The sequence below is a fragment of the Phyllobates terribilis genome, unplaced genomic scaffold, assembly GCF_046119375.1.
Source record: "Phyllobates terribilis strain yellow unplaced genomic scaffold, ASM4611937v1 Scaffold_2__4_contigs__length_985480577, whole genome shotgun sequence".
NCBI classification, from domain to species: Eukaryota; Metazoa; Chordata; class Amphibia; order Anura; family Dendrobatidae; genus Phyllobates; species Phyllobates terribilis.
The window spans coordinates 77,092,002-77,236,180 of NW_027362762.1; positions in this window are offsets into that span (position 1 = coordinate 77,092,002).

A 144,179-nucleotide genomic window follows, 5' to 3' on the forward strand; every position below is an offset into this window, starting at 1 on the left:
TGTACAGGACTGTATGTGGAGTCATCATACTATGTACAGGACTGTATGTGGAGCCATCATACTATGAACAGGGCTGTATGTGGAGTCATCATACTATGTACAGGACTGTATGTGGAGTCATCATACTATGTACAGGACTGTATGTGGAGCCATCATACTATGAACAGGGCTGTATGTGGAGCCATCATACTATGTACAGGGCTGTATGTGGAGTCATCATACTATGTACAGGACTGTATGTGGAGTCATCATACTATGTACAGGGCTGTATGTGGAGCCATCATACTATGTACAGGTTTGTAGGTGGGGCCATCATACTATGTACAAGACTGTATGTGGAGCCATCATACTATGTGCAGGACTGTATGTGGGGCCATCATACTATGTACAGGACTGTATGTGGAGTCATCATACTATGTACAGGGCTGTATGTGGAGCCATCATACTATGTACAGGACTGTATGTGGAGTCATCATACTATGTACAGGGCTGTATGTGGAGTCATCATACTATGTACAGGACTGTATGTGGAGTCATCATACTATGTGCAGGACTGTATGTGGAGCCATCATACTATGTACAGGGCTGTATGTGGAGTCATCATACTATGTACAGGGCTGTATGTGGAGCCATCATACTATGTACAGGACTGTATGTGGAGCCATCATACTATGTACAGGACTGTATGTGGAGTCATCATACTATGTACAGGGCTGTATGTGGAGCCATCATACTATGTACAGGACTGTATGTGGAGTCATCATACTATGTACAGGACTGTATGTGGAGTCATCATACTATGTACAGGGCTGTATGTGGAGTCATCATACTATGTACAGGACTGTATGTGGAGTCATCATACTATGTACAGGGCTGTATGTGGAGCCATCATACTATGTACAGGACTGTATGTGGAGTCATCATACTATGTACAGGGCTGTATGTGGGGCCATCATACTATGTACAGGACTGTATGTGGAGCCATCATACTATGTACAGGACTGTATGTGGGGCCATCATACTATGTACAGGGCTGTATGTGGAGCCATCATACTATGTACAGGGCTGTATGTGGAGTCATCATACTAAGTGTAGGACTCTATGTGGGGCCATCATACTATGTACAGGACTGTATGTGGAGTAATCATACTATGTAAGGGACTGTATGTGGGGCCATCATACTATGTACAGGACTGTATGTGGAGCCATCATACTATGTACAGGACTGTATGTGGAGCCATCATACTATGTACAGGACTGTATGTGGGGTCATCATACTATGTACAGGACTGTATGTGGAGCCATCATACTATGTACAGGGCTGTATGTGGAGCCATCATACTATGTACAGGGCTGTATGTGGAGCCATCATACTATGTACAGGACTGTATGTGGGGACATCAAACTATGTGCAGGACTGTATGTGGGGCCATCATACTATGTACAGGACTGTATGTGGGGACATCAAACTATGTACAGGGCTGTATGTGGAGCCATCATACTATGTACAGGGCTGTATGTGGAGTCATCATACTAAGTGTAGGACTGTATGTGGGGCCATCATACTATGTACAGGACTGTATGTGGAGCCATCATACTATGTACAGGACTGTATGTGGGGCCATCATACTATGTACAGGACTGTATGTGGAGCCATCATACTATATACAGGACTGTATGTGGAGCCATCATACTATGTGCAGGACTGTATGTGGGGTCATCATACTATGTGCAGGACTGTATGTGGAGCCATCATACTATGTACAGGGCTGTATGTGGGGCCATCATACTATGTACAGGACTGTATGTGGAGTCATCATACTATGTACAGGACTATATGTGGAGTCATCATACTATGTACAGGACTGTATGTGGAGCCATCATACTATGTACAGGACTGTATGTGGGGTCATCATACTATGTACAGGACTGTATGTGGAGCCATCATACTATGTACAGGGCTGTATGTGGAGTCATCATACTATGTACAGGGCTGTATGTGGGGCCATCATACTATGTACAGGACTGTATGTGGAGTCATCATACTATGTACAGGGCTGTATGTGGGGCCATCATACTATGTACAGGACTATATGTGGAGTCATCATACTATGTACAGGACTGTATGTGGAGCCATCATACTATGTACAGGACTGTATGTGGGGTCATCATACTATGTACAGGACTGTATGTGGAGCCATCATACTATGTACAGGGCTGTATGTGGAGTCATCATACTAAGTGTAGGACTGTATGTGGGGCCATCATACTATGTACAGGACTGTATGTGGAGCCATCATACTATGTACAGGACTGTATGTGGGGCCATCATACTATGTACAGGACTGTATGTGGAGCCATCATACTATATACAGGACTGTATGTGGAGCCATCATACTATGTGCAGGACTGTATGTGGGCTCATCATACTATGTGCAGGACTGTATGTGGAGCCATCATACTATGTACAGGGCTGTATGTGGAGTCATCATACTATGTACAGGACTATATGTGGAGTCATCATACTATGTACAGGACTATATGTGGAGTCATCATACTATGTACAGGGCTGTATGTGGAGTCATCATACTATGTACAGGGCTGTATGTGGAGCCATCATACTATGTACAGGACTGTATGTGGGGTCATCATACTATGTACAGGACCGTATGTGGAGTCATCATACTATGTACAGGACTGTATGTGGGGTCATCATACTATGTACAGGACTGTATGTGGAGCCATCATACTATGTACAGGACTGTATGTGGGAACATCAAACTATGTGCAGGACTGTATGTGGGGCCATCATACTATGTACAGGACTGTATGTCGGGACATCAAACTATGTACAGGGCTGTATGTGGAGCCATCATACTATGTACATGGCTGTATGTGGAGTCATCATACTAAGTGTAGGACTGTATGTGGGGCCATCATACTATGTACAGGACTGTATGTTGAGCCATCATACTATGTACAGGACTGTATGTGGAGCCATTATACTATGTGCAGGACTGTATGTGGAGCCATCATACTATGTACAGGACTGTATGTGGGGTCATCATACTATGTACAGGGCTGTATGTGGAGTCATCATACTATGTACAGGACTGTATGTGGAGTCATCATACTATGTACAGGACTGTATGTGGGGCCATCATACTATGTACAGGACTGTATGTGGAGCCATCATACTATATACAGGACTGTATGTGGAGCCATCATACTATGTGCAGGACTGTATGTGGGGTCATCATACTATGTGCAGGACTGTATGTGGGGCCATCATACTATGTACAGGACTGTATGTGGAGTCACCATACTATGTACAGGACTATATGTGGAGTCATCATACTACGTACAGGACTGTATGTGGAGCCATCATACTATGTACAGGACTGTATGTGGGGTCATCATACTATGTACAGGACTGTATGTGGAGCCATCATACTATATACAGGACTGTATGTGGAGTCATCATACTATGTACAGGACTGTATGTGGAGCCATCATACTATGTACAGGACTGTATGTGGGGTCATCATACTATGTACAGGACTGTATGTGGAGCCATCATACTATATACAGGACTGTACGTGGAGTCATCATACTATGTACAGGACTGTATGTGGAGCCATCATACTATGTACAGGGCTGTATGTGGAGTCATCATACTAAGTGTAGGACTGTATGTGGGGCCATCATACTATGTACAGGACTGTATGTGGAGCCATCATACTATGTACAGGACTGTATGTGGGGCCATCATACTAAGTACAGGACTGTATGTGGAGGCATCATACTATATACAGGACTGTATGTGGAGCCATCATACTATGTACAGGGCTGTATGTGGAGCCATCATACTAAGTACAGGACTGTATGTGGAGTCATCATACTATGTGCAGGGCTGTATGTGGAGCCATCATACTATGTGCAGGACTGTATGTGGAGCCATCATACTATGTGCAGGACTGTATGTGGGGTCATCATACTATGTGCAGGACTGTATGTGGAGCCATCATACTATGTACAGGACTGTATGTGGGGCCATCATACTAAGTACAGGACTGTATGTGGGGCCATCATACTATGTACAGGACTGTATGTGGAGCCATCATACTATGTACAGGACTGTATGTGGGGCCATCATACTAAGTACAGGACTGTATGTGGAGTCATCATACTATGTGCAGGGCTGTATGTGGAGCCATCATACTATGTGCAGGACTGTATGTGGAGCCATCATACTATGTGCAGGACTGTATGTGGGGTCATCATACTATGTGCAGGACTGTATGTGGGGCCATCATACTATGTACAGGACTGTATGTGGAGTCATCATACTATGTACAGGACTATATGTGGAGTCATCATACTATGTACAGGACTGTATGTGGAGCCATCATACTATGTGCAGGACTGTATGTGGGGTCATCATACTATGTGCAGGACTGTATGTGGGGCCATCATACTATGTACAGGACTGTATGTGGAGCCATCATACTATGTACAGGGCTGTATGTGGAGTCATCATACTATGTACAGGACTGTATGTGGAGCCATCATATTATGTACAGGGCTGTATGTGGAGTCATCATACTATGTACAGGACTGTATGTGGAGTCATCATACTATGTACAGGGCTGTATGTGGAGCCATCATACTATGTACAGGACTGTATGTGGAGTCATCATACTATGTACAGGGCTGTATGTGGAGTCATCATACTATGTACAGGGCTGTATGTGGAGCCATCATACTATGTACAGGGCTGTATGTGGGGCCATCATACTATGTACAGGACTATATGTGGAGCCATCATACTATGTACAGGACTGTATGTGGAGCCATCATACTATGTACAGGACTGTATGTGGAGCCATCATACTATGTACAGGGCTGTATGTGGGGCCATCATACTATGTACAGGACTATATGTGGAGCCATCATACTATGTACAGGACTGTATGTGGAGCCATCATACTATGTACAGGACTGTATGTGGAGCCATCATACTATGTACAGGACTGTTTGTGGGGCCATCATACTATGTGCAGGACTGTATGTGGAGCCATCATACTATGTACAGGACTGTATGTGGAGCCATCATACTATGTACAGGACTGTATGTGGAGCCATCATACTATGTACAGGACTGTTTGTGGGGCCATCATACTATGTGCAGGACTGTATGTGGAGCCATCATACTATGTACAGGACTGTATGTGGAGCCATCATACTATGTACAGGACTGTATGTGGAGCCATCATACTATGTACAGGACTGTTTGTGGGGCCATCATACTATGTGCAGGACTGTATGTGGAGCCATCATACTATGTACAGGACTGTATGTGGAGCCATCATACTATGTACAGGACTGTATGTGGAGCCATCATACTATGTACAGGACTGTTTGTGGGGCCATCATACTATGTGCAGGACTGTATGTGGGGCCATCATACTATGTACAGGACTATATGTGGAGCCATCATACTATGTACAGGGCTGTATGTGGAGCCATCATACTATGTACAGGACTGTTTGTGGAGCCATCATACTATGTACAGGACTGTATGTGGAGCCATCATACTATGTACAGGGCTGTATGTGGAGTAATCATACTATGTACAGGGCTATATGTGGAGCCATCATACTATGTACAGGACTGTATGTGGAGCCATCATACTATGTGCAGGACTGTATGTGGAGCCATCATACTATGTACAGGACTGTATGTGGAGCCATCATACTATGTACAGGACTGTTTGTGGGGCCATCATACTATGTACAGGACTGTATGTGGAGCCATCATACTATGTACAGGGCTGTATGTGGAGTAATCATACTATGTACAGGGCTGTATGTGGAGCCATCATACTATGTACAGGGCTGTATGTGGGGCCATCATACTATGTACAGGGCTGTATGTGGAGCCATCATACTATGTACAGGGCTGTATGTGGAGCCATCATACTATGTACAGGGCTGTATGTGGAGCCATCATACTATGTACAGGGCTGTATGTGGAGTCATCATACTATGTACAGGACTGTATGTGGAGCCATCATACTATGTACAGGGCTGTATGTGGAGTCATCATACTATGTACAGGACTATATGTGGAGCCATCATACTATGTACAGGACTATATGTGGAGCCATCATACTATGTACAGGACTGTATGTGGAGCCATCATACTATGTACAGGGCTGTATGTGGAGTCATCATACTATGTACAGGGCTGTATGTGGAGCCATCATACTATGTACAGGACTATATGTGGAGCCATCATACTATGTACAGGACTGTATGTGGAGCCATCATACTATGTACAGGGCTGTATGTGGAGCCATCATACTATGTACAGGGCTGTATGTGGGGCCATCATACTATGTACAGGGCTGTATGTGGAGCCATCATACTATGTACAGGGCTGTATGTGGAGTCATCATACTATGTACAGGACTGTATGTGGAGCCATCATACTATGTACAGGGCTGTATGTGGAGCCATCATACTATGTGCAGGGCTGTATGTGGAGCCATCATACTATGTGCAGGGCTGTATGTGGAGTCATCATACTATGTACAGGACTGTATGTGGAGCCATCATACTATGTACAGGGCTGTATGTGGAGTCATCATACTATGTACAGGACTATATGTGGAGCCATCATACTATGTACAGGACTGTATGTGGAGCCATCATACTATGTACAGGGCTGTATGTGGAGTAATCATACTATGTACAGGGCTGTATGTGGAGTCATCATACTATGTACAGGGCTGTATGTGGAGCCATCATACTATGTGCAGGGCTGTATGTGGAGTCATCATACTATGTACAGGACTGTATGTGGAGCCATCATACTATGTACAGGGCTGTATGTGGAGTCATCATACTATGTACAGGACTGTATGTGGAGCCATCATACTATGTACAGGGCTGTATGTGGAGTAATCATACTATGTACAGGGCTGTATGTGGAGTCATCATACTATGTACAGGGCTGTATGTGGAGTCATCATACTATGTACAGGGCTGTATGTGGAGCCATCATACTATGTACAGGGCTGTATGTGGGGCCATCATACTATGTACAGGGCTGTATGTGGGGCCATCATACTATGTACAGGGCTGTATGTGGAGCCATCATACTATGTACAGGACTGTATGTGGAGCCATCATACTATGTACAGGGCTGTATGTGGAGTAATCATACTATGTACAGGGCTGTATGTGGAGTCATCATACTATGTACAGGGCTGTATGTGGAGTCATCATACTATGTACAGGGCTGTATGTGGAGCCATCATACTATGTACAGGGCTGTATGTGGGGCCATCATACTATGTACAGGACTGTATGTGGAGCCATCATACTATGTACAGGGCTGTATGTGGAGCCATCATACTATGTACAGGACTATATGTGGAGCCATCATACTATGTACAGGACTGTATGTGGAGCCATCATACTATGTACAGGGCTGTATGTGGAGCCATCATACTATGTACAGGGCTGTATGTGGAGCCATCATACTATGTACAGGACTGTATGTGGAGCCATCATACTATGTACAGGGCTGTATGTGGAGTAATCATACTATGCACAGGGCTGTATGTGGAGTCATCATACTATGTACAGGGCTGTATGTGGAGTCATCATACTATGTACAGGGCTGTATGTGGACTCATCATACTATGTACAGGGCTGTATGTGGAGTCATCATACTATGTACAGGACTGTATGTGGAGCCATCATACTATGTACAGGGCTGTATGTGGAGTAATCATACTATGTACAGGGCTGTATGTGGAGCCATCATACTATGTACAGGACTGTATGTGGAGTCATCATACTATGTACAGGACTGTATGTGGAGCCATCATACTATGTACAGGGCTGTATGTGGAGTAATCATACTATGTACAGGGCTGTATGTGGAGCCATCATACTATGTACAGGACTGTATGTGGAGTCATCATACTATGTACAGGACTGTATGTGGAGCCATCATACTATGTGCAGGACTGTATGTGGAGTCATCATACTATGTACAGGGCTGTATGTGGAGCCATCATACTATGTACAGGGCTGTATGTGGAGTCATCATACTATGTACAGGACTGTATGTGGAGCCATCATACTATGTACAGGACTGTATGTGGAGCCATCATACTATGTACACGGCTGTATGTGGAGTAATCATACTATGTACAGGGCTGTATGTGGAGTCATCATACTATGTACAGGGCTGTATGTGGAGTCATCATACTATGTACAGGGCTGTATGTGGAGCCATCATACTATGTACAGGGCTGTATGTGGAGTCATCATACTATGTACAGGACTGTATGTGGAGCCATCATACTATGTACAGGACTGTATGTGGGGCCATCATACTATGTACAGGGCTGTATGTGGAGCCATCATACTATGTACAGGGCTGTATGTGGAGTCATCATACTATGTACAGGACTGTATGTGGAGCCATCATACTATGTACAGGGCTGTATGTGGAGCCATTATACTATGAACAGGGCTGTATGTGGAGTCATCATACTATGTACAGGGCTGTATGTGGAGCCATCATACTATGTACAGGACTGTATGTGGAGTCATCATACTATGTACAGGGCTGTATGTGGAGTAATCATACTATGTACAGGGCTGTATGTGGAGTAATCATACTATGTACAGGACTGTATGTGGAGCCATCATACTATGTACACGGCTGTATGTGGAGTAATCATACTATGTACAGGGCTGTATGTGGAGTCATCATACTATGTACAGGGCTGTATGTGGAGTCATCATACTATGTACAGGGCTGTATGTGGAGCCATCATACTATGTACAGGACTGTATGTGGGGCCATCATACTATGTACAGGGCTGTATGTGGAGCCATCATACTATGTGCAGGACTGTATGTGGGGCCATCATACTATGTACAGGACTGTATGTGGAGCCATCATACTATGTACACGGCTGTATGTGGAGTAATCATACTATGTACAGGACTGTATGTGGAGCCATCATACTATGTACAGGACTGTATGTGGAGCCATCATACTATGTACAGGACTGTATGTGGGGCCATCATACTATGTACAGGGCTGTATGTGGAGCCATCATACTATGTACAGGGCTGTATGTGGAGTCATCATACTATGTACAGGACTGTATGTGGAGCCATCATACTATGTACAGGGCTGTATGTGGAGTCATCATACTATGTACAGGACTGTATGTGGAGCCATTATACTATGAACAGGGCTGTATGTGGAGTCATCATACTATGTACAGGACTGTATGTGGAGTCATCATACTATGTACAGGGCTGTATGTGGAGCCATCATACTATGTACAAGACGGTATGTGGAGCCATCATACTATGTACAGGACTGTATGTGGAGTCATCATACTATGTACAGGACTATATGTGGAGTCATCATACTATGTACAGGGCTGTATGTGGACTCATCATACTATGTACAGGACTGTATGTGGAGTCATCATACTATGTACAGGGCTGTATGTGGAGTCATCATACTATGTACAGGACTGTATGTGGAGTCATCATACTATGTACAGGACTGTATGTGGAGTCATCATACTATGTACAGGACTGTATGTGGAGCCATCATACTATGTGCAGGACTGTATGTGGGGCCATCATACTATGTACAGGACTGTATGTGGAGTCATCATACTATGTACAGGACTGTATGTGGAGCCATCATACTATGTACCGGACTGTATGTGGAGCCATCATACTATGTACAGGACTGTATGTGGAGTCATCATACTATGTGCAGGAGTGTATGTGGAGTCATCATACTATGTACAGGACTATATGTGGAGTCATCATACTATGTACAGGACTGTATGTGGAGCCATCATACTATGTACAGGACTGTATGTGGAGTCATCATACTATGTACAGGGCTGTATGTGGAGTCATCATACTATGTACAGGGCTGTATGTGGACTCATCATACTATGTACAGGACTGTATGTGGAGCCATTATACTATGAACAGGGCTGTATGTGGAGCCATCATACTATGTGCAGGACTGTATGTGGAGTCATCATACTACGTACAGGGCTGTATGTGGAGCCATCATACTATGAACAGGGCTGTATGTGGACTCATCATACTATGAACAGAGCTGTATGTGGAGTCATCATACTATGTACAGGACTGTATGTGGAGTCATCATACTATGTACAGGGCTGTATGTGGAGCCATCATACTATGTACAGGGCTGTATGTGGACTCATCATACTATGAACAGAGCTGTATGTGGAGTCATCATACTATGTACAGGACTGTATGTGGGGACATCAAACTATGTGCAGGGCTGTATGTGGAGTCATTATACTATGTGCAGGACTGTATGTGGGGCCATCATACTATGTGCAGGACTGTATGTGGGGACATCAAACTATGTGCAGGACTGTATGTGGGGCCATCATACTATGTACAGGACTGTATGTGGAGCCATCATACTATGAGCAGGACTGTATGTGGAGCCATCATACTATGTACAGGACTGTATGTGGGGCCATCATACTATGTACAGGACTGTATGTGGGGCCTTCATACTATGTACAGGACTGTATGTGGAGCCATCATACTATGTACAGGGCTGTATGTGGAGTCATCATACTATGTACAGGGCTGTATGTGGAGCCATCATACTATGTACAGGGCTGTATGTGGAGCCATCATACTATGTACAGGGCTGTATGTGGACTCATCATACTATGAACAGAGCTGTATGTGGAGTCATCATACTATGTACAGGACTGTATGTGGGGACATCAAACTATGTGCAGGGCTGTATGTGGAGTCATTATACTATGTGCAGGACTGTATGTGGGGCCATCATACTATGTACAGGACTGTATGTGGGGACATCAAACTATGTGCAGGACTGTATGTGGGGCCATCATACTATGTACAGGACTGTATGTGGAGCCATCATACTATGAGTAGGACTGTATGTGGAGCCATCATACTATGTACAGGACTGTATGTGGGGCCATCATACTATGTACAGGACTGTATGTGGGGCCATCATACTATGTACAGGACTGTATGTGGAGCCATCATACTATGTACAGGGCTGTATGTGGAGCCATCATACTATGTACAGGGCTGTATGTGGAGCAATCATACTATGTACAGGACTGTATGTGGAGCCATCATACTATGTACAGGGCTGTATGTGGAGCCATCATACTATGTACAGGACTGTATGTGGAGTCATCATACTATGTACAGGGCTGTATGTGGAGCCATCATACTATGTACAGGGCTGTATGTGGAGCCATCATACTATGTACAGGACTGTATGTGGAGCCATCATACTATGTACAGGACTGTATGTGGAGCCATCATACTATGTACAGGGCTGTATGTGGAGTCATCATACTATGTACCGGACTGTATGTGGAGTCATCATACTATGTACAGGGCTGTATGTGGAGTCATCATACTATGTACAGGACTGTATGTGGAGCCATCATACTATGTACAGGGCTGTATGTGGAGCTATCATACTATGTACAGGTCTGTATGTGGAGCCATCATACTATGTACAGGACTGTATGTGGAGCCATCATACTATGTACAGGACTGTATGTGGAACCATCATACTATGTGCAGGACTGTATGTGGAGCCATCATACTATGTTCAGGATTGTATGTGGAGCCATCATACTATGTACAGGACTGTATGTGGAGCCATCATACTATGTAAAGGGCTGTATGTGGAGCCATCATACTATGTACAGGGCTGTATGTGGGGCCATCATACTATGTACAGGACTGTATGTGGACTCATCATACTATGTACAGGGCTGTATGTGGAGTCATCATACTATGTACAGGACTGTATGTGGAGCCATCATACTATGTACAGGACTGTATGTGGAGTCATCATACTAAGTGTAGGACTGTATGTGGAGCCATCATACTATGTACAGGGCTGTATGTGGAGTCATCATACTATGTACAGGGCTGTATGTGGAGTCATCATACTCTGTACAGGACTGTATGTGGAGCCATCATACTATGTACAGGACTGTATGTGGAGCCATCATACTATGTACAGGGCTGTATGTGGGGTCATCATACTATGTACAGGGCTGTATGTGGAGTCATCATACTATGTACAGGGCTGTATGTGGAGCCATCATACTCTGTACAGGACTGTATGTGGAGCCATCATACTATGTACAGGACTGTATGTGGAGCCATCATACTATGTACAGGGCTGTATGTGGAGTCATCATACTATGTACAGGGCTGTATGTGGAGTCATCATACTCTGTACAGGACTGTATGTGGAGCCATCATACTATGTACAGGACTGTATGTGGAGCCATCATACTATGTACAGGGCTGTATGTGGGGTCATCATACTATGTACAGGGCTGTATGTGGAGCCATCATACTATGTGCAGGACTGTATGTGGAGTCATCATACTATGTACAGGGCTGTATGTGGAGTCATCATACTATGTACAGGACTGTATGTGGGGTCATCATACTATGTACAGGGCTGTATGTGGAGTCATCATACTATGTACAGGACTGTATGTGGAGCCATCATACTATGTGCAGGACTGTATGTGGAGTCATCATACTATGTGCAGGACTGTATGTGGGGCCATCATACTATGTACAGGGCTGTTTGTGGAGTCATCATACTATGTACAGGACTGTATGTGGAGCCATCATACTATGTACAGGGCTGTATGTGGAGCCATCATACTATGTGCAGGACTGTATGTGGAGTCATCATACTATGTGCAGGACTGTATGTGGGGCCATCATACTATGTACAGGGCTGTTTGTGGAGTCATCATACTATGTACAGGACTGTATGTGGGGTCATCATACTATGTACAGGGCTGTATGTGGAGCCATCATACTATGTGCAGGACTGTATGTGGAGTCATCATACTATGTGCAGGACTGTATGTGGGGCCATCATACTATGTACAGGGCTGTTTGTGGAGTCATCATACTATGTACAGGACTGTATGTGGAGCCATCATACTATGTACAGGGCTGTATGTGGGGTCATCATACTATGTACAGGGCTGTATGTGGGGCCATCATACTATGCGCAGGACTGTATGTGGAGTCATCATACTATGTGCAGGACTGTATGTGGGGCCATCATACTATGTACAGGGCTGTATGTGGGGCCATCATACTATGTACAGGACTGTATGTGAAGCCATCATACTATGTACAGGACTGTATGTGGGGTCATCATACTATGTACAGGGCTGTATGTGGAGCCATCATACTATGCGCAGGACTGTATGTGGAGCCATCATACTATGCGCAGGACTGTATGTGTAGTCATCATACTATGTACAGGGCTGTATGTGGGGCCATCATACTATGTACAGGACTGTATGTGGGGTCATCATACTATGTACAGGGCTGTATGTGGAGCCATCATACTATGTACAGGACTGTATGTGGAGCCATCATACTATGTACAGGACTGTATGTGGGGTCATCATACTATGTACAGGGCTGTATGTGGAGCCATCATACTATGTACAGGGCTGTATGTGGAGCCATCATACTATGTACAGGACTGTATGTGGGGTCATCATACTATGTACAGGGCTGTATGTGGAGCCATCATACTATGTGCAGGACTGTATGTGGAGCCATCATACTATGCGCAGGACTGTATGTGTAGTCATCATACTATGTACAGGGCTGTATGTGGAGTGATCATACTATGTACAGGGCTGTATGTGGAGCCATCATACTATGTACAGGGCTGTATGTGGAGTCATCATACTATGTACAGGGCTGTATGTGGAGTCATCATACTATGCACAGGACTGTATGTGGAGCCATCATACTATGTACAGGGCTGTATGTGGAGTCATCATACTATGTACAGGGCTGTATGTGAAGCCATCATACTATGTGCAGGACTGTATGTGGAGCCATCATACTATGTACAGGGCTGTATGTGGAGCCATCATACTATGTACAGGACTGTATGTGGAGCCATCATACTATGTACAGGACTGTATGTGGGGCCATCATACTATGTACAGGACTGTATGTGGAGTCATCATACTATGTACAGGACTGTATGTGGAGCCATCATACTATGTGCAGGACTGTATGTGGAGCCATCATACTATGTACAGGGCTGTATGTGGAGCCATCATACTATGTACAGGACTGTATGTGGAGCCATCATACTATGTACAGGAGTGTATGTGGAGCCATCATACTATGTACAGGGCTGTATGTGGAGCCATCATACTATGTACAGGACTGTATGTGGAGCCATCATGCTATGTACAGGACTGTATGTGGAGCCATCATACTATGTACAGGACTATATGTGGGGTCATCATACTATGTGCAGGACTGTATGTGGGGCCATCATACTATGTGCAGGACTGTATGTGGAGCCATCATACTATGTACAGGGCTGTATGTGGAGCCATCATACTATGTGCAGGACTGTATGTGGAGTCATCATACTATGTACAGGACTGTATGTGGAGCCATCATACTATGTGCAGGACTGTATGTGGAGCCATCATACTATGTACAGGGCTGTATGTGGAGTCATCATACTATGTACAGGACTGTATGTGGAGCCATCATACTATGTGCAGGACTGTATGTGCGGCCATCATACTATGTGCAGGACTGTATGTGGGGCCATCATACTATGTGCTGGACTGTATGCGGGGCTCATCTGTGTGGCTGTGACACCTGGCACCCCCGCAGATCAGATGTTCTCACAGCTCAGTTATGGCACAGCACTACTGTATAGCGTCCGCAACCGGGTACTGCACATTTGTCACCTATTTAAATCAATAAGGGGCGGATGTGCAGTACCCGCTTGTGGCCACTATGCAGTAGGTGGAGCTGTGCGGTTCTGTAACTGAGCAGTTCCTGCCGCCACCGAGAACAGCTGATAAGCGGGGGTGCAGGGTGTAACTGTGACTCCTCTTGCTTGAAAAGCCCTTTTCTTTACCCTGGGAGATGGGGGACTCGGAGTCGGGTCCTGTGATGGAGAGATGGGGTGCAGCCGTGGCCCGGATCCGACCCGTGCTCAGGGCCGTCACAGTTAAAAGAAGGATGGTATGGTCTTAGCCGGGTTGAGTGGCTGATTTACGACTACGCCACTTGTGGCACCTGGTGAAGGTCACCAGCGCCGCTGCAGTCCGCTGAGGCATGGTGTTATGGCGGCCAAAGTTATTACTACTCCCCACAGGCAGAGCGAGGCCTCAGGGCAGAGGGACAGGATGGAGGAGGTAGTAGTAGAGGAAGACGGGCGCCGCGTCGCGCGGTGTAGCGCAGAATAAACAGTTCGGAGGCCATAGGGGTGAACTTCCAAGGCTTTACTCACATAGATGGCAGAAGGAAGGCGACTCCCTGCTCCCCCGGAGTCCTGCGGTCACCAGGGACGGGGGTCCGACAACCTTCGAGTAAGTCCAGCATTCAGTCGGGACCCTACACCAGAGTTTTCCTGAACTACAGACCGAATCCTTTCCTGTCCGTGTGTGTGCAAATAGGCCGGGTCTCCCTCTGAGCTCCTCTCAGAACAAGGGTACGGGTGGCAGCTCCGCTCCTTCCGATACCGGGTGGGATCCGCTGGGCCTACCGGACTTTCCCGACCAGGACATGGAGTAGCAAGGTCGGGTGTTCGGGGGCCGGTACCCCTCTTGCAGCCGGACTCCCTCTGAATATATCAGGTTGGCGAGGACGGGTGGCGTACACCGCTCCGTCTGCATCCTGCCTGGGATCCATTTGCTATGGAGCTACGCTCTTGAGCTCCGGGCCTTCTTGATTATGGTCCTTGACCGGGTTGAGGCCTTCATTATCTGCAACCTGCCCCTCGACCCCAAGGCTAAGGTGCGAGGGCCGTGTCCCCATCTACTGCAGGTCCACACAGGATCCACTCTCAAGGAGGGAGATCACAATCGAAGAACAAAGAGCCAAGATGGCAATGTAATAAATATGAATTTAAAGTGTAACTAAATTGTAAGTCCTGCACCCTCACCCACTAAATGGTTCCCCTATCTTTTGGTTCCCCAGTCTCCCTGTAACCAGGAGGGCAGTACCTAGTGCATACTAGCCCCCTCTGGTGGGAAAATGTGGTGTTGGTTGTAAAGGTTGGGTCCTGACCATCGCACTGTTCTTACTTCAGAGGAGGAACACTTCACTCCATTAGAGAAGGTTTTTCTTTTGTAGGTTTTGCTTCTTTTTGCTAGTGTGAACATGCCCCTATTTCTTGCATGTCTGCCATCTTAGACCTCAGTTCACATTGCTTGGTTTTTTGTCTTGTTTGCATTCTGTGCAATTTAAGGGTGTGGCATACCCTTTGTTGAGCTGATTAGTATATATGTAGCTTACCACGGGCCTAGGTGGTCTGGAGTTGGGACCCGGTCCTATTTGTCTACCCTTTTATATGCATTACTTCAACTTTGATATACAGTAAGGTTTTTAATATAGGCAGTATAGGTACCGTCCCAATTTAGGGTCACCTTGCCGCTGGTGGGACGGCTTGTATACTTTTTTTGATCAAAAATAGTTCACTAAGTACCCTATATTTATTATGCAACTTTGCTTTACATTTATATATAATGATGGTAGGGTATGAGATATATTTTTGTCTTTTGTAGGTTTTGCTTCTTTTTGCTAGTGTGAACATGCCCCTATTTCTTGCATGTCTGCCATCTTAGACCTCAGTTCACATTGCTTGGTTTTTTGTCTTGTTTGCATTCTGTGCAATTTAAGGGTGTGGCATACCCTTTGTTGAGCTGATTAGTATATATGTAGCTTACCACGGGCCTAGGTGGTCTGGAGTTGGGACCCGGTCCTATTTGTCTACCCTTTTATATGCATTACTTCAACTTTGATATACAGTAAGGTTTTTAATATAGGCAGTATAGGTACCGTCCCAATTTAGGGTCACCTTGCCGCTGGTGGGACGGCTTGTATACTTTTTTTGATCAAAAATAGTTCACTAAGTACCCTATATTTATTATGCAACTTTGCTTTACATTTATATATAATGATGGTAGGATATGAGATATATTTTTGTCTTTTGTAGGTTTTGCTCCATTAGAGAAGTGCAGCATCCCTGTGGCGGTCGGACCCTCAGGAGCGCCACATCACACCAACACCTATCAGACATTTTTGACCTATCCTAAGGAATGGGTGAATGGGTGAAAAACCCCAATAACTAGGAGGTAGGGTGGGCTGAGTGTATAAATGCTAATTATTACAATATGCACAGACCTTAGGTCCTCCTGCAGCTAGGGGCATACATAGCAGAAGTCCTAATTCTGGTTCCTCCTTTCAAAACCAAAAATGGTCAGCGGGGTCACAGGGCATAGGCACAGCCACAGAATGGCGCATCTCCCAACTTTGAAAGACAAAGTCATTTTTCACCTATTGAACTCCCTTAGTGTTCTCACCCACAAACTGTGCGGAAAAGGCTGCATAGAAAAGATACACTCCTATTTAAAAACAGCGATTTGCATGTGGGCTGCTTTGGATTGAGTACCAGGGCTGATTTTCAGTCCCAGATCGGCCCTGTCATCGATAGTGGTCTGTCGGTCAAGAATATTGCCAAACTGCATCATGTAAGCGCCATGACAGTTGGAAGAATACGAAATGAAGTCTGTCCATCCATTCAAAAGCCAAGAGGTGAACGGCTAGGCAAAATATCGGAGTCAACAAGGTGGCTCATCACAAGGTCTATCAGTTCTGAAGCTACGAACATGGCAGTGGAGGTGGCTCGTATGCTTCGTAATAGTGAGATCACAGACGTCAATGACACAAGCCTGGAATGGTGGTCCGAAAAAAGGTGAAGAAGACTTGACTTCGATATTTTCATATGAAGCGTTGGTTCGAGTTTGCAAAAAAATACAAAAAGGGGACAGTAGAAGATTGAAAATGGGTGATTTGGAGTGATTAGGCTAATGTCAGTAGACTAGGCTCTGATGGGTGCAAATAGGTCTGGAAGAAACAAGGGAAAAAGGAGGTAACAGATCGAGAAATTGAAGGAACTGTCAAGTTTGGTGGAGGAAACCTGATGATATGGGGTTGTTTTACAGCCAAAGGTGTTGGATACTTGACCAGGATCGATGGTGGTCTCAATGCTGAGCTATATGCTATCCTACAAGCCGAGTTACTTCGTACTGAGATCAGATTTTGATTGAGACATGCTTGAAGCTGATCAAGAGCATGCCCAGAAGGATTCAGGCAGGAATGAAAGACAAAGGTGGATTTACAAAATACTAACAAAATAATAAAAAATTTAATTTAGATTTAATCTAGTGACATGACAAGAATCTGCATAACTAATCGTATACAAAATAGTTGGAAGTCAAATTCATGTATGAGATAGCCAAAGTGATTGTCTATAAAATGATGGTAGTCTCACGTTGGAAACAGTAATGGATGATGAGATATGGAGCCTGAAAGTCAAAAGTTGAAGACATTGTTACCCTTTTGCTCATCAGTATGAGATCTGTCTTGACTGTATGAGAAGCCTCTGACTCTAGTCTAAAGAGAGACGTTACGCCTTAGACCACATTCAGAGGCCTCTCTTACAGCCGAATCAGGTCTCATGTGAACATTAACACCCAGGGACCCAATTGTGTGTTGTTTAGGGCTTCCAAAGTAAACCTCGGTCAGGGAAGTTACTTACACGACTAGTTATTGGTATCATATTTGTATCAACTCCAGAGGTGTAGTTAGAGGTTCAGCTCAGGGGATGGGCCAAAATATCTGAGTGGGCCCCTAACCAGTAACCCTGATTGCAACAATGGTGGTGCACCCTAATTGCGGGTACAAGGGAACCTCAGCAGATGACCGCGCTGTTACTTGAAATAAATCTCTATAGTAAGACCAAGACTGATACTACTGTCATACGGTGACCATATAGTGGTAGATACCAGTCCTACAGAACATACAAGTGATTACAGTACAGTTATAGATGATAACTTAGAACTGATGATTGTTCTGATGGAGTCGTTCACTTTTTCCGTCTTCTCCACGTGGCCCAGACCAACATAACGACGTCTTCCAGCTATGGCTCATCTACAGAGATTACAACAGACACATTTAACTTCTCACATTTCTTGTACCATCTCCATTTATTCCCAACCTGCACAAACTACTCAACCCAATGCTGATCTGCTACCGTCGTATTTGTTCCTATTACTGCATCTGCTGTTTGGCACAATAACTGTGCACATTTTACTGCCCCACATAGTAATATCTACCACTGTTCCCCTTACATAGTAATAATGCCTCCTTTGTGCCCTCTAGAATGTAAAATTGCCATTGCCCCATAGAAAATATTAATGCCTTGTGCAAATGCCCCTAGAAAGTAATAATGTTACCTGCGCACCTTTAACGGTCACCCTGAGTGCCCCTATAACAACAATGCTTAAGTGCCCACTATAACATTTAATAATGTGCCCTGAGATCCCCAATGTGCAGCTTCTCTATACAGGGTATATTGGGCCAGCAGCTCCCCTGTACACAGTATGATGGGCCAACAGCTTCCCCATACACAGCATAATGGGCCAACAGCTCCCCTATACACAGTATAATGGGCCAACAGCTCCCCTATACACAGTATATTGAACTAGCAACTCCCCTATACACAGTATATCAGACCAGCAACTCCCTGATACACAGTATATTGGACCAACAACTCCCCTATACACAGTACAATGCACCCACAGCTCCCCTATAAACAGTATGATAGGCCAACAGCTCCCCCATATGCAATATGATGGGCCCACAGCTGCCCTATACATAATACTGGGTCAACAGCTCCCCTATATACAGTATGATGAGCTCACAACTCCCTTATATAAAGAATGATGGGCTCACAGCTTCCCTATACATAGTATGATGTCCTCATAGCCCCCCTTTAGACAGTATGATGGGCCCACTGTTCCCCTTATATACAATATGAGAACCCCCACAGATGTCCCTACAATGTAAGAGGGGCCCACCTACAATATATGAGCTCCTCACACTGTATGAGGGCCTCCACAGTAGTCCCCACACTGTATGATTGCCCCCATAGTAAGCCCCGGGCTGTATAATGATCCACACATTAGCTACCACACTTTATAATAGCCAGTGCATTAGTCCCTAAACTGTATAATAAACCCTGCATTAGCCCCAAACTATATAATGGCCCCCGCATTAGCCCCCAAACTATATAATGGCCCCCGCATTAGCCCCCAAACTATATAACGGCCCTCGCATTAGCCACCAAATTATATAATGGTCCCCGCATTAGCCCCCAAACTATGTAATTGCCCCGCATTAGCCCCCAAATGTTGTAATGGCCCCCACATTGACTCCCATGCTGTATAATGAACCCACAATTTATGAGGGCCCCCACACTGTACGAGGGTCCCCCATTGTTTATGATGCCCACACAGTCATACCACAAGTATTAATAAAAATAAAAAACATCATTTACTCACCTAATCCAGGATCCTGATGATTCCATAGGCGAGGCTCGGGCAGACTAATGCGCTGATGTCATAGCGCCAACTCATACACAGAACATCAGAGTCCCGGCATGGCGCAATGACATCACCGTGCCAGAACTCTGAAGTCCTGCGCGTGCGTCGTTGCTTCTGCCACTGTATCACCAATGGAGAACGGTAGTGCAGGGGGATTATGTCTCCCTGCACTACTGCATGTCTTAACCTATAGCGGTAGCTCCAGGTGGGCCTGGCCCGGGGTGACCGCACCCTCTATTCTCCTGGTAACTATGCTACTGATCAGCTCCTTCATGTTTTCCCATACCTTTGCCATCAATTTAATAGCTCAGAATGAATATTTTCTTCCTCATATCCCGGTTCTAGAGCAGAATCGGAATGTGAATACCCTGCATTTTTAACAGTACGCCCTAAATCTATAATTCATCTCTGAGTATGAGGCAAGATAGCAAGAAAAGTGAAGATAAGCTCATTGCACATTGGTGCTGTTCTAAAAGTCAAACCGTTTATCATCTGTCAATAGGAAACCTTTTCAAAATGCAGCTCATATGAGAAGACGATCAATACGATGTTGGACTGATTACACTGTATTGATTAGGGTTAATTAATTTTAGGGTCACTGCCCAACAGCACTAAGCAGCACTTCCCAGATATTGGCGAATGTATAGAATAGTACTGAGATGAAGCTGAAAGGAGAAAGTGCAATACATTCATTAATTATGATTTTTTTCCCCCTCTGATATAAAAGAGAACCTGATAGCTGATTCGTGCTACCCAATCCATTGGCAGCATGTATCAGGCACTGGCTGTACGATCTCAGCCAGATATGTTTGACTCGGAAGCGCTGCTGTGTTTTGGAGAAAAACATACTTTGAAAGCTGCCAGAAAACACGAGGTGTTAGGTGTTTTGCTTCTTTTTTTTCCCATCCTCTGAGACTCCCTTATACATCATGCCCTAAATCTTAACTTAGGGCATGATGTATAAGGCATATGGATATCACGTGGTCAAGACCTTTTTCTTAATTACTTTTGGACTGCCCATAGACTATAAAAATAGTAATCCACGCTTTACTCTGCACTGACGTTTGAAAATGTCAATGCAGTGTAAGCAACTTGAATGTGACCGTGCAGCTGTAGAGGCGTGGAGCCAGCTGTAAGACACAGCCAAACTCTCTACAGAGAAATAAATATGGCTACATGTTTACTTTCTCCATCGCTGTATAAACAGCACTAAACCAGCTCTTATGTATACAGATTAGGACTGACTGTGCTTCCTCCTCCAAACCCAGTGAACCCATGATCACTGGGTGCAGATAGGGAGTAAGAGCTGCTGGGTCTTCAGAAGCCAAATTAGGGCCTGTTCTCGTATGCTCCCAATGTATGATGGACCATCCAATGTTTTTTAGATTATCCTCATTATATGTATCAGCTATTCAGGATAATAATTAGTTTAACACATAGAGAATAAAAGTTGTTTTTAGGAGAATTTATGGAAGTCGTCCTCAAAAGCCATCAGCTCTGTTTTGAAGCTTGGAACTTGAATTTCTCCTGTAACTAGGGCTAATTTACCAGCCCCAGTAACAGGAGGTATAAGCAATAAAAATAATAAAATGTATTAATTTGTTAAAATGTCCCCCAAAGGTCTTTCAGGACTTTATGGGGGACACAACTAAATTCAAGAAAGAGACATCACCAGTTTGAATCGCTGTCTATAGCCCCTCCCTTGTTTAAGAAAAAAATACGCCCAATATATTTAAAATTTATTTCTATGGAAAAGGGAACACAATTTAATATTTTTAGTGGTCCTTAGTGGTTGTAAAAAATGAAAAATAGACATGTATTTCTTAATTTTCTTTTCATCCCCACCTCCCGATAGCAAAAAAAAATAGAAAAAAAGACATAAAAATGGCACCCCATGTGTTCCAGTAAAAAGAGGCAAAATTATTTGAATATCCGATTAAGAATCTTTTTTTAGAGTTGGTTAAAGAGGTCATGTCACTTGCCATAAATACGTAATTTTTTTATCTGGTGTAAAAGTCGCTGTTTTCCAGAATTATTATTTTTTTTGGTTTCTGCTCCTCTTCATTACTGAGATATGCCCCCCTTTTCCATGTGTGAGGGGCTCAGGGTGGTAGTTGTGGCGAGGGGCTGCTGCGTTCCCACACCCTGGCTCCCTAACAAAGACAAATGTCCCAATTCTCCTGTGCTGTGCGTGTGGTGTGTAACACTCACGTTTCGGTTGCACATCTCTGCTGTCTCTGGTTCTTCCACTCCAGGAACTGCCGCACACACATTTAGGGACTTCCATTACATTTTATAAAAAAGAACTTTACTTGAACACTTGAAATCAACTTCATACAGCATACAGCATTGATCACATAATTTTCCAGGGTTACCGTCCATTGCACCACACGTAATAATGTTCACTGTCCGTTTGTCCTGAGCTGTCCCTTTCATAGTCGACCTTCTTGGCCTATGAGAAACACGCAGCTCTAAGAGTCCAGTACCGTCTTTTCTGTACTATCTCCCGTGTGTTTCTGAACACACACTTCTCTGTGGCTCCTGTGGACCGTATGCCCCGAACGTTAAGGAAATATCTGCTTCAGAGTTTCTGACTGACGTTTCCCTGCTGCAGGACAGACCGTACCCCAGGTGCCCCCTGGATCTCCAACTGCTGCTCTCTCACATCTCTTTCCCTCTCACTAGAACTGCCTGAAATCAGGAAGTGTCTCAGTTCTTCACTGAACCTGCTCCTCCCACACTGGAGCAGCTCCTAAACCCCTTAACTCTTTCCTTACTTACAACTACATCCTCTCTAAGCTAAAGTGCCCAAATCTGCACTACTCTTCTATTAATCTAATGCTCTATCTGCACTAACCTTTACTGACCCTGTAACTGACACATCAGACAGTTGGTCAAAACACATACTTATACGTAAAACAGGGTATAACATTATGTGCATATGACTCGCCCCCTGGGCCGTGGGGCACTCGGGACCGGGCTTCAGTGCGATGTTGGGGGTAGTAGTGACTACCCGATCCCGTGGCTCAGGGTGGTCAGACCAAGTGCTGTGGCAGTCTATGTAACGGGTCTGGGAGGCGGAACCTCTGGGCTACTATACAAGGGAGCGGTCCTTGTAAGGGAGCGGGTGGCGACCAGGCAGGCAGTCACAGCAGGTGACCGGGACAGTCTCTGGGTGTACGGGCAGGAGGTCACGGCAAGTGATCAGGGCAGTCTCTGGAAGAACGGGCTGGAGGTCACGGCAAGTGACCGGGGCAGTCTCTGGAAGAACGGGCTGGAGGTCACGGCAAGTGACCGGGGCAGTCTCTAGGTAAAGGGTAGGTACGACCTGTGATGGCTGAGTCTCTGGAATAGCAGGTGGTCACAGCACGTGACGGCGGAGCCTCCAGGTAGGCAAGCAGGCAGGTAGCGGAGAAGCGCTCCCAGGTGAGCGGGCAAGAGTCTCTGGAATAGCTGGTGGTCCCAGCACGTGACAGCGGAACCCCCGGGCAGGCAAGCAGGCAGGTAGCGGAGAAGCGCTCCCAGGTGAGCGGGCAAGAGTCTGGAATAGCTGGTGGTCACAGCACGTGACAGCGGAGCCTCCGGGCAGGCAAGCAGGCAGGTAGCGGAGAAGCGCTCCCAGGTGAGCGGGCAAGCTGGTCCATAGACAGACTGACCGGAGTTGTAAGGCAGACCGTCGGACCTCAGGCAAGCAGGCATGTAGCTGATGTGCGCTCCCAGGTGAGCGGGCAAGTTGGTCCTTAGACAGACTGACCGGAGTTGTAAGGCAGACCGTCGGACCTCAGGCAGGCAGGCAGGTAACAGGAAATCAGGCAGGATTAGGACAGCAAGCTGGCAGGAATCTGGCAGGTAACTGGCAACGGGACCTGAGGGCTGAAGCAGAGTAGAACGGTGCAACAACATTGCTCGGGCACCTCCATTTTGGAGGAGGTGCCTTATATATGGTAAAGTCCTCCGGCCATTGGCCGGGGACTCCTTAGGACGGCGCGCGCGGCCCCTTTAAGAGGGAGGGAGGGCGCGCACGCGTCCTAAGCACAGTGGCCGGGAAGGAGCGCGCGCTGCCAGCAGAGCGGGAGAGGGACGCCGGGCACGGAGCAGAGCGGTGAGGGGAACAGCGTCCCTGCCTAGCAGAGGGCAGGGACGCCGGCACTACAGTACCCCCCCCTTTAGGCCCCCCCTTTTTTAGGCCAGATAGAAATTTAGCTAGGATGAGAGGGGCATGGATGTTCTCCCGGGGCTCCCACGTTCTCTCCTCAGGACCAAACCCCTTCCAATCTACCAGAAAAAAGGTCTTTCCTCTTACCCTTTTGGTGGCAAGAATGTTCTCTACCTCAAACTCGTCCTCAGCAGAAACCGGAGCAGGAGGCGTACCTGTAGACTTGGAAAAAGAGTTAAGCACCACGGGTTTGAGGAGAGATACATGGAAGGAGTTAGGGATCCGTAAGTTGGCCGGGAGTTTCAATTTATAGGCCACCGGGTTGATCTGACTGATGACCTCCAGAGGACCGATGAACCGAGGCCCTAACTTGTAAGAAGGTATCTTGAGTCGAACATATTTAGATGAGAGCCAGACTTTATCTCCTGGACGAAATTGTGGAGGATCCAGGCGTTTTTTGTCAGCGTGTCTTTTCATACACTCGGATGACAGAAGGAGTGCGGACCGGGTACTCTCCCATATGGAGGAAAATTTGCTAACGAGAGATTCCGCAGCCGGGTTGTCCACAGAGGTGGAGACAGGAAAAGGAATCCGAGGATGCTGACCAAAGACTACAAAAAACGGGGATTTGGAGGAGGATTCGCTCTCGTGATTATTATAAGAGAACTCGGCCCATGGTAGGAGATCCACCCAGTCAGAATGGTGGGCATTAACGAAGTGCCGGAGGTAACTGGTCAGGTTCTGATTCATCCGCTCCACTTGACCATTGGACTGTGGGTGGTAAGCGGAAGAGAAGTCCAGGGTGACGTCTAGTAGTTTACAAGTGGCTCTCCAGAAACGTGAGGTGAACTGTACCCCACGATCCGACACGATGTGGAGGGGCAGGCCATGAAGACGGAAGATGTGGCAGATAAAGTCTTTAGCCAGCTCGGGTGCAGACGGAAGGCCTGGCAGGGGAATAAAGTGAGCCATCTTGGAAAAGCGGTCAGCGACCACCCAAATGACCGTACAACCGGCAGAGACGGGGAGATCAGTTATAAAGTCCATTGCTATATGCTGCCAGGGGGCAGCAGGTACAGGAAGCGGAAGGAGGCGTCCGGCTGGCAGATGTCTCGGGACTTTGTTGCGGGCGCAGGACACACAGGCAGAAACAAAGTCTATTATGTCCTTGTGCAGGGTAGGCCACCAATAGTGCCGGGCAATAAGCTGGAGGGTCTTTTTCTGACCGGCGTGGCCAGCTAGTTTAGACGAATGGCCCCAGTGTAGGATCTTCTCCCGATCAGGTACTGAAACAAACGTCTTACCGGGAGGGAGACGATTTAGACTCACGGGAGCCACCTGCATTACTCTGGCGGGATCGATGATATGTTTAGGTTCTTCCTCGAGATCGGACACCAGAAAGGATCGGGACAAGGCGTCTGCTTTGACGTTTTTGTCAGCCGGGCGAAAATGAAGAACAAAATCAAAGCGAGCAAAAAACAAAGACCACCGGGCTTGGCACGGGTTAAGTCTCTGGGCATGCTGGAGGTAAGCCAAGTTCTTGTGGTCAGTGTAAATTATTACCGGATGAAGAGCCCCCTCGAGTAGGTAACGCCACTCCTCCAACGCCAGCTTGATGGCCAATAACTCTCGGTCTCCTATGGAATAGTTGCGCTCAGAAGAGGAGAAGAGTTTGGAGAAGAAGCCACAAGTTACCATTCTCCCGGAAGATGATTTTTGAGTAAGTACCGCTCCGGCTCCAGAGGAGGAGGCGTCAACTTCCAGGAAGAACTTCTTGTTGCCGTCCGGGCGATGCAGCACCGGGGCGGAAGAGAAGGCCTGTTTTAGGGAAAGAAAGGCCTCCTCTGCTTCGGGCGGCCACTCTTTGGGATTAGTACCCTTACGGGTGAGCGCGGAAATTGGGGCAGTCCGGGAAGAGAAGTGCGGGATGAAGAGGCGGTAATAGTTGGCGAAGCCCAGGAACCGTTGAATAGCCTTCAACCCCTCTGGTCGGGGCCATTTCTCGATGGCAGACAGTTTCTCAGGATCCATTTGTAGGCCGGTCTGAGAGATAATGTAGCCCAGAAACGGAAGCGAGGTCTGCTCAAAGAGGCACTTCTCATATTTAGCGTAGAGATGGTTCTGCCTGAGCCTGAGCAGGACCTGACGAACATCCCTCCGGTGAGTCTGGAGATCCGGAGAGAAGACCAAGATGTCGTCCAGGTACACCACTACGCAGGAGTAGAGAAGGTCCCGGAAGATGTCATTGACCAACTCTTGAAAGACGGCAGGAGCGTTACAGAGGCCAAAGGGCATTACCAGATATTCATAGTGGCCGTCCCGGGTGTTGAATGCCGTCTTCCATTCATCCCCCTGACGGATACGAACCAGGTTGTACGCCCCACGGAGGTCCAGTTTGGTGAAGATTCTAGCCCCCCTCAGACGATCAAATAACTCCGGAATGAGCGGAAGGGGGTACTTATTCTTCACCGTGATCTGGTTAAGGCCTCTATAGTCTATACAGGGACGGAGAGAGCCGTCCTTCTTTTTGACGAAAAAGAAGCCTGCTCCCGCCGGGGAGGTAGATTTCCGGATGAATCCCCTGGCCAGATTCTCCTCAATATATTCGGACATCGACCGGGTCTCAGCAGCGGATAATGGATAAATACGCCCACGGGGAGGAGAAGTACCAGGTAACAGGTCGATAGGGCAGTCGTATGGTCTATGAGGGGGTAGTGTCTCTGCCTCCTTTTTATTAAAGACATCAGCATAAGACCAATAAGGAATCGGAAGTCCAGGTAGATTAGCTGGGGTAGGAGAAGGACGGACGGGATGAACGGGAACCAGACAGGTCTTATGGCAGCCCTGTCCCCAGCGAAGGACTTCTCCGGTCTGCCAGTCAAGAACGGGTGCATGTTTCTGGAGCCAAGGTAGGCCTAGCAAGAGGGCGTGAGAGAGTCCAGGCAGAACATGGAAGGAGATACTTTCAGAATGCAGCATTCCCACCTGCAGAGTAATGGATTCGGTGATGAGTTGGATGGGGAGTGGTAAGAGCCCCCCATCCACGGCAGCAACAGACAAGGGTACAGCCAGAGGTTTGGTGGGGATGCGGTATTTCTCTACCAGGGACTGTGAAATAAGATTCCCGGCTGCTCTAGTTCGAAATAACGGTTCTCCCCGTAGACGATTGAAACTGACAACAGCAGGGATGGAGAGGATTTATTCTTGTCTAGGTGGACCTCTCTGAGCGAACCTAGACACAGGCGTTTCCCGACCTCTCCGGGCAGGCACGGATCCGGTGCTCCTTACTGCCACAGTAGAAGCAGGTCCCCTCGGCACGGCGTAAGTCCTGACGGGTCTTGACCATCTTGGTCTGGTCGACCTGCATAGGCTCAGGAGGGTGTACCTGGTTAGAGACAGAAGGAGTGACGGGTTTCTGAAAACTAGGAGCTAGATGTGGTAACCTCCTCTCACGGGTGACCTCTCTGGCACGCTCCTGGAACCGTAGGTCAATCCGGGTGGCAAGAGTTATTAAGTCATCGAGAGTGGTAGGAATGTCCCGACCGGCAAGTTCATCTTTAATACGGCCGGACAGACCCTCCCAGAAGACGGAAACCAGAGCGTCGTTATCCCAGGCCAGCTCCGAGGCAAGGGTACGGAACCGTATGGCATATTGGCCCACGGTGAGACTTCCCTGACGGAGGCGTAGCAGTGATGATGCGGATGAGGTCTTCCGTCCGGGTTCGTCGAAGACTTTCCGGAAAGCCGTGAGAAAAGCAGGCAAGTTGGACACCAGGGGGTCTCCTCTCTCCCATAGAGGATTTAGCCAGGCCAGGGCCTCCCCGGTGAGATGGGACATGATGAATGCAATTTTGGCTCGGTCGGAGTTAAACTGGTGGGACAATAGTTCAAAGTGCAGGGTGCACTGATTTATGAAGCCCCGAGCCTGGGCTGAGTCACCTCCAAAGCGAGGAGGTGCAGAAAGCCGAGGTCCGGGGTAGGATATCATGGTGTTAGTGGACAGCGGAGCTGCCTGATTGCGAGACATGGCACTGGCGGAGGTTGTTGGTGGAACAGTCAGAGTGTCCAGGCGAGTATTGACATTCCGCAGGTGACCCAGGATGGACTCCTGTTGGGACCTTTGACGGGACAGTTCATGACACAGGTCCGAGAGCGAGGGAGCTTGGGTGCCACCGGGTTCCATGGCCCGAGCAAACTGTAACGGGTCTGGGAGGCGGAACCTCTGGGCTACTATACAAGGGAGCGGTCCTTGTAAGGGAGCGGGTGGCGACCAGGCAGGCAGTCACAGCAGGTGACCGGGACAGTCTCTGGGTGTACGGGCAGGAGGTCACGGCAAGTGATCAGGGCAGTCTCTGGAAGAACGGGCTGGAGGTCACGGCAAGTGCCGGGGCAGTCTCTGGAAGAACGGGCTGGAGGTCACGGCAAGTGACCGGGGCAGTCTCTAGGTAAAGGGTAGGTACGACCTGTGATGGCTGAGTCTCTGGAATAGCAGGTGGTCACAGCACGTGACGGCGGAGCCTCCAGGTAGGCAAGCAGGCAGGTAGCGGAGAAGCGCTCCCAGGTGAGCGGGCAAGAGTCTCTGGAATAGCTGGTGATCCCAGCACGTGACAGCGGAACCCCCGGGCAGGCAAGCAGGCAGGTAGCGGAGAAGCGCTCCCAGGTGAGCGGGCAAGAGTCTGGAATAGCTGGTGGTCACAGCACGTGACAGCGGAGCCTCCGGGCAGGCAAGCAGGCAGGTAGCGGAGAAGCGCTCCCAGGTGAGCGGGCAAGCTGGTCCATAGACAGACTGACCGGAGTTGTAAGGCAGACCGTCGGACCTCAGGCAAGCAGGCAGGTAGCTGATGTGCGCTCCCAGGTGAGCGGGCAAGTTGGTCCTTAGACAGACTGACCGGAGTTGTAAGGCAGACCGTCGGACCTCAGGCAGGCAGGCAGGTAACAGGAAATCAGGCAGGATTAGGACAGCAAGCTGGCAGGAATCTGGCAGGTAACTGGCAGGTAACTGGCAACGGGACCTGAGGGCTGAAGCAGAGTAGAACGGTGCAACAACATTGCTCGGGCACCTCCATTTTGGAGGAGGTGCCTTATATATGGTAAAGTCCTCCGGCCATTGGCCGGGGACTCCTTAGGACGGCGCGCGCGGCCCCTTTAAGAGGGAGGGAGGGCGCGCGCGCGCCCTAAGCACAGTGGCCGGGAAGGAGCGCGCGCTGCCAGCAGAGCGGGAGAGGGACGCCGGGCACGGAGCAGAGCGGTGAGGGGAACAGCGTCCCTGCCTAGCAGAGGGCAGGGACGCCGGCACTACAGTCTATTTGTATGGTTTTGAATGTCCAACTACGCCACCCGTGGATCGCGGCCAGGGATGACCGCCGCTGAAAGGCAGACCGCTGAGGCTGTTGGTGCGTGCAGCAGAGATAGTATAACTCCCCACGGGAGGAGTGTAGCCTCAGGGCAGTGTAATAGGATGCTGGGGGTGATGGTGCAGGCGCAGCATAAATCACACAGAGTCAGTGATGCAGTCCAGGGTCTTTTACTCACAGTTGTTATCCGAGTCACTTCTGCAGGGAATGACTGCCCAAGCCGTGCTGCGTCCACCAGGTGAGGAGCTCGGTCAACCCCCAGGCAATTCAGGAGTATGGCACAGGACCCCCTTCTATCCTTTCTCTGGCCTCTCGTGCCCCACCAGTGACCACACTTCTGTCCAGCTGCCTCGGGCCTTCTCTTGGTGAAACCTATCGCCGGTTTCCCTGACCCTATGTGGTGCCTTCCTAGTGGGTGTAGTAGGGGGTCGCACCAATAGATGATCACGACCTCCGGTCTTTGGCTGAGGGATAATTTACCTCCACCAACTTGGGAATCTGGTACCCTTCTGCGGCCTGACCCTTCACCCGATATCTCGTGGGTTCTTAGAGTCCCTTCTGCCTTCTTGTTTCTGGAGCCTTTCTACTCCTCTTTCTCTCCACCTTTCTTCCTTCTCCTTCTCCTCTTCTGGCTCCGGCCTTCACCCTAGGCCTGCCTCGTGGAGCTGAGCTCAGGCTGAGCCACAGCTCCCTGTCAGCCCTCTCTGGCTGAACTCCTTCTCTCTCCAACTCCTGTCCTAAGATGGCCCCCACCTTTTATCTGTTTTACTGTGTCTGAGCTCAGGTGACCTGCAACCAATGAGCTCCTTCGTATGCTCCAGAAACCGTCCCCTTCTGCTCCTACATCACTGGGTTCTCTCCCCCCTCCCCACTCCAGCCAGGGACATGGTCAGTTGTGCCTGCAATAAATGGGAGCATCTGCGAACTGTCCCCCGGAAATGAGGAGTGTGTGTATGCAGCTATTTGAGCCCTGGTCCATACTCCATCCTTACCTGGGAGTGAAATATCACACCTCTGGTTGAGGTGCAATACCCCTGTAGCAACCGAACCCTCGGGGCGCTACACATACAGAGGGAAAAGGTGCATGACCGTCCTGGTCACCCTCTTACACATGTATATAAGTCTAGTCTTGTTGGCTAAGAGGGCGGGATCCTTAACTCATTTCTGTGGGTGTCTTCTTGAGGACCACACCCAATTGGATAACAAGGCTATATCTATACATAGGGAAATGGGGCCATATCTCAGGAATAAAGAGGCACTGGAACAAAAAAAACATTACCAGATTCAGTAGTGGAGAGGCCTTTACACCAGGTTACAAAATTACATATTTATGTCAACTGAGAGGTCCTCTTTAAAGGTCTTTAGAAAGGATCGGTCAACCGATCAAAAGTAGGCAGTATTTGCTCTTATTTCATTTTTGCTGCTCCTGTAAGTATTTATCCATCATACAGTTCCAGAGAAATGGGCATTTTTATTTAGTGTTAATTTTTATGGTCTTTACCAAGGGGGTGTGAATCATAGGATTCTTTGGGAGCATGTCTATATGCTCCTCTGCATCAATACCCTATGAACTATGCACTGTGAAAAGACCATGAACATTAGTACCAAATAAAAAGGCCCATATCTTTGAAACATTAGGGCAGATTTTAAAAAAAGGAAAAGACAGAATACTCAGGAGAGCTGGACATTTCTCACCTGGTGTCAGGTCTTCTGTAAGTCAAAATACCAAGACACTCTGTAAAAGCGACTGCAACAGACTTAAGTAGTGATGATCAAGCACTAAAATGCTTGAGTGCTCGGTACTCAAATCGAGCAGGTCGGACACTCGGACGGGCTCGACTCGAGTACCGAGTATAGTGAAAGTCAATGAAAAACTACTGAAGACTCTAACAGGAAGGCTGGGGAGACAGGAAAATCGCTGAAATGAATGAAAACAGCACTGAAATGACGCCTGGAAGCATCTCTGACTGCCTGGTCAATGCTGGGAAAAATGTTGTCAGAGTATTACGCCACTTTGCGGGCTGACATTAGACTTGCATTAGTTGTGGTAAATCCGCAGTTAAAAAAAGCACATGCATTGGAAATGCATTTACACAGGTGTCTTTAGCCCTGTTTAACCTAATAAATAATTTAAAAAAACGGCGTGGACCCCCATATCTTTTTCTGGGCTACTTCGGATTCGATAGAGTACAGTGGACCTGCATGAGATTTTTTTCAATAAATTGGTGAATGATGAATAGTGAAGGGGAATCTTTATTCAAATAAAGTATTTTTTTGTTTGTGTGGTTTTATTTTTTATTACCAGGTTAGTAATGAGGGTGTCTGGTAGACACCTCTCCATTACTAATCCCAGAGCTTGATGCCAGCTGTGATTTTTGACAAATCACAGCTGTCATTAACCCAATACCATAAACTCGATTGCCACCGCACCAGAGCAATCGGGAAGAGCTAGGCAAAGCACCAGAATTGGCGCATCTAATGTGATGCGCTAATTATCAGGCGGCTGCGGGCTTGGATTTTTAGGCTGGGAAGGGCTCAATAACCATGGGCCTTCCCAGCCTGACAATATAAGCCCACAACTGTCTGCTTTACTTTGGCTGGTTAGTAGGTTAAACTTAAGCTCTACCTCCTAGATTAACTCTTAGGCCACGGCCCCACTATCTGTATTTGGTCAGTATTTTTTCTCAGGAGTGGGAGCCAAACCAGATGAGGAACAATCAGAGAAAAGGTATAATAGAAACAAGTCACCAATTCTGCATTTATCACCCGATCCTGGTTTTGGCTCCCACTCCTGAGAAGAAATACTGACCGAATACTGACCAAATACTGATAGTGGGGCTGTGGCCTTAGATTAGCACCGTTATACAAGTAGTGCAATAGAAAGTAAATACTGCCTATATTCCTGCTCTAACCTAAGCTCTCCCTTCTAGATCAACTGTCCCTGAACTGCTTCCAGAGAAAAATGTGCTGATCATCGCATCACCGGGTTTTATATAAGACCCGATGACGCGATTCGGCCGACCAATCACAGTAATGCCAGTAGCTAACATGGCTACGTCATTATTGTGTATGGCAGGCAATCCTTGCATGTTTATTGGCTGTCTTACAGCCTCGAAACTTGCGAGGTGGGGACTTGATCGAGTATCGAGCAGTGGCAAGCACGCTTGCTCGTCACTAGACTTAAGTCATCCATGTATCACATTAATAGAAATTTATCATCATTAAAAGTGTATGAAAAGTGTCCTTAGTAGAGGACGATCAGACCCAATGCAAAATTTGGACCTTGGCCCCCACCTGCATGGGCCCTTGTAGTGTTCTAGATCCTATAAAGACATGTATGTCTGTCCTCAATGTAATAATGTGCCCCATCCTTGTTCCTTCCTGTAATATTCTTCCCCATCCTGAGCCACTTCTAAGAATAATGTCCCCATCCTGGGCCCCTTCCAGTAAAATGTCCCCATCCTGGCCCCTTCCGCTCTTCTCAAGCACATTTTAAAAAATAACAAATGATTATTCTTACCTTCCCCAGCTCCCATGACATGCGGCATCTTCATCTATAACCAGGCAAAAAAGCCGTCAGCTGACTTCGGCGTTCCGGCATGGGCCGGCATGACGTCACTGCCATGCACCGCCTGTCACAAGCAAGCCGACGTGTGCTGCCGGCCTCTGATTGGCTGGCAGGGTGTCTTGCAGTGCAGAGACTGGTTAGTCTCTGCGCCACAATACATCTCAGCTGAATGTGTGTCCTCAGATGCACATCCAGGTGAAATTTGTGTCGGCACTCCCCCCTCCCACATGAGCCCGGTTGCAGTCGCAAAGGGTGCCCCTGATCAGAAGTCACCAGAATTGTAGCTGGCACTGGGTAAATGGGGGCCCCCTTTACAGATTTTGGCATTGACAGTGACTAGCTGCAAGTGATAACTCTGTATGAAGGAATAAGATATTATCTATATTTTTTACAATAACAGACTAGTATTAATAAGGGTCTCACACACAGCAATGGTTGAAAACAAGAGATGTAATTAGAATAATTAGTTTCCTCCATATTTTTGGATAATTTTCTAATATTAGATACATCCACACGTCTCCGGCAGCCGATGTGAGTGCTAATTTTATTTAACAAACTCACTTATTGGTTTTTAATGTTCATATAGAAATTCATACCAGCGGATAAATTAATATATTTATAATGCAATATACAGCGCGATGCTACGACGGGATGTAACACCCTTTTAAGCTACACCTACAGTATCTATCATGCCTGACCCCAAAGTACATAAGAATGCATGAAACTTATGCCCCCTTTACCCAGGCCGATGCCAGGCCAGTAATGAGCGCAGATTGACTGCTGTTGAGCAATGCTGGGGGAGAATAATCGCTTATACCAAGGGTGAGGAAATTCAGGTCCGCAACCCATTTACGGCCCTCGATAACCTTTTCTCCAGCCCCCGGTCAAATTCCCGGGCATAGCATAGCTTGGGCCAGCAGCTGTGTTTGATAGCCTGCAGCCATTTAATTTCTTTAAACTCTGTGAGCATGCGCATGCAGCGTTCACCACTGAATGCTGAGGCATACGCAGTGAAAGATTATGTCCTCACACCATTGCCAGCTGTTATGATCTGCAACATGTACTAAGGAAAGAAAGGGGAAAGCTGTCCCTACAGTAAGACTAAGCTGAATCCATACGATGTAGTGGGCTGCCTGTTCCTAGCAAACAGACCTGCCTTAGTCCTCGGCTAGTCTGAATGAAGACCTATATCATAAGGGGAGGGGTCCCTAAAAGAACTAAGGATTGGAACAAAAATGGGACACCTCTTAAACAGAGAAGTTGTTGCAGAACACAAAAAGACAAACTGACAAAAAGGTACTAGAGGTCCCAGAAGGACCAAGCAAACTGACAGAGAAAGGCACAGAAGCACCTGGCTAGAGAAACAGTCAAACAACACTGAAGTCCAGCAGAGCCAAAAGGGCGGAGCTGGAATATAAAGGCAGATGGTCACGTGACAGCAAAAAACAAGAAGAAAAAACAAACAGGAGGGTTCTAACAGTACCCCCTCTTTTATGAGGATCCTCCGGATCCTCCAGGCCCAGGCCTATCCAGAAACCTCCTGTGGAAAGCTTTAACAAGCCTAGGAGCAGAGACATCATCCATCCTTACCCAGGAGTTGTCTTCGGGACCGAAACCCTTCCAGGAGACAAGATACTGTAATCTCCCTCTATGCTATCTAGAATTCAAGATACGAGAAATTTCATATTCACCGTCTTCCACCACAGGAGGAACTGTGACAGTGGCATCCCTATCTGATACATCAGCCTTTTTCAACAAGGAAACATGAAACACGGGATTAATCTTCCAGTAAGTAGGGACATCCAACCTAACCGCAGACGGGTTAACAACCTGAAGCACTTTAAATGGACCCACAAACTTAGGACCCAGTTTTTTAGACGGAATCCTCAACCGCAGGTTCTTTGAGGACAACCAAACCATGTCACCCACAGTAAACAAAACCTCCTTACGTTTCCTGTCAAAATACTTCTTGGACTTCTTGTTAGCCTCTTGAAGGTTGCAACGTACAGTACAGACCAAAAGTTTGGACACACCTTCTCATTTAAAGATTTTTCTGTATTTTCTTGACTATGAAAATTGTACATTCACACTAAAGGCATCAAAACTATGAATTAGCACATGTGGAATTATATACTTAACAAAAAAGTGTGAAACAACTGAAAATCTGTCTTATATTCTAGGTTCTTCAAAGTAGCCACCTTTTGCTTTAATGACTGCTTTGCACACTCTTGGAATTCTCTTGATGAGCTTCAAGAGGTAGTCACCGGAAATGGTCTTCCAACAATCTTGAAGGAGTTCTCAGAGATGCTTAGCACTTGTTGGCCCTTTTGCCTTCACTCTGCGGTCCAGCTTACCCCAAACCATCTCGATTGGGTTCAGGTCTGGTGACTGTGGAGGCCAGGTCATCTGGCGTAGCACCCCATCACTCTCCTTCTTGGTCAAATAGCACTTACACAGCCTGGAGGTGTGTTTCCTGTTGAAAAATAAATGATGGTCCAACTATACGCAAACCGGATGCCACTCCAAGATGCTGTGGTAGCCATGCTGGTTCAGTGTGCCTTGAATTTTGAATAAATCCCCAACAGTGTCACCAGCAAAGCACCCCCACACCATCACACCTCCTCCTCCATGCTTCACGGTGGGAACCAGGCATGTAGAGTCCATCCGTTCACCTTTTCTGCGTCGCACAAAGACACGGTGGTTGGAACCAAAGATCTCAAATTTGGACTCATCAGACCAAAGCACAGATTTCCACTAGTCTAATGTGCATGCTGTAATGCACACGCCCGGGCTGAGCGGCGTGTGCGTGTGATTCCACTGGACCGTGCCGGAGAGTGAATGCCTGGAGGGGCGTAACTAGGTATTCACCCGATCCGACCAGGGTCGCACGACGGCATACGACGCCAGTGCACCAAGGAGGAACCGAGCAGAGGGACCAGGTGCTACTCCAGGACAGACCCCGGACACGGCTGTTGACCCACACAGGGGAATACAGGAACAGACTGGTTAGGCTGGCACACAGACTGGTGGGAATAGGCAGGCACGACTGGTATGCAGGCAGGCGGGTATGTAGGCAGGGGGGTACAGGCAAGCACGGCTAGAGTGCAGACAGGGAGGCACTAGCAGGTAGGAACACAGGCGGGATAGGACCCAGTACACACTGGGACTCAGGAACAGAGCCACAGATGTGGCGGACAAACACAGCAGAGTGAGGCCGCCCAGAGAGGTGAGCGAGAGCAGGGCAGGACGAGACCGCCTGGAGCGGTGAGCAAGAGTAGAGCAGGACGAGGCCGCCTGGAGCAGTGAGCAAGAGTAGAGCAGGACAATGCCGCCTGGAGCGGTGAGCAAGAGTAGAGCAGGACAAGGCCGCCTGGAGCGGTGAGCAAGAGTAGAGCAGGACAAGGCCGCCTGGAGAGGTGAGCAAAGGGTAAAGCAGGCTAGAACCGCCGGAGCGGTGAGCAAAGGCAGAGCAGGCTAGAACCGCCGGAGCGGTGAGCAAAGGCAGAGCAGGCTAGAACCGCCGGAGCGGTGAGCAAAGGCAGAGCAGGCTAGAACCGCCGGAGCGGTGAGCAAAGGCAGAGCAGGCTAGAACCGCCGGAGCGGTGAGCAAAGGCAGAGCAGGCTAGAACCGCCGGAGCGGTGAGCAAAGGCAGAGCAGGCTAGAACCGCCAGAGCGGTGAGCAAAGGCAGAGCAGGCTAGAACCGCCGGAGCGGTGAGCAAAGGCAGAGCAGGCTAGAACTGCCGGAGCGGTGAGCAAAAGCAGAGCAGGCTAGAACCGCCGGAGCGGTGAGCAAAGGCAGAGCAGGCTAGAACCGCCGGAGCGGTGAGCAAAGGCAGAGCAGGCTAGAACCGCCGGAGCGGTGAGCAAAGGCAGAGCAGGCTAGAACCGCCGGAGCGGTGAGCAAAGGCAGAGCAGGGGGGACAGGGCTCTGTTCACACGGAACAGACAGGAAGGGAAAGGCAGAACCAGATACCCACAGGGTACTTGAAGTGAAGTAGCGAGTGTACCACAAACTCACAAACGGGAGTACAGTGACAACGAGCAGGAGTTAGGTACGAGTTCAGACTCTGCAGAAAAAGGAAAGGTACGGACATAGAGAAACACGGGAAACAGGCTAGAAGAGAATACAGACAAGAACAGACACAGTAGCAAGATACAGGAGTGGGTCTAGGTAGCAGTCCCTAGAAGGCGGGAGGAACAGGCTAGGAGCGTGTTCAGACAGGACAGACAAGATACAGGAGCGGGTCTAGGTAATCGGCCCCTAGAAGGCGGGAGGAACAGGCTAGGAGAGTGTTCAGACAGAACAGACTGGATACAGGAGCGGGTCTAGGAATGCAGCCCCTAGAGAGCGGGAGGAACAGGCTAGGAGCGTGTTCAGACAGGCCTGGAAATACAGCCTCCAGGATAGGCAGACAAGAGAACACAGAAGGGACCTGGCACATTCAGAGTGCAAGAGCACACTAAACGAAACACAATGCTCAGGCAGGGATTGATTGGAGCAGCTGGGTTAAATACCAGGTGACAGACAGCAATAGGCTGAGGACGCACAAGGGGTGTGCCTGCAGCAGGTACAAAAAGCAGGAAGTGATCGGGTGCCGCCCTTAAGCAGCAGAAACAGACAAAAACAGACAGCATGGAGGGAAGCCAGAGAGACATTCTGGACTGAAGATCAAGTGCGCGCTCTTGCACAGTGGGAGATGGACCACTATGCAATGACGCCGCCAGGTATCAGACCATCAGACCAAAGCACAGATTTCCACTGGTCTAATGTCCATTCCTTCTGTTCTTTAGCCCAAAAAAGTCTCTTCTGCTTGTTGCCTGTCCTTAGCTGTGGTTTTCTAGCAGCTATTTTACCATGAAGGCCTGCTGCACAAAGTCTCCTCCTAACAGTTGTTGAAGAGATGTGTCTGCTGCTAGAACTCTGTGTGGCATTGACCTGGTCTCTAATCTGAGCTGCTGTTAACCTGCGATTTCTGAGGCTGGTGACTCGGATAAACTTATCCTCAGAAGCAGAGGAGACTCTTGGTCTTCCTTTCCTGGGGCGGTCCTCATGTGAGCCAGTTTCTTTGTAGCTCTTGATGGTTTTTGCAACTGCACTTGGGGATGCTTTCAAAGTTTTCCCAATTTTTCGCACTGACTGACCTTCATTTCTTAAAGTAATGATGGGCACTCGTTTTTCTTTACTTAGCTGCTTTTTCCTTGCCATAATACAAATTCTATCAGTCTATTCAGTAGGACTAACAGCTGTGTATCCACCAGACTTCTGCACAACAAAACTGATGGTCCCAACCCCATTTATAAGGCAAGAAATCCCAGTTATTAAACCTGACAGGGCACACCTGTGAAGTGAAAACCATTTCCGGTGACTACCTCTTGAAGCTCATCAAGAGAATGCCAAGAGTGTGCAAAGCAGTCATCAAAGCAAAAGGTGGCTACTTTGAAGAACCTAGAATATAAGACATATTTTCAGTTGTTTCACACTTTTTTGTTAAGTATATAATTCCACATGTGTTAATTCATAGTTTTGATGCCTTCAGTGTGAATGTACAATTTTCATAGTCATGAAAATACAAAAAAATCTTTAAATGAGAAGGTGTGTCCAAACTTTTGGTCTGTACTGTACATTAGTCCAAACTCTCTCCAAATCACTGGAAAAATTCTCCTCCTCCGGCACCGCTGACCCCAATTTGCAGAACGAACCAAAAGACGGATGTCTACCAGTACAACAAAAAAAAGGAGAACACCCAGCAGAGGAGGATGTATGATTGTTAAGAGACAAATTCTGCAAGAGGCAGAAACTCAGACCACACCGCTTGATTGTCTGCCACAAAACAACGCAAAAACTGTTCAACATCCTGGTTCTTTCTTTCAGTCTGTCCATTAGACTCAGGATGATACCCAGACAAAAATGACAAATGGACTCCCAACCTGTCACAAAAAGCACGCCAAAAGCGAGCCACAAACTGAGGTCCTCTATCAGAAACAATATCCGTGGGAACGCCAGGAAGCTTGACAATCTCCTTAACAAATGCCTTAGCGAGTGTCTTGGCGCAGGGCAACTTAATGAATGGACCCAAATGACACATCTTACTAAAACGGGCCACGACCACCCAGATGACAGTAAAACCCTCGGACACAGGAAGATCAGTAATAAAAGCCATTGTGAGATGCGTACAAGGCACACTAGGAACCTCCAGAGGGCAAAGCAACCCCGCAGCAGGAGTATGTGAAGCCTTTGACCTAGCACACACAGTACATTGACGCACCCACTTGATGACTTCTTTCTGCCATCCAGGCCACCAAAAACTGCGACTGATAAGTCTCTTAGTCTCAGAAATTCCTGGATGACCTGCCAACCGAGACTCATGACACTCCACAAACAAATGTCTCCTAAAGGTCCTAGGCACAAACAAGCTCCCATGGGGAGTGTTAGATGGAGCATCATCTTGAGCTTTCAAAATCCCATTCTCCAAAATGGAGTCCAATGCCGCCACCATAACTCCTTTCTGTAAAATGCTCTCCTCCTCCTCGGCACCCACCGTAGGAGAGAAGCTGTGAGATAAAACATCGGCTTTAACATTCTTAGTACCAGGGATATAGGTAAAAGAAAAATGAAACCGAGAAAAAAAAAGTGCCCACCTAGCTTGACGGGCATTCAAGCGCTTGACAGCACCCAGATAGATCAGATTCTTATGATCTGTGAAAACCTGAATAGGAAATCTAGCGCCTTCCAAAAAATGACACCGATGTTCAAACGCGAGTTTAATAGCCAGCAACTCCCGATTTCCAACATCATAATTAAGTTCGGTTTCCGAAATTTTTTTGAAAAGAAGGCATAAGGATGTACTCCATCCCTGTTCTCCTGAGACAAAACTGCTCCGACCCCCACCGATGAAGCATCGACCTCGACCAAAAAAGGCTTGGTCTCATCAGGCTGCATAAGGATAGGGGCAGAACTGAACCTCTCTTTGAGATACTTAAACGCTTCAATGGCCTTAGTAGTCCACTGGACCGTATTCGCACCTTTCCTGGTGAGATCGGTTAGAGGCTTAACAATTACAGAAAAATTCTTAATGAATTTCCTATAATAATTGGCAAAACCCAAAAATCTCTGTATAGATTTCAAACCAATAGGCATAGGCCATTCCTGCACAGCCTGAACCTTCAGAGGGTCCATCTCAAAGCCCTCGCTGGAGACAATGTAGCTCAAAAAACTAATCTTCTGCACAGCGAACTCACATTTCTCTAGCTTAGCAAAGAGTAAATTATCACTCAATTACTGCAAAACTTCATGTACACTCTGCCAATGGGACTCTAGATCTGGTGAATAAATCAAAGTGTCATCCAAATACACAACCACATTCTTACCAATCAAAGGTCTCAAGATGTCATTAATAAGGTTCTGGAAAAATGCAGGTGCATTGGTAAGTCCAAAAGGCATCACCAGATTCTCAAAATGACCTACCGGAGTGTTAAAAGCAGTTTTCCATTCATCACCCTCCTTCACTCGTAACAAATTGTATGCCCCCCGGAGATCAATTTTAGAGAAACACTTGGCCCCCACTAACTGGTTAAACAAGTCAGGAATTAACGGCAGTGGGTAGGAATTGCGTACGGTAATCTTATTAATTTCACAAAAATCCAGACATGGACGTAAACCCCCATCCTTTTTTTTAACAAAGAAAAAATCCAACTGCCACAGGCGACTTAGAAGGTCTAATGTGCCCAGCAGCCAGGCTAGTCCGTATGTACTCCTCCAAGGCCTTTCTTTCAGGGATAGTCAGATTAAACAAGTGACTTATGGGAAGAGTAGCTCCCGGAACAAACTCAATGGCGCAATCATAATCCCTATAAGGAGGTAAAACTTGCGACTCCTTCTCCGAAAAAAACCTCCAAAAATCTTGAATAGGTACAGGTAATTCCCCTTTTTCCACATCCGCAATACGACCATTACAACATTTATCATAGCACTTTGGACTCCAAGACTTAATCACATTAGTAGACCAGCCCAGTAAAGGATTGTGCAGTTTTAACCAAGGCAAACCTAGAATGACCGGAGAAGGTAAATTATCTAATACAACCAAGTCCACAATTTCTTGGTGAACTCCATTGATAGTGAGGGGAAATGCAGCAGTCTTGTGAGTAATACATTTCAAGGGACTGTTATCAATTGCAATCACAGTAATAGGTGTTGACAAAGGCTTGGATTTCAATTTAAGTTTTTCTAAAAATACCTGAAATTCAATCAAATTTTCCTGCAAATTAGTACTCCCAGAAAGAAATACTCCTGCAGAGCGTAAACAAGCAATATGGGCATACCCGATCTCTTTTTTTTTCTTTACTTAAATGAAGCTCACAATACTTAATCAAATGGTCAGCTTTACCACAATAAAGACACAATCCCTCGGCAAACCTCCGGTCTCTTTCCTGAGAGCGGAGTGACATCGTCCCAACCTCCATCGGTTCTCCGCCATCTGACAGATTTTCTGGGTACTAGGACCTGGCATTACAGGAGTCTTTACTTCATTCAGCCTGGATCTCAGCCTCCTATCCACACGAACAGCTAATTGCATGGCATCCTGCAGAGTCTCAGGTGCGGGGAATGCAATTAGCAAATCCTTAACCCTTTCACTCAGACCAGCAAGAAATAAATATTTCAGAGCAGGATCTCTCCATTTGACTTCTGAAGCCCATCTTCTAAAGTGTGTGCAATAATTTTCAACATCACTTGACCCCTGATTCAAATGCCTGAGTTCTGCCTCAGCAGATGAGATTCAATCAGGATTGTCATATAATAGCTCCATAGCAGAAAACAATTCTTCTACCGACCTTAAGCATGGATCATTAGGTTGGAGAGAAAAGGCCCACCACTGTGGTTCTTTGCGTGCGCAAAAGTGACATAATAAAACCAATGCGTTGATTCATTCCCAGAGGACCTTGGTCTCAAACAAAAATATAACAAACAAGCAGTTTTAAAAGAAAAAAATCTTGCTGTTTACCATAAAAAACATCAGGCAGTCCTACCTTGGGTTCCACAAAATGCACTCCAGAACAGCTACTCACGTGTTGCTGGAGCTCGGCCACCTCCAGAGACAATCCCTGCAGGCTTTGAGCCAAATCCTGGACGGAAACCATACTGATCCCCGAATTTCTTTCCTTTTAGTTTTTTGGGCTGGATTTACTGTTATGATCTGCAACATGTACTAAGGGAAGAAAGTGGAAAGCTGTCCCTACAATAGGACTAAGCTGAATCCCTACTATGTAGCGGGCTGCCTGTTCATAGCGAACAGACCCGCCTTAGTCCTTGGCTAGTCTGAACGAAGACCTATAGCATAAGGGAAGAGGTCCCTAAAAGAACTACGGACTGGAACAAAAATGGGACACCTAAACAGAGAAGTTGTTGCAGAACACAAAAAAGACAAACTGACAAAAAGGTACTAGAGGTCCCAGAAGGACCAAGAGAACTGACAGAGATAGGCACCGAAGCACCTGGCTAGAAAAAGAGTCAAACAACACTGAAGTCCAGCAGAGCCAAAAGGGCGGAGCTGGAATATAAAGGCAGATGGTCACGTCACCGCAAAACACAAGAAGAAAAAAACAAACAGGAGGGTTCTAACACCAGCGCTAGGACGTACCTTATGGGAGGAGTTAGAGTGCGATTTGTACGGCCCCTGAAGGAGGGCATAAATATCCAAAAGCCCCTTGGAGGAAAAAAGGTTCCCCATTCCTGGCTCATACCATCGTACTGCCTCCATATACAGCATCATGTTCTCGGCAGCATATTCTCCTGTTTACACTAGATAATGTCCTGCCAATGTCAAGGATTTTTTCCATGCAAAAAAAAAACTGAACACATGTAACGAACGAGCTTTTTATTTGTTTTACAGGTGATTTCTGACCTGGTAATCAGCAACAAGTGCCCTAAGAGCAATCATTGCCTGGTTATCTTGTCATCTAGACGGCCATTGGCCATACATGTTACTGTGGGCCAATTGGCCATACATGTTGAGGAAGTGGCTTGTAATTCTTCATGTTGCAGATTTCAACTTTCAGCAAAATCCTTCAATACTCAGGTATCATGGGAGTATAAACTGTTTTACATGTGCCGCGGCAAATTTCGACAGCGCCCTTAGCCACCCCCACCAATCAACACCCATTTACCATATATTTCTACCCTGGCAGGAGGAGACAATAGAGGGGGCATGGTAGCAGTGAGGGACGTTCATTAGATGCTCAGGATGCAGCGTGTAGACCCAAATCTAGGACTGTCCCACTGTATCCGGGATGGTTGAGTCCTATGGATTTATTTTTTGTTCTTTCATTCATAATTGTAGCAGTTAGAACTTTTTCATTTTTACATAAACTTCACTATATCAGGTTATGCTTTTTTTTAGTATCTGCAAGGTGTTTTTTTTTCTGCATGTTTTCTGCAGAAGTTTGTGTGTTTCTACGCAATAACAATCTTTAGCTATTTTATTTGTGCTCCATTTGTATGTGTTTTTTCCTTACTTGATGCATTCAAATGACGCTGCTTCAAATCTGCGCCAAAAATGCGTCAAGTTAGGCTGCGTGCCCACTATGCGTTTTTCAAGTGTTTTTGCTGTGGAATTTCCGCAGCGAAAACGCTTAAAAAACGCTTGGCAATACGCGCCCCATGGTCCCCAATGATAATCTGCATGTGCTGTGCACATGCTGCGGAAATTTCCGCTGCGGATTATCATTGTGGAAAAATACGCAGCATGTCCATTAATTTTGCCGACACACAGGGTAATTGCCGCCATTGACTTGCATTGAAACGCTTAATATCCACATGACTACATGTGCACATGCGGATATTAAGCGATTCAATGTGCAGATGGTACCCGGGTCTGGAGAAGAGGTGACCCTCCAGACCCAGGTACCATAGAACCTGTTAAAAAAAGAATTTAAAATAAAAAATAAAGATTATACTTACCTTCCGATGGCCCCCGGTCTCCATAGCGATGCGTCCGGTGTGTTGGGCGGCTCACGATGGTCTAAAAGGACATTCCATCACGTCATTTAGTCATGTGACAGGTCACGCGACCGCTGACATCGGCAGTCGTTTAACTAAATGAAGTCATGAAAGGTGCTTTCACACCACCGCGAGACCGAACGCATCATACAGGAGACCGGGGGCCATCGGAAGGTAAGTATAATCTTTATTTTTTATTTTTTACCATTCTTATTCTTTTTTTTTAACTATTTACTTGGTCACACTACTATAAATCCATGCCGGATGCATGGATTTATATAGTGTGACCAAGTTAGCACTTTTCCAAGTGATGCTAAAATCGCTTGGAAAAGCGCTTGATAACCCGCATGCAGAAATGCATGCAAAAACGCTTGACAAACGCTTCTACCTGGCGGGAAAACCGCATGTAAAATCCGCAACAAGGAAAATGCATTAAAAAATGCAGCAATGCCAAGAAATAGTTAGCAATGAAAGCCATGGCGTGGAGTGAAGTGGCCAAAGAGGATTGCACGCATCGGAAGAAGGGGAGAAGAAATGGTGCACTGGACAGGAGGCGGCGGATAGCTGAGAGGTGAGGTGAGTATCATTATTATTTTTTATTTTTAACTATTTGCTTGGCCCTCTCCGGTTTAGCAAAATGGCAGCGTCATCTCGTAGACCTTTTACTTAATTCACAATGAGCGAATTGCAAAAAATCTGTTTTCTGGAGAATAATAATTTTTGTCATATTCATGGAGAATTCAAATAAATTCTCTCGTTTCTAGAAGTTGTGATGGCTGCAAAGGGACCAACTCCATATAAATATCTATAGATGTAGATTAGGAGGTCAGAAAAGCTCCCGTAGGAGGAATGTGGAAGAGCATAAGATTTTTGACCATATAGTGCACACCGCACATCGACCACCGGCAGCTGAAGGGATACGTACCGTATCTCAGCCTTTTGCTTTTTTTTTCAAAGTGCAGAATGCAAACTAAGGAAAGGCTTTAATTTGCCCTGACAAACACTGACATCTATAAACTAATGAAATATACATAGAAGAATGTCTCGTGCATTCAGCATTCACAGAATGGATAAATGATTTTGCGGCCTATGAATAGCGCTGAACATCTCGCCTATGATTTAGAAATGCAGATGCTGCTCTTGTCGTTGCAACTTAACTTTCTCATTTAATCCCTTCAATAGCGGAGATTTCAATGCAGCTAAATGTATTATTCACAGGAAGCGTTAAATGGAAGCAAATTATGTTTCTCTGAAAAGGTTAAAAGAATGATTTTACCGAAATAATCGGAGCAATTAGAAAGATGTATTAATAGATTAACATAGAATCGAACAAAGCCGAGAATTAGGAAATAAACAACTCGCCGAGACGGAAAAGAGTTCATCCGAGCTCAGCATGGCTTCGACCGTACAGGGATGAGAAGAGAAGGTCTATGTAATTTTTGTTCAAAGAATTGAAAAAAAAATATTTTAACTCTTTAAGGATGCTACAAAGTTTGGGTTGAAAAGTAATTCTCCTCTTAACAAGTTACCACTATGCACAAGAAAGTTGATACCTTGCTGATTGTCCATGGAACTGTCGCAGATCAGGTGCGCATGTACGGAGAGTACTCCATGGGACTGTCACAGATCAGGTGCGCATGTACGGAGAGTACTCCATGGGACTGTCACAGATCAGGTGCGCATGTACGGAGAGTGCTCCATGGGACTGTCACAGATCAGGTGCGCATGTACGGAGTGTGCTCCATGGGACTGTCACAGATCAGGTGCGCATGTACGGAGAGTGCTCCATGGGACTGTCACAGATCAGGTGCGCATGTACGGAGAGTGCTCCATGGGACTGTCACAGATCAGGTGCGCATGTTCGGAGAGAGCTCAGGGGGCGAGTCCACTTCACATAGGGCAGGTGCCGGCTGTGTAAGGCCACATTCACATGTTGAGTATTTGGTGAAGTTTTTACCTCATTATCTGTAATCCTAAACCAGAAGTGGAACAATCAGAGGAAAAGTATAATAGAAACACGTCACCACTTCTGCATTTTTCACCCACTTCTGGTTTTTGCTTACAAATACTGATGTAAAAAACTCACCAAATACTCAATGGGTGCACATGGCCTTATACAGCCAGCATCTGCCTCTACCAACAGAAGCCATAGCGAGATATGATCGCTTCTGTTTAACCACTTAAATGCCGCTGTCAATCACTGACTGCTGCATTTAAGTGGAGCGTTTCTTGTGCGGCATACGTTCAGCCGCTCATCGTCCATCCCCGGAATGCCATGGTAGCTGGTGTCTGCTGAAAGTCCCTTTCTATTCATAAGAGTCCATATTTTTTTTACTATATACTGCAATGCTGACGTCACCTAGTGAGACTATAAAATTTAGTGACAATTTAAAAAAGTTAATAAAAATATTAAAATTGGTCGAATTGCTCATCGTTCTCTTTCCAGATTTTTCTCACTGCTTACGTGGTACTTTAAATGTATGTCCTCTGACCCTCTGGCATCTTCACCATTTTTCAGCACCGGTCCGATCCCACAGCACCATGTTGTGGGTGCAGCTTCTGAGTGACTGGAACTCACTGAGTGACGTCACAAGCTCTCAATGCAAGTCTATGAGAGCCAGAATGCAGATCTCATAGACTTATATTAAATAGTGACTTCCTGCTCGCTCCATGAAGCACTGGAGTAGCCGACAGGTCACAAACTGCAGGAGATCAGAATGGCTGCACAAACAGACGAAAACGCCAGAAAGTGAGTATCAGACAGGGGGCAGGGATTTGGATTTTAAGCATCACTCCAACAGTGAAAGAAAGAAAGAAAGAATCGCTGGAGTGGTGCTTTAAGTAAACTATATTCAGTATTACTGCATCCCTAAAAGTCTGATCTATGAAAATATAAATTGAATTAACCCTCAAAGGTAAACAGAATAGTGCCACCTAAGTCCCCTATGTTATTTACATGTGTTACTACTATTTATTTACTGCAGTGTTTCTATGCATTCTACCTTATTCTAGGTTATCTGAGAGCAGCATGATGTAAGGGTCAAGACCCTGATTCTAGCGATGTGTCACTTACTGGGCTGCTTGATTCAGTTTTCTCTGCTGCAGATCTAGCAGTTCTCTGAATGCTGAGCCCTGTATAACCCCGCCCACATGACTGATTTGCAGCTTCCTTTGTACACTGTGCATAGGCAGAAAATTGCCAATCAGTGATATGGGCGGGGTTATACAGAGCTCATGAATATGGAGGACTACATGGCAGCAGGTTCACTAGTCATCTAGTGATTATCCCCTGCTGATAACACAGGGATTTTATCAAAACTACAGAAAGCAGCCCAGTAAGTAACACATCGGTGGAATCAGTGTCTGCCTCTACATTATACTGCTCTTAGATGGCAAAAATGTAGTGACAGATTAACTTTAGGTCACTAAAGTAATAATAAAAAACTTATATAACTTTTTATCACTGTTTTCTTACTGGCCTGGACAATCATGCTACCAGGTCATTTTTACTGCACAATAAATGAAACAAACAAAAAAAAATAATGGTGGACATCATTTCATTTCAATTCGATTTTTTTTCCCCATTTTTCCAGTGCATTATATCGTAAAGTGAATGGTGTCATTAAAAACTGCAAAAAACAAGCCATCATACGGCTATATCGATGGAAAAAAAAAAAAAATCATAGATGTTGAAAGAAGAGGAGGAAGGAACTTAGGTGCAAAAAGGAAAATTGGCTGCAACTTTAAATGGTTAAATAACTCGTATTCCTTTATTTATGGAAGAGATGAACAAACAGCAGCTGGCGTTTCTTTTTTATTTTTTTATTTCACAGTCTTCAGCATGCAAGTTTAATTACGCATTCACTTTACAGTACAGGTTGTGATTTTGTTTCCTTGGTACCAATTATGTTTAGTTTATTTAATTTATTATTCATATTTTTATATACTGTAATAAAATATGTGCTAAGTTGAAGAGACTGTGGCCTCTTCGGAGTTCAATAGAATTATCTCCGCTTTTGCCCACACCTGCGGTATTCTGCAGTACAGTAAATAATAATAAGAAATAATAATAATTTTTATTGATATAGCGCCAACTTATTCCACAGCGCTTTACAATTAAACGGTGACAATAAATTCAATACAAGGTAAGACAGTTTAAACAGTTACATTAGGAGTGAGGTCCCAGCTCGCAAGCTCTACAGAGAAATAGGGGGGACACAATAGGTGGAAAGTGCTTGTTATTTCAGGTCCAGCTATTATAATAAATAGATATTTTCATATAAAGCTGCATGATCCGCTCATCAGCCATTATGTGCAAATATTGTGTGCACGGAGGGTGTGGAGACGGATGAATAGTAGGGAGCAGATTCTGAATAATACTTAGAAGTTAGTTAGTTTACTGAGTAGTTGAGGTGGTAGGCTTGTTTAAAGAGATGGGATTTTAAAGCGTGCTTAAAAACATGGGGGCTAGGTATAAGTTGGATCGTCTGGGGTAGAGCATTTCAGAAAACTGGCGCAGCACTAGAGAAGTCTTGGAGACGGAGGTGCGAGGTTCGGATTATGGAGGAAGTTAGTCTTAGATCAGTTGCAGGATAGAGGGTATGTGTAGGGCGATAGACAGAGATGAGGGAGGAGATATAAGACGGTGCAGAACTGTGAAGAGCTTTGTGGGTGAGAGAGATAAGTTTATATTGGACCCTGTAGTGAATGGGCAACCAGTGCAATGACTGGCATAAGATGGAGGCATCGGTGAAGCGGCTGGACAAAAATATGATCCAAGGGGAAAACTTTGTTAGAGGGAGACCAATCAATAGAAAGTTGCAGTAGTCCCGCTGAGAATGAATAAGAGCGACAATATTTATTATTTTTATTATTATTATTTATTTATATAGCGCCATTGATTCCATGGTGCTGTACATAAGGAGGGGTTACATATCAAATACAGATATCACAGTAAACAAACTAACAATGATAGAATGGTACAGAGGGAAGAGGACCCCGCCCTTGCAGGCTTACATTCTACAGGAGTGGGGAAAGAGACAGTACGGTGGGGGGGGGGTTTGCAGTAGCTCCGGTGTTGTTGAGGTGGCAGCAAGCAAGGTCATGGCAGGCTGTAAGCTTGTTGTAAGAGTTTTATATAAATCAGATTTTGTGTATGTATCTATCAATCTTTATATGTATATATATAAATATACAGTTGTGCTCAAAAGTTTACATACCCCGGCAAAACGTTTCCTTTCTTGGCCTTGTTTCAGAGAATATGAATGATAACAAAAATCTTTTTCTCCACTCATGGTTATTGGTTGGGTGAAGCCATTTATTGTCAAACTACCGTGTTTTCTCTTTTTAAATCTTAATGACAACCAAAAACATCCAAATGACCCTGATTAAAAGTTCACATACCCCAGTTTTTAATAACGTGTATTGCCCCCTCTAACATCAATGACAGCTTGAAGTCTTTTGTGGTAGTTCTGGATGAGGTTCTTTATTTTCTCAGATGGTAAAGCTGCCCATTCTTCTTGGCAAAAAGCCTCCAGTTCCTGTAAATTCCTGGGCTGTCTAGCATGAACTGCGCACTTGAGATCTCCCCAGAGTGGCTCAATGATATTGAGGTCAGGAGACTGAGATGGCCACTCCAGAACCTTCACTTTGTTCTGCCGTAGTCAATGACAGGTCGACTTGGCCTTGTGTTTTGGATCGTTGTCATGTTGGAACGTCCAAGTACATCCCATGAGCAGCTTCCGGGCTGATGAGTGTAAATTTGCCTCCAGTATTTGCTGATAACGAGCTGCATTCATCTTTCCTTCAACTTTTACCAAGTTTCTTGTGCCTTTGTAGCTCACACATTCCCAAAACATCAGCGATCCACCTCTGTGCTTTACTCTAGGAATGGTGTTCCTTTCATCATAGGCCTTGTTGACCTCTCTCCAAATGTAACGTTTATGATTGTGGCCAAAAAGTTCAATTTTGGTCTCATCACTCCAAATTACTTGTTCCAGAAGTTTTGAGGCTTGTCTCTGTGCTGTTTGGCATATTGTAGGTGAGATACTTTGTGGCATTTGTGTAGTAATGGCTTTCTTCTGGTGACTCGACCATGCAGTCCATTTTTCTTCAAGTGCCTCCTTATTGTGCATCTTGAAACAGCCTCACCGCTAGTTTTCAGAGAGTCCTGAATTTCAGCTGATGTAACTTGTGGGTTTTTCTTTGCATCCCGAACAATTTTCCTGGCAGTTTTGGCCAAAATGTTTGTTGCTCTACCTGACCGTGGTTTGGCTTTTACAGAGCCCTTGATTTTCCATTTGTTAATTACAGTTTGAAAGCTGCTGACTGGCATTATCAATTCCTTGGATATTTTTTGCATCCCTTTTCTGTGTTATTCAGTTCAACTACATTTTCCCGTAAATCCGTTGACAATTCTTTTGCTTTCCCCATGACTCACAATCCAGAAATGTCAGTGGCTGGATGAAAGATGCAAGAATCTGTCTGGATCCCAGAAACTCACTCAGCTTTTATGCACACACACTGATTACAAGCAAACAGGTCACAGGTGAGGATGTTACCTTTAGTAGCCATTCAAACCCATTTGTGTCAAATTCTGTGCATGGTATCAGGCCAAAATCACCAGGGTATGTGAATATCATTCATATTCTGTGAAACAAGGCCAAGAAAGGAAAAATCAAACTGTCCACTTAGGAAGCAACACTGATTTGCAATCAATTTCACATGCTGTTGTGCAAATGGAATAGACAATAGATGGAAATTATTGGCAATTATCAAGACACACTCAATAAAGGAGTGGTTCTGCAGGTGGGGACCACAGACCACATCTCAGTACCAATGCTTTCTGGCTGATGTTTTGGTCACTTTTAAATGTTGGTTGTGCTTTCACACTCGTGGTAGCATGAGACGGACTCTACAACCCACAGAAGTTGCTCAGGTAGTGCTGCTCATCCAGGATGGCACATCAATGCGAGCTGTGGCAAGAAGGTTTTCTGTGTATGTCAGCGTAGTGTCCAGAGGCTGGAGGCGCTACCAGGAGACAGGCCAGTACACCAGGAGACGTGGAGGGGGCCGTAGGAGGGCAATAACCCAGCAGCAGGATCGCTACCTCCGCCTTTGTGCAAGGAGGAACAGGAGGAGCACTGCCAGAGCCCTGCAAAATGACCTTCAGCAGGCCACAAATGTGCATGTGTCTGCACAAACGGTTAGAAACCGACTCCATGAGGGTGGTATGAGGGCCCGAAGTCCACAGATGGGGGTTTTGCTCACAGCCCAACACCGTGCAGGACGCTTGGCATTTGCCACAGAACACCAGGATTGGCAAAGTCGCCACTGGTGCCCTGTGCTCTTCACAGATGAAAGCAGGTTCACACTGAGTACATGTGACAGACGTGACAGAGTCTGGAGACGCCGTGGAGAGCGATATGCTGCCTGCAACATTCTTCAGCATGACTGGTTTGTCAGTGGGTCAGTAATGGTGTGGGGTGGCATTTCTTTGGAGGGCCACACAGCCCTCTATGTGCTCGCCAGAGGTAGCCTGACTGCCATTAGGTACCGAGATGAGATCCTCAGACCCCTTGTGAGACCATATGCTGGTGCGGTTGACCCTGGGTTCCTCCTAATGCAGGACAATGCCAGACCTCATGTGGCTGGAGTGTGTCAGCAGTTCCTGCAAGATGAAGGCATTGAAGCTATGGACTGACCCGCCCGTTCCCCAGACCTGAATCCGATTGAGCACATCTGGGACATCATGTCTCGCTCCATCCACCAACGTCACGTTGCACCACAGACTGTCCAGGAGTTGGCGGATGCTTTAGTCCAGGTCTGGGAGGAGATCCCACAGGAGACCATCCGCAACCTCATCAGGAGCATGCCCAGGCGTTGTAGGGAGGTCATACAGGCACGTGGAGGCCACACACAATACTGAGCCTCGTTTTGACTTGTTTTAAGGACATTACATCAAAGTTGGATCAGTCAGTAGTGTGTTTTTCCACTTTAATTTTGGGGGTGACTCCAAATCCAGGCCTCCATTGGTTTATAAATTTGATTTCCATTGATGATTTTTGTGTGATTTTGTTGTCAGTACATTCAACTTTGTACAGAACAAAGTATTCAATGAGAATATTTCATTCATTCAGATCTAGGATGTGTTATTTGAGTGTTCCCTTTATTTTTTTGAGCAGTGTATATCTGATGAGGGACGGTTTGGCGCGCATCATGACTTGATGATGTCATGACCTTTCACGCCCTTCACATAACTGTATATATTCATATTTATATATGTCGTGAAGAATATTGCCATAGAAAACTACGTGTAAAAATCCTAGACAATTCCCCTATGTAAAAGCCCATGTTAAAATCGCCTTGCATACGGATGTCACACAGAAGTCATACGGATGCTAGGTGAGAAAATCGTATAGCAATCGTATGGCACTCGCATGGCACTCGTTAGTTTTTCCTCTGCAGAAATAGGAACTTTTTTTCACACATATGAGTATTTGCCCTTAGGGTATGTGCACATGGTCGGGACCCGCTGCGGGTTTGATGCTGCGTGCTTATGCAGCGTCAAACCCGCAGCGCCAGTTGTTACAGCATAGTGGATGGGATTTGTAGAAATTCCATGTCCACTATGCGTTCATCTGTGCCTGCGGATCACCCGCGGATATGGACCTGCAGCGTGTCTTTCAAGACCGCACCATGTCAATTTCTGTTGCGGAGTCGCTAGTTTCCGAAAGAGAAATCTGATCAGTACAATCCATTGAATGTTGTGAGTCCGCATGGTTCAATGAACACATGCGATTTACCTGTGTTCAATAGAACATAGTGCTTTGGATGCAGAATAAAGTATACTGAGCCCAAAGCGCTGCTTGTGTGGATCGTGTGCACATTCCCTCACCCTTGGATTACCGTTGGACCAGGGGTGAGTATTTTCGTTGCGTCCGGAATGCTACGTTCTAATGCCGCTCTTGTTTTTTCAGTACATGTGGATCCAGAGCATGTAATGACATTTCAATTGGCCAAAATCTGCAGTGGAGTGTTGCGTCTTCGCTACAGAAATTGACATGCTGCGGGTGAGTTTACGCAGCGTGACAAAAAACAAGCACAGTGGGCATGGGATTTCTTAGAAATGAAATAAAGTGAAGAATTAAATAAAAAAAATGGTGTGGGCTCCCACGTCATTTTCATAACCAGCAGAGGGAAAGCTGACCGCTGGGGGCTGATATTAGTAGCCAGGGAAGGGACCATGGATCCTAGCCCCCTCCGCGGCTAATAATATCACCCCTCAGCAGTCCCAGAAATGGCGCATCCATAATATGCGGCAAATCTGGTGCTTAGCCTTCGCTCTTCCCACTGCCGTGTAGAGGTGGTGAGTGGGGTAATGGGGTTGGGGTTCATGTCAGCCTTGTATTAGCGGCTGACGTGAAGCCCAGGTTAGTAATGCAGGGCGTATATAAGACGCCCCCATTACTAACCACGTAGTAACATTTTTACGTTTTTTCAACAAAAGACACGGCCAGAATAAAGTATTTTATTGAAAGAAAAAGACACATGGTTTTAAAAATGTATTTATTATTCTGCCACTCCCTGACGCCCTCATTCTCCTGTAAAAAAACAAAAATAAAAACAACCATATCCCTCACCTGTCCACCATCACAACATAATCCATATTGTCCCACGGAGATCCGGGTCACTTCTACCTGAAGTCCCTGCTGTAGAAGACAGCACTGTATATGACGCGCCCCCTGGGCTGTGGGGTACTCGGTGCCGGGCCGGTCGTTGCTAGGGGAGATTTCACGGTGGCGGTGACCCGGTCCGTGACCCAGGGCGGTCAATCAAAAGGGGAATTTTTACAGGGGATTTATGTACAAAGTTCGTGACGCCACCTGTGGTAAGCGGCTAAAGGGAGCCGCCGCTGCGGAGCAGGTCCTCTGGAGCTGATGTTAGTGCAGCAAAGCTGGTGTGGCTCTCCACAGGTAGAGCTTAGCTCCAGGGCAGTGTAGATGTTACAGATGGTATAGGTGATGCTGGGCGTTGTAGTGCAGGGGTGATGGCGCAGATAGTAATCACAGAGACAGTGGGGTGCAGTCTTCCGAGTTTACTCACAGTTGTTAAGTTCCTCAGGTTACAGGTTCCAGACTACAACCTCCCACGTCGTGCTGCGTTTACCAGGCAGGGGTTCAGCAATCCCTCAGGTAATGCAAGAGTGCCTGACAGGACCCCTTTCTATGTGCCTTCCTCAGTCGTCTTCTTGCACTGGCTCTCGCCCTCCTGCCCTGCGCCTCGCAATCAGTGTCCCAATCCGGTAGCCTCGGGTCTTGTCGGGCGACCTGCAGTCCTCTGGACCCTCTGTGGCCACCTTCTTAGCGATATAATTGCGGATGTGGCCACTGCACCTTACAAGTACTGCAGCCTCCGGTTCCTAGCTGAGCCTTGTAGTTCTCCACTAGTTTAGGGGCCGGTCCCCTCTGCGGCTCGATCCCTCCACCGCCAGGCAGATTCTGGCATACGGGTGGCCTCCAGCACTTCCCGTACCCCTGGGATTCCTTCTGTTCCTGGAGCCTTTCTCCTGCTCCCTCTCCTCTCTTCTTTCAGTCCTTCTCCGGGGCCACTCACTAGGCCCGCCTCCGGAGCAGAGCTCCTGCAGAGCCTCTGCTCCTTTCACTTCTCCTTCTCTGACTGGCTACACTCTCTCAAGATGGTTCCCCCTTTTATACAGCTACTGAAGTGCTCCCCTGATCTGCGTCCTCCACCCACACCCAATACATGGTTCCCCCTCGCTAGGTTCCCCTCCACTCCAGCCAGGGACCAGGGACTGTGCTCTCCCTTAGGATCAATCTTGCCCAGCCCTACTGAAGTGGACGTGTTGGATGCAGGTGTTAGGGTCCCAGGCAGCACTCTATCCTTACCTGAGAGTGGGATACCACACCTCTGGGTGAGATGCAGTACCTCTGTGGCGACTGAACCTGCAGGGGCGCCACATACCCCCTTGGTAAAACACAGCACGTCCGCGGGCTGGAACAGAGTAAAAACAGGGTATGTTACAGACATGCAAATTTTTAGATGCATCACATATAAGATCATAAACCTAACATTTCTTCCCTTTATGGGAGGCACTTTTTCTTGAATGTTACTGGTTACGTTTTTTTATCAAAACATTTTAAGACTTTTTAAAGAACACATTTTTCTTCACACATAAAACATTTTTCATCTCAAACATTTTTAATCAACTGCAGTGAAATTTATAGCCGGATGTCCTTTTCACTGGTAAAGGTGCAGCATGAGCAGCATGAGGGACCCGTCCGAAAACCCTTAACGTAGGCCCTGGGCGTGGCTGCAGGGCATAGGTGATCCGGTCGTTGGACCACGTCTTCGGCCACGCCAAACGGGTTTTTGCTCTGAGGTCGTTCGTTGTTACATAAAACCAATAAGAGGCACTTTAAGAAGTGCAATTATATACAGTGGAAAGTTTTTAGCTTCTCACCGTCCACAGGCTAAATGTCCTTGTACCTTTAACGGGTGCACTAAACAAATAAGCAAAAACTCTTCAAACACACAAAATGATTATCTCAATACCCTTTTGGGTAACTTACGTACAGTTCAGTTCCATCTACTACGCTTTAGTAGTGGGGTCCCCGCCGGGGATACACCTAATTTTTGCAGGCTGACCCAGCCGGGTCATCAGCCCTAGACTGCGGGGGCAGGTCCTCTTCCTCCTCGACCACTCTGTACACCTGGAGGGCGTACCACCCGCGCTCCCCCTTGTGTCGGTGAAAATGTGGCGCCCCTGAGGGTTCGACCGCCACAGGGATGCTGCACTTCTCTAGGGGAGTGTAGTGTTCCTCCTCTGAGGTAAGACCAGTGTGATAGTCGTGACCCAAACCTTGCATCCAACACCACACTTCTCCACCAGAGGGGGCTAGTATGCACTAGGTGCTGCTCCCCTGGTTACAGGGAGGCTGGGGAACCAAGAGCTAGGGGAACCAGTTAGTGGGTGAGGGTGGAGGACTTACAAGTTAGTTGCACTTTAAATTTCATATTTCATAGAGAGCCATCTTTGATCTTTGTATTTGACTGTATCCTGACCGCACTCGGCTGTACTATGGCTGTACCCTGCTTGGTGTCAGAGCGTGATCTCCTACCCTGAAAGTGGATCCTGTGTGGGCCTGCAGGGAATGGAGACACGGCTCTAGTCCCTAGGCCTTGGGATGATGGGCAGGCGGGAGATAAGGAATATCTCAGCCCGGTCGAGGACCATGACCAAGAAGGCCCGGAGCTCTAGAGTGTGGCTCCACAGCAAATGGATCCCAGGCAGGATGCAGACGGAGCGGAGTACGCCACCTGTCCTCGCCAACCTGATATATTCAGAGGGACTCCGGCTGCAAGAGGGGTACCGGCCCCCGACACCCGACCTGGTTGCATCCCATCTCTCCATCACAGGGCCCGACACAGAGTCCCCCCCAACACCCAGGGTAAACTAAAAGGGCTTCAACAGGGAGAGGATGTCACAAAAGTGACACGATCACCGGGGTAGAGGTTCCTGTCGGGATGTCCTTGCTCAAGATGGGACTCGACATCCCTCCGATTCACAAATATATCCTGGGCTATCTGTGGATCTCTTATAAAGCCCCATCCGGCTTCCAGGTCAAATTTGACTATCAGCCCCTCCATACGGGTACTGGGCATGATGGATTCTGTCTTGCGGGCTTGAGCTTTGGCTGCCATGTTCCGGGCCTCCATCTGCTCCCAGCGCACCTGCCGTGTGTGCCGCTCCCTTTCCAGCTGCAGGAGTTCTTGCCGGCAGTATTCCTCCCTACTGAGGGCTTGGGCCTGGGTCTCCCGCGGGAACCCCATAAGATTCCCCTCCCGGTCGTCCCACCGAAATTCTTCTCCTCTTTGGCAGGCAACCGGGGGTGCTGGTGCAGGTAGTAGAGGGGGTCCCTGCTGGTCCTCGACTATGTCGGACCAGTCGTAGGTGGTACGTCCGTACACCCACTCGGGTGCAGGGGCAGGTGGCTCTGGAAGGGGGCCGAGCAGCAGGTTCGCGGCTTGGGTGGCCGGAGTTACAGGTTCTGGGCCCAGGAGCTGCTCTAGGGTGAACGCACCCGGGGACGGAGGATTCTGCAGGAGGCCCAGGAGCAGGTCAGCACTTTCAGTGCCCGGGACAGGGAGACTCCTCTTACCTGCTCCCGCTGCCGCTCCTGTGCTGCACGCTGCCTCCTGGCGCTCATCAGACTCAGCTGGGGCTGGAACACTGCTGGTGGCACACAGCGTTCTCTGCTGCCGAGCAGCAATCTTCTCTAGCAACTCCTTCCATCTCACGACCGCTGCCTGCTGGGCCTCCTCCACTCTGCAGCTCAGCTCGTGCACCTCAGCTTGAAGGAACTCGGTATCCTCTGGGGACAGTTTATAAATCACCCCCTCAAGGGTGAGGGGTGTCTCGGGCTGCTGCAGGTCATGGGCGGGAGCTCGGTCCTGATCTCTGTCCATGCCAGCTTCTGGGTGCGGTCTGTCTGGTCTGCTGGAGACCACACCCTGTCTCCACTGTTTCTCTCCTCCTCCTCTCCCCTTTCGGGGCGGTTCCATGCCAGCTTTCTGTCGGTCACTCCTAGTGGCGGTCCCCCCACTTTGATGGACACATCTATAGACATGGCCACTGCTGCTTGGGGCGGGCTCCGCTTTTGGTGCCATTCTGGAACCCGGCCCACGATGGGAGGTTCTTTGTTGTCCTCGATCACGCACATAATGGCGCCCGTTCTTCTGGGGCGGGCGCCACATTCAGTATCAAACAAAGTCTCTAGGCGCACAATACCCGGTGATAACAGGTGGGTTCATATCCTGTTCGTGACGCCAAAGATGACGCGCCCCCTGGGCCGTGGGGTACTCGGTGTCGGGCCGGTCGTTGCTGGGGAGATGTCACAGTGGCGGTGACCCGGTCCATGACCCAGGGCGGTCAATCAAAAGGGGAATTTTTATAGGAGATTTATGTACAAAGTTCGTGACGCCACCTGTGGTAAGGCTAAAGGGAGCCGCCGCTGCAGAGCAGGTCCTCTGGAGCTGATGTTAGTGCAGCAAAGCTGGTGTGGCTCTCCACAGGTAGAGCTTAGCTCCAGGGCAGTGTGGATGTTAAAGATTGTATAGGTGATGCTGGGTGTTGTGGTGCAGGGGTGATGGCGCAGATAGTAATCACAGAGACAGTGGGGTGCAGTCTTCCGAGTTTACTCACAGTTGTTAAGTTCCTCAGGTTCCAGGTTCCGGACTACAACCTCCCACGTCGCGCTGCGTTTAACAGGCAGGGGTTCAGCAATCCCTCAGGTAATGCAAGAGTGCCTGACAGGACCCCTTTCTATGTGCCTTCCTCAGTCGTCTTCCTGCGCTGGCTCTCACCCTCCTGCCCTGCGCCTCGCAATCAGTGTCCCAATCCGGTAGCCTCGGGTCTTGTCGGGCGACCTGCAGTCCTCTGGACCCTCTGTAGCCACCTTCTCGGCGATATAATTGCGGATGTGGCCACTGCACCTTACAAGTACAGCAGCCTCCGGTTCCTAGCTGAGCCTTGTAGTTCTCCTCTAGTTTAGGGGCCGGTCCCCTCTGCGGCTTGATCCCTCCACCGCCTGGCAGATTCGGGCATACGGGTGGCCTCCAGCACTTCCCATACCCCTGGGATCCCTTCAGTTCCTGGAGCCTTTCTCCTGCTCCCTCTCCTCTCTTCTTTCAGTCCTTCTCCTGGGCCACTCACTAGGCCCGCCTCCAGAGCAGAGCTCCTGTAGAGCCTCTGCTCCTTTCTCTTCTCCTTCTCTGACTGGCTACACTCTCTCAAGATGGTTACCCCTTTTATACAGCTACTGAAGTACTGATAGGAGAGTAATCACACCTATCAGTGTATAGTGCTGTGCTACAGAGTGAGGTTACTAGAGTTCAAACAGCTGAAGATCAGCAGCTTCTCGCGATATGTAGCGCCCCTGAGGGTTCTGTCGCCACAGGGGTACTACAACTGGTGGTGCCTCACTCTCTGGTAAGGAAAGGAGTACAGCCCGGGACCCCAACACTTGCATCCAACACTACACTGCTCCAGGCCGGCTGGAAGGGCAAGATGCGCTGTGTTCTGCTGAGCCCTGTCCCTGGCTGGAGTGGGGGGAACCAGAGCAAGGGGGAACCAAGTAGTGGGTGTGGGTGGAGGAAGCAGTTTAGGGGAGCATTTTGTTAGGAGTATAAAAAGGGGGAGCCATCTTAGTTAGTGGAGTCTGTGGAGTGAGAAAGAGAAAGTAAGCAAGAAGTAGAGGAGCAGGTGCTCTACAGGAGCTCTGCTCCAGAGTGGGCCTGGTGAATGAGGCCCAGCAGAGGAGAGAAGAGGAGGGGAGCAGAGGAGGAAGGCTCCGGTAACTGAAGGGGTCTCAGGGGTACGGAAGGAGCAGGAAGCCACCCGTACGCTCTAATCTGTCAAGTGTCAGAAGGACCAGGCCGCAAGAAGGGAACCGGTCCCTGGGCTAGTCGTGTCACTTCAAGTCTCGGCTAGGAAACTGGAGGCTTCTGACTTTTATGGTGCAGTTGCCATACTCGCATTCTAGCAGCCAAGAAAGGTAGCCGTGTGGGACCAGGAAACTCCAGGTGTCCCTGAAGGATCCGATGATGCCATCTTGGGGCTCAGTTTGTGAGGTGCAGGGCAGGAGGGAGAGACCCAGCACGGAAAGTCGGCTGAGGAAAGGAACATATAGGAAGGGGGTCCCGATAAGTACTCTCGAATTGCCGGAGGGACTTCTGAACCCCTGCTTGGTGAACGCAGCGTGACGCGGGAAGCGGTAACCTGTACGGTGTACCTGAGGAATCTAAAAAGAACTGTGAATAAAAACGGACGACTGCACTCCACTGTCTCTGTTGGTCATTGCCGTTGCGCCATCATCCCTCCTATGTTACAACGCCCTGCATTCCCATCCATCAACACTGCCCCGGGGGACCCGCTCCGCCTGTGGGGAGTAGAAACATCCCGGCTGCCATTCCATCATCCCCGGAGGTCTACAGCAGCGTCGGTAACTATTACCGGAAACCACAGGTGGCGTCACGAAACAAACTATTAAACAACACTTAAACCCCTTTTTAAAGAGTGACCCCAGGGTACGGGCCCGGGAGCCGACTGCCGTGACATCCCACAGAAGGTCAAGGCTTGGGTACCGAGTCCCCTATATTCCCCCTGGGCGAAACAGAGACACTACGGGAGCCATAGGGCTCCTGCCTGTGTATAGCCGGCTGCTGGATAGCACGGTCGCATCTCCGGATGCGGCTGTGCTATCCCGGAGATCGACGTGGGATCCTCGGTATATGGAATGCGGCGGACAGGCGAGGATGACGTTGCTTTTTTATTTTACTTTTATTACAGGTTAACATGGGCTTCGGGGATTAGCTGAGAGGTGAGTATATGGTGTTTTTTCATTTTAACTTTTTTACAGGGGACTAGAACATCGGGTCAAGTTGCAGGTAAGTGATAGGTGAGTATGTGTGTTTATTATTTTTATTTTAATATTTACTTTCCCTTTTTTTCACTTTCACTTTCACCGCGCAAGCGCGCTGATGGGAGGTTACTTCTCCCATCAGCGGCGCTTGGGCGGTGAGTGCTCTGTGACAGCAGGCGTCGGATGATGGGGGTAGTAGCCCCATCAGCCGGCGCCTGTCATCCGTGGTAAGCTTTTTACCAAGGGTGACTGTCACAGCTTCGGGGAGCATGGTCCCCGCAGTGCTATTGCTGGCGGTAGCTATATTACCCCGGCACTAGCTGTGTTACCGGGGATCATGCTGACAGCTTTCAGCATGGTTCCCGCAGCTATCTTGGTCACTGTCACAGCTGTGGGGACCATGCTGACAGCTGTCAGCATGGTCCCCGCAGTGCTATTACCGGTGGTAGCTATATTACCGCCGGCAATAGTTGTGTTACCGGGGATCACGCTGACAGCTCTCAGCATGGTCTCCGCAGCGCTGTGATCGGCGGTAATGATATTACCGCTGATCATAGCCCCTGATTCTCGCGCTGTCACACAGATGACAGTGTGGGAAACCAGGGATGTTCGTGCGAATGTACCATGTTCGTGCCGAATTTGAAACTTTCGAACATTCGTCGAACAAATTGGCTCAACACTACGAGTGAGCGATTGGATATAGGGAATAAAGGAAATTTCTGTGTCAAATATAATCGCAAGACAGCGAATGTGCTGCTTGGGAGTTATGGTTGAACCCTCCAAGGCAATTTCAATATCACGTATAGGTAGGTGAGTAGAGGGAGGAACACCAGGAGTTCAGTTTTGGAGATATTCAGTTTCAGATAGAGCAGGGGTCTCAAACACGCGGCCCCTGAGGCTGCTCAATGCGGCCCGCAGGCAACGCAGCCCCCATAATGATTGCAGCCTAGTCCTGAGGGCCGCCGAAGTCAGTGATTCTTTTCAGTTGCATGTTCTACAAGTTAGAGACCGGGATGGGCACATTACTACAAGATGGGGATCGCGATGGCCACATTACTACAAGATGAGGACCAGGATAGGCCATCACTACAAGTTAGGGATGAGGATGGGCACATTACTACAAGATGGGGACCAGGATGGGCACATTACTACAAGATGAGGACCAGGATGAGGCATTACTACAAGTTAGGGATGAGAATGGGCACATTACTACAAGATGGGGATGAAGATGGGCACATTACTACAAGATGGGGACCAGGATGGGCACATTACTACAAGATGGAGACCAGGATGGCCACTTTACTACAAGATGGGGACCAGGATAGGCCATCACTACAAGTTAGGGATGAGGATGGGCACATTACTACAAGATGGGGACCAGGATGGGCAGATTACTACAAGATGAGGACCAGGATGAGGCATTACTACAAGTTAGGGATGAGGATGGGCACATTACTACAAGATGGGGACCAGGATGGGCACATTACTGCAAGATGGAGACCAGGATGGTCACATTACTACAAGATGGGGACCAGGATAGGCACATTACTACAAGATGAGGACCAAGATTGGGGACATTACTACAAGATGCGGACAAGGTTGGGGACATTTCTACAAGATGGGAACCAGGATGGGTACATTACTACAAGATGAGGACCAGGATGAGGCATTACTACAAGATGTGGACTAGGATAGGCCATCACTATATGTTAAGGATGAGAATGGGCACATTACTACAAGATGAGGACCAGGATGAGGCATTACTTCAAGTTAGGGATGAGGATGGGCACATTACTACAAGATGGGGACAAGGATGGGCACATTACTACAAGATGAGGACCAGGATAGGCCATCACTACAAGTTAGGGAAGAGGATGGGCACATTACTACAAGATGGGGGCCAGGATGGGCACATTACTACAAGATGAGGACCAGGATGAGGCATTACTTCAAGTTAGGGACGAGGATGGGCACATTACTACAAGATGGGGATGAGGATGGGCACATTACTACAAGATGGGGAGCAGGATGGGCACATTACTACAAGATGGAGACCAGGATGGCCACATTACTACAAGATGAGGACCAGGGTAGGCACATTACTACAAGATGAGGACCAATATGGGGACATTACTACAAGATGCGGACAAGGTTGGGGACATTTCTACAAGATGGGGACCAGGATGGGCACATTACTACAAGATGAGGACCAGGATGAGGCATTACTACAAGATGTGGACCAGTATAGGCCATCACTATAAGTTAGTAAGTTAGGGATGAGTATGGTCACAGTACTACAAGATGAGGACTAAGATGGGGATCCTTACTACAAGATGCAGACAAGGATGGGGGCATTAATACAAGATGGGGAAACTACTACAAGATGGGGACATTACTATAAGAAGTTGGTCAGAAATGGTGCTAATTGTAAGAAAAAAAATCACTGTATGTGGCCAATTAGGGGACACAAAAAGGAAATAAAAATTGTAAAAACTGTAAAACTGTACCATAGCCCATAACATGAATGCCATTTAAAAGAATAAAATAAAAATGCGAAAAATGTTCAAAAAATGATACAAAAGGTGTATAGAAAAAACAATATGGTTTGAGACCCCTGAGATAGAGGGAGGACATGGTGTTAGAGACAAAGGACAAACAATCCTTGATATTTTGAATTAAGGTGGGCGTGAGGTCAGGTGAAGAAGTGTGCAATTGGGTGTCATCAGCATAGAGATGATACTGGAGCCCAAATCTACTGATTGTTTGTCCAATAGGGGCAGTATACAAAGAGACGAGGAGGGGACCTGGGACTGAGCCCTGAGGAACGCCTATAGTAAGGGGACGAGGAGATGAAGATGAGCCCGCAAAAGATACAGTGACAGAGCGGTCAGAGAGATAGGAGGATAGCCAAGAGAGAACAATGTCCTCGAGGCCTATAGAGTGGAGCATAGTGAGGAGGAGCTGGTGATCCACAGTGTTGAATGCTGCAGACAGATCCAGGAGAAACAGCAGGGAATAGTGACCATTAGATTTAGCTGTCCGTAGATCATTAGAGACTTTAGTGAGGGTAGTTTTAGTTGTCATGGGTGTTTCAGAGGTGACAGACAGTCGCCCCGCAGTTGGCTGCAGGAGATCTCTACGTTTGGCATTACAAACATCTTCTTAGACGCTGGCTGTATCTCGGACCCAGCGGCTACCTCCCTCTGGCTAATTAGCTCCCTGACCTGGGTGTATAAATACCTGGTGTGTCTAAGAAGGAGGTGCCGGCGATATTCATTACTACTTGTGAGGCTTTAGCAAGAGCAGTACTTCGTCCTCTCTGGAGCTTGAGGCTGTGTGCGCATTTGTCTGGAGTCATCTAAAGCTAAGCAATTCCCCCCTGTTTGTCTACCCTTGTTGTTTGTAGAGTTTAGTGGAGATCGACTAGTGCTCATCTCCTCCCTTCCCTAGCCTTAGCCATATGCCAGGGAAAGTCAGGGCGAGGCACGCGTGCGGTGATTGGTGAAGAGCCAATATAGGTTGAGACAGAGTAACACTAGACCAGTCTAGGAGGTCTTCTTTTCCCCCTTTCCCTAGAGTCTGGGCTCCTTTTCCCTCTTCCCTTTGTGTAGTACTAAGTCTTTCCCACACCTGGCGTGACATTAGTAGAGTGTAAAGAGCGGAAACCAGATTGTAAAGGGTCAAGAAAAGCGTTATCTGAGAGACAGCGGATTAGATGAGAATGGACCAAGCATTCCAGGAGTTTAGAGATGAATTAAAGATTATAGACTGGTCTGGAGTTAGCAGCGCAGTTCTGATCGAGTGATGGCTTTTTAAGTAAAGGGGTTATGATGGCATGCTTAAATGAGGAGGGAAAGATACCGGAAGAAAGAGAGATGTTAAATATTTTAGTTAGGTGAGTGGTGACCACAGGTAAGAGAGACTGCAGGAGATGTAAGGGAATGGAGTCACTGTTGCAGGTTGTAAGGTGAGAAGAAGCGAGGAGCTGGGTAACTTCTTCTTCTGTAACAGGCTCAAAGATGGAAAGTGCGGCAGGGAAGGGGATCCAGGCTCTAAGGAAATTGGGCAAAAATGCCCTGATGGATGTGGTTGATTTTTTCTAGGAAATAAGTGGCCAGATCGTCAGCACTTAGGTTGGTGATGGGGACCTGTGCTTTAGGGCTCAGGAAGGAGTGTAAGGTTTCAAAAAGTCATTTTGGATTGTTAGCTAGTGAAGTGATGAAGGTGGTGAAGTATGATTCCTTGGCCAAATGAAGGGCAGAGTTATAAGTGCTGAAGATGTGTGTAAATTACCCATAAGCTGCTGTGTATTAACCCCTTCACGAACTATGATGTATAGGTACGTCATAGGTCATGTCCCTGCATGATCTGTACAGCTGTCATGTGCCACTAACAGCCGAAGGTAGAATCGCGATCCACCTGCGGCTGTTAACAAGTTAAATGCCGCTGTCAATCTCATTTAATATGCCGACACCGGAAGTGCGTCACTAACTCCGCAATCATGTGACAGGGGCGTCGATGGGTTGGCATGACAAACCGGGGTCTGCAGGAGACCCCCGTAGTTGTCACAGCTGATCTGCCCAGTGGCCGGCGTTCATAGCAGATAAGCATTTCTTCCTACAAATAGCATTGCAGCTTCTAGTCTCCTATGAAGACTATTGAAGTGAGTAAAAAGTAAAAAAAAATGTTTTTAAAAATATAAAAAAAGTAAAGAAATATAAAAGTTCAAATCACCTCCCTTTTGCCCCATTCAAAATAAAACAATAAAGAAAAAATCAAAAATGGTATGATCGCATTCAGAATCGCCCAATCTATCAAACTATAAAAACAATTAATTCGACTGGTAAACGGTGTAAAGATAAAATAAATCAAAACGCCAGAACTACGTTTTTTTTGGTCATCGCAACATTGCAATAAAATGCAATAACAGGTGATTAAAAAATCATATCTGTTCCAAAACGGTATCAATAAAAAAGTCAGCTCGGCCCGTAAAAAATAAGCCCTCACCCAGCCCCAGATCCCGAAAAGTGGAGAGGCTATGGGTCTCAGAAAATGAAGCAGTTTTTTTTTACAAAGTTTGGATTTTTTTTTCACCACTTTAATAAAAAAAGAACCTCTACATGTTTGGTATCTACGAACTCGTAATGACTTGGAGAATAATTATGGCATGTCAGTTTTAGCATTTGCAATTTCACCCCACTTTTTTCCCCATTTTCCAGTATATTATATAGTAAAATCAATTGTGTTGTTCAAAAGTACAACTAGTACTGCAAAAGACATGCCCTCAAATGGCCATATTGACAGAAAAATAAAAAAGTTATGTCTCAGAAAATCCCAAGGTCGTGAAGGGGTTAATGGCACATGTATTCATATAAGTGTTGTAAGCAGGGGTGTACCAGGAGAGGAGACAGTTCTTGACAGAGAAGTAAAGCGGGAGAGGGAAGTTAGTAAAGTCATTGACTGAGCTGAGCCGGGAGAAGACCAGGTCCAAAGTATTCCCGTCTTCATCATGTGTAGGAGAGTTAGTAAACTGTGGAGACCAAATGAGGAGGTTAGAGAAAGGAGATGACAGGCAGATGGGGAGAGCAGATCATCAATAGGGATGTTAAAGTCCCCCAAGATGAGAGTGTGGATGTCACAGAATAGAAAGTGAGGAAGCCAGGTGGCAAAGTAATCCAGGAACCGACAAGAGGAGCCTGGAGGGCGACACACAACCGCCACTCGCATACTGCTGTCACGTTGACCTCACATTTTGGGATCACATCTGTAGCAATCAATACTTTTTCCATCATTTATGAGTAAAACTGATCCTACACTACTATCCTTGCATTGTGCCCTAAAAGGGGTTGCTCAGTTAAAACAAGTTAACACCTTTCTGCAGCATAGGTGACAACTTACTGATCTGTAGGGGGTTTTGACTGCTGGATCCACAGATCAGGGAATGTTTATTCTCTATGGTGACCTTTAATACCCTGTTAGAAAATGTCATGGCAGGTCGGACACCCAACTGCCGTTCCATTCATTCTCTATGGGGCTGAATGCAGAGCTCAACAATCTTATAGAAAATTAATGGACCAGCATCGAGCATTCGCACATCCAATCTAACATGGAAAAAAGTTTGTTGTTCTGCAGATCGGAGCAGTGCTACTGCTCAAATAGTAAACTTACGACCTATCCTATGTATATGTGATAGTGGCCATTAGTTACGGTCAGGAGAGCTAGGTGTTAACCTATTGTAACAGACCTAAGAAAACTGTGGCAATTTGACTCTTCCTGTTTGTCCTGCGGATTTGTCCAGCCTAGGGGCTGGAGATCAAAATAATGCCGGCAGGATTGTCGTGCGTGTCTGATGGGCATAGATGCGACTCTTAAACACAAGTCAGGTGCACATGCGACATTGGAGAACCATGGGAAAGGCAGAAGGAATATGAATGAGAATCGGACGAAAACAAAGGGCCCGATACAGCAAGACTGGCACTGTTCACAATGGTCTTGATGAGGAGATAGACTAGAATCAGTCACTCCTGATTCATAAAGCGGCATGTGCCTCTTCATGAATAAGGAACATCACACAAGTGACAAGTGCTTGAAAACAAATCCATGTCTAGTTCTTGCTGGAGTAAAAGTTGTGGAGTAGCAAACTCCGCCACTCATCATGAATTTGACGAGCGGTGGTTGCCATACCCCCATCCCACCCCAGCTTCGCCCATTTTGTCTGAGCTGGGCAGAAATGGCATAGAATGCCAAAAGTTGCAAAATTTTAACGCAGCCTCAAGTTGTGGCAAAATGTTGTGACTTTTCAACATTTTTTACTCCAGAATACAGGTGTAAAAGCTTCAATAAATCGGGCCCAAAGAGCGAGAGAAAGAGAAAGAGATAGAGACAGAGATCGAGACAAGGATATAGACCTTGGGAGAGGTCATATTAAGGATCGCAGTCGATAAAGAGAAATCTACATGTATTGGAATAATAGGAGCTGCACGATTTATAAACTTTATAAAATAAGCAGTAAATTATATGGAGATGATTAGCTGTTACAGGTAAAAGTGCGCTATAATCAGCCATATTGTAACCTGTATCAACAGTAACAGCGACTTAATTCTGCTCAATATTAAATGATAAAATTATTATAAAATAATAATAATTAAATATTAACACAATAATTATAATAATATTGAGAAGAATTAAGTTACACCTGTTGATGGGCCCTCTGCAACAATCTCATTTACTCATGTGGTCCCTGCGGGAAAATTAATTACCCACCTTGACTCCAGTGTACCCCCCACTATCTGGCTTCAAAGACCCAACTCATTAAATCCTATAGAAGACAAAAATTACAGCTCATCTAAAAGCCTTAAGACTTCTTCCTATATGCTGGACTAACGTTACCTGGTAGAAGCAAGTTAAACTGTCACGGGGGTATCAGGTTTGACAGACAGTCGATCTGGATCCGGCTGTAGAAGGTCGCTGGGCATGGCTTTGCAGACACCTTCTTGATCTTTTCATCATCTTTCTCTTGCTAGGACCCAGCGGTGATCTCCACCTTCTGCTGCTAATTAAGACACTTTAGCTTGATATTTAAAAACCCTCAGTGTCTCCAGAGAGTCGCCGGTGATAGAACTATTTTCCCTTACTCAGGCCTGGAGTTCTAGCAGTCAGCTAGTTTCTTCTTGGAGTTCCTTGGTGGATTGTTGTCGTGATCTCTCTGGTGTCTTCTCAAAAGTAAGTCTATCCCCTTGTCTGTTTGCCTTGTTGGTCTTTAGTTACAATGGGGCTGACTAGTGCCCACTTCCTCCCCTCCCTACCTAGGGCCTAGCTCTAGGGGTAGTCAGGGATTAGGTATCCTGCTCGGCGATAGGTGCGGGATCTATTTAGGGGTGATAGGGGAGTCAGGGTGTTGTAAGATCTGCCTAGAGGTCTTCACTCTCCCTTTCCCTAGTTGTTGGGCTTCCCCCCTTTTCCCATCGTCATACGCAGGGTCCTTCCCATACCTAGTATGACAGCAACATGTATGTGTACGTTAACTGATACTGATACAGGGGCACTGGGTCTGTCATTAAGGGGTCGCTCACATCTGCGTATATAAAATCGCTCAGATTCTCAGCCAGAAAAGTTGGTGAGTGTCAGGCGTAAGTCATTTCGTCATAGAGGATAATAATAATAATGATCTGGATTTGCCTCAGATTTGCTGTAGGTAAAATAACGTCTGACGCGTTTCTAGTTTAATCTGTGCGGGGGGAGATCTGATTATCGGTAAACAATACATTTTACAGACCTTTTATTTGGCACAATGCTGATAAAATCCATCTCCCATAACAGCAGCCGCTCAGTAACCATGGGAAAAGATAAAAAGTGAATGCTGATGTTTTGAAAGCATTTTCATTTTTTTTACATCAATTAATTTTTAGCAACAGTGGCACTTGGATGTGAAACGCGCTGCGCGCTACGTCTGGGTATTTAATGAGATGCCAGATTCTGTTTGTTGTGAGCTAATATGTACAATTGTCGGGAGAAAGGGAGGTAAACAGGCAGAAGCGTGGAAATAACAGGGAATACAACTTGGCACCGGCAATAAAGATAGTCATATTATCAACGCCGGCAGTGAGGACGCTCTCTGCATTGTACATGTCAATCTGGGAATCCTTCACAAGCTGCACATGTAACGAGGGGATGGAGATGAGAAATACACTAGAATTAAAGGGAAAGACTTGTGTTTTCAGTGGGGATTTTCAGGATTTACATAAATAAAGAATAATCTGTGGAAATGAAGTTCTTCTACTTTGTAATATGCTTTACACCAGGGGTCTCAAACTCTGTTGGGTATAGAAAAAAAATGAATTTGGGGGCTGCATCCTTTGCATGACAAAGTAACCTTTTTAGTGATACCATTTTTTTTTTTCTACATTTTTGGCGTGTTTATTTTATTTTTTTAAATGGCATTCATCATATGGGTTATGGTACAGTTTTATAGCTTGGGTTGTTATGGATGTGGTGATAACAAACGTGCACTTTTTTTGTTTACTTTTGTTTATATATAAAACAGAAGTTTTTAGTCACAAATTATTTTTTCATGCTTTATTTTGATTTTTTTTTTAAATTTTTACAATTTTTGTTTCTCCCAATTGGCCACATACAGTAATATTGTCTTACAATTAGCACCATATAGTAATTCTGGCAAACATCTAGCAATGTGTCCCATCCTGGTCCTCGTCTTGCAGTAATGTACCCATTCTGATCTCCATCTTGTAGTAATGTACCATCTTGGTCGCCATCTTGTAATAATGTCCCATCCTGGTCCCCATCTTGTAGTAAAGCCCCATCCTTGTCCCCATATTGTAATAATGCCCCATCTTGGTCCCCATCTTGTAGTAATGTCCTTATCCTGATCCCTATGTTGTAGTAAAGCCCCATCCTTGTCCCCATCTTGTAATAATGCCCCATCCTGGTCCCCATCTTGTAGTAATGTCCCATCCTGGTCCCCATCTTGTAGTAATGCCCCATCCCGGTCCCCATCTTGTAGTAATGTCCCATCCTGGTCCCCATCTTGTAGTAATGTCCCCATTCTTGTCCCCATCTTGTAAAAATGTCCCATCCTGGTACCAATCTTGTGGTAATGCCCCATTCTGGTCCCCATCTTGTAGTAATGTCTCCATCCTGGTCCCCATCTTGTAGTAATGTCCCCATCCTGGTCCCCATCTTGTAGTAATGCTCCATCCTGGTTCTCGTCTTGTAGTAATGTCCCCATCCTGATCCCCATCTTGTAGTAATGTCACCATCCTGGTCCCCATCTTGTAGTAATGTCCCACCCTGGTCCCATCTTGTAATAATGTGACCATCCTGGTCCCCATCTTGTAGTAATGTCCCCATCCTGGTCCCCATCTTGCGGTAATGCCCCATTCTTGTCCTTTTCTTGTAGTAATGTCCCCATCCTGATCCCCATCTTGTAGTAATGTCCCATCCTGGTCCCATCTTGTAGTAATGTGGTCATTCTGGTCCCCATCTTGAAATAATTCCCTATAATGGTCCACATCTTGTAGCAATGCCCCATCCTGGTCCCCATCTTGCAGTAATTTCCCCATCCTGGTCCTCATCTTGTAGTAATGTCTCCATCCTGGTCCCCATCTTGTAGTAATGCCCCATCCTGGTCCCCATCTTGTAGTAATGTCTCCATCCTGCTCCCCATCTTTGTTAAGTTCTGCAACCTAGAACTAAGGAATAGGAGAGGAAAGCTGTCCCTGCACTGAGACTCAGCTTTACCCTACGCTGGGGTGGGTGCCATATTTCTTGTGAACAGCCCCACTGAAACTCCTGCACTGAACTCAAATGAAGACCTGTAGGAAAGGGAAAGGGGCCCCTAAAAGATCTAAGGACTGGGAGCAAAAGCAGGAGACCTCCTAACAGAAAAGTTAGTTGCAGAAACAAAAATTAAAGGAAACAAAACTGGTGGAACAAGAAGTCCCAGGATAACAATAGTCCAAAGCAAGAAGAACTAAACCAGGCTACTTAGCCAGAGCACGAGCATTACAACACTGATGTCCAGCAGGGAATGGGGGTTAGGTGCTGGGTAATAAAGAGTGCAGAGATCATGTGACCAAGAAACCCAGCACCAGAGGAAAAGACTAGAAGCCAGCAAACCACAACAAGATGGCTGATAGTAAAACAACATAGATTCTAACAGTACCTCCCCTTTTACGAGGATCCTCCAGATCCTCTAGGCCGAGCCTTTCCAGGAAATCTCCTGTGAAAAGCCTTAATTAGCCTTGAGGCCGAGACGTCCTCGGCCTTCACCCAGGAATTATCCTCGGGCTGAAACCTCTCCAGGACACAAGATACTGTAATCTTCCTCTATGTCACCTGGAATCCAAAATGTGAGAAATCTCAAATTCACCGTCCTCATCAACAGGAGGAACAGTAGGCTTCGCCTGCTTATCAGGGTTGTGCGCCTTCTTAAGTAACGACACATGAAACACAGAATTAATTCTCCAGGAAGAGGGAATGCCCCACCTCACAGCTGCCGAGTTGACAATCTGAACCACTTTGAAAGGCCCCACAAATTTAGGCCCCAGTTTTTTAGAGGGATTTTTCAAATGAAGATTCCTAGAGGACAACCAAACCATATCCCCAACAGCAAACAAGGACTCCTTTCTTTTTTTGTCAAAATACCTTTTTGATCTCCTGTTAGCCTCTTTAAAATTCAGGCGTACACTGGTCCAAACCCTCTCAAAATCACCAGAAAAATTGTCCTACTCCGGTACAGCAGCCCCAACTTTGGAAAATGGACCAAAGGATGGATACCTGCCAGTACAACAAAAATAAGGAGAACAACCGGCAGAGGAAGAAGTATGATTATTAAGGGCAAACTCCGCAAGTGGTAGAAATTCTGACCACATTTCCTGATTGTCTGCCACAAAACATCTCAAAAACTGCTCGACATCCTGGTTCTTCCTTTCAGTCTGTCCATTGGACTCTGGATGATACCCTGACGAGAATGACAAATTAATTTTCAATCTGTCACAAAAAGCACGCCAAAAGCGAGCTACAAACTGTGGTCCTCTATTGGAAACAATGTCCGTGGGAACACCATGGAGCCTAACAATCTCCTTCACAAAAGCCTTAGCAAGAGTCTTGGCGCAAGATAACTTGTTGAACGGAGCCAGATGACAAATTTTCCTAAACCGGTCCACAACAACCCAGATGACACAAAAACCCTCAGATAAAGGCAGATCGGTGAAAAAATCCATGGCAAGGTGCGTCCATGGCGAACTAGGAACTTCCAAGGAGCATAGCAACCCAGCAGCCGGAGCATGAGAGGCCTTCGACCTAGCGCACACAGAACACTGACACACCCACTTGATGACTTCCCTTTGCCACCCTGGCCACCAGAAACTCTGAGCAATAGACTTCCTAGTTTCCGAAATCCCTGGTGACCCGCCAACCAAGACTCATGACATTCTACAAACAACGATCTCCTCAAGGCTCTAGGCACAAACAATTTACCACACGGAGTGTTAGTTGGTGCCGTACTCTGAGCTCCTAGGATGCTATTCTCCAACCCAGAATCCAATGCGGCCACCACCACCCCTCTCTGCAAAATACACTCCTCCCTCTCAGCATTTACCGCTGGAGAGAAACTATGAGACAAAGCGTCAGCCTTAACATTCTTTGTCCCCGGGACAAAGGTTACGGAAAAATTGAAGGGGGCAAAAAACAGTGCCCACCTAGCCTGATGGGCATTCAAACGTTTAGCTGCGTCCAGATAGATCAAATTCTTATGATCAGTGAAAACCTGTATAGGGTGTTGAGCCCCCTCCAAAAAATGTCGCCAATACTCGAACGCGAGTTTAATAGCCAACAACTCACAACTCCCAACGTCATAGTTGATCTCTGTCTCAGAAAATGTTTTTGAAAAGAAAGCACAGGGATGCACCCCAACCTCACCCTTCTGGGACAGAACTGCTCCTACGCCTATAGATGAGGCATCCAACTCAACCAAAAATGGCTTGGTCTCATCCGTCTGGATAAGAACAGGAGCAGAGCTGAACCTCTCCTTGAGATGCTCAAAAGCTTCAATAGCCTCAGTGGACCATTGGACTGTATTAGCACTAGTGTTGAGCGAGCATGCTCGACACTGCTCTGTACTCGCCCGAGCATCTCACTACTCGGGATGTTCGGCAAGCACCGAGCATTTTCGGGTTACTCGGGCGGGAGCTTGGGTCTCCGCCCTTCACGTTTGGCGCTCTTTACAGAGCCAATGAACATGCAGGGATTGACAGCCAGTCACTGTAATGCCGCAGCCATGTTGGTTGTGGGCATTACAGTGATTGGCTGGCCGCTCAGCGTCACCCCGAGTATTTAAAACCGGGCGCCACCATCTTGGACACAGTCGCTCCGGATCAGACGGTGTAGGGAGAGTGCTGCTGAGCTAGGGAGAGATTTATACTGCGAAATAGGTAGTGTAGGGTCTCTAAAACCTGCAAAATCAAACAAACAGTCCTTCTCAGGACGAATATCCATCGCAGATATCAGGCAGGCAGGCAGTACAGGAGACGCAGTGGTTATACCAACAAACACTGAATTACAGTCCTGTGTGCTGCTTCTCAAATTGCTAGACTTAGCCCCAGGTCTCAGGGGCCAGGAAAAATCCTTTTTTTTTCATCTAAATCCTCTTTTTTTTATTTTCCCCCTCAGTCAGACTGTACAAATACCCGAACTGATCAGTGTGAACAGGTTATTAATTGGATAGCAGATAATATTTCCAGTCACCTGGGCACCACCACCTCCGGTCTGTCTTCCACATGGTTAAGTGTTAGTAGCCGTGAGTCTCGACCGCATGCTCCTCCTCACCCTGATGCTCCTTCCTCCCACCATGCCGAGTGTCGTCAGACAGCAACTGATCCCACAGTTGGACAGTCTGAAGAGCTGTTCACTGGTCCATTTCCATATTTGTGCCCCTCGCCTGCTCCGCTTGAAGTGGTGGAAGAGGAGATTCCATGTAGCGATGGCCAAATATTTGAACAGCCACGGCCACAGGAAGGCGACGCTGGCAATTTGTCACAAGAGGTGGACGATGACAAGACACAATTGCCACGAAGTGAGGAGGAGGACCGTGGTGCGGAAGTGGAAGAGGAGGAGGTGGTGGATGATCTAGTAATTGACCCAACGTGGCAGCAGGACATGCAGAGCGAGGCCAGCAGCACACAAGGGGAGGGAGGCAGAGTACCCGAACAGGCAGGAAGAAGCAGTGTGTTGGCTGCAGACAGAAGGTGGGCAACCGTTCCCCGTGACACCAACATGAGGGACGTTGCCAGTACAACCGGTAGGTCTTCCAGAGTCTGGAATTTTTTTAAAGACTCTGCTGATAACCCCAAAAAGGCCATTTGTACCACCTGCCAAGCCAGCATGTGGGGCGAACCCCAGGGTCCACGACCAGTGTCAGCGGGTGTCACCACTGCTTCTTCCTCTGTTGTGCATGGAAGAGAACCCCCTGTTGTGCATGCAAGGCAATCCCCTGTCCATACTGCATGCAAAGATGCCCCCTCCTCTCAGTCTTCACTTGTTATGGCAGTTTCTCAAGAAACAGCATCAACATCCACGTCCACCGCAGCGTTCAATTGTCTATATCCCAGACCTTTGAACGAAAGTGCAAATTCGCAGCCAACACCTTACAGGCCACAGTCCTAAATTCGCACATTTCACAACTGCTTGCATTGGATATGCTGCCTTTTAGGCTGGTGGAGATGGAATCCTTCCGCAACCTTATGGTGGTGGCCGTCCCTCGGTACTCGGTCCCCAGCCGACACTATTTTGCCCAGTGTGCCATCCCCACACTACACAAGCATGTGTCCCAAAACATCTGCCGTGCCCTCAACAACGCAGTTACTGGGAGAGTCCACCTGACAACGGACACGTGGACAAGTGCTTGTGGCCAGGAACGGTACATCTTCCTGACGGCACACTGGGTAAACATAGTGGAAGCTGGGACCCAGTCGGACCTTGGGACGGAACACATCCTCCCCACACCGAGGATTGCGAACCCTATGTCAGTCAGAGTTGCCCCCACAGTGTAGAGTTCCTGCGCATCGTCCTCCTCCTCATGTTCAGCCTCCATCTCAGATATCACCACATCAGTTACAAGTTAGAAGCACTGCAGTACTGCCTCAGCCAAGCAGCAACAGGCTGTGCTGAAACTCATAAGCTTAGGTGATAAACCTTACACTGCTTGTGAGTTGTGGACAGCTGTGAAAGAGCAGGCAGATCTGTGGCTGAGACCGCTGAACCTACATCCAGGCATGGTCATGTGTGACAACAGCCGTAACCTGGTGGCAGCTCTGAGGCGAGGCGAGATCACACACGTACCATGCCTGGCTCAAGTGCTTAACCTCTTGGTTCAGCGGTTTCTTAAATCGTACCCCGAGTTGCCAGATCTGCTCGTCAAAGTACGCCGCCTGTCAGCTCATTTTCGCAAGTCGGCTACAGCTTCTGCCGCCCTTGCTGTGTTGCATCAGCGTTTGCAGCTTCTGGCACACCGACTGGTGTGTAATGTCCCTACACGTTGGAACTCTACCCTCCACATGTTGCAAAGGATTTGTGAGCAGAAGAGAGCAGTTGTGGAGTATCAGCTGCAACAAGGCCGTCGATATTCAGGTCAGACTCCACACATAAGACCTCAGGAGTGGACCTGGATATCTGACATATGTACCATCCTGACAAACTTTGAGGAGGCCACCAAGATGGTGAGTGACGATGACGCCATCATTAGCGTCAGCATCCCACTTGTCTGTCTTTTGCAACGCTCTCTGCAGAGAATTAAAGAGGAGGCATTGCAGCCAGAGTATGATGAGATGGATCAAGAAGCTGTAGCGGGCGATTACACACAACCCAGCCTCATCTCATCCCAACGTGCATTGGGGGACAATGAGGGAGAGGAGGAGGAGGAGAAAGAACAGGAGCTGGTATCATGCGCTGTAGACGGTAGTACCTGAACAACTGTCATACCGTTGGTTCAGCGTGGGTGGCCTGAGGACAGAGGGGAGGAGGAGGAGGAGGAGAGCATGGTCAGTCGTCATCTTGGTGAGGATAGGGAAGTCTTGCCCGTTACCTGTCTGGCACGCATGGCTGACTTTATGTTACGCTGCCTTAACGGTGACCCTCGCGTTGTCAAAATGTTGGGTGACATTCATTACTAGTTGGTGACACTTTTAGACCCACGCTACAAGGAGAACTTTCACTCTCTTATTCCTGAGGTGGAGAGGTCTACAAAAATGGGGCAGTACCAGAAGGCCCTTGCTGCAGAACTGTTAAAAAAGTTCCCATCTGAACACGCTAGCGGCAGAGGTCACAGTTCGTTGACCAACCAAGGCCTACAGGCGAGATAGACGCAACTCCAATCCAGCAGAGGCAGGGGAACACTGTCAACGCTCTGGGACAGTTTTCTGAGACCCGCCCAACTTACAGGCCCTGAGGCGCGGGGTACTCTCATAAGGAGTGGAAAGTTTCAAAAGATGGTGAGGGAGTACCTTGCCGACCATACCAGCGTCCTCCGTGATTCCTCTGTGCCTTTTAATTATTGGGTATCCAAGCTGGACACTTGGAATGAACTCACTCTGTATGCCTTGGAGGTCCTGGCCTGTCCTGCCGCTAGCGTGTTATCGGAGCGTGTTTTTAGTGCCGCTTGGGGAATTATAACTGATAAGTGCACTCGCCTGTCAACTGACAATGCTGACAAGCTGACCCTTATCAAAATGAACAAGGGCTGGATTGGGCCAGACTTCTCATCACCACCAAATGACAGCAGAGTAACATAAAGTCAAATCCACTGTGTTATTTCGGGAGGTTTATTCACATGCACCGCTTCACACCTACACATGGGTATACGCTTCCTCATTTCGGCTGTTTTTTGCTCTTCTTCTTATCCTCAGCCTCCACCACCACTATACCACCAGGGTGACCGTGGTCCGTTTTGCCAGCATTGCAAGTTCCTCCGTCCTAATTTTTGGCAGCTCTTGCTTGGAAGGCATAGGCAAAGACTATGGGAGACCCACTCCCCAATAATGGGAATAATGTTTTTAATATGCTGTGCTGCATGGCTCTTGTAAGGGGCATTGCAAGTTCCTCTGTCCTAATTTTTGGCAGCTTTAGCTTGGAAGGCATAGGCAAAGACTATGGGAGACCCACTCCCCAATAATGGGAATAATGTTTTTAATATGCTGTACTGCATGGCTCTTGTAAGGGGCATTAAAATCATCTTTTTAAACCATTCTGAACTCCACGTCTCTTCCAAGGGGCATTAAAACCGTCTTGTTAAGCTACTGTGACCTCCACGTCTCTTCCAAGGGGCATTAAAACCGTCTTGTTAAACCACTCTGAACTCCACGTCTCTTCCAAGGGGCATTAAATCCGTCTTGTTAAACCACTGTGAACTCCACGTCTCTTCCAAGGGGCATTAAAACAGTCTTGCTAAACCACTCTGAACTCCACGTCTCTTCCAAGGGGCATTAAAACCATCTTGTTAAGCTACTGTGACATCCACATCTCTTCCAAGGGGCATGAAAACCGTCTTTTTAAACCACTCTGAACTCCACAGCTCTTCCAAGGGGCATTGAAATGTTGTTTTTAATTACCTCTAACCTTCACGACTCTTCCAACGGGCATTGCATTTTCTCCTAATTTTAGTCAGCTTTTGCTTTTCAATGGATAGGCGAACACTAAGGGAGACCCACTCCCCAATAATGTGTAGAAGCTTTTTAGTACGCTGTAATCCACGTCTGTTTCAAGGGGCATTGCCGTTCCTCATAATTTTTGGAAAGCCTTCCATTCACTGCTTAGGCCAGCAGTGTACAGGAGACCCAGTTGCTATAAATGGAAAAAATGGTTTAGTTAAGGCCCTCTGACCTCCATGTCACTTCCAAGGGGCATTGGAGTGCCTCTAAATTTTTGGTAGGCATTGCACTCACTGTATGCCCTATAACTGTGTAGCCAAACCGCTCCTTTTGGTACAGAAACATATCCTACAAGACATGTGTGGTTGACTGGCCTGATATTGATGTGAATGGTCCCTGTTCCTCCTGCTCTTTCTCCTTTGCCACCACCTCATCCATCATTCATCACCTGAAGCTTTGTTTTAACAGGAGTCATAGAACTGGGATAGTAGCAGGAAAACATCCAGCAATCCTCGGAGGAGGTAGGATATGCTCCAAAACGCTGACCACCTCAGGCCTAGCCGCTACTACATACATGCGGTTGCATTCCAAGGAACAAAAAGCTAAGGAGATGGATGGCCTCATGATCATGAATAATTTACTCATTGTGTAGGAGGCCGACCACTGCTACTGTCTACCCTCTGAACTTTGTGTTGATGCCTGATTGACCCAGGATCCGCAATCCTCTATGTCTGGAGGACGTGTTGCATCCCAGTGTCCAACTGTGTCCCGGCTTCCACAATATTAACCCAGTGTGAAGGCGTCAGTGAGATGGACCATCCCTGGCCACATTCACTTGTCCACATGTTTGTGGTTAGGCTGTCCTTCCCACTAAATGCACTGGGGAGGGCACAGGTAATATTTTGGTATGCGCGCTTGTGTATAAGGCGCACCGGGACAAATGGGGGTGGCTGGGGACCGTTTATGGACACCCGGTCGCCCCCAGGCGGCTGGGGACCATGTGTGGGCACCCGGCCACGGGGCGGCTGGGAACCGAGTATGGACACCCGGCCACGCCTGGCGGTTGGGGACCAAGCGTGGACACCCGGCCGCTGGGCGGCTGGGGACTGAGTATGGATACCAGGCCGCCGACGCAGCCATGACGTGGTGGCCAGATTGCGCCTCCACATGCCTAAAAGACCCAATTTCAAGTGAAAGCAAGCAAGCAGTATGGTATTGCAGCCTGGGGGTGGGTGGGTGGCAGGCTGCATACTTGTGCTTGCATTACAAGGAATGGGGGAGGTACAATTGAACACTGCCCTGGGACAAGGACTTGCACGGGGATAGTTGCAAGTCTGCATCTTCTGATGCAGGCAGGATCACTTCTGATGGGCACACTTTTAGGCAGTGACATGGGTGTCAGAGATGCTTCCAGGGGTCTTCCCCATGCTATTCCAATGTCTTTTCAGCACTGTATGCATGTGTCACACAGCACATAGCCAGATAAGGTTGTAAAATGTTAAAATGACATTTCCCGGTGAATGCATTTTTCACGGTTGAAAGCAATACAAAAGTGCAAAAACGCATAAAAAATGCTACTTGTGAACATAGCCCAAGGCGTGGCAGAGTATTTTTGTTTTTGGTTATTTATTTTACCTTATACACAAGTCTTTACCCTGGAAAGGATGTTCCTTAACATATTTTACAGGAAAACAGTTTCAGTTTAGTTTTTGAACGTTTTATTGTGAGCCCGTAAAAGTGGCTTAATACCTCTGACCACGTTGTTGACAGCAGTGACCTGGGGGACAGAAATGCTTCCTGGGGCGATGCCCATGCTGTCCCCATGTCATTTGAGCACTGTCACTATCGTTTTGGGCACTTTTTAGGCTTTCTACAGACTGTCAGGGGTACCGCCGCAAAAATGCTCGGGTCTCCCATAGACTAACATTGGGTTTGTTGCTCGGGTCGAGCACCCGAGTATCACGGTGAGCTCGACTCGAGCTTTGAGCACCCGAGTGACGCGCCCCCTGGGCCAGTGCTGTTTGGGGGATACCCGGAGCCGGATCAGATGGGGGTTGTAGTCTCCGAGTGGCGGCGACCCGGTCTGTGCCCAGGGTGTCAAACTCAGTGTGTGGCAGTCTTGATAGATGTTATTGATGTTCTTAGTGTCGACTACGCCACCCGTTGATTTGCGGTCAAAAGGCCGCCGCTGCAGAAGGGTCCGCTGAGGCTGGTGGTATGTGTGCAGCTGTGGTAGTATAACCCCCAACGGGAGGGGTATAGCCTCAGGGGGTCAGATGTAGAGGATGGTGGTTGTGAAGGTGCAGGATGATCAAGCAAGAAGACTCAGAGTCGGGCTGTGCAGTTCAGGGGTTTTTACTTACGGGTGTTCTTATGGTCACTCTGGCCTGAAGCGACCACCCGAGCCGTGCTGCGTCCACCAGGTCCTGGACTCGGCCAACCCCCAAGCAATTCTGGAGCGTGGTCCTGAGCTCCTTTCTGACTGTCCTTTCTACTGGCCGTTCCCACCAGGGATCCACTTATGTCCGGCTCCCTCGGGTCTCTTGTTGGTCAAGCCTCCTCTGGGCTCCCTGACCCTATGCTTGGTATGCCTTTCTAGTGGATTTGGTGAGGGTCGTGGCAGATCCTGCCCACGACCTCCGGTTCCTGGCTAAGGTGTGCTTTGGCCTCTGCCAGCTTGGGATCCGGTACGCTGGGTGCCAACCCTTCACCCTGCTGTTTGTATTCTGGGGTCTTGGGGTTCCTTCTTCTTCTCTCTGGGTCCTTCTGACTCCTCTCTCTCTCTCAGACTTGGCCTTGGAGCTGGGCCCAGCCGGAACCACAACTCCCTGTCAGCCCTTCTGGCTGAGCTTCTCTGCTCTGCTCCTCTGACTCACTCTACAAAAGGCTGACTGACTGACTGACCCTGATCTAAGATGGTGCCCACCTTATATACTCCCTCTATGTGTGAGCTCAGGTGACCAGCACCCAATGAGCTCCTAGCCTTACCCAGACTGCTCCCCCTATCTGCCCCTACACTACTGGGATGTTCCACCCCCCTCCCACTCCAGCCAGGGACAGACACAGTCGTACCTGCACATATACTGGTGGGAGTACCGTTGGTCTGTCCCCCGGAAATGGGATGTGTGTAGTGTATGCAGCTATCTGAGCTCAGTTCCACACTCCATCCTTACCCGGGAGTGGAATATCACACCTCTGGCTTGAGGTGCAGTACCCCTGTAGCAGCCGAATCCTCAGGGTGCTACATTCCCCCCTGGTAAATCACAGCACGTCCTCGGGCTGTAAGAAAACAAAACATCCAAAACATACAATTTTTTTTTTCATAAAACATAAACATATAAAACATTATATATATATCATTAGCATAAAACTTTTCATATAAAATTTTCATAGTAAACATTCTTGTTCCTCCGGCCACGGTGCAACTTGTGACCGGGAAAAGTGCAACAGTCTCTTGTAGTAAAACAGATTTTCTACAAAACCAGTAGGGGGCGCCCCAAAAAGCGCAACCACATACAAGGGGACATGGCCGCTCTCAGTCCTCGGTCAGTGGGAATAGGGACACACGGGTTTAAGTTCACACTAGTCCCAACGGGGAACATATTTTAAAGCAGTAACAGTTCTTATACCCTGACGGGTAACTATGTACAGTTCAGTTCACCTCTTAATGGTGACGATGCCCTCCTGCTCCTTCTTTCAAGTAGGCTTCAGACCCGTCCGGGTCCTCTTGCTCCTCTTCACACCGTAGCTCCTCCTCCGTCAGCCGGTGTACATGGAGGGCGTAGGGTCCTTTGGCACACTTGTGCCGGGTGAACGTGACCTCATCCCCTACGTATAGGTCACGACCTCTGTGTCCCTCCGGCAGATGGCTTTCTACGTCTCTGCGGGTGACAAAGATATCGCCGGGGGTATGATGGTCTTTTCTGAAGCCCCACCCGTGCTGCATATGAAATTTTATCACAGTCCCGGTGGCACGGGGACCGTGGGCTGCACGGGGGTTCCTCCTGGTCCTGCTCTTCTGCCCTGCGCTCTGTTCCTGCAGCCGCTGCTCTCGGACCCGCCTCTCTCTCCGTTCTCGCTCGAAGTCTGCCAACTGCTGGCGGCAGCACTCCACACGCTCCGCTGCGGCTGCCCGAGTTTCCTGAGTGAACCCCATGAAGTCTCCTCCGGTGGGGTCCCACTCGAATTGCGCTTCTTCCAGCGGGAGCGGGGTCCTCTTGACGGGCTTCGGAGCCGGAATCAGGGGCTCGCACAGGGGCTTTGCTTTTCGGAGTTGAGGATGGTGGAACTCCGGTGGCCACACAAAGGGCTGCCCATCCGGGCAAGTGTGTTGGGCAAACAAGTCTTCACCCAGGTGTGGCGCTGTGGACGTTGAGGGCGCGGTGGTGGTAGCGGCGCCCGGGTTCACCAGGCCTTGCGACCAGGCCTGGGGTACCCTGAACGTAAAGGGCACCGTGAAGACGGCGGCGCCCGGGGTTACTTGGCCCAGCGACCAGGCCTGTGGCTCCGCGGAGGTAGGGGGCGCTGTTGGAATTGCGGCGCCCGGGGGTACTAGGCCTTGCGACCAGGCCGGTGGTATTTCCTGTTTGGCCGCGCTCAGGGTCGAGGCGCGTGACGTCACAGGGGTCGCGGTCGCGGCTTCTACTTGAGGCCTAGTCTGGAGCGGTGACGATGCAGCGACGGGCACGGCAGGGGGAATTTCGGGCTCTGCGACGGGGAGCTGGGGCAGGCTCACGGTTTCCCGGCTCGGGGTAGTGACGTCCCCTTTACCTGCCTCCGTCTGTTCAGCTCCCTTCTCAGCGCCGTCTCTGGCCTTCACTCCTCCTGCACCATCCTCAGAGGCGGTCTGTCTCCTCGTCTCGGGTGGCGTGCTTTGCTGGCGGGTTCTTGCTTGCAGGGCCATCTCTCGGCTCCACTCCGTCAGCGTCTCTCGCTGCACCCGGGCCATCCTCCGTGCGAGGCCCTCCAGCGCGGTCTGCGCACACTCCCGGTCTTGGGGGAGCTGTGCCAGGATCTCCACTAAGCCTAGTGGTGTTGTTGCTTGCAGCAGGCTCCTGACCACTGGGTCGGTGCTGCCTGTCTCTCCTTCCATCTCCGGGTGTGCTTTCTCCACACTCCTCTCCAGACTTCTTGTCTCCGGGTGCGCTCTCTCCAGACCCCCTAGGCTGCACCCATCTTCGCTCTTTTGTTCTGTCTCCGCCCACATTGAAGGTGGTCCCGGGGCAACTTTGTGATTGTCAGTTCCAGGGGCAGTTCTCTCACGCTGATGGACATCTCTAGCATCACAGTCTCTGTTGGTGGGGGCGGTCTCCACTTTTGGCGCCATTCCTTGACTTGGCCCACGATGGGAGGTGACCTCTTGCCACCCTTTGGCACGCCCATAATGGCGTCTGCTCTTCCAAGGCGGGAAATCTTCTGGAAATGGAGGGAATCGTCTCCCAGTGGCGGGAAACTCCGTGGATGGCGGGAAAAAGCTGCAGATGGCGGGCAACCGGCGGGGAACGATCTGTGATGGCGTCCGATGGCGGGGACCCTCTGGAATCGGCGGGAGACTTCTTTTTGAGGTAAATGTGAACTTTTCTTCAGGCACGCAGTACCCGGTGGTTGCGGGCACGAAATCCTGCCGACTACGCCAAAGTTGACGCGCCCCCTGGGCCAGTGCTGTTTGGGGGATACCCGGAGCCGGATCAGATGGGGGTTGTAGTCTCCGAGTGGCGGCGACCCGGTCCGTGCCCAGGGTGTCAAACTCAGTGTGTGGCAGTCTTGATAGATGTTATTGATGTTCTTAGTGTCGACTACGCCACCCGTTGATTTGCGGTCAAAAGGCCGCCGCTGCAGAAGGGTCCGCTGAGGCTGGTGGTATGTGTGCAGCTGTGGTAGTATAACCCCCAACGGGAGGGGTATAGCCTCAGGGGGTCAGATGTAGAGGATGGTGGGTGTGAAGGTGCAGGATGATCAAGCAAGAAGACTCAGAGTCGGGCTGTGCAGTTCAGAGGTTTTTACTTACGGGTGTTCTTATGGTCACTCTGGCCTGAAGCGACCACCCGAGCCGTGCTGCGTCCACCAGGTCCTGGACTCGGCCAACCCCCAAGCAATTCTGGAGCGTGGTCCTGAGCTCCTTTCTGACTGTCCTTTCTACTGGCCGTTCCCACCAGGGATCCACTTATGTCCGGCTCCCTCGGGTCTCTTGTTGGTCAAGCCTCCTCTGGGCTCCCTGACCCGATGCTTGGTATGCCTTTCTAGTGGATTTGGTGAGGGTCGTGGCAGATCCTGCCCACGACCTCCGGTTCCTGGCTAAGGTGTGCTTTGGCCTCTGCCAGCTTGGGATCCGGTACCCTGGGTGCCAACCCTTCACCCTGCTGTTTGTATTCTGGGGTCTTGGGGTTCCTTCTTCTTCTCTCTGGGTCCTTCTGACTCCTCTCTCTCTCTCAGACTTGGCCTTGGAGCTGGGCCCAGCCGGAACCACAACTCCCTGTCAGCCCTTCTGGCTGAGCTTCTCTGCTCTGCTCCTCTGACTCACTCTACAAAAGGCTGACTGACTGACTGACCCTGATCTAAGATGGTGCCCACCTTATATACTCCCTCTATGTGTGAGCTCAGGTGACCAGCACCCAATGAGCTCCTAGCCTTACCCAGACTGCTCCCCCTATCTGCCCCTACACTACTGGGATGTTCCACCCCCCTCCCACTCCAGCCAGGGACAGACACAGTCGTACCTGCACATATACTGGTGGGAGTACCGTCGGTCTGTCCCCCGGAAATGGGATGTGTGTAGTGTATGCAGCTATCTGAGCTCAGTTCCACACTCCATCCTTACCCGGGAGTGGAATATCACACCTCTGGCTTGAGGTGCAATACCCCTGTAGCAGCCGAATCCTCAGGGTGCTACACGAGCATTTTAGTGCTCGATCAACACTAATTAGCACCCTTCTTGGTGAGATCAGTAATGAATGGGTTTAGCGATGACAGAGAAATTCTTTATGATTTTCCTGTAATAATTGGCAAACCCAAAAATCTCTGTATGGACTTCAAACCCTCAGGCATTGGCCACTCCAGCACCGCCTGAACTTTCACCGGGTCCATGTCAAAACCATCACAAGAGACAAAGTAACCCAAAAAACTAATTTTCTGGACAGCAAACTGACACTTCTCCAATTTAGCAAAGAGTGTGTTATCTCTCAGTATCTGAAGAACTTTGCGGACTCTCTGCCAATGAGACTCACGATCCGATGAATAAATCAAAATGTCATCCAGATAAACAATAACACTCCTACCGATCAAGGGTCTCAGAATGTCATTGATGAAATTTTGAAAAAATGCAGGGGCGTTAGTAAGCCCAAAATGCATCACCAAACGTTCAAAATGTCCTTCCGGTGTGTTAAAAGTAGAGATGAGCGTTGTTCTACTCGAACTGTTCGCCAATCTCAAATTCGAGCTGTTTTGGGCGGTGTTCGAGCCGGTCGGCGAACACGAACAATTTGAGAAAAATTCGGCTGTTCGAGGTTATGTTCGATAACTGTTCGTGCACCAAAATCATACCTGGATTTTTTCTCAGTAATGATGAAAATTAATGTTAATACGCAGTTTGAGTGTACAGCGGGGCGGGGGGAGGGGCAGGGGATGGATCTCTGCAGGAACAATGAAGATCTCCATTTTTTTTTCTCTTTCCCGCATTTGCAGTGGGGAGGTGCAATCTGTCAGCCTATCAGCAGCGCACACACGGAGCGAAGTGCTTTTTTTCACACAAGCAAGGGCATGTGTGATTGGCAGTGTATGTCACATGTCCTTGCCCTATAAGACCAAGCCATTTTCCCCGTCGCCACCATTTTCTCACTGCTGCAGCTGCGTGTTAGACGGCACCGCTGTTGCTGTGTGCGCTATACCTTGTTAATTTCAAGCCAATTTTCGCACAAATATACAGATAGCTTGGGAGTAGGGAATAGTTGTGATTGCAGTCCTTTTAAGGACTAGGTTACAGCATTTCCTACGACTTTTATCAGGCAGGTCTGTGCTCTTAAATAGATAGATTGTGGGAGTAAAGACTAATTGTAATTGGAGTCCTTTTCAGGACTAGGTTACATCAGTTCCTATCAGTTTTTGCCAGGCAGGTCTGTGCCAGTGCTGTGCAAGTTTTTTTCACAGCATTTGGCTGAATCTAGCAAAGCTAATCCTTTTTGGCCTATTGCAGAGTGTGTTAGTCAGTGGAGTAGCCTATCTGTGTTGCAAGATATACCACCTGTGTATAGAATACCAATTTTTTTACTGCACCTAGTGAAGTAAAATCTTTTGGGCATAGCATCATTCTATTAGTCCATCTATACTGACCTCCATCAGGTTGCAAACTGAATATAATTTTTTTCTGCATCTAGCTCTGAAAAAATATTTGGGCTTCTAGCGGTGTGTGGGACTTGGTCTATTAGTCCATCTATACTGACCTCCATCAGGTTGCAAATTAAAAATAATTTTTTTCTGCATCTAGCTCTGAAAAAATATTTGGGCTTCTAGCAGTGTGTGGGACTTGGTCTATTAGTCCATCTATACTGACCTCCATCAGGTTGCAAATTAAAAATAATTTTTTTCTGCATCTAGCTCTGAAAAAATATTTGGGCTTCTAGCAGTGTGTGGGACTTGGTCTATTAGTCCATCTATACTGACCTCCATCAGGTTGCAAATTAAAAATAATTTTTTTCTTCATTTATCTCTGAAAAAATATTTGGGCTTCTAGCAGCGTGTGGGACTTGTTCTATTAGTCCATCTATACTGACCTCCATCAGGTTGCAAATTAAAAATAATTTTTTTCTGCATCTAGCTCTGAAAAAATATTTGGGCTTCTAGCAGTGTGTGGGACTTGGTCTATTAGTCCATCTATACTGACCTCCATCAGGTTGCAAATTAAAAATAATTTTTTTCTGCATCTAGCTCTGAAAAAATATTTGGGCTTCTAGCAGTGTGTGGGACTTGGTCTATTAGTCCATCTATACTGACCTCCATCAGGTTGCAAATTAAAAATAATTTTTTTCTTCATTTATCTCTGAAAAAATATTTGGGCTTCTAGCAGCGTGTGGGACTTGTTCTATTAGTCCATCTATACTGACCTCCATCAGGTTGCAAATTAAAAATAATTTTTTTCTGCATGTAGCTCTGAAAAAATATTTGGGCTTCTAGCAGTGTGTGGGACTTGGTCTATTAGTCCATCTATACTGACCTCCATCAGGTTGCAAATTAAAAATAATTTTTTTCTGCATCTAGCTCTGAAAAAATATTTGGGCTTCTAGCAGTGTGTGGGACTTGGTCTATTAGTCCATCTATACTGACCTCCATCAGGTTGCAAATTGAATAAAAAAATTTTCTGCATCTAGCTCTGAAAAAATATTTGGGCTTCTAGCAGTGTGTGGGACTTGGTCTATTAGTCCATCTATACTGACCTCCATCAGGTTGCAAATTGAATAAAAAATTTTTCTGCATCTAGCTCTGAAAAAATATTTGGGCTTCTAGCGGTGTGTGGGACTTGGTCTATTAGTCCATCTATACTGACCTCCATCAGGTTGCAAATTAAAAATAATTTTTTTCTGCATCTAGCTCTGAAAAAATATTTGGGCTTCTAGCAGTGTGTGGGACTTGGTCTATTAGTCCATCTATACTGACCTCCATCAGGTTGCAAATTAAAAATAATTTTTTTCTGCATCTAGCTCTGAAAAAATATTTGGGCTTCTAGCAGTGTGTGGGACTTGGTCTATTAGTCCATCTATACTGACCTCCATCAGGTTGCAAATTAAAAATAATTTTTTTCTTCATTTATCTCTGAAAAAATATTTGGGCTTCTAGCAGCGTGTGGGACTTGTTCTATTAGTCCATCTATACTGACCTCCATCAGGTTGCAAATTAAAAATAATTTTTTTCTGCATCTAGCTCTGAAAAAATATTTGGGCTTCTAGCGGTGTGTGGGACTTGGTCTATTAGTCCATCTATACTGACCTCCATCAGGTTGCAAATTAAAAATAATTTTTTTCTGCATCTAGCTCTGAAAAAATATTTGGGCTTCTAGCAGTGTGTGGGACTTGGTCTATTAGTCCATCTATACTGACCTCCATCAGGTTGCAAATTAAAAATAATTTTTTTCTGCATCTAGCTCTGAAAAAATATTTGGGCTTCTAGCAGTGTGTGGGACTTGGTCTATTAGTCCATCTATACTGACCTCCATCAGGTTGCAAATTGAATAAAAAAATTTTCTGCATCTAGCTCTGAAAAAATATTTGGGCTTCTAGCGGTGTGTGGGACTTGGTCTATTAGTCCATCTATACTGACCTCCATCAGGTTGCAAATTGAATAAAAAAATTTTCTGCATCTAGCTCTGAAAAAATATTTGGGCTTCTAGCAGTGTGTGGGACTTGGTCTATTAGTCCATCTATACTGACCTCCATCAGGTTGCAAATTAAAAATAATTTTTTTCTGCATCTAGCTCTGAAAAAATATTTGGGCTTCTAGCAGTGTGTGGGACTTGGTCTATTAGTCCATCTATACTGACCTCCATCAGGTTGCAAATTAAAAATAATTTTTTTCTGCATCTAGCTCTGAAAAAATATTTGGGCTTCTAGCAGTGTGTGGGACTTGGTCTATTAGTCCATCTATACTGACCTCCATCAGGTTGCAAATTAAAAATAATTTTTTTCTTCATTTATCTCTGAAAAAATATTTGGGCTTCTAGCAGCGTGTGGGACTTGTTCTATTAGTCCATCTATACTGACCTCCATCAGGTTGCAAATTAAAAATAATTTTTTTCTGCATCTAGCTCTGAAAAAATATTTGGGCTTCTAGCAGTGTGTGGGACTTGGTCTATTAGTCCATCTATACAGACCTCCATCAGGTTGCAAATTAAAAATAATTTTTTTCTGCATCTAGCCCAGCCAATAGTTTTGGCCTAATACCACAGTTTGGCCACTCAGCTCTGCTCGGTTACCATCCATTGTTTTTTTGTGCAAACAACTCCAGAGTTGTGAATTAGTTAACCACCAAAATGAGTGGAAAAAGGCCTGCTGCTGGTGGAAAGGGGAATAGGCGTGTTGGGAAGGGGAAAAAAGGTTGTGTCCGTGTGGTAGGTGCAGAAGAAAGACCATCTTCCAGCCAAACTAAAATGTCTACTTCTTTTAGCGGACAATGTGATAAGATCCCTTTCTTACGGCCACGCCAATCGCTACAAATTCCAGATGAGGCACAAAAACAGCAGGTGCTTCAACGGATATCAAGTGCTCCTTTAAGTGGGCTCTCCTCCACATCAACTTCAACATCACAAATACTCCAGTCCTCAAAGGTGTCACCCAAATCGCACTTGCTTCCTCACAGCTCCCAAATCTCCAGCTGCCCGTCTGAGTATGAGGTAGAACAGATGGTTGAGTCTGCAGAGCTGTTTACTCATACTATAGCCTGGGAATCAGAGGTCGACTCCAGCGCTTCTGTGAATCCAGACGAGGAAATGATCTGCACTGATGCCCAGAATCTTTATGAGTCGGATCCAGGACCAGACGCAGAAGGTTCTGACCATAATGTAGACCCTCATTCCCAAACTGTAACTCCTGTTGGTGGAGACAATGAGGAAGACGATGATAAGACTCAAATACCTGATTGGAGCGACAACTTTAGTTTTTTGTCAGGGCAGGAACAGGTTGGCTCTGAGGACGACGGGTGTGATAACGCACAGGGTGATGATGATGAGGTCGGAGATCCCACTTACTGTCAACCCACAGTCAGCCAAGAGATGAGGTCAGCAGAGGAGGTGGAGGAAGATGCTAGTGACGACGAGGTCAGGTTGCGCCTTCCTGGACAGAGACGTACTACTGGAAGCACGTCAACAACTGCATCCTCAAACACAACTCTGCCTCTCACCACAAGTCGTGGTGGCTCTTCAGGTCGCATGGGTGCTAAGCCTTGCATAGCCTGGGCATTTTTTCAGATCGATAAAGATGACCCAACTCGTGTTATCTGTAACATTTGTCAGCAAAAGCTAAGTAGAGGCCAAAAAATACATAGTTTGAGTACTTCATGCATGAACCGGCACATGGACATGAAGCATAAGTTGCAGTGGGAAGCTCAGTGTGCTACAATGCGGCCTAGCCGGCCGGGCCAACCACCGTCTGCCATATCTTGTGCATCCGCGGCCTCTTCATCCTCTGTGACTGGGGGGACAGCAGTCACACCTGTTTTGGGGCGCAGACCTGCCACCTCTTTACCCGCAACAGCCAGCGTGATTGGCAGGTCATCATTTTCTTTGGAGGTGGTAACACCAGCTGGTCTTGAGCGCTGTCCGACATCGATAGCACCACCTTTGGATCAAGGCAACCTAACATGTCCGCCTGCATCTTCCTCACAGACCGGCAGTTTGCCGGGGACACCCTTATCAACCCCGTCTAAGCACAATAGCCAGCCCTCGGTCCCTCAGATGTGGACAAGTAAAAGACCATTTCCTCCTAGCCATGAGAAAGCTAAGAGGTTGAATTTCACCATCTGCAAGCTCTTGGCTACAGAAATGCTGCCTTTCCGCTCGGTGGACACAGAGGATTTTCGAGACCTTATGTCCGTCGCAGTGCCCCAGTACCAGATGCCCAGTCGGCACTACTTCTCAAAGAAAGGTGTGCCTGCGCTCCACCAGCATGTCGCACACAACATCACCACTTCTTTGAGAAACTCTGTGTGTGACAGGGTGCATTTCACCACAGACACTTGGACGAGTAGGCATGGACAGGGGCGTTACATGTCGCTGACTGGGCACTGGGTAACTATGGTGACAGCAGGACAAGGGGCTGCTGTCCAAGTCTTGCCGTCCCCACGAGTTGTGCGTCAATCCTCTTTATGTCAAAGTTCCTCCACTGCTTCTGCCTCCTCAACCTCCTCTCGGTCTTCCACCTGCACCCAAAGCCTGTCTGGTCATGCCACAAGCTTTCTAACTGCGCAGAAGGGATCCTGCACACCTCATTACTATGCTGGCAGTAGGGCTCAACGTCATCAGGCGGTTTTTACATTGAAATGTCTGGGAAATGTGAGTCACACAGCTGAGGAGTTGTGGTCAGCTCTGGAGAACCAATTTCATGAATGGTTGTCTCCACTGGACCTGAAACCAGGGAAGGCCGTGTGCGACAATGCTGCAAACCTGGGTGCGGCCCTTCGCCGGGGCAATGTCACACACGTGCCTTGTATGGCTCACGTGTTGAACCTGGTTGTCCAGCAATTTTTAGCCCACTATCCCAGACTAGATGGCCTTCTGCAGAGGGCACGGTCGCTGTGTGCTCACTTCCGCCGTTCGCATCCCGCAGCTCAGCAACTTACATCTCTACAGAAGTCGTTGGGCCTGCCACTTCACCGGCTAAAATGCGATGTGCCTACCCGGTGGAATTCAACTCTGCACATGTTGCAGCGACTGTGGCAGCACCGACAAGCCCTGGTGCAATACGTTCTGACGTATAGCCTGGGCCAACGAGATTCAGAGGTGGGGCAAATCACGCTGGAGGAGTGGTCTCAGATCAGGGACCTATGCACCCTTCTGCACAGTTTTGAAATGGCGACGAAGATGTTTAGTGCTGACGATGCCATTATCAGCATGACTATTCCGGTGATTTACATGCTGGAGCACATGTTAAACAGAATTCGGAGTCAGGTGGTGGCACAAGAGGAGGTGGAGGAAGTAGAGGAGGAGGAGTTGTATGCGGAAGGGCTAACATCTGCAAGGTCCAGACGGTCGGCAGCACCAAGGCGGCAGGCATGTGAGGGTGGGGGAGATGATTTTACCAGGGCGCATGGTAGCAGCCAAACTAGTGAGGAAGGTGCAGGAGCCCAGGAAGAAGTGGAGGACGAACTGATGGAAGACTCATCAGATGAGGGAGACCTTGATCACATTTCTGTTGTGCGAGGTTGGGGGGAGAGGACAGAGGAAGGAAGCATGATTGTTACCTCGCCACCAACACAACAGGGACTTGGTGCTCCTGGATGCGCAACACACATGAGTGCCTTCTTGCTGCACTACCTGCAACATGACCCTCGAATTGTGAGAATTAGAAATAATCCTGACTACTGGGTTGCCACACTGTTAGATCCCCGGTACAAAAGTAAATTTGCAGAAATTATTCCTGCCATAGAAAGGGATGCACGCATGCAGGAGTATCAGCAGAGACTGTTGCAGAATCTTACATGTGCTTTTCCACAAAACACCAGTGGTGCACGTAGTGAATCTCACAGTTCCAACTTGCCAACCGTGGGACCGTCAAGTGTTCAGCACTCAAACCGTAACAGAACCACAGTATCTGCTGGTAACATCAATTTTGCGGAATCATTTCACCACTTTTTTAGCCCATCCTTTGCAAGGCCACAGGAGACAAGAAGTCTGACACATAGTCAACGCCTAGAGACGATGGTACAGGAGTATCTCCAAGTAAACATTGAAGCCACGACTGTGTCACTGGACCCTTGCTCTTTTTGGGCTTCCAATCTGGATAAATGGCCGGAGCTAGCCACTTACGCCTTGGAGATCTTGTCATGCCCCGCAGCCAGCGTTCTGTCTGAACGTGTGTTCAGCGCTGCTGGTGGTGTGCTGACAGATAAGCGCACACGGCTCTCCACTGATAATGTAGACAGACTCACGTTCATAAAGATGAACAAATCATGGATCCGAAACGACTTTTCTACCCCTGTGTCATCCTGGGGAGAGTAAAAGCTTGATGATTGGTTAAAATCACCCTACCAACCGTTTTAAGCTTTCAAATTACTAATCATGTTTATCTGTATCTTGACTGGAAAATAATTTGGGCTTTGTAGCAGTGTGCAGCACTGATCCTATTAGGCCATCTATAATAAGCTTCACCAGATTTAAAATTACAAATAATTTTTAGCTGCATCTAGCCCGGAAAATAATTTTGGGGCTCCGAGATGCGCAAGACACATAAGTGCCTTCTTGCTGCACTACCTGCAGCATGACCCTCATATTGTCAGAATTCGAAGTAATCATGACTACTGGGTTGCCACACTCTTAGATCCCCCAAACTTTTCGATCAACCTTTTCATTTTAATAAAGACCAAAAAAATGGTCATTTTTGAAATTATAAGCATTAGCAGGTTGTTAGAAACTGAAATGAAACAGTTTTCAACTCAAAACTTTATTCTAGGTGATGTTACATTTTCACATAGGACCCCTTGTTCGAAAGGAGCTTCTGAACTCTCTCGTCCATTGAATTTGTCAGGTTTTGGATGGTTTCTGCTTCAATTGTTTTGCATGAGGACAGAATACCCTCCCAGAGCTGTTGCTTAGATGTGAACTGCCTCCCGCCATCATAGACACTCCTTTTAATGATGCTCCAAAGGTTCTGAATGGGGTAGAGGTCAGGGGAGCATGGGGGTCACACCATAAGTTTGTCCCCTTTTATGCCCATATCAGCCAGAGATGCAGATGTTTTATGTGCAGCATGAGATGGTGCATTATCATGCAGAAAAATGATCTTGCTGTGAAATACACGGTTCTTCTTCTTGAACCATGGCAGGAAGTGCTGTTTGAGAAAATCCACATACATTATGGAGTTCATCTTTAGCGCCTTCAGGGATCCTAAAGGGGCCGACAATCTCTCTCCCCATGATTCCAGCCCAAAACATTACTCCACCTCCTCCTTGTTGGCTCTGTAGCCGTGTTTGCGTGGGGTGTCCATCAACCAGCCATCCTCCACTCCATTCATCTGGACCATCGAGCGCTGCACGGCACTCATCCGTGAACAAAACAGTTTTGAAATCAGTCTTCATGTAATGTTTGGCCCACTGGAGCCGTTTCTGCTTGTGTGAAGTGGATAGAGGAGGTCGACAGGATGGCGTATGCACAGCTGCAAACCTCTGAAGGACCCTGCATCTTGTTGTTCGGGGGACGTTGGAGGCACAAGCAGCTTCAAAAACTTGTCTGCTGCTATGACAAGGCTTTTTTGCCGCTGCTCTTTCAACCTGACGTAATTGCCTGTAGGAAAGAGTCCTCAATTTGCCCTTATCAGCACGCACACGTGTGTACTGTGAATCAGCTACATACTTCTTGATTGCCAAGACACTTCATCCTGATCATCGCACAATGTTGATTGTAGTCATGCCTTGACCTAAACACTCCACAATTTGTTGCTTCTCAGCAGCCGACACATCCTTTTTCTTTCCCATTTTGGCAGAAAATGTAGGCTGCTTAATAATGTGAGAGAGCCTTCTTAAGTAGTCTTGCCTTTCATTGGACACACCTGCCAAACTAATTAGCACAGGTGTCTGCAATTGCTTACAGTGATATAAAGAGCCCTGACACACATCACCATCAATGAGTTTAACTGACAAACAAACAAATTCTTCCCTTATCACTCCTAAACACTTTTTGCATAATAATTTGGAACGGGGTGTACATGTGCTTTTCCACAAAACACCAGTGGTTCACGTAGTGAATCTTACAGTTCTAACTTGCCAACCGTGGTCTGTATGGAATTGTTCAATAAAGGGCCCAAAATTAAGATAACATAGATGGGAGAGGTCTCTATGAATAGGAATTCCTAAGTATTTGATACCCTGTGAGGGCCAGGCAAAGGGAAAGTTGGACTGGATGGAATCCTATATGGATTTAGGGAGGGAGACATCGAGGGCCTCAGACTTCGCTGCATTGATTTTAAAATTTTACCATGTAACAAAGTGATCTATTTCAGCCATAACAGCAGGGATGGATATATGTGATTGAGTGATATATACTAGGACATCATCAGCAAATAGAGAGCACTTGTACTCGGTGCCTCCCACCTCAATCCACCTAATATTGGGGTTATGGCGAATTGATGAGAGCAGGTGCTCCGTCACTAGGATGTATAAGAGAGGGGACAGAGGACATCCCTGCCTTGTTCCGTTGGTGATTGTGAAAGGTGATGAAAATGTTCTGACGCACCCCCTGGGCCTTGGGACACCCGGAGCCGGACCCTTTTTGGTGGATGCTGGTGGTTGTAGTCTTCGTGGCGGCGATCCGGTTCCGTGGCTCAGGGCGGTCAAACCAGTGGCGGAACTATTTATGTGGTTTTGATGTTTAAATGTCCGACTACGCCACCCGTGGATTGCGGTCAGAGTGAACCGCCGCTACAGGGCAGACCGCTAAGGCTGGTGTTGTGGGTGCAGCAGAGCGTAGCATAACTCCCCACGGGAGGAGTATAGCCTCAGGGCAGTGTATGCGGAGGATGGGGGTGATGGTGCAGGGCAGCAGCAGTAACGACACGGAGTCAGTGATGCAGTTCAGGGCCTTTACTCACAGTTCTTATTATCCAGACCACGTCTGCAGGTAACGGCTGCCCACGTCGTACTGTGCTCACCAGGTGAGGGGCTCAGACAACTCCCAGATAACTTTGGAGCGCTTCACAGGACCCCCTTTGTGTGTCCTTTGTCTGGCCTTTCTTACCAACACTTCTGTCCGGCTGCCTCGGGCCTTCTCTTGGTAAACTTGGCGCCAGTTTCCCTGACCCTATGTGGTGCCTTCCTAGCGGGTGGAGCAAGGGGCTGCGCCACATAAAATGTCAGAGCCTCCGGTTTCTAGCTGAGGGTCGTTTCCTGCCTCCACTAGTTCGGGGACCGGTCTCCCCCTTTGGCCTGACCCCTCCACGCAGGTGGATTCGGGCGTGCGGTGGCGACTCGCCCGTCCGCACCCCTGGGATCCCTTCATTCCTCGTTCCTGGAGCCTTCTCCGTTCCTCTTCCTTCCTTCTCCCTCTTGCAGGCCTGGGCCTCTGTTACTAGGCCCGCCTCCGGAGCAGAGCTCATGCAGAGCCCCTGCTCCCTGCCACTTCTGCTCAGACTTCTCTGCACTGAACTAAGATGGTGCCCACCTTTTATACTCCCTTCTCAATGCACCCAGGAACTGCTTCCTCCCTGCTCCTGCACTGCAGGGTTCCCCTTCCTCAGTGTTCCCTCCCCCCACTCCAGCCAGGGACAGGGACTGTCGTGCCCATCTCAGGGGCATATTGGTCGCCCTGCCCCACGGCAATGTGGTGTAATGCATGCAGGTGTCGGGTCCTGATCCACACTCCATCCTTATCTGAGAGTGAGATATCACACCTCTGGGTGAGGTGCAATACGTCTGTAGCAACCGAGCCCTCGGTGCTACAGTTCCATTTATCTTCAGCCTAGGTGACGTATTGTGATACAGGGCCGTGATTTTGGCTATAAAAGGGTCCCCTAGACCCCTACCCCAAGCTTTTTAAGAGAATCATATATGGCGTGCCAGGAGACTCTATGGAATGCTTTCTCAGCATCCAACTAGAGTATCTACTTACAAATTTTTAACTGCATCTAGCCCAGGAAATACTTTGTGCCTAGTAGCAGTGTCTGCTAGTCAGCGGATTATCCCGGCTGTTAAGCAAGCTACACCACCTGTAGTTTGGACACTTAATTTTTTCAAAGGAAATGCTTCGGGACCACGGGATACTCAGTGAAGAGCATCAGGAGGCACCCCAAGGCATAGGGGCTGGGACTGGCACTAGGATGCCTTGCGGTGGACAGCCGAGCTCGATCCTTATAAAAGCTTTTTAACTGCAGCAGCTTTAGTGGACGCTACTGGAGCTGGAATTACGCAGCTGCTGGCATGAGACTTGCCCTCCAATAGATCCTTGTAAATGGATTTAAAGTGTATTCATTCAAATTAGAGGGACAATTTAAATTAAAAAGCTTAGAGCTGCCTCCACCACAGGGGGGCTCTCTCGACCCACCAGCGGACAGGCACCAGTATTGGGAGAGGGGGGCTGGCCGTCAGGGTTCACCGCGGCTCTGGCACAAACCCGGCGACACGGAGGTGGCACGGGCAGGAGCGGACTGGCCGTCTCGGCTTCTCACTTTTTGGATTTTAGAAGGGCATGACATGCCTATATCTGTGTCTCCCCCTCCTTTTACTCCTCCACCTCTTTTCTTTTCGCATGACTATATGTACTTGTCACTTTTCCATGTGTTAGTTGTGTCTTCTGAGCAGTTTGTCAGCTTTTGGACACCTTTGAAGGTGTTTTCTATGTGTTTCTATGTGTTTTTGTTTGCCTGCCATTGGTTTTAACGGTGTTCGAAGGTGTTCGACGAACAGTTCGACGAACAGTTCGGCGAACACACGGGTGTTCGACGAACCGAACCGAACTCGAACACTACGGGGGTGGCTCAACACTAGTTAAAAGCTGTCTTCCATTCATCTCCATCCTTCACCCGCAGCAAATTATATGTCCCACGAATGTCAATCTTAGAAAACCATTTAGCTCCGGTCAATTGGTTAAACAAATCCGGAATAAGTGGTAACGGCTAAGAATTGTGCACAGTGATCTTATTAATCTCCCGAAAATCCAGACATGGCCTAAGACCGCCACAGGAGACTTAGAGGGTCTTATGTGACCTGCAGCTAAACTCTGAAGGTACTCCTTCAAAGCCTCCCTCTCGGGAATTGTCAGATTAAACATCTAGCTCTTAGGGAGCTTAGCATTAGGGACAAAGTCAATAGCGCAATCGTAATCTCTATGAGGTGGTAAAGCTTTCCACCTCCGAAAAAACCCTCCAAACATCCTAAATGGGTTCAGGTAACTCCCCCTTCACAACAGCCGCAATGTGAACATTACAACATTTACCACAACACCCCTGACCCCAGGATCTTATGGAACCAGACCACCAGTCCAGCAAAGGATTATGCACTTTTAACCAGGGCAACCCCAGGACAACGGGGAAGGCAACTTAGCACGTACAAATAAGTCAATCTGCTACTGAAGTTCCATATTTATGGTAAGCGGAATCCCAGTGATCTTTCGATGAATGCTCCCATGCTCCAGGGGAGTATTATCAATCGCCACCACAGGAAAAGGAGACGACAAGGGTTCAGAATCAAACTTATACTTTTCAAGAATTTGTTGATCAATCAAATTTAGTGCAGAACCACAATCCACCATAACCTGAAACTCAATCAAACTACCCTGAAAGATGGTATTACCAGGAAAAAACACCCCAGCAGAACGTAAAAATGCAATGCGAACGGGAGTGTTATTTCTACTGACCATTTATTTTCTTTCCTTAAGCGAACCTCACACTGCTTTAAAAAATGATAAGCCTTACCGCAATACAAGCAAAGTCCCTCAGAGAACCTCCTGTCCCTCTCCCTGGAACGGGATGACATTGCCCCAACCTGCATACAGTCATGGCCAAAAGTATTGAGAATGAGACAAATAGTAATTTTTCCAAAGTTTACTGCTTCATTTTTTGTAATGGCAATTTGCATATACTCCTGAATGTCAAAGAGTGATCAGCTTAACAGCAATTACTGTACTTGCAAAGTCAATATTTGCCCAGAAAATGAACTTTAACCCCCAAAACACATTTCAACATCATTGCAGTCCTGCCTTAAAAGGAGCAGCTAACATCGTTTTAGTGATTGATCCGTTAACACAGGTGTGGGTGTTGATGAGGACAGGGCTGGCGATCAATCAGTCATGATTACGAAAGAATGACATCACTGGACATTTTAAAAGGAGGCTGGTTCTTGGTATCATTGTTTCTCTTCAGTTAACCATTGTTATCTCTAAAGAAACACGTGCAGCCATCATTGCACTGCACAAAAATGGCCTAACAGGGAAGAGTATCGCACCTACAAAGATTGCACCTCAGTCAACAATCTATCGCATCATCAAGAACTTCAAGGAGAGAGCTTCCATTGTTGTCAAAAAGGCTCCAGGGCGCCCAAGAAAGACCAGCAAGCGCCAGGACCGTATCTTAAAACTGTTTCAGCTGCAGGATCAGACTACCAGCAGTGCCGAGCTTGCTCAGGAATGGCAGCAGGCTGGTGTGAGTGCTTCTGCACGCACTGTGAGGCGGAGACTCTTTGAGCAAGGGCTGGTTTCAAGGAGGGCAGCAAAGAAGCCACTTCTCTCCAGAAAAAACATCAGGGACCGACTGATATTCTGCAAAAGGTACAGGGAGTGGACTGATGAGGACTGGGGCAAAGTCATTTTCTCTGATGAATCCCCTTTTCGATTGTTTGGGACATCTGGAAAACAGCTTATTCGGAGAAGAAGAGGTGAGCGCTACCACCAGTCTTGTCTCATGCCAACTGTAAAGCATCCTGAAACCATTCATGTGTGGGGTTGCTTCTCAGCCAAGGGAATCGGCTCACTCACAGTCTTGCCTAAAAACACAGCCATGAATAAAGAATGGTACCAGAATGTCCTCCAAGAGCAACTTCTCCCAACCGTCCAAGAGCAGTTTGGCGCCCAACAATGCCTTTTCCAGCATGATGGAGCACCTTGCCATAAAGCAAAGGTGATAACTAAATGGCTCATGGAACAAAACATAGAGATTTTGGGTCCATGGCCTGGAAACTCCCCAGATCTTAATCCCATTGAGAATTTGTGGTCAATCCTCAAGAGACGGGTGGACAAACAAAAACCAACAAATTCTGGCAAAATGCAAGCATTGATTATGCAAGAATGGACTGCTATCAGTCAGGATTTGGTCCAAAAGTTGATTGAGAGCATGCCAGGGAGAATTACAGAGGTCTTGAAGAAGAAGGGGCAACACTGCAAATATTGACTTGCTGCATTATCTCATTCTAACTGTCAATATAACCTATTGGTACTCATAATATGATTGCAATTATATTTCTGTATGTGATATAAACATCAGACAAACACTAATAAAAACCAGAGGCCAGCAGATCATGTGAAAATATAATTTTGGTGTCATTCTCTAAACTTTTGGCCATGACTGTAGGTTCCCCAGTGTCGGCAGCAATGTCGTGAGAAATAGAATCCAACAATACAGGCAACTTCTCCTCATTATGTCTAGCCCTCAACCTTCTATCCACACGGATAGCTAACTGCATGGCAACTTGCAGAGTATCAGGTGCAGGCAATGCAATGAGCAAATCTTTAACCCTTTCACTCAAGCCTGCCAGAAACTGAAACTTGAGTGCAGGGTCATTCCACCTGACCTCTGCAGACCATCGTCTGAACAGGGTACAATAACTCTCAGCATCAAGAGAACCCTGTTTGAGAAGTCTGAGCTCTGCCTCAGCTGATGTAACCCGATCAGGATCATCATATAGCAAACCCATGGCATCAAAAAATGCCTCCACAGACCTCAGACAATGATCATCAGGAGACAAGGAAAACGCCCAGATTTGAGGTTCCTTACGCAATAGAGACATAATAATTCCTACACGCTGTAGTTCACTACCAAAAGACCTAAGTCTGAGCCGAAAATACAACAAACAAGCATTTTTAAGTGAAAAAAAATCCTGTCGTTTCCCCGGGAAACACTCAGATAATCCTACCTTAGGTTCTTCATAGCGTTCTGCAGGGTATTTACTCACATACTGCTGAAGATCGGCAACCTCCAGAGTCAGCCCTTGCAAGCATTGAGCAAGCCGCCCCAGAAATGGCGCATCCTTAGACGCCTCTCCATTACTAACCTGGGCTTGATGTCAGCTGGCATTATAAGCTGACATCAACCCCAGCCCTATTACCCCACTGCCACCGCTACAGGGCAGTGGGAAGAGCGAGGCTAAGTGCCAGAATTGGCGCATCCTATGGATGCGCCATTTCTGGGGCGGCTGACGGCTGGTGTTTCTAGCCTGGGAGGGGGCCAATATTTAAGGCACCCTTCCTGGGCTATTAATATCAGCCCCCAGCTGTCTGCCTAGCCTTTGCTAGCTATTAAAATAGGGGGGACCCCACGTCATTTTTTTGGGGGGTCCCCCATTTTAATAGCTAGTAAAGGCTAGGTATTCAGCTGGGGGCTGATATTAGTAGCCTGGGAAGCTCCGTGGGTATTACCCCCTTCCCAGGCTTCAAACATCTGCCCCAGCCATCTGCTTAACCTCCGCTAGAGACTAAAATTACGGGGAACCCCACGCCAATTTTTTTTTTAATAAATCCTTTATTTTAACACTAAATGACAAGTACAGTAATCAACACTATCACTGTACGTATTATATATGTGACTGTCATGTTTCTATCTATCTAATCTATGTGTGATGCTCTATTCTTTTCTAAATTGTCGGGTACCGATGCTGAATTGCCGGCCGGCTTTTTTAAAGAGATTGTCTTCTGAGCAGTTTGTCAGCTTTTGGACACCTTTGAAGGTGTTTTCTATGTGTTTTTGTTTGCCTGCCATTGGTTTTAACGGTGTTCGACATTGTTCGACAGTGTTCTAAGGTGTTCGACGAACAGTTCCACGAACATCCTGGTGTTCGACGAACCGAACCCGAACACTACGGGGGTGGCTCAACACTACTGATGAGATGAGAGTTATTCTTCTCGGACCCGATGGATGGGCTCGTGTTTGGATCAATAACGGACAGAAAGCTCCACTGAGACTCAGACACCAGCAAGATGGGGCACTCCTATGGGCTGAGATTAATAAAGATGATCTAATTGGACCTTTTTGGTAGAAGATGAACTCAAAATGAACTCCTAAACATTCTGCCAGTGTTTAGAAGACACGTTCTCCAAGAATAAGTCTGCATCTTTCCAGAAGGCCTTGATTGTTCTGCAGGACAAGGCTCCATCACAGCATGGAAGTCTCCCCTGCTCGGCTGCCAGTAAAGGCCTTAAAGATAAAGAATAACGACACCAGCCCCTTCCTCACCCAACCTAAACCCTACTAAGATGTTGTGGGCCCTTCTTATACGGGAGATTTATGGTGAAGGAAAACAGCCGCCTCTCTACAGTGTCTGGGGATGCGGTTGGTGCTGTCCAAAAAGACGGATCGTCAACAGGTGAAGAAACTGACAGACTCCATGTATGGAGTTTATGACAAGTATTGAAAAGAAGGGCGGCCATATTACTAAATTGGTCACTGAGATTTTTTAGAAATGTCAGAAATGTGTATTTGTACATTCTGGGTGTTTAGTTATTATTCTCACAATAACAGATGGAAATAAACAATTGAGATGGAAAATTTTCATTTTTCATTTCGTTGCTTAATAATTCTGTACAAGAAAGACAAAACCGCACTGTTACTTTCTCAAATATTCAGGTTTCAGCTTTATTAACCTTTTGGATTGACCGACAGCGCTGGAGTTGTTCACTAATAAAATTAATCACCAAAAATAGAAAATTGCTTAATAATTTAGCACACAGTGCGTGTTTCAATCACTCACCCCTTCACGATCTCTGTTCGCTGCCAGTAAATGAGCCCAATCTCGAGGCCCAGTTCATTATTACATTTGCACATATTTTGTCCAGTTTTTGGCGTTTTTCATTTGCGTCAAATTCTTTTAATTTCTGCCTTTGTTGTATTTTACAGGTTTGACTGTTTATTTTTTATGTTCACCATTGTGATCGGGGTTTTTTGTTTTACAGATGTGTGTGACCGAAAAATAAATTGCTACATTTTTAAAAGGAGTTGCGTGCGACTTTTTCCTCTAAAAAGGCGCATAAAAGGTTATAGCCAAAAATAAAAAGTATTTTTTTTTGTTTTGTGCAAAATCGATGATCCCACATGCATCGGGGAATTTTTGTGAATTTTTGTAAAAAGAGTTTTTTCAGCACAAAATGATCGCCGAACGGTCATTTTCTGGTGGCCAATTTGCCTTAGCTGGTATTAACAGCAATCAGATAATTGCTTCACCATAAGCAAGTTGTGGGCATGCTTTGTGACCTGTGAGGAGAGCACTTTGCAGGGAGGAGGTGAGCTGTGACATCACTTATTGTGAATGGTGGATCCTGTGCAGGGGTGGATTAAGAGTAGCAAGGGCCCCGGGCAGTTTAGAAGGCGCAGGCCCCCGCGGGCCCCCCCCCACACACCTGATTTATCACGTGACATGTCACATGATCCCCTGTGATAGATCATGTGATAGTTCATGTGAAATTAATTTGGCACAATATTAATTATAATATTCTGTGTGCCCACTATGCGTTTTTTAAGCGTTTCCGCAGCGGCAATTCCGCTGCAGAAACGCTTAAAAAACGCTTGGTAGAAGGTCGGCCATGTTCCCCAATGATAATCCGCATGTGCTGTGAACATGCTGCGGAAATTTCCGCTGCGGATTATCATTGCGGAAAAATCCGCAGCACTACCAATTATTTTGCGGAAGCGTGGCGTTTTCGCCGCCATTGACTTGCATTAGACCGCATGGAATCCGCATCACTGCATCTGTACATGCAGAATCCATGCGTTTCAATGTGCGGATGGTACCCGGGTTTGGAGAAGAGGAGACTCTCCTCCGGACCCGGGTACCATAGAACCTGTAAAAAAAGAATAAAATAAAAACTAAATATTATACTTACCTTCTGATGGCCCCCGGTGTCTTTATCCGATGCGTCCTGGCTTGCCGGCAGCTCGCGATGGTCTGAAAAGGACCTGCCGTGACGTCATTTAGTCATGTGACGGGTCACGCGACCGCTGACGTTGGCAGGCCATTAGAAGGTAAGTATATATTTTTTATTTTTTACCATTCTTTTACGGTCACACTATATAAATCCATGCCGGTTGCATGGATTTATATAGTGTGACCAAGTTGTCAAGTACTTTTCCAAGTGATGGTAAAATCGCTTGGAAAGCGCTTGTCAACCCGCATGCGGAAATGCATGTGAAGAACGCTTCACTTCCGCATGTCCCTGGCAGGAAAACGCATGTACAATCCGCATGTAAAATCCGCATGTACAATCCGCATGTACAATCCGCATGCATTTTTTCTGCCAGGGAGATGCAGAAACGCTCAAAAAAAATCCGGAACATTTCTGCATCGTGGGCACATAGCCTTACATTAATTGTATGACTCAATATTGAGCACACGTAGCCATCTATACACAGCGGGAGGCTGCACGGTGCCATCTATACACAGTGGGAAGCCGCACGTAGCCATCTATACACAACGGGAGGCCGCACGTAGCCATCTATACACAGCGGGAGGCCGCACGGCGCCCCCCGCAGAGACAGCAGGAGGCCGCATGGCGCCATCTATACTCAGCAGGAGGCCGCACGTAGCCATCAATACACAGCAGAAGGCCGCACAGCGGCATCTATACACAGCGGGAGGCCGCACGGCGCCCCCCCCAGAGACAGCAGGAGGCCGCACGGCGCCATCTATACTCAGCAGGAGGCCGCACGTAGCTATCTATACACAGCAGGAGGCCGCACGGCGCCATCTATACACAGCAGGAGGCCGCAGGGCACCATCTATACACAGCAGGAGGCCGCACGGCGCCATCTATACACAGCAGGAGGCCGCACGGCGCCATCTATACTCAGCAGGAGGCCGCATGTAGCCATCTATACACAGCAGGAGGCTGCAAGGCGCCATCTATACACAGCAGGAGGCCGCAGGGCACCATCTATACACACCAGGAGGCCGCACGGCGCCATCTATACACAGCAGGAGGCCGCACGGCGCCATCTATACACAGCAGGAGGCCGCACGGCGCCATCTATACACAGCAGGGGGCCGCACGGTGCCATCTATACACAGCAGGGGGCCGCACGGCGCCATCTATACACAGCAGGGGGCCGCACGGCACCATCTATACACAGCAGGAGGCCGCACGGCGCCATCTATACACAGCAGGGGGCCGCACGGCGCCATCTATACACAGCAGGGGGCCGCACGGCGACATCTATACACAGCAGGGGGCCACATGGCGCCATCTATACACAGCAGGGGGCCGCACGGCGCCATCTATACACAGCAGGGGGCCGCACGGCACCATCTATACACAGCAGGAGGCCGCACGGCGCCATCTATACACAGCAGGGGGCCGCACGGCGCCATCTATACACAGCAGGGGGCCGCACGGCGCCATCTATACACAGCAGGGGGCCGCACGGCGCCATCTATACACAGCAGGGGGCCGCACGGCGCCATCTATACGCAGCAGGGGGCCACACTGCGCCATCTATACACAGCGGGAGGCCGCACGGCGCCATCAATACACAGCAGGGGGCCGCACGGCGCCATCTATACATAGCAGAGGGCCGCATGGCGCCATCTATACACAGCAGGGAGCCGCACGGCGCCATCTATACACAGCGGGAGGCCGCACGGCGCCATCTATACATAGTGGGAGGCTACACGGTGCCCCCCCCCCAGAGACAGCAGGAGGCTGCACGGCGCCAACTATACTCAGCAGGAGGCCGCACGCAGTCAAGCATGCAGTCACGCACACACACAAACATATAGACATATACATACACGCATAAACACATTTGAAACACAAAAATACATATAAACAGACATCACACAATGATATCTGCCTGCACACACACACACACACACACACACACACACACACACACATACACACACATACACATACACAGACAGACTCACCATCCCCCGGCTCCATTCCTCCTGCCAGCTCTGACTTCTCCGTTGCAGTAGTGAAGGCCGGGCGTGCACTGCGTGACGTCACAGCTAGGAGACACGGCCGCGCACAGGGCCGTGTCTCCTAGCAGTGACGCGGCCGGGCCAGCACAGGGAAGTTAGCTGCTGCAGTGCTGGCCCGGCCGATGAAGAAGTAGCGGCGGCCGCTGTTGGGGGAGCGGTCCGGGGCCCCCCCTCCCGCCACTGCTACCGGTATGTGCCGCGGCGGCCCGTACATATAATGAGGGCAATCCGCCATTAGACACCCCGCCCGGAGCCGCGGGCCCCCTGCAGGCTCGGGGCCCCGGGCGGTAGCCCGGATTGCCCTCATTATAATCCGCCTATGATCTTGTGTTATCTACTGTATATAGAGGTGTTATCTGTCACTGTACAGGAGGAGGGGAGCTGTGACATCACCTATTGTGAATGGTGGATCCTGTGTTAACTACTGTATATAGAGGTGTTATCAGTCATTGTACAGGAGAGGGAGGAGGTGAGCTGTGACAACACCTATTGTGAATGGTGGATCCTGTGTTAACTACTATATATAGAGGTGTTATCAGTCATTGTACAGGAGGAGGAGGTGAGCTGTGACATCACCTATTGTGAATGGTGGATCCTGTGTTATCTACTGTATATAGAGGTGTTATCAGTCATTGTACAGGAGGAGGAGGTGATCTGTGACATCACCTATTGTGAATGGTGGATCCTGTGTTATCTATTGTATATAGAGGTTTTATCAGTCATTGCACAGGAGGAGGAGGAGGTGAGCTGTGACATCACCTATTGTGAATGGTGGATCCTGTGTTATCTATTGTATATAGAGGTTTTATCAGTCATTGCACAGGAGGAGGAGGAGGTGAGCTGTGACATCACCTATTGTGAATGGTAAATCATGTGTCATTTACTGTATATAGAGGTGTTATCAGTCATTGTAGAGGAGCAGGAGGTGAGCTGTGACATCACCTATTGTGAATGGTGGATCCTGTGTTATCTACTGTATTTGGAGGTGTTATCAGTCATTGTACAGGAGGTGAGCTGTGACATCACCTATTGTGAATGGTAAATCCTGTGTCACTTACTGCATATAGAGGTGTTATCAGTCATTGTACAGGAGGAGGAGGGGAGCTGTAACATCACCTATTGTGAATGGTGGATCCTGTGTTATCTACAGTATATAGAGGTGTTATCAGTCATTGTACAGGAGGGGAAGGAGGTGAGCTGTGACATTACGTATTGAAAATAGTGGATCCTGTGTCATTTACTGTATATAGAGGTGTTATCAGTCATTGTAGAGGAGGAGGAGGTGAGCTGTGGCATCACCTATTGTGAATGGTTGATCCTGTGTCATTTACTGTACAGAGAGGTGTTATCAATCATTGTACAGGAGGAGGAGGTGAGCTGTGACATCACCTATTGTGAATGGTGGATCCTGTGTTATCTACTGTATATAGAGGTGTTATCAGTCATTGTACAGGAGGAGGAGGTGAGCTGTGACATCACCTATTGTGAATGGTGGATCCTGTGTCATTTACTGTACAGAGAGGTGTTATCAGTCATTGTACAGGAGGAGGAGGTGAGCTGTGACATCACCTATTGTGAATGGTGGATCCTGTGTTATCTACTGTATATAGAGGTATTATCAGTCATTGCATAGGAGGAGGAGGAGGTGAGCTGTGACATCACCTATTGTGAATGGTGGATCCTGTGTCATTTACTGTACTGTATATAGAGGTATTATCAGTCATTGTACAGGAGGAGGAGGTGAGCTGTGACATCACCTATTGTGAATGGTGGATCCTGTGTAATGTACAGTATATAGAGGTATTATCAGTCATTGTACAGGAGGAGGAGGTGAGCTGTGACATCACCTATTGTAAATGGTGAATCCTGTGTTATCTACTGTATATAGAGGTGTTATCAGCCATTGTACAGGAGGAGGAGGTGAGCTGTGACATCACCTATTGTGAATGGTAGATCATGTGTTATCTACTGTATATAGAGGTGTTATCAGTCATTGTACAGGAGGGGGAGGAGGTGAGCTGTGACATCACCTATTGTGAATGGTGGATCCTGTGTCATTTACTGTACAGAGAGGTGTTATCAGTCATTGTACAGGAGGAGGAGGTGAGCTGTGACATCACCTATTGTGAATGGTGGATCCTGTGTTATCTACTGTACTGTATATAGAGGTATTATCAGTCATTGTACAGGAGGAGGAGGTGAGCTGTGATATCACCTATTGTGAATGGTGGATCCTGTGTTATCTACTGTATATAGAGGTATTATCAGTCATTGTACAGGAGGGGGAGGAGGTGAGCTGTGACATTAGCTATTGAAAATAGTGGATCCTGTGTCATTTACTGTATATAGAGGTGTTATCAGTCATTGTACAGGAGGAGGAGGTGAGCTGTAACATCACCTATTGTGAATGGTGGATCCTGTGTTATCTACTGTATATAGAGGTGTTATCAGTCATTGCACAGGAGGAGGGGAGCTGTAACATCACGTATTGAGAATGGTGGATCATATATTATCTACTGTATGTAGAGGTGTTATCAGTCATTGTACAGGTGGAGGAGGAGGTGAGCTGTGACATCACCTGTTATGAATTGTAGATCCTATGTTATGTACTGTATATAGAGGTGTTATCAATCATTATACAGGAGGAGGAGGTGAGCTGTGATATCACCTATTGTGAATGGTGGATCCTGTGTTATCTACTGTATATAGAGGTGTTATCAGTCATTGTACAGGAGGGGGAGGAGGTGAGCTGTGACATTAGCTATTGAAAATAGTGGATCCTGTGTCATTTACTGTATATAGAGGTGTTATCAGTCATTGTACAGGAGGAGGAGGTGAGCTGTAACATCACCTATTGTGAATGGTGGATCCTGTGTTATCTACTGTATATAGAGGTGTTATCAGTCATTGCACAGGAGGAGGGGAGCTGTAACATCACGTATTGAGAATGGTGGATCATATATTATCTACTGTATGTAGAGGTGTTATCAGTCATTGTACAGGTGGAGGAGGAGGTGAGCTGTGACATCACCTGTTATGAATTGTAGATCCTATGTTATGTACTGTATATAGAGGTGTTATCAATCATTATACAGGAGGAGGAGGTGAGATGTGATATCACCTATTGTGAATGGTGGATCCTGTGTTATGTACTGTATATAGAGGTGTTATCAGTCATTGTACAGGAGGAAGAGGAGGAGGTGAGCTGTGACTTCACCTGTTATGAATTGTAGATCCTATGTTATCTACTGTATATAGAGGTGTTATCAGTCATTGTACAGGAGGAAGAGGAGGAGGTGAGCTGTGACATCACCTGTTATGAATTGTAGATCCTGTGTTATCTACTGTATATAGATGCTAGTTCCCAATATAATCTTTCCTGTAATGATGATACTGCTGAAAATGCACCTGTACAAAACGGGCAGTGTGAGCTTATAAAGAGGTTCAGTGGCTAGGAAAATCTCCTAGATTTCAAAATCATCATTTAAAAAATATAGCTACTAACATGGAAAATAAATAAAAAATAATAAAAAAAACCAAATATATATATATATATACAGTACAGACCAAAAATTTGGACACACCTTCTCATTTAAAGATTTTTCTGTATTTTCATGACTTTGAAAACTGTACATTCACACTGAAGGCATCAAAACTATGAATTAACACATGTGGAATTATATACTTAACAAAAAGTTGTGAAACAACTGAAAATATGTCTTATATTCTAGGTTCTTCAAAGTAGCCACCTTTTGCTTTGATGACTGCTTTGCACACTCTTGGCATTCTCTTGATGAGCTTCAAGAGGTAGTCACCAGAAATGGTTTTCACTTCACAGGTGTGCCCTGTCAGGTTTAATAACTGGGATTTCTTGCCTTATAAATGGGGTTGGGACCATCAGTTGTGTTGTGCAGAAGCCTGGTGGATACACAGCTGATAGTCCTACTGAATAGACTGTTAGAATTTGTATTATGGCAAGAAAAAAGCAGCTAAGTTAAGAAAAACGAGTGGCCATCATTACTTTAAGTAATGAAGGTCAGTCAGTCCGAAAAATTGGGCAAACTTTGAAAGTGTCCCCAAGTGCAGTTGCAAAAACCATCAAGCGCTACAAAGAAACTGGCTCACATGAGGACTGCTCCAGGAAAGGAAGACCAAGAGTCATCTCTGCTTCTGAGGATAAGTTTATCCGAGTCACCAGCCTCAGAAATTGCAGGTGAACAGCAGCTCAGATTAGAGACCAGGTCAATGCCACACAGAGTTCTAGCAGCAGACACATCTCTACAACAACTGTTAAGAGGAGACTTTGTGCAGCAGGCCTTCATGGTAAACTAGCTGCTAGAAAACCACTGCTAAGGACAGGCAACAAGCAGAAGAGACTTGTTTGGGCTAAAGAACACAAGGAATGGACATTAGACCAGTGGAAATCTGTGCTTTGGTCTGATGAGTTCAAATTTGAGATCTTTGGTTCCAAACACCGTGTCTTTGTACGACGCAGAAAAGGTGAACGGATGGACTCTACATGTCTGGTTCCCACCATGAAGCATGGAAGAGGAGGTGTGATGGTGTGGGGGTGCTTTGCTGGTGACACTGTTGGGGATTTATTCAAAATTGAAGGCATACTGAACCAGCATGGCTACCACAGCATCTTGCAGCGGCATGCTATTCCATCCAGTTTGCGCTTAGTTGGACCATCATTTATTTTTCAACAGGGCAATGACCTCAAACACACCTCCAGGCTGTGTAAGGGCTATTTGACCAAGAAGCAGAGTGATGGGGTGCTACGCCAGATGACCTGGCCTCCAGTCACCAGACCTGAACCCAATCGAGATGGTTTGGGGTGAGCTGGACCGCAGAGTGAAGGCAAAAGGGCCAACAAGTGCTAAGCATCTCTGGGAACTCCTTCAAGATTGTTGGAAGACCATTTCCGGTGACTACCTCTTGAAGCTCATCAAGAGAATGCCAAGAGTGTGCAAAGCAGTCATCAAAGCAAAAGGTGGCTACTTTGAAGAACCTAGGATGTTAGACATATTTTCAGTTGTTTCACACTTTTTTGTTAAGTATATAATTCCACATGTGTTAATACATAGTTTTGATGCCTTCAGTGTGAATGTACAATTTTCATAGTCATGAAATTACAGAAAAATCTTTAAATGAGAAGGTGTGTCCAAACTTTTGGTCTGTACTGTATATATATAAATTCTGAAAAATATGTTTAATATGAGACTTTACAATAGGTCATTATCTGATGACCAAGGCAGTGCCGACCATCTACTGATTCTATTTATATATTTGATGCATACGCTCTTGCTCCATATTTCTATGTACAGTCATATGAAAAAGTTTGGGCACCCCTATTAATCTTAAGCTTAATGTTTTATAAAAATTGGTGTTTTTGCAACAGCTATTTCAGTTTGATATATGTAATAACTGTTGGACACAGTAATGTTTCTGCCTTGAAATGAGGTTTATTGTACTAACAGAAAATGTGCAATCTGCATTCAAACAAAATTTGACCTGTGCATAAGTATGGGCACCCTTATCATTTTCTTGTTTTAAATACTCCTGCCTACTTTTTACTGACTTACTAAAGCACTTTTTTTGGTTTTGTAACCTCATTGAGCTTTGAACTTTATAGCCAGGTGTATGCAATCATGAGAAAAGCTACTTAAAGTGGCCACTTGCAAGTTGTTCTCCTGTTTGAATCTCCTCTGAAGAGTGGCATCATGGGCTCCTCAAAACAACTGTCAAATGATCTGAAAACAAAGATTATTCAACATAGTTGTTCAGGGGAAGGATACAAAAAGCTGTCTCAGAGATTTAACCTGTCAGTTTCCACTGTGAGGAACATAGTAAGGAAATGGAAGAACATAGGGACAGTTCTTGTTAAGGCCAGAAGTGTCAGGACAAGAAAAACATCAGAAAGGCAGAGAAGAAGAATGGTGAGATCAGTCAAGGACAATCCTCAGACCACCTCCAGAGAGCTGCAGCATCAACTTGCTGCAGATGGTGTCACTGTGCATCGGTCAACTATACAACGCACTTTGCACAAGGAGAAGCTGTATGGGAGAGTGATGCGAAAGAAGCCGTTTCTGCAAGTACGCACAAACAGAGTCGGCTGAGGTATGCAGAAGCACATTTGAAGAAGCGTATTTCTTTTTGGAAGAAGGTCCTGTGGACTGATGAAACCAAGATTGAGTTGTTTGGTCATACAAAAAGGCGTTATGCATGGTGGCAAAAAAACACAGCATTCCAAGAAAAACACTTGCTACCCACAGTAAAATTTGGTGGAGGCTCCATCATGCTTTGGGGCTGTGTGGTCAATGCCGGCACTGGGAATCTTGTTAAAGTTGAGGGACGCATGGATTCCACTCAGTATCAGCAGATTCTTGGCAATAGTGTTCAAGAATCAGTGATAAAGTTGAAGTTACGCAGTGGATGGATCTTTCAGCAAGACAATGATCCAAAACACCGCTCCAAATCTACTCAGGCATTTATGCAGGGGAACAATTACAATGTTCTGGAATGGCCATCCCAGTCCCCAGACCTGAATATCATTGAACATCTGTGGGATCATTTGAAGAGGGCTGTCCATGCTCGGTGACCATCAAACTTTACTGAACTGGAATTGTTTTGTAAAGAGGAATGGTGAAAAATACCTTCATCCAGGATCCAGGAACTCATTAAAAGCTACAGGAAGCGACTAGAGGCTGTTATTTTTGCAAAAGGAGGATCTACTAAATATTAATGTCACTTTTCTGGTGAGGTGCCCATACTTATGCACCTGTCAAATTTTGTTTGAATGCAGATTGCACATTTTCTGTTAGTACAATAAACCTCATTTCAAGGCAGAAACATTACTGTATCCAACAGTTATTACATATATCAAACTGAAATAGCTGCTGCAAAAACACCAATTTTTATAAAACATTAAGCTTAAGATTAATAGGGGTGCCCAAACTTTTTCATATGACTGTATAGACAATAGACACAAAAATGACAAATAGGTAAGAAGAACAGATGTGGAGTATTTCAGCCTTCGGTGTAACAATAAGTGTTAGGATTAGCAGTTAGACCAGACATAAATATACATTACAGAGGAGCTGGCAACATGAAAGCAAACAAAAGACTGGTCGAGCCGTATCTGGCAGCGAATGATTCACTTTCTACAATGTCTGACTTTAATTTGTTAAAGAAAACACATTCAGCAAAGTCGAGCTGTATGAAATATTTAGAAGGACGGAGCGCGGTATAAATGACTATTGATTACTTTCTTGAAGTTCTTTTAAAACTTAAAGGTTTTCCCTCACTGCATGTTAATAAAGAGCAGGTAACATGGCATCTGTGTGACACCAATGAGATATTTATGATGTAAGTGAGGCCAATAACAGCCTGCGCTGTATGTGATGGAGATCCAGGTCGGAGCGGAGATACACAATGTTTTCTTTGATACCTATAAAAAAAATAACTCGGTTTTTGAATCCTTATGTCCCTTATGTCTGAGCAGCTTCTCTCTCAGATCCTGTCTACAGTTAATTGCTACATTAATAGGTGTCATTAAAATGTACAATTGCAGCCTTCGTATAGCTATACCACCAGAAAAAATACATGAATACATTTTTGCTCTTAAAAAGTAGGGAAAACAAAAAAAAAATTAATAAAAATGAAAAAGCAAAAACTGATTTCAGCACTAATGGGTTAATAATGATTTCCTCGAGGCAACGTTTCAAGATTGATGCATAGATGGTGGTTTACTCAGCTTTAATATTGTGTCCCAGTAGTCAGACATCCAGTGATCACCTATAGTTTTTCATAGTCATATCGGGTAACTTTTCTGAATAAGCTATCATGTGTCTAAATGAGGAATAACACTATTTCTGGCCATTATATAATTGGTATCCTGCATTTTCACCACTTTTTCCGTTTTCAGGCTTTATCTCTAATTTGCAATTGACTCTGAGCTAGTGAATGGAGACTACCCGTTATGATGTTTCCCATACCCAGCACACACAGACATAAGGGATTCCTGCATTTCATTCCTTAGTTAGGAGAGAAGCAGCAGTATCATGGAGGGACTTATACAGCAATACTGAGCAGTGTAGATGTAAATACAGTGCTGGGGTGAGATAAAAGACTTGTTAGAAAGCTCAGCATGATCTTTCTGTGTCTCCTTCTGCCTTTTTTCTCATTCTATTCCTCTCTTCTCCATAGAGGTGCAATAGGTGTCCAGTATTTTTCTTCAATATTGTGCCGCCCCGGCGGGGCCGCTGCGGTCACGGTATTGGTGCACGGCGATCCGAGTGATGGTATAGTCTGACTGGGGGCGCGAGCCAGTCTTTATCAATTGTGGGGGTTAATAATAAAATAATAAAAAGGTTTGTGACGCCAGTTGGGATGTTGGGCTTTGGATGGCTGGGCACTGATGATGGCCCCTGGGAGTTTGGTGGTGATGAGCAGTGCCAGATGATTAACCCTTCCCAACCAGGGCTGGCTCCCATGGGAGTTGGAGCAGGAATGGTGCACCAGGGAATAATCAACTTGAGACAGGGTAATAACCAGTTTGTACCTTTTACTGGAGTTCTGCAACATTTCCAGAAGCTTCTATACAGTTCACATACAGGGCTTTGGACAGACCTGCATGGTGAGGGTTCAGATTATCTCCTGTGAGGTTGTGTAGCCTTCCTGCTGTTAATCATACCTCTGGTAAACAATTCTTTGGATCCTCAGGAGTCCAAGTTGAACAGTTACTAGATCCGTGATCCATTCTAGCGAACAGGCAGCTTGAATCCTGTGGAAAACGCCTATCTTTTCTTGCAGCAGAGTTCCTGATTCTACGCACTGCTGAGCCCCTAGGAAAAAGCACTTTTCTACCAGTCATAAAGACTGAGCAGTCTCAGCTTAGCACAGACCCTGGAAGTCTCTGTGCTCTCGGGACTGAGACCCGGCCTTGTGCAGCATGTCCTTGCAGGGAGACCACGCTTCTCTCCCTTGCACCAGAACCCTCCATTATACTACATCTTCCTCAAAGCTACAACTTCTGAAGCCCCTCTTCCCCTCTCTGAGGGATCGTGTACAACTTCCTGGTTTGGACAAAAGTGCACAATCCTCTAGTAAGGGATCGGGTAACAATGTGTGTATGTAATGATAACAGCAGAGAACGTATCCCTCACCATTGCTGGCAATACAGATAATTATATTACACATGCAGGCATTTTGTGACGCTATAGACATGGGTGCCACAATGTTACTCAGAGTATAAAACTCTCTATGGCTTGGTAAATGTTATAGAAACCTTTGAAATGGAAAAAATATACATTTTTACTTAGTTAATAAAATTGCACTAAGTTTCAAGCTACAACCTTCATTCCTTTATTCAGTTACAGACCCCCTGATATGCAGATTGCAGTCTGATATGATTTTAAAATATTTATATCATGGGAGTTTCTCTTCTATTAACACAACACAATGCATTTGCTGTCTTCCTTGTTTTTCCTGCTCTCCATAGAACTTTAGATACTTTCTCCCCTCTCCACTGCAGATTCCCTCTCCCTTCTTCCCCTTTTCTGCTCTCTGTAACACTGAGAGAAGGGAGAGGGGTGAAGAGCCATTAGGACATGGATTTGTATCTGTTTTATAAAAGCACTCAGCTATATAAAAGACAGAAACGTTACAGCAGTAAATTACATTGGTAGACATTTTTTAAGGGAAGACTATTTAGAGAGTTTCTCATCTTTGTACCTTTGCTTCTTAAATTCAATCAGAGTGAAGGTGTGCACAGCCATTAAAGGGAACATAGCATGTTTTTACGTATGGAAGTGGTGGTATGGCTGTATATGAGCTTGTCTCAAAATATAAATTATACTTTTTATGTATAGATCTGATGTGCCAGACATGATAAATGTAATATACAAGCCATATGTAAATCAGGCTGAAAGTGCACTTGGGCATATCAATGGTCTGCTTTTTCCGAGTGCGTTGACACGCCCCCAGTGCACTTTCCGCCTGTTTTGCATAAGGCTTCTATGCTTGATTTCTCATATCTGGCACATCGGATCTCTATTAAAAAAATGGCATAATTTTATTGACGGACAAGCAACTACACAGCCAAATGTTTGGAGAGCAAGTCCTCGCCCTCTGGCTGGGGGTATATATAACTCATATATACCGGTCCCGGGTCTGAAATCCCCGCAGCACACAGTGTCTGCGCTGGGGGGATTCATAAGTCTGCAGTCACACAGCCGCTTTTGACCGGACAACCCCTTTAATTGTCAGCACTAGCTAAGGATTTGATTGCCACCGACATCAATTAGCAAGTCATAACTGAGATAGTGCCATATCTGATAAGGATCCTTTGACGCTACTGGTTCTTGATCACCCGTGTGACAAAGGGTGTAGAAGCGGCCGCAGCCATAATTACTAGTGATGTCAGCAGCTGTAGAGAGGGGTAGAATATCTACCATCAGGGGACCCCTTTACTTCTATGCACATTTTTTCCTTCCGATCTTCCTTCCATCTCGTCTGACGGGAGATGTGAAATCCTACGGGGACGTTCCTCTGTTACACATGAGCATTCAGCGCTCATTCAGACTTCGCCGGGCGTCAGCACATTCTTCATCCTATTCAGTGCTGATTGGGCTGCATTACCCACACAGTAAATAGAGCCCAGACTAAAAATGCCACGGGCACAGACTGAAAGTCAATAGAAGCCTTCAGAGAAAATCTGTCACCAGAGGCCTGCTGGTATTTGTTTCTTTCAATACAAAATGCATTATAAGCCCTTTTTCTGGGAAACAGCATTTTTACAGGTTTTCCAATTGTATTTTTATAGGTTTTCTAACTCTACAGGCTGTATCTTAAGCATGAGATAATTGACGGACGAGGAAATTTGTTCAGTCGAAAAATTCCACATCCCCCCCATACACGAGTACTAGGCTCAGCCGGACATTCATATCTTTTCAATGGTCAGAGCTTCGGCAAAGGCTTTTCTTCCTCAAAAAGCAAGAGCTTAAGATGTTGGAATTCCAGCTTCTCTACAACAAGAACAATTTTTGGGTGAGAGTCAGGAGACCCTCATAAACATCAGCGGGTAGGGCCAACTTCCATCTAATGTGTATGGGGCCTGGAAAGGTTTTTTTCCCCCCAATTGCCGTAAATAAAAACAGCTTCTTTAAAAATAAACCACTGTCCCAGACCTTGGTAAACTCGCTAAAAAATCAACGTACAATGACATGAGGATCATACTGTAGTAGTGTAACAATTTTTCACAGCCATATATGAATACAACCTTACAGGTAAATCTCCACCTGCTTAGGATGATAACTACTCTATAAGCAGTGTAAAGTTTCACCCAGGCTCTCGCTTTTTCAGGGGCCCAAAGACATAGAAGGACATCAGTATTATAAAAAATGTATATTTGGCAGGTCCGTGTTATCTACGGGTTTACACATACATAAAGATATAGAGGGACATGTTGCATTGGCACCTCTTTTTTGTTTACTTTTTGATGCTTTTTGCCTGCTTTTCATATCAGGCCACGGCCCCACTATCAGTATTTGGTCAGTATTTTTTCTCAGGAGTGGGAGCCAAAACCAGGTGAGGAACAATCAGAGAAAAGGTATAATAGAAACAAGTCACCAATTCTGCATTTATCACCCACTCCTGGTTTTGGCTCCCACTCCTGAGAAAAAATACAGACCGAATACTGACCAAATACTGATAGTGGGGCTGTGGCCTTAGCCTTTTTCTCCTTTTAATTTTGACCTTTCTATGTGTGTTTTTTTTCTGTCCATCGTTGTGGGAAGTGTTGTGGGTTGTGTGTGGCAGTGTTCCTCACTGCCCCCAACAGATCATGTTTTCAGGGTTTCCTTAGTATTGCACAGGTGATGGAATTATTATCAATGCATCAGAAATTGCCGCAGGTTCTCTCACCTGTGCAATACTAGGGAAATCCTGAAAACATGATGTGTTGGGGGCAGTAAGGGCTGGAGTTTGGGGAACACTGGTTTGGAGTTTCCAGATGGATTCGGTTGATTCATCAATTGCAACTTTTTGATAAGCAGCAAACTTTTTGTGTAAATGTTCTCCAGTGTCCCCGTCCCCCTAAAGTGACTTTCACGTATGTAAATTTTTTTGCACACATTTTAAGACATTTTAGCACATAAACTAACAAATGGCAGAAAAGTTTAAAGACAAAAAAGAAAGAATATTTTTTATTTTACGTCAAAATTATAAACCACGTTCGCAACTTTAAAGAATTTTGCGCAAAAAATGTTAAAGGATACCACAACACAAAAATAAAGAAAAGTGACTTAAAAAAAAATTCACAAATGATGAATTGACCCAAAAATGATGAAGCGGCCCAAAAATAATAAATCTGCCCAAAAATGCTGATAATAATAATAATAATAATAATCAGCCCACAGTCTATTTATCTACAGTGGCCACTACAGGAGAAATGTTGTATTACATGTACCTATTCAAAAGAATGGATGTAAAACATGGTCGATGTCCTCCACAGTTTTCTGTAGTTCTCTGTTCTGGCTCGTAGGTTAACTCCTTCTATCCTGTCCATATGCTATAATAGGTCTTATGGTTAGGAGTTTTCATAATTAGGTGATCAAAAGGTGTTCTGAAAATATTTATATGTCTCCTCTTTTGCATTCACTCATGTTTGCATCAAAAATGTCATCATCAAAAGTGTAAAAAAGAAAAAAAAAACTTAATAAATCTGGCGTGAGCTACTTACTCCATTTACGTTGCAATTTTCATCAAAATTCTGGTACATTAGTAAATCATCCGCATTGTATCTAGATTTCTCATCCCTTTATGTGAATTAAACCTGTTCTGATCATATCTAACTTACTTTATTGCACTGATACATAGTTAAAGGAATTGTCCACTACTCCGATATTGATGACCTTTAATATTTGGATAGGAGCTGATCTGCAGTACCTGGGAGTGGCCACTAATCATTGTATGGCGCTGTGGTGTTCTCTCCCCACCACTATTTTCATCCAGCTGATAACAGATGATCTGTTGTGTGCTGTGTGTCTGACCCAACTGATAAGATATTAATGAGCTATACCAGGGAACTGTCATCAATATTCTAGTAGCGGAAAAAAAACTTTAATTCAGCATGACAGCCTTCAAAGTTACTAAGAAAGTTTTTTTAGCTACATATGTTTCTATTCACTGACAGCAAACATAAACCTTGAAAACTGAAAGTGAGAAAAGCAAAGACATGAATCACAAAGTATATTGGAAAGTTGCAGATTTTTTTTATCATGTGATGATGATCTTTGCTGAAGTTCTGCTCACTTAAAGCCACTCTCCAATATTTTGATGAAGGATCCTAAGAGCAGCTGCAGTCAGACCTGGTGGGAAATTTTACATAGAAATACAGTGAACATTATATATTGGGTCAATCAAATGACTGGAGTGCAATACCACATTTTCCCACTAGTGGCCGCTAGATCTTAAACTCATAAAGTATCTCTTAACGTCACGTTGCAAAAGTTTTGTGAACCCAACTAAAATGACTATTTATACCCTTTACTCTCTTCTGAGGTTGAGGAAGAGGAGATACAACACTTTCCCTAAACCACCTCCTGAAAATCTGTCTGTAGAACTTCTCTTCTTTCTTTTTTCTGAATACAACATATCAAAAGTTCAGTTTCCAGAGTGACAGATTCCTTTCATGACACCCACTTCATAATTCTGCTAGAATGAAGTTTTAGGTGTCAGTAACAAGGGCAAGTAAATCAAGCTCATCCCTCACTGTAAATCTCAGATTGTATAAATAATTATCACGTCCTTATAATGAACAAAGAGGTTAATTAGCACCTTCTGAGAATTACACAGTGTGTTATTTCAGGTATCAAATAGTGCAGGTGTCTTAGCTGTAAATTACGGAAACATAATCAGAAAAATTGTAAAAAATATTTATTTAGTAATTTAGTCTCATTTATTTTTCGATGCATTTCAATCCAGATGATAAAACTTCTGTCTTCTCTTCCGCACAGAATTTCACTTCTTACATCTGCATGTTGTGCTCCAGAGCTGCACTTTCCACTGGGACAGTGGGATTCACTCATCATCAGCCATTTTGACATTGTGGAAGTGAATATTCCAGTCACCTGGTCACCCACCAATATACACACGTACACTTTTTTTTTCAGATTTGGTTACAGACACACTCTTTTTCTGTACTCAATGTTTGGAGTCCATGTTGCTCCATATGTAGAGCCTCCATACTGTGGAGCTATAGGCACATTATATACCTCTGTATGGTGCCATTCAGACAACCATAGTATAACAGGTCAATAATATGGGATCTGATGGGACTTTTAATGATTTTTTTAAGTTCTATATGATATTGGAACCATATGAAGGGATGGGTGTCCTATTTTGATCCTGACATTGTAAGAAGACATACAAATGTGCATTAACTCTTATTTATACTATATTGACAAAAGTATTGGGCTCCACATCTTATTATAATTATTATTATTATTACAGCACCATTTATTCAAAGATTGCTTTACATGAGAAGGGGTTACAAACAAAATACTAATATAAATTACAAAGAACAAACTAACAATGACAAACTGGTACAGAAAGGAAAGAGCCCTTCCCTTGCGGTCTTACTGTCATGGATGTGTCAGGTGATTGCCTCCTAAACCTAATAACTGGTTGGGCCACCCTTAGCAGCAAGAACTGCAATCAAGGGTTTGCGATAACTGGCAATGAGTCTTTTCACAACGCTCTAGATGAATTTTGGCCACTCATCTTTGCAAAATTGTTGTAATTCAGCCACATTGAAGGGTTTTGAGCATGAACTGCCTTTTTAAGATCATGCCACAGCATCTCAATCAGATTAAAGTCAGGAGTTTGACTAGGCCACTCCAAAGTCTTAATTTTATTTTTCTTAAGCCATTCAGAGGTGGACTTGCTGGTGTGTTTTGGATCATTGTCATGTTGCATAACCCAAGTGCGCTTCAGCTTGAGGTCAAGAACGGATGGCCGGAAATTCTCCTTCAGGATTTTTTGGTAGACAGCAGAATTCATGGTTCCATTTACCACAGCAAGTCTTCCAGATCCTGAAGCAGCAAAACAACCCCAGACCATCACACTACCACCACCATATTTTACTGTTGGTATGATGTTCCTTTTCTGAAATGCTGTGTTACATCTACGCCAGATGTAATGGGACATACACCTTCCAAAAAGTTCAACTTTTGTCTCGTCAGTCCACAGAGTATTCTCCCAAAAGTGTTGGCGATCATCAACATGTTTTCTGGCAAAACTGTGAAGAGCCTTTAAATTATTTTTACTCAACAGTGCTTTTTTGCCATGCATGCCATTTTTGCCAACTCTCTTTCTTATAGTGGAGCTATGAACACTGACCTTAACTGAGGCAAGTTAAGTCTTCAGTTCTTTGGATGTTGTTGTGGGATGTTTTGTGACATCTTGGATGAGTCATCAGTGTGCACTTGGGGTCATTTTGGTCAGCCGGCCACTCCTGGGAAGGTTCCCTACTAGTGATGAGCGAGCGTGCTCGCCACTGCTCGGTACTCGCTCGAGCATCTCAATACTCGAGATGCTCGGCGCTCGCCAAGTATTTCCAGGGTTGCTCGGCGGGAGCTCGAGTCTCCTCCCTGCATGTTTGGCGCTCTTTACAGAGCCAATGAACATGCAGGGATTGCCTGCCACTCACTGTAATGCCGTAGCAAAGCTGGTTGTGGGCATTACAGTGATTGGCTGGCCGCATAGCATCATCGGGTCTATATCAGATCGGGCGCCGCCATGTTCGTCAGAGTCACTCCGGAATCAGACAGTGTAGGGAGAGCTGCTGCTGTGTCAGGGAGAGATTTGCTTGTGTATTAGGTAGTGTAGGGAGAAAAACCGTACATTACACATATCCATCTTAACAAACAGTCCTTCTGAGGACTAACTAATCCATCTGCAGAGATATCAGGCAGGCAGTGTATATAGGCAGGCAGGCAGGGTATATAGCAGACTGTAGTGCATATAGCACAAGGGGCTCCACTCCAATTCTGCCTTCTGCTGCTGTCAGATATTTCTATACAAAGGCCCAGGTCTCAGGGGCCAGGAATACTTTTCTTTGGATCTTAATCCTCATTATTTGCTTAAAAAGCAATCCAGAGAACACCGTTTTTCTGCGCCATTTGCTTGTTGGCACTGCAGAATACAGCCAGGTCCTTTCCATATTACAGCGCTAGAAATCCAGCTATTTAAAACTGTGGTTTCTCCGTCACATATACATTGTCAGAAAATACTGCCATTTCTGGCCTCCATTAAAAATTTCCTTTAGTGTGTCAGTGAAGCAATTCACAGCAGTTTGCTGTTCAAACTACGTACCTACAGGCCAGGTATTTAAAACTCTGTTTTCTCTGTCACACGGATCACATATAAGTTCGCTCCAAACTCAGTCATTTGTAGTGAGCGTGGATGATACTGTCCTCCATTTAAAATGGGCAAGGCACGTGGCAAGGGACGGGGAACTGGACGTGATGGTAATGGTGCATGCGGATGCCGAGGACAAGGCCGTGGGCAAGCTGAAATTGTGCCACAACAAACACCCACATCTTGTCGCCTGAACGTCCTGTCCCAATTTCTAGGGGACCACAGCACACCACTATTGAACCCAGAGCAGTGTCAAAAGGTTGTTGGTTGGATAGCGCATAATGCTTACAGTCACTTAGCCACCACCACCACCCTGTCTTCCACACGGTCAAGTCTCAGTAGCTGAGAGTCTGGACCACATATTCCTCACCCTGATCCTCCTTCCTCCCACCATGCCGAGTACCCAGAGACAACTGATCCCACACTTGGACACTCTGAAGAGCTGTTCACTTTTCCATTGATAGATTTGTGCCTCTCGCCCCGTCCACTTGAAGCGGGGCAAGAGGAGATCGCGTGTAGCGATGCCCAAATATTTGAGCAGCCACGGTCACACGAAGGCGACGTTGGGGAAGTGTCACAAGAGGTGGACGATGATGAGACACAATTGCCAGAAAGTCAGGAGGAGGACCAAGGTGCGGAAATGGAAGACGAGGTGGTGGATGATATAGTAACTGACCCAACTTGGCAGGAGAGCATGCAGAGCGAGGACAGCAGCACACAGGGGGAGAGAGGCAGAGCACCCCAAAAGGCAGAAGAAGCAGTGTGGTGGCCGCAGACAGAAGGCAGGCAACCGTTCCCAGTAACACCAACATGAAGGAAGTTGCCAGTACAACTGTTAGGTCTTCCCGAGTCTGGTTGTTTTTAAAAGACTCTGCCGATGACCCCAAAAAGGCCATTTGCACCACCTGCCAGGCCAGCATCAGCAGGGGTGGCAAAACAACCAGCCTGACCACCACCAGCATGATTAAGCACATGGCAGCAAAGCACCCGACTTTGTGGGCCGAACCCCAGGGTCCAGGAACAGTGTCTGCAGGTGGCACCATTGCTTCTTCCGCTGTTGTGCATGCAAGCCAATCCCCTGTCCATGGTGTATGCAAAGATGCCTTCTGCCCTGCACCTGTCGTTGCACACTCTCAAGTAGCAGCATCAGGAAGCACGTCCATGTCCTTGTCCCAGCGCAGCGTTAAGTTGTCCATACCCCAGTCCTTGCAACGCAAGCGCAAATATGCAGCCAACGCCCCACAAGCCACACGACTAAATTCTCACATTTCACGACTGCTTGTGCTCGAAATGTTGCCTTTTAGGCTCGTGGAGATGGAAGAATTCCCAACCTGATGGCGGCGGCCGTCCCTCGGTACTCGGTCCCCAGCCGCCACTATTTCTCCCGGTGTGCCGTCCCCGCATTACACAAGCACGTGTCCCAAAACATTAGCCGTGCCCTCAACAATGCAGTTACTGGGAAAGTCCACCTAACCACGGACACGTGGACAAGTGCTTGTGGGCAGGGACAGTACATCTCGCTGACGGCACACTGGGTTAACATAGTGGAAGCCGGGTCCCAGTCGGATCTTGGGACGGAACACGTTCTCCCGACGCCAAGGATTGCGGACCCAAGGTCAATCAGGGTTGCCCCCATGGTCTACAACTCCTGCACCTCCTCCTCCTCAGCCTCCTCCTCCTCTTCAGCCTCCATCTCCAAAATGACCACATCAGTCACAAGCTGGAAGCACTGCAGCACTGCCTCGGCCAAGCAGCAACAGGCTGTGCTGAAGCTAATATGCTTAGGTGACAAACCGCACAATGCTGAAGAGTTGTGGACAGCTCTGAAAGAGCAGGCAGATCTGTGGCTCACGCCGCTGAACCAACAGGCAGGCATGGTCGTGTGTGACAATGGCCGGAACCTGGTGGCGGCTCTGAGGCGAGGCGAGCTCACACACGTACCATGCCTTGCCCATGTGCTTAACCTCGTGGTTCAGCGGTTTCTCAAATCCTACCCGGAGCTGCCGGATCTGCTTGTTAAAGTACGTCGCCTGTGTGCCCATTTTAGAAAGTCAGCTACAGCTTCCGCCGCCCTTGCAGTGTTTCAGCAGCGTTTGCAGCTTCCTGCTCACAGACTGGTGTGTGATGTCCCCACGTGTTGGAACTTTACACTGCAGATGTTGAGAAGGATTTGTGAGCAGAAGACGGCAGTTGTTGAGTATCAGCATCAATAAGGCCGTCGGTATTCAGTTCAGACTCCACACATAAGACCTCAGGAGTGGTCATGGATGACAGACACATGTACCATCCTCCAAAACTTTGAGGACTCCACCAAGATGGTGAGCGGCGATGGCGCCATAATTAGCATCACCATCCCTCTTCTCTGTCTTCTGAAATGCTCTCTGCTCACAATCAAAGAGGATGCATTGCAGGCGGAGCACGATGAGATGGAGCAAGGAACCATACAGGGTGATTACACACAGCCCAGCCTCATCTCATCCCAACGTGGATTGGGTGACAATGAGGAACAGGAGGAGGAGGAGGAAGGACAGGAGCTAGTTTCATGCACTATAGACGGTACTACCTGCACAGCTGTCATACCGTCTGTTCAGCGTGGATGGCCAGAGGACAGAGAGGAGGAGGAGGAGAGCATGGTGAGTCATCCTCTTGGTGAGGACACGGAAGTCTTGCCTGTTAGTAGTCTGGCACGCATGACTGAGTTTATGTTATGCTGCCTTTCCCATGACCCTCATGTTCTCAAAATTTTGGGTGACAGTCATTACTGGTTGGTGACACTTCTAGAACCACGTTACAAGGTGAACTTTATATCTCTTATTCCTGAGGCGGACAGGTCTACAAAAATGGGGCTGTACCAGAAGGCCCTTGTTGCAGAACTATTAAAAAAATTCCCATCTGAAAACGCTGGTGGCAGAGGGCACACTTCATTGGACAACCAAGGAGTACAGTCGAGAGAGAGACAACTTCAATCCAGCAGAGGCAGGGGAACACTGTCAAAGTTCTGGGAGAGTTTTCTCAGACCCTCCCATCGCACAGGCCCTGAGGCGCGGGGTACTCTCAAAAGGAGTGCAAAGTTTTGGAAGATGCTAAGGGAGTACCTTGCCGACCGTACCAATGTCCTCAGTGATTCCTCTGTGCCTTATAAGTATTGGGTATCCAAGCTGGATACGTGGAATGAACTGGCTCTCTATGCCTTGGAGGTCCTGGCCTGCCCTGCCGCCAGCATTTTATCAGAGCGTGTTTTTAGTGCCGCTGGTGGAATTATAACTGATAAGCGCATCCGCCTGTCAACTGAAAATGCTGACAGGCTGACTTATAAAAATGAACAAGGGCTGGATTGAGCCAGACTTCTCAACACCACAATGATAGCAGCGTAACATAAACTCAAATCCAGTGTCTTTTCTTAGGAGGTATATTCCCATGCACCTTTTCACACCCACACATGGGTATACATTTCCTGATTTTGGCTATTTGCTCTTGTCCTCCTCCTTCTCCTCATCCTCCACCCCCATATCACTAGGGTGACCGTGGTTTGTGATGCAACACCCACATAATTTTTTTAAAGGGTGTTTATGATGCCCGTAAAAACATTATTTTATACAGTATGTTCATGTATACCCCCCAGGAGTAAATGTTTGTCAGCCCATACACTTGTGCATGGGCATTACAAGTATAGGAGGCCCGCTCCTTTCTAATGGGAACATTTTTTTATGAGGCCCTCCTCCACGTCTCTTCCAAGGGGCATTGAAGTGCCTCCAAATTTTTGGCAGCCCTTGCATTCACTGCATAGGCCAACACTATGGGAGACTCTATCCTTTCTAATGGGAATTTGTCGTTACTGTGGCCCTGCTCTATGTGTCTTTAAATTGTTAGTGGGGTTTTTCCCAAATTTTGGCAGCCCTTGCAGTCACATCATGGGCATTACCACTATATGAGACCCACTCCTTTATAATGGGAACTTTTTTTTTACTGAGACTCTCCTCTATATCTCTTCAAAGGGGTATTAGGTTGCGTCCAAGTTTTTGGCAGCCCTTGCAGTCACTGGATACGCAATAACAGTATAGGAGACCCACTTGTTAATAATGGGAACAACAAAGCATAGCCGGCTGATGGCTCTCTAACAATAGCGAGGGCAGACTGCTGGCCTTTTAAGAATAGTCCCTCCATCATAAATAAAATAGAATGTGTCTGATGATGTGTCGCACACCACATTGCCAGATAAGGTTGTAAAATGTTAAAATGACATTTCCCGGTGAATGCATTTGTCTTAAAAAATAACGTAAAAAAAACAAAACAATAGGATCTTTCTTTAGTATAAAAAACAGCGTCACCAATTTAACCTCAATGTAATCACATTATTCAGCTCCTGCACCTCCTCCTCCATCTCCGAAATGACCACATCAGTCACAAGCTGACAGCACTGCAGCACTGCCTTGATCAAGCGGCAACAGACTGTGCTGAAGATAACTTTCTTAATGCTTAATTGACAAACCGCCCAGCGTTGCAGAGTTGTTGAAATCTGTCACACAGCAGCCTGATCTGTGGCTCTCACCACTGAACATACAGCCAGGCATGGTCGTGTGTGACAATGGGCAGAACCTGGTGACGGACAAATGTCACCCAGAGTAGATACGGTTTCCCTCTATGCCAGTCCTTTCACCGACCTAAAGAATATAGCTGTGGTGAAATAGAACTCAGCAAAAAAAGCTGTGGACTGGCTCCGTACCGTCCCTGACCACATTCACCTGTCCACATGTTTGTGGTTAGGCGGTCCTTCCCAGTAAGCGCACTGGGGAGGGCACGGGTAATGTTGTGGGACCCGTGCTTGTGGAAGCCGGAGACGACACCGGGAGAAACAGTGGTGGCTGGGGACCGAGTATGGACACCCGGCCGCCGCCGGCATGTGGTTGTGAAAAGCTTCCGCCTCCATGAGCCTAAAAGGCCATATTTCAAGTGCAAGCAGCTGCCCAGAAATCTGGCAGTTTAGTGTTGCAGCCTGTGGGTGGGTGGGTGGCTGGCTGCATACTTGCACTTGCATTTCAAGTAACAGAAAACTAAGCAGATGGTGGCCTCTATCATCATCATGGCCTCACCTCGGCACTATGAACTCTCCTGAAGTAGAAGCCAGGGCCCACCGGAGGAGTCTCTGGTTCTCTGGTGGGCCCGTCCAACCCTGCCGAGAAGCAGCCCTGGCTAAGAAAAGTGTGGGGGAAGGTTCACGGACACTCTATGGCTGCTTTTTTAATGTGGATCGGACATGCTTATGCTTGTTATTTCTTAAACCGCATTGCAGATCATTGTCCAACTCTGTATTCATGAAATTAAATGAGCAAACAAAGATGTTTGTGTGTCAAAGCACCACCGACAAGTGCGAGTTGATGTTGGATGGGCTGCCATTGCTTCTGCAACAAGCTGCATTAGAGGACTTCCTGGGAGAAATGACACCCAGGGTAGATACGGTTTCCCTCTATGCCAGTTGTTTCACCGAGCTAAATACAACTCTCATCAAAAAAAGCTGTGGACTGGCTCTGTACCGTCCCTGGCCACATTCACCTGTCCACGTGTTTGTGGTTAGGCGGTCCTTCCCAGTAAGCGCACTGGGGAGGGCACGGCACGGGTAATGTTGTGGGACACGTGCTTGTGGAAGGCAGAGATGACACCGGGAAAAACAGTGGCAGCTGGGGACCGAGTATGGACACCCGACCGCCGCCGGCATTAGGTTATGAAAATCTTCCGCCTCCACGAGCCTAAAAGGTCACATTTCAAGTGCAAGCAGCTGTCAAAAAATTGGCAGTATAGTATTGCAGCCTGTGGGTTGGTGGGTGGCTGGCTGCATACTTACGCTTGCATTCCAAGGAATGGGGTAGGGACAACTGAACGCTGCACTGGGACAAGGACGTGGACGGTGATTGTTGCAAGTCTGCAACTACAGGTGCATGGTGAGAGGCATCTGTCGCATGCGCCAAGGATCACTTATGATGGGCACACTTTTAGGCAGTGACCTGGAAGTCAGAGATGCTTCCAGAGGTCTTCCCCATGCTGTTCCTATGTCTTTTCAGCACTGTATGAATGTGTCTGATGATGTGTCACACACCACATGGCCAGATAAGGTTGTAAAATGTTAAAATGACATTTCCCAGTGAATGCATTTGTCTTGGTTGAAAGCAATGCAAAAGTGCAGAAACGCATCAAAAACGCTACGTGTGAACATAGCCCAAGGTGTGGAGGAGTATTTTTGTTTTTGGTTATTTATTTTGCTTTATATACAAGTCATTAACCTGGAAAGGATGGTCCTTAACATATTTCCCAGGAAAATCCATTTTGTTTTTGTTTTTGTATGTTTTATTGTCCGTAAAAGTGGCGTAATGCTCTGACAACGCTGTTGACAGCAGTGACCTGGGAGTCAGAAATGCTTCCTGGGTCTTCCCTATGCTGTTCCCATGTCATTTGAGCACTGTTCCCATCGATTTGGGCAATTTTTAGGCCCTCTGCAGTCTGCCGGGGGGGAGCCGCCTGAAAAATGCTCGAGTTTCCCATAGACTTACATTGGGCTCGTTGCTCGGGTCGAGCACCCGAGTATTCCAATTTGCTCGAGCCGAGCAATGAGTACCCGAGCATTTTAGTGCTCGCTCATCACTATTCACTACTGTTCCATGTGTTCGCCATTTGTAGATAATTGCTCTCATTGTGGTTCTCTGGAGTACCAAACATTTAGAAATGGCTTTATAGCCTTTTCCAGACAGATAAATCTCAATTACTTTGTTTCTAATTTGTTCCTGAATTTCATTGGATTGCAGCATGATGTCTATGTTTTGAGGATCTTTTGGTCTACTTCACTTTGTCAGGCAGGTCCTATTTTATTTAAGTGATTTCTTGATTGAGAACAGGTGTGACAGTAATCAGGCCTGTGTGTGGCTAGGGAAATTGAACTCAGCTTCCCAAAGATGTGATAAACCACAGTTAATTTGTGTTTTAAGGGATGTGGGGGGGGGGGGGGGCAATCACTTTTTCACACAGGGCCCTGTAGGTTTGGATTCACTTAACATTCACTTAAAAACTGCATTTTGTGTTACTTGTGTTATCTTTGTCTAATATTTAAATTTGTCTGAAACATTTAAGTGTGACAAACATGCAAAAGAATAAGAAATCAGGAAAGGTCAAACACTTTTTCACACCACTGTATATGTAGGAGCCAATGAAGGGATTTGCAGAGGGGAGAAGTGGAAGAGCAGCTAGAGAAAAGAGGTGGATTAGTCAGGCAGCAGAGGACGGACTGGAGATGTGTGAGAGTGTTAGCTGGAAGGCCACAGAGGAGGATATTGCAGTAGTTGAGGCGGGAAATGATGAGGGCATGCACTAACATTTTAGTAGATTCAAGCTGAGGAAAGGACAGATTCTGGAAATATTTTTGAGTTGGTGGAGACAGGAGATGGCGAGAGCTTGCATGTGCAGTTTGAACGACAGGGCAGAGTCGAGGGTTACTCCGAGGCAGTGCACTTCCGGTACAGGGGAAAACTTGATGTCATTTATTGTGATAGATAGATCGGGTAGGGGAGTTAGGCGAGATGGAGGAAAGATGATAAGTTCAGTTTTGTCTATGTTGAGCTTTAAGAAGTGTGATGAGAAGATGGAGGATATGGCTGACAGACACTCTGAGATTCTTGAAAGCAGAGATGTGATGTCTGGGCCAGAAAGGTAGATCTGAGTATCAACAGCAAATAGTTGGTACTGGAAGCCATGGGACTTTATGAGTTGTCTGACACTAAGATTGAGAGGAGAAGGTGTCCCAGGACAGAGCCTTGAGGGACACTGACAGAGAGAGGTCCGGATGAGGAGGTATTGTGGATGTGGGAGATGCTAAATGTGCAGTTGGAAAGGTATGAGGAGATCCAGGAGAGGGCAAAGTCTTTGATGCCAAGGGAAGACAGGATTTGTAGTAGGCGGGAGTGGTCGACTGTGTCGAAAGCAGAGGACAGGTCTAGAAAGAGGAGTATAGTGAATTGTCTGTTAACTTTAGCAGTAAGTCGTTAGTAATTTTGGTCAGGGCAGTTTTGGTGGAGTGGTGGGGACAGAAGCTAGATTGTAGGTCATCAAAGCGTGAGTTAGATGAGAGATGGAGGAAAGTTCAGCATGGACATGCTGTTGAAGGAGTTTGGAGATGAACGGGAGCAGCGATGTGGGGCGATAGCTGGACGCAGAGGTCAGGTCGAGGGATGGTTTCTTCAGGATAAATGTGATTGTGGCATGTTTGAAAGCAGATGGGAAGGTACCAGAAGTTAGCGATAGATTGAAAAGGTGGGTTAGGGCTGTGATACGAGTGGTGGTGAAGTTGGCGAGGAGATGGAATGGGATGGGGTCAAGTGAACAAGTGGGGAGGTTCACCTTTGAGAGGAGAGGAGTAAGCTCTCCTTCAGTGATGGTGTAGAGGAATGTTATGGGGGAGGGGCAGAAGCCTGTTATACATAGAGGTTGTGGTGGATGCCTTGTTTGATTGATCTTATTTTTGAAATGTGCGGCAAAGTCTTCTGCAGAGATGAGGGGGGCAGTGGAGGGTGGAGGAGGGAGTTAAAGGTGTTGAGTAGTTGTTTGTTATTGAGGGATAAAAAAGATGCAAGGGTGGTGAAGTAGTTTTGTTTAGCAAAGGTGAGGGCCGACTTGAATGTGAAAGTTGCTTGTTTGAATGTTGTTTAACATCCGGCCCCTTGCCCCTGGTGTATAACCTGCAGCCCCCCGCCGTCTGCCCTTACTAACATGTGATAGAACGGCCGGTGGTGCAGAGCTCACTGATACCAGCACGGTCCTGTAATAGGATCCACCGGGGTAATAAGTCCATTCATGACATTTCTTCCTAAATCTTCTCCCATCACCTGTGAGTGATATTATTGAGAAGTGTAAGGGAAAGCGGAGACTCCGTAGCGAGTGCTGAGGAGCAGAGGGCAGAAAAGTCACAAACGTCCTGCTGTCTCCATAGCTGCAGAGTCCAGACCTCTGCTGGTATAACATCAGCACAAACACTGCGCCCCCGCCAGGAGCTTCATGGCAGAGCAGCTGAATGCAGCCCGTACATCACCAAGCACAATGCCGAGCGTCGGATGGAGTGGTGTAAATCCACCACCACGGGATTCTGGAGGAGACATGTATTGTGCCCGCTGTACAGATGCTGGAAGACGAGAATGAAGAGAAACCTTAATACTTCAGCACAAGACATTGTGGACTATTGCAGCTTTCAAGCTTTGTGGGAACAGTTTGGGGAAGACCCTTTTCTGTTCCTCAAGGTCAATAGAGACATAGTTGGGGGAGTTTGGTAGAAGAACACGACTGGCCCAAACCTCAATAAGATTTCATAAAAGCCCCTTACATGTAATGTAGAGGTACCCCAATACTTTTTGGTATCTAATCCTGTGCGTAACTACAAAGTAAAGACTTTCCCGCATGTATAGACGGCTCTTCAATACAAACGTTTCTCCTAGAATTTCCATTCATTTCACTGGAGGTCACAACTTGAAAAATATCAACTCTATATAAAATTTTAAAAAAATGTAAACATGTAAAGCATTCCCTTTGTTCCTCAGAGAATTATATGACCCTGACGCTAATTACAGGCTTTAGTAAATGAAACTTACTGATGAATTTAAGGCCACGCACATTAACCGCACATCACAGTTTATAATCCACGCAATCTGCTTTCAACTACGGTATATAGCAGGCAGAAAACAAGTGGTTATGTGTTGGAGACAAGATCATTTTCCAGCGAAATATATTTAAAACAAATACAAGAATTTCCAAACATTATGTTTTGTATAATTAACATCAATTTACAGCCATTTAAACAAAGACATCTTTCTCATGTAGTTTAAGATTGGAACATTTTTTTTTTTTTGCCAGACACCGCATGGGAAAGATTTGCTTGGATATATAGTCATGATATTGAATAAAGTACCTTATTTAGCAGAGGGGCTAGCAGGGTGTTATTCTCTCTTTCTCCACTAGATGGCAGTTGACCATAAGAAAAGTTACATTTTTCTTTTTCTTGTCCGTGAAAGAAACTTAAATAAACTGCACATTGTTATACTAGGTCATCGTATATATTTCATGTTGTGTTCGAAATATTTTTCCATGTTGTAAATTATTTATAAATATTCTATGTTTTCGATATGCGGCAACCATCTTTTCCCATTATGGGTTGTGAATTCTTGATTGCCAGCTTTTAAAATGTGTCAGTCTGCAAACTTCAGGGCAAAAAAAATAAAAAAGTAAAAGCTCATTGCATGTGTAGGATACCAGGACGAAGTTCAGTACTGGGCCGACAAGTAAATGGTTCTGTTCCGAAGCAAATGCAAAATAAGCAGTTAAAGGGTTATATATATTACCTTGAATGGGTATTTCATATTTTTTTTACTGAAGGAGGCATCTTAGTGTAAAACGTTCCCCAGTTTTAGACATCAGAAAATAGGAAAAATATATCTTCTACTCATTACAACTTCCGTCATGGTGTAAATAATCAGAAGGGTCAGTATGACCAGGGATCAATAAAGTGCTGTTGGAAGCTCTCTAGGGGGGTAATAGGGAGGTTAAAGGGATTGTCCATGTAAAATAAAACTTTGCAGAGGGGACTGGATATGTAAAACATAACAAACGCATTCATATTCAACTACCGGCATCCACTTGGATCCAGCTGTCTGGTGATTGGAGGAACCGTGACATCACCGCTACCCTACTCTGTACACACCATAGTGCGATCTGTGATGGATTGAGGTCTGTGCCGATATGAGTTTATGGGTTTGTTTTATTCTACATATTCAATACCCTCTGCAAAGTTTTGTTTTGCCCGGACAACGCACGTTATGCAAACAACACTGCTGCATGCACAGTATACAAACACAGCTCTGCTGCATGAGCAGTACATGTACAAATAACTCAGCAGTGCAGCATTACTGCATGCACAGTAAATACGCACACAGCTTTGCTGCATACACAGACAGCTCAGGTGCATACGCACACAAATTTGCTGCATACGCACACAGCTCTGCTGCATAGACACAGAGCTCTGCTGCATACACATCCATCTCTGCTGCATACACATACAGCTCTGCTGCATACCCATCAAGCTATGCTGCATACCCATCCAGCTATGCTGTATAGACACACAACTGTGTTGCATACCTACCAAGTTATTCTGTATAAACACACAGCTCTGCTGCATACACACCAAGCTATGCTGCATAGACACACAGCTTTGTTGCACACTCACACAGCTACAGTATGCTGCATAAACACTGAGGTCTGCTGCATAGACATACAGCTCTGCATACACAGACAGCTCTGCTACATAACCATACTGATATGGTGCATAGACACACAGCTCCTCTACACACCCACACTACTCTGCTACATACACACATAGCTCTGCTGCATCCACACACAGCTTTGCCGCATAGACACACAGATTTGCTGCATACACACAGCTTTGCCGCATACACACAGCATTGCCACATAGACACGCAGCTTTGCTGCATAGACACAGCTTTGCCGCATAGACACACAGCTTTGCCGCATACACACAGCTTTTCTGCGTACACACACAGCTTTGCCGCATAGACACACAGCTCTTCTGCATACCCAAACAACTGCTGCAGAAACACACCCATATGCTGCATGCATACAGTGGATATGGAAAGTATTCAGACCCCTTTAAATTTTTAACTCTTTGTTTCATTGCAGCCATTTGGTACATTCTAAAAAGTTCATTTTGTTCTCATTAAAGTACACTCTGCACCCCATCTTGACTGAAAAAAAACAGAAATGTAGAAATTTTTGCAAATTTATTAAAAAAGAAAATGAAATATCACATGGTCATAAGTATTCAGACCCTTTGCTCAGACACTCATATTTAAGTCACATGCTGTTCATTTCATTGTGATCCTCCTTGAGATGGTTTTACTCCTTCATTGGAGTCCAGCTGTGTTTAATTAAACTGATAGGACTTGATTTGGAAAGGCACACACCTGTCTATATAAGACCTCACAGCTCACAGTGCATGTCAGACCAAATGAGAATCATGAGCTCAAAGGAACTGCCCAAGGAGCTAAGAGTCAGAATTGTAGCAAGGCACAGATCTGGCCAAGGTTAAAAAAAAATTCTGCATTACTCAAGGTTCCTAAGAGCACAGTGGCCTCCATAATCCTTAAATGGAAGAAGTTTGGGACCACCAGAAGTCTTACTAGACCTGGCTGTCCAGCCTAACTGAGCAATTGTTGGAGGTGAGCCTTGGTGAGAGAGGTAAATAAAAACCCCAAGATCACTGTGGCTGAGCTCCAGAGATGCAGTATGGAGATGGAAGAAAGTTCAACAAAGTCAACTATCACTGCTGCCCTCCACCAGTCGGGCCTTTATGGCAGAGTGGCCCAACGGAAGCCTCTCCTCAGTGCAAGACATTTGAAAACCCGCATAGAGTTTGCTCAAAAACACATGAAGGACTCCCAGACTATGAGAAATAAGATTCTCTGGTTTGATGAGACGAAGATAGAACTTTTTGGTGATAATTCTAAGCGGTATGTGTGGAGAAAACCAGGCACTGCTCATCACCTGCCCAATACCATCCCAACAGTGAATCATGGTGGTGGCAGCATCATGCTATGGGGGTGTTTTTCAGCTGTAGGGACAGGGCCACTGGTTGCAACTGTAGGAAACATGAATGCGGCCAAGTACAGAGAAATCCTGGATGAAAACCTCTTATAGAGTGCTCTGGACTTCAGCATTGGCCAAAGGTTAACCTTTCAACAAGACAATGACCCTAAGCACACAGCTAAAATAATAAAGGAGTGGCTTCAGAACAACTCTGTGACCGTTCTTGACTGGCCCAGCCAGAGCCCTGACCTAAACCCAATTGAGCATCTCTGGAGAGACCTGAAAATGGCTGTCCACCAACGTTCACCATCCAACCTGACGGAACTGGAGAGGATCTGCATGGAAGAATGGCAGAGGATCCCCAAATCCAGGTGTGAAAAACTTGTTGCATCATTCCCAAGAAGACTCATGGCTGTACTGGCTCAATAGGGTGCATCTGCTCAATACTGAGCAAAGGGTCTGAATACTTATGACCATGTGATATTTCAGTTTTTCTTTTTTAATAAATTTGCAAAAATGTCTACATTTAATTTTTTTTTTCAGTCAAGATGGGGTGCAGAGTGTACTTTAATGAAAAAAAAAATGAACTTTTTAGAATTTACCAAATGGCTGCAATGAAACTAAGGCTGCGTGCACACGATGCGTTTTTCATGCGTTTATGCTGTGGAATTTCCGCAGCGGAAATGCATCAAAAACGCTTGGTAATCCGCACCCCATGGTCCCCAATGGCATTCCGCAATGTCAATGCACATGCTGCGGATTTTTCCGCAGCGTTTCTGCAGCGCTCATAAATCCGCAGCATGTTCATTAATTTTGCGGAAGCGCCGCCATTGACTTGCATTGAGACGCATAGAATCCGTGTCTGTACATTTGTACAAGCGGATAATATGCGTTTCATTGTGCGGATGGTACCCAGTTCTGGAGGAGAGAAGACTCTCATCCAGACCTGGGTACCATTGTACCTGTAAAAAAAAGAATAAAATAAAAAATAAAGTTTATATTCACCTGTCCGGCGGCCCCTGCAGCGCTTCTCCTTCCAGGACCTGAGATGACGTCGCGATCATGTGACCGCAGGCTGTCTCGCGAGATGCCGGCAAGCCAGGAAGGAACCAGGAAGGAGCGCGACGGCACACGCGGCGGCATCGGAGGTAAGTATAGCTTTATTTTTTTTATTTTTACGGTCACACTGTATAAATCCATGCCGCTTGCATGGATTTATACAGTGTGACCTAGTTGTCAAGCACTTTCCAAGTGATGCTATCGCCTGGAAAGTGCTTGTCAGTCCGCATGCGGAAACACATGCGTTAACACATGTGGATACGCATGTGAATCCGCATGTATTCCGCATGTATTCTGCAGGAAAACGCATGCACAATCTGCATGCGTTTTTTTCTGCCAGGGAGATGCAGAAATGCTGCAGAAATTTTCTGCTTCATTTCTGCATCGTGGGCACATAGCCTAAGAGTGAAAAATTTTAAGGGTTCTGAATAGTGTTGAGCGAGTATATTCTGTCCGAGTATGCTCGGGCCAAGCTCCGAGTATTTATAGCTGCTTGTAAGAAATAGACATTCCTCCCATGTAATAAAACTGTCAAACAGTTGCAAATCATGCACACGGGAGCGATTCAACCATATCACCGAGCAGCTGTAAATACTCAGAGATCGGCCCGAGCATACTCGGCGAAAGGGTTAATAGAACATACTCGCTCAGCACTAGTTCTGAATACTTTCCGTACCCACTGTACCCAGCTCTTCTGCATGCAAACACAGCTCTGTTGCAAACACAATACATATGCAAAAATTACATATCATTGGCAAAACTATAGTCCCTCGGGCTTAGAGCAAACTTTGGGTAGTTCTCCCCCCTCCACCAGTCATTATACCCAAAAATAATATACCCTCTTTCGCATCTTCCATATGTTTTTCTTATATGGGTCTGTGTTATTTGCACTTTTGCTGTGGATTCACTACATATTTTACCCTATATGTTGAAAGGGTGAATCAGTAGTATACGTTTGCGACTTTTCCTCAACATAACAATCTCACTGCATATCTGAAAACCTATATAGTTCACATATCGCTTTACAAAATTGTTCTACTTAGTGCGGATAGTTTTGAAAACCCTTTCTGCAGATCTCGTACTATACATTGTTACAGATTAGCATTGTGGAATCCACATTGCAAATCCCTTTAATATAATCCATAAATTCATACTTGATTTCTTTCTGAAACTGAATTGCCTTCTTTTCACATTATACATTCTCACATATACACTACCGTTCAAAAGTTTGGGGTCATTTAGAAATTTCTTTATTTTTTAAAGAAAAGCACATTTTTTCTCAATGAAGCTAACATTAAATGAATCATAAATACACTCTATACATTATTAATGTGGTAAATGACTATTCGAGCTGCAAACGTCTTGTTTTTTTTGCAATATCTACTTAGGTGTTTAGAGGCCCATTTTCAACAACCACCACTCCAGTGTTTTAATGGTACATTGTGTTTGCTAACTGTGTAAGAAGGCTAATGGATGTTTAGAAAACCCTTGCACAAGTATGTTAGCCCAGCTGAAAACGGTTTGGCTGATTTGAGAAGCGATAAAATTGACCTTCCTTTGAGCTAGTTGAGAATCTGGAGCATTACATTTGTTTGTTCTATGAAACTCTCAAAATGGCCAGAAAAAGAGAACTTTCATGTGAAACTGGACAGTCTATACTTGTTCTTAGAAACGAAGGCTATTCCATGCGAGAAGTTGCCAAGAAACTGAAAATTTCCTACAACGGTGTGTACTACTCCCTTCAGAGGAGAGCACAAACAGGCTCTAACCAGAGTAGAAAGAGAAGTGGGAGGCCCCGATGCACAACTGAGCAACAAGACAAGTACATTAGAGTCTCTAGTTTGAGAAATCGAGGCCTCACAGCTCCTCAACTGGCAGCTTCATTAAATAGTACACGCCAAACGCCAGTGTCAGCGTCTACAGTGAAGAGGCGACTCTGGGATGCTGGCATTCAAGGCAAAGTGGCAAAGAAAAAGCCATATCTGAGACTGGCTAATAAAAGGGAAAGATTAATATGGGCAAAAGAACACAGACATTGGACAGAGGAAGATTGGAAAAAAGTTTTATGGACAGACGAATCAAAGTTTGGATCACACAGAAGAACATTTGTGAGACGAAGAACAACTGAAAAGATGCTGGAAGAGTGCCTGACGCCATCTGTCAAGCATGGTGGAGGTAATGTGATGGTTTGGGGTTGCTTTGGTGCTGGTAAAGTGGGAGATTTGTACAAGATAAATAAGATTTTGAATAAGGAAGGCTATCACTCCATTTTGCAACGCCATGCCATACTCTGTGGACAGCACTTGATTGGAGCCAATTTCATCCTACAACAGGACAATGACCCAAAGCACACCTCCAAATTATGCATGAACTATTTAGGGAAGAAGCAGACAGCTGGTATTCTATCTGTAATGGAGTGGCCAGCACAGTCACCAGATCTCAACCCCATTGAGCTGTTGTGGGAGCAGCTTGACCGTATGGTATGCCAAAAGTGCCCATCAAGCCAATCCAACTTGTGGGAGGGGCTTCAGGAAGCATGGGGTGAAATTTCTCAAGATTACCTCAGCAAATTAACAGCTAGAATGCCAAAGGTCTGCAATGCTGGAATTGCTACAAAGGGAGCATTCTTTGACGAAAGCAAAGTTTGAAGGAGAAAATTATTCTTTCAAATAAAAATCATTATTTCTAACATTTTCAATGTCTGGACTATATTTTCGATTCATTTTGCAACTCATTTGATAAATAAAAGTATGAGTTTTCATGGAAAACACAAAATTGTCTGGGTGACCCCAAACTTTTGAACGGTAGTGTATACCGTACATTGTGGATAGACTCACATTTCACATGTGTGCATTCATATTGCATACAAATTTCACATACTAACATATAGACATTACACACATGGACACAAGTATGCACATTATATACACAAATTTAGGGGACAACGACTGGAAGTTTGACCAGGGTCTGACCACTGAGACGCGCTCACTGATCCTATGTGAATGGAGTGGTTGTTGACCATGTACAGTTCCACTCCATACATTCTCAATGGGACCTCCAGAGATTTCCGAGTGCTGCACTCAGCTGGTTTCGGCGCTCCTATAAGAACGAATGGAGCAGCTGTCTGCATGATTGACCCCAATCCATTTACATGTAGCTCTTCAATGCCTGAGTTCTTAGGATCGGTGGGGTTCCAGCGGTCACACCCACAGCAATTGGGACGTTATCCCCTCACCCCAGTTTGATAGGGGATAACTTCCAAATTTGAGAAGTCTGGACATGTAGACAGCCTGCAAAGTCAAAAGTTGACATACACTAAGATTACTATGCCTTTAAACAATTCTGCACTGCCCATATGATGATGTCATATATTTGGAAGCTTCTAATAGATTTTTGGCAACATCTGAGTTAATTAGAGATACACCTGTGAATGTATTTTAATGCACACCTGAAACACACTGCTTCTTTGTGTAGCATCATGGGAAAGTTTAAAATTAGAATTGTGAATTTGCACAAATCTGGCTCATCCTTGGGTACAATTTCAAGATACCTGAAGGTGCCTCGTTCATCTGTACAAACAATTATACGCAACTACAAACAAGATGGGAATGTCCAGCCATCATACCGCTCAGGAAGGAGACGGGTTCTGTGTCCTAGAGATAAACGTGGTTTGGTCTGACATGTGCATATCAACCCAAGGACAAAAGCAAAAGACCTTTTGAAGATGATGGCAGAAGCTAGTAAGATTGTGTCAATAACCACAGTGAAACTGTATCAACATGAACTGAAAGACCACTCTGCCAGGAAGAAGCCATTATTCCAAAAGAAACATAAAAAAGCGAGATTAATGTTTGCAAATGCACACAGGAACAAAGACCTTAATTTTTGGAGACATGTCCTATGGTCTGATGAAAGTAAAATTGAACTTTTTGTGCATAATGACTAGTGTTGAGCCACCCCCGTAGTGTTCAGGTTTGGATCGGTTCGTCGAACACTGGGATATTCGTGGAACTGTTCATCGAACACCTTAGAACACCCTCGAACACCGTTAAAACCAATGGCAGGCAAACAAAAACACAGAGAAACACATAGAAAACACCTTCAAAGGTGTCCAAAAGCTGACAAACTGCTCAGAAGGCACTCTCTTTAAAAAAGCCGGCCGGCAATTCAGTAGCGGCATACACCGATACCCGACAATTTAGAACAGAAAGAATAAAGCATCACACATAGATTAGATAGATAGAAACATGTCAGTCACATATATAATAAGTACAGTGACAGTGTTGCTTACTGTACTTGTCATTTAGTGTTAAAGGATTTATAAAAAAAATAATATTGTTTTCATGCACCGTCTCTTTAAAAAAGCCGGCCGGCAATTCAGCATCGGTACCGACAATTTATAACAGAAAGAATAGAGCATCACACATAGATTAGATACATAGAAACATGTCAGTCACATATATAAGAAGTGATAGTGTTGATTACTGTACTTGTCATTTAGTGTTAAAATAAAGGATTTATTAAAAAAAAAATTGCTGGAATGGGCGTGATGGTAAGTATGGTTTAATTTAGAACAATAAAGAATTGTGTGTTTATTTCAATTAAAGGATTTTATTCTGGGTGTTTGTGGTTTTTTTTAACTTTGACTATGGGGTTAGTAATGGGGGTGTCTTATAGACGCCTCTCCATTACTAACCTGGGCTTGATGTCAGCTGGCATTATAAGCTGACATCAACCCCAGCCCTGTTACCCCACTGCCACCGCAACAGGGCAGTGGGAAGAGCGAGGCTAAGTGCCAGAATTGGCGCATCCTATGGATGCGCCATTTCTGGGGCTGCTGACGGCTGGTGTTTCTAGCCTGGGAGGGGGCCAATATTCATGGCACCCTTCCTGGGCTATTAATATCAGCCCCCAGCTGTCTGCCTAGCCTTTGCTAGCTATTAAATTAGGGGGGACCCCACGTAATTTTTTGGGGGGTCCCCCATTTTAATAGCTAGTAAAAGCTAGGTATTCAGCTGGGGGCTGATATTAGTAGCCTGGGAAGCTCCATGGGTATTACCCCTTCCCAGGCTTCAAACATCTGCCCCAGCCGTCTGCTTAACCTCCGCTAGAGACTAAAATTACGGGGAACCCCACGCCAATTTTTTTTTTAAGAAATCCTTTATTTTAACACTAAATGATAAGTACAGTAATCAACACTATTTCTGTACTTCTTATATATGTGACTGACATGTTTCTATGTATCTAATCTATGTGTTATGCTCTATTCTTTCTGTTATAAATTGTCGGGTACCGATGCTGAATTGCCGGCGGCTTTTTTAAAGAGACAGTGCATGAAAACACTAGTATTTTTTTTAATAAATCATTTAACACTAAATGACAAGTACAGTAACCAACACTGTCACTGTACTTCTTATATATGTGACTGACATGTTTCTATCTATCTAATCTATGTGTGATAATCTATTCTTTCAGTTCTAAATTGTCGGTACTGGTGTATGCCGCTGCTGAATTGCCGGCTTTTCATGTTTCACTGTGAGCACTGTTCCCCTCGATTTGGGCAACCACTGTAATGCCACCACCACCATGGCTGTGGCATTACAGTGAGTGGCAGACAATCCCTGCTTGATTGGCGCTCTAAATAACGCCAGACATGCAGGATACGCTTTTGGTGCACGAACAGTAATCGAACATAACCTCGAACAGCCGAATTTTTTGCAAATCGTTCGCGTTCGTCGAACCACTCGAACACTGCCCAAAACAGCTCGAATTTGAGATTGGCGAACAGTTCTAGTCGAACACCGCTCATCTCTAATAATGACCATCATTGTGTTTGGAGGAAAAAGGGAGAAGCTTGGAAGCCTAAGAACATCATCCCAACTGTGAAACACGGTGGTGGCACATCATGTTGTGGGGTTGTTTTGCTGCAGGAGGGACTGGTGCACTTCACAAAATAGATGGCATCATAAGAAAAGAAGATTATGTGGCAATACTGAAGCAACATCAGCCAGGAAGTTACAGTTTGGGCGGAAATGGGTCTTCCAAATGGACAATAACCTTAAGCATACTGCCAAAATGGTAACAAAGTGGCTTAAGGATAACAATGTCAATGTTTTGGAGTGGCCATCATAAAGCCCTGATTTGAATCCTTTTGAAAATTTATGGTCAAAGCTGAAAAGTCAGGTGCGAGCAAGGGGACCTACATACATGGATCAGTTACACCAGTTTTGTCAGGAGGAATGGGCCCAAATTCCAACCAACTATTGTGAGAAGCTTGTGGAAGGATATCCCAAATGTTTGACTCAAGTCATTAAGTTTAAGGGCAATGGTACCAAATACTGTACTAATGAAATGTATGTAAACTTTTGACTTTGCTGTAAGTAATAAAAATGCCTTAAAACATTCTCTCTCTCTCATGACTCTCCCTAACTGACCTAAAACGGGAAAGGTTTATTCTGATTTCATGTCAGGTATTGAGAAAAACATGAATATGTGTATTTTTATATAGTGTATGTAAACTTCTGGTTTCAACTGTATTTATTATTAAGGGAAAAAGAAATCCAAACCTACAGAACGTTGTGTGAAAAAGGTCCCCCCCTCCTTAAAATATAAATTAACTGTAGTTTATCACATCTGTGATGAACCTGTAGCCGCCATCTTGGTAATGATAAATCATATCCAGGGATGGCCACACTTCAGCAGCCCCCACCCTTGGGACCTTCTGTTAAAACGTCAACTAGATAGTTTCCCCCCATCCAGGCTCCTGTAAGATAAGAAGCCTACTTAACACTTGAATGCTAGGAGCTTCAAAGACTTCGAGAGGAAACACAGCCAGCAGGGGGGGGTGCTTCGTCTATCTGTACCTGACCATTTGTCCCATAGGACTAGTTTCTTTGTCTGTCACAAGCATGGAGGCATAAGATATAGAAACATGAATAGTACACGCATGTTGCGTGGGATGGGCCAATAAAAAAATATCACGGCGTCCCGGAGCCATTGCGCACACAAGCCTCCGCGGTAGACGTTTGTACGTGCTCTGGAAGCCAAGATATAGCGCGGAGCCATTCCTGAGGACCGTATGGTATCATAATTGATATCAAAAGGTCGGTTACGGCGGCCCGAATCCATGGGAACCCCTGGGGGTATCATGAGACCATCCCAGAAGAAGTTATTGGGTTCCATAGAATTTGGGCTTCTGATCGAAGTTAGACCTGAGGGTGGAGACTGAGCCAGCTGACCTCACCAGCAGTGGGCGGGACGGGGCAGGTAAGATAGCAGGACAGACAAGAGACAAGTCAGTCTTGACCCAAGAGTGGTGTGCTGAACATCTGAGCACCAGCTGAGGCCACCAAGGGGAGGAGCAGTTTGACCATGCGGTGGTAGGCCTCAGCCTGTAACAAAGAACCGTGCCTGCGATCGCAGAATCCTCTCCCTGCGTCACAAGAAAATCAAGAAACCGGTAACTGATATGCTGTGGTGATTCTGTGTGTTGTATTCCATTGTTGTATAGTTTAGCCTGACCTTATACCTGTGTATATTTAGTTGTATATCGTGTATCTAGTGTATTATTATAATCAATTACCTCAAGTAATTGTGGGCCCGCCTTTTATTCTGCATAACGAACGCACGTCCGTGTGAGCTCGGCTCAAGCCAAAACGCTACCCAGGGTTGGTTCCTGACCCGATATAGGCCCATTCACGGACTGGGCGTATATCTAAAATAGGGACTGGTGGCAGCATACCAACTGGGGATTGGGGAAGGCTGGTAGTGACGGTCGGAGGTTCAGATATATATATTCCTGGCGCGGCCAAGGAAGATATATATACCGCCCTCACTACAGAGGGCCCCGATACCCAGTAGGTTACAGGACAGTCTCCCTGGCGACCGCTTATCCTAGGTGCAGTTCCTTGACTGACCTGAGGCTAAGAGGGCGCTAGCGAGTTGTGCTGTGTAGTGACGTTACGGTTTAGTGACGTTGAAGGGATAACACACTACCGTGTTCCCTGCGCTGGTTGCAGCTACCTGGCACTACTTTCTCTAGGTGCAGTACCTTGACTGACCTGAGAGGTAAGGGGGCGCCAGAGAGCTGCACCCACCGGCCGGCTTTCATCACATTGGTGGCAGAGCGGTGGGATTGCAGAATAATAGTGTTGTGGGACCCCTACTCCCAGGCACTAAAGACTGCCAGTGGTAACTTCCACTGCTGGAGTCTTAAGGTCAGCCCAACGTTAGACGGTCAGGCTAAAAGTATAACAAGGTGTGTGCAAACTCAGGGTTGCAGCGGTGTCGGTTACCAAGATGGCAGACGGCACCAGGAGCAAGACCCTGCAGGAGGCTAATGCTACGGTCCGTGTGGCAGGAGGGGAGGACATTGTTACTCATGGCGAGGAGGAGTCCAGCCCGGGCACCTCAGGGAGCCAGTCCCCAGTATACGGTCCCGCAGT